Here is a 144179-nt window from a genome sequence, read left to right as displayed (position 1 = left end):
CAAGAAAGCCAATAAAGAAAAGAACTCATTTCTTATACAAAACATTCTCTATACAAACGTTATGAACTTGTCTGATGAGATATTAGATTCACTGACTATTGAACAATGGTTATCTATAGGTTATGATGATTATGAGGAGGAATATAATTATAATCACATTACAGAAGATTTCATACGCAAATATCAGGAGAAAGTTAATTTGAGTGAAATATGTTCATGGAAAAAGTTATCAGAAGAGTTTATAAGAGAATTAGCTGATAAAGTTGATTGGGAGATTATTTCGGGAAGCCAAGACTTATCAGAAGACTTTATAAGAGAATTTGCAGATAGAGTTGATTGGAAAGAAGTATCGTATAATCAAAACCTATCTGAAGAATTTATTAATGAGTTTATAGATAAAGTTGATTTTGATGCTATATCTTATGGAAACAAACTCTCTGAAGCCTTTATACGAGAACATGCAGATAAAGTTTCTTGGGGGCGCTTATCTGAAACTCAACAATTATCAGAAAACCTTATAAGAGATTACGCTGACAAAGTAGATTGGGAAATAATTTCAATATTTCAAAATTTAACAGAAGGATTTATTGCAGAGTTCAAAGACAGAGTTCATTGGCATAACATTTCAATTTATCAACACCTCTCTGTAGAGTTTATATATTTATTTAGACATTACGTAGATTGGAGAGTTATAATAAGAAAATACCGTAATAATCCTGATTTAGGTGGTATATTGAATTTAGCATTCGATGTTACAGCAGATGGTTTGTTTAATGTTTAACTAATTACCTTTTATGACTATTATATCATAAAAGTCGTAACCTTAATTATCTAATATTAACCTTCATTATCTTTTATGATTATTATATCATAAAAGTTGTAACTTTAATTATTTAATATTAACCTTAATTATCAGATAATAACCGATCATATAAACAATCAATTCTTCTTCTGATAGTGATGTCCAAAACTCATTGCCTTTACCTTTTTACACTTATTCATCTTTTAACACCAATCCTTTTAATTTTTCGATTACTTCATCATCTTGAATTTCTTCTATAACTTCTTTGATTGTGTTGAGTTCACACTTGAAAAATTCACCTTTAAATTCATCTAATTGTTTATGCACAAGTACTCTAACTTTTTAGCATCATTTGTCTTATACGTTTCTTCATAATGAAATAGCTCGAAGTCAAGTCTACACTCATTAAACTGACCTAGGCGTTGTTTAAGGTTTATTGTATAACCCACTTTATATATATTTTTCTCTTGGTGCTGTTTGGTAGTTGCTATATAAACAAAACCTGACTTATCATTATCTTTTTTCAATTGAGACCATCTTCTTATTTCTTGGAACAAGTCTGGATGAACATATGTACCCCTGATTATCCTTTGTCTTCCTCCTAAAATCATGTAATATATTTTTTTAGACTGATACTTTTCTTCTAGTTTCATTGTTATTGTTGTAGATTGTTTATTTTCTAACCAATGATCAAACCTTCTACCATTGACCTGACACAACTTAGTAGCATTGAAATATCCTGTACTCTTATCTATAATCAACTTGAAATCACCAAAAATACCATACCAATAATTGTTTTTAATCTGTTCATAGCAAATACCATTTAAACTATACGAATTATCCATAGTGCTCATATTTATTATATTAAAATGTTGATTTAATCATTTTTGTTATGTTCCTGTTAATTTTATATTTGTTTCTCTTTCTCCATCTTTGATTGTGTACATAGAGCGGTTGGTAGAATCGTCCCCATCGCTTGCTCTATGTAATCTTAAACTAGCCTTTTATGGTTATTATTCCATAAAAGACAACATTTATATTTACATTACAACATTACTTTTATCTATCCAACTATTATGTGAATCATCAAAACCTAGCCATTTAAGATATACTTTATCACCTTTCTTTCTTAACACCTTTTCCACCAAGTATTCACCTTTATATTTCGTCTTTAATAGTTCTGGTTCGTAAAATCTACCTTGTACATCCTCCTCTTCTAAATCTTTAATTCTATATGTAGGCGGATTGGATGGAATAACTTCACTAATAACAAATACTTCTGTTGACCAATTAGGTGTATATCCTTTCTCAAATAACCCTTTCAACTTACTTATACGAACATGATCATCTAATTTGTATTTAGGTTTAACACGCCTATATTCTTTCTTATGCACTTTCTCCAATATTGTTCGCTCATTCTTCTTATTAACTTCTATAGGTATTAAACCAATTGTTCTATGCACTCTATTATTATAATCACTAACCAATGTTGGTAATATCTCTATCCATTTATAATTTCCTTGTGTTGTGAACCTTTTCCACATGTTTTGTTTAAGTGTTCTATTAAATCTCTCTACAACAGAAGCTTTCTTACCACTATAGGTTGAATAATGATTAATCATATTTTCATCCATTAACTTCTTAAACTCTTTATTGTAAAACTCTCTACCTTGATCAGTTTGTAAGTTACTAGGTTTTCTCATTCTTAATATGGATTCGAATACTTCTGTAACATTCTTACCACTCTTATCTTTAACAGGAACAGCAAACGCATATTTAGAGAACACATCTATAATCGTTAGCAGATACTTATAGCCTTTATTTAATTTGGAAACACCTTTTAATACTCCACTATCCATTTCAACAAGATCAGCTTGCCAAAGATCATCGATACCTTTTATAACTACACTTAATCTGTCAGAGTTTTTCTAGATGGTTTGTGAATTTCTTCTATAATGTCTTCTCTAACACCTTTACCATCATATAGTCAGTCATTCTTTTTAACGAATTGAGTTTTAGTAACACCACATACAGAACAGATACCTTTCTTTAGATATCTTCCATTCTTTGCTTGTTCAATTCTAATGGTATCTTTCTCCGTATCTGTCAATTTCTTACACTTAACACAATACAGCATCATTATTTATTGTATAGAGAATCAACAAAAAAATTAAAATTTATCATTACCTAATACTATACTTTTAACATTATCATCATCATCGCTTGATTCGTTTTCATCTTCTATTTCTATATACATAATAATCAATAATAATTTACCTTCTTTTAAATCAGAATCTTTAGATGGTCTAATTGTTAACTGATCATGCATATTAAAGTGTAGTGGAAAACTTTCAACTAAAGCGTCATTTAAAAATAAGTCTATAAGATGTTTATTAAGACTTGATTCTATATCCATTAACCTACCTCTATAAAGAAATTTGTAGGCAGCAGCTAAATTATATACAAAAAAGGCTGGTTTCCCAAGATCATCTTCTGCCAATCGACATGGAACTTCAACAATTTCTTTTCTTGTAAGTAAATTAAACTCTTCTTTCACTGATTCAAGCTGTTCTAATGTTACAACATCTTGTTTATCAATAGCATTAGATACATTAACCAATCTTTTATTCTTAAAATCAACCCAGGATGTAAAAACTTCTCTAGATTATTCTATTATACTTTTAACATTACCAAAAATATCCATATTTATTATATAGCAAACGTCTTTAGGAAAGCTCTCTTTCTATGTACACCTTGTCTCAAAAAGGTTGAGCGCATTCTTTATTGGTGTTTTGAGGCAAAAATTTTCTAAGTCCAGCTTCGGGTATCTTCGGGAAAAAGTAAGCCAGGTTCGAACCTACAAGCCAGCCTTTGCAATCGGGAAAAAGTTTGCAGATGTGTTTTTCTTCTTTTAAATATAATAAGACTTGTTACCAAGTGTTTAAAAAAGCAACATTGATTGAAATACTTAATGATACAATATTTCGAAACCTTTTATTAATGTGAGCACATGCTTGTTTGTCATTTAGCTTTCTATACGTAATGGAGCATTTAATTACGTTAAAGAATCTTTCCATATGTAAAAGAATGCTCAAAGTTAAGAAATAGAACATAATTATCGCCTGAGTACTAAAATAAAAGTCAAAGTAGAACAGAAACAGCGTTTGTAATGGATATGAATGTCATAATTATCTTGAGATCCGTTATACATCGCTAGAAGCTTAGTTCTAGAAGTCCTTGCGTTAGCTCATTGGTAAGCTGTCGGATTTCAAATCATAAGGTTGTGAGTTCGAATCCCATCTGGGTCAGTACTTTTTTTTAAATTATATTTTCCGCAATGCATGAAAAATTATATAACATAATTACATTAAAATACATAAGTTGTTTATATATAACATAATAATTGCAGAACATAGTAATTATTATGTTTAAAATATAACATCTGAGATAATTTTCACAGTAGGTCGTTATTATATATGAGAATGTTAAATACAAGTTAGGAAAATCGTTTAGTAGCAATAAATAAGTTATGTAGTGTATTTATTTGCAGCTATTTGTCATACAGATTTAACTTCTCAATATTCTCATTACAGTATGTGATTTATATTCGTGAAATACAGTATATTCCTACGGATATAGAAAGTGTATAAACAGAGTATCCAAAGTCGTATCCTGCTTCAAGACACATAACTTTTCCCGATCCCCTTAACGTCACGGGAAGAAACACAAATTCTCTTTAGAACGGAATGTCGTTACTTAGAGTCTCATTCGAATACGTTGAATATGCTTTTGTGTATTCATCTCTCTATCTCTCTCTCTCTCTCTCTCTCTCTCTCTCTCTCTTTCGCTTTGTTTATGTGTGTGTGTGTGTTGCGGGATATCCCAAGTTGAATACAACATTTGCAAAGTATATGAGCATCATTGTCATCGAATACCAGAAATTGAAAGTCGTGTTTCTTCAGGTTAGGTTTGCGTGTTCATGTTAGCTCACTGGTAGAGTACGGACTTGCCACTGAAGAGGTCTTGAGTTCAAAGCCTACAGCTAATTATCATTCTTTTGTTAGTAGGATTGCACAGAAATCGGATACAAGGAGTGGTTTACTTCTAGAAATATTTTCAGAAGCGTTTAGGTAGCCCTGAAAAGGGCTGGTTTTCGGGAGTTAAGGCGGGGACATTAATATTGTGTCCAAGACCCTTCTGAATTTATTACACGCTCCATTCTTCTGGGCATGGAATCTATTACATGGGAGACAAATCTATCTCCTTCCCCTACCTCCAGCCATGCTTCGGAAACAAGATGCCACAGGTCATCCTGAGTTCTTGGTGGATCTGCCTCAGGCCAACTTTTCCTTAGAGTACGCTTCACTTCTGCTCACATATTTTCCATGAGATTGAGGTCTGCTCCACGAGGCGGCCAGTCGATTAAATCAATCTCAGGGTGCCCTGTGAACCATTCCTGAACCACACGGGAATTATGTATTGGCGACTGGTATTGCTGAACTGAATTACACCATCAGGCTGAAATACTCGTACAGATGGCACCATGATATTACTGATAATGTCTAAGTACTGAGCATTGTCCAGATGTCCTTCAATTCTATGAAGCTGTCCTGCTCCGCGTCTGGAAATCCAACCCCAACATAAAATAGATACATGGCCACTGCGATTGCAAGAAGCCACATATCCATGGTCATATTGGGTGGCTCTCGGACGATACACAAAACGGCGTCCCTCCTTTGATGTTGTGAATATGGATTCATCTGAGAAAACTACATTTTCCCAATTGAGACCCACATTCGCCTGTGCAAACGCGAGACGGTAAATTTTGTGGTCGTCTGAGAGTTTTTCCTTCACGGCAGCAACACGGCCACGTAACCTAGCATGACGAAGCCTTCGCAGAGCTGTATGCTTACTACCAGGAAAGAGAGAAGCTTCCCTTAGCTGTCTAGACGTCCTTAGTGGGTCTAACCGGGCTTCGTTTCCTAATCTCGCATCTTGGGCTTCGGTTGACACATGCGGACGACCAGGAGATCGTAAATTACCAGTCTGACCTGTAGCACCATATTTCCGAATCCATTGCCTTCCTGTAGAGCCCGGGACACCTACTCGCCTGCTAGCTGCAGTTGCAGAATAACCTTCCAACTCCCATAAAGTAATTACTGCTGTACAACTATCCATAGTTACCAATGTTCTGAGCTGTGAGAAGAAAGCAACAGGTAAAAGCTAGTACCTGACGTGTGATTGGTTACTTGCACGACACGCCTATTGTGGGGAACAGCGTTGCCAGATCTAGCATAATGATGCTAGATCTAGCATAATTTGCATGTCTCTAGAACCTAGCATCTTGCTTTTAGCATCCTGCCCAAATCTAGCACAATTTCAGCAAGTTATCAAAAAGCCGTAAAACCTGGAGAAGTTGGTCGTGGGAAGAAAAAGAACGGCAGAAATGTATCCTCTTCCATTGATTCATACACTCGGTAAACCATACAGGCAGTCTTATTTTCCTAAGTAAGTTCAGAACAGCTTTGGGCTTTTTTTTTTTGTGTGTGTGGCTCCACTCAGGGTTTTCTAATCCTTTAACTCCGAGGCATGGGCGGAGCTATGGGGGCCATTCTCCCCCCAACTTTTTGACAACTTCATAATCTTTACTTCTGACTTCATGATCATATTTATTCCTGAAATGACAGCTCCGAGACCGACCAAAAATCTGCCCCCTCCCCCAGCAGACGATTCCCAACTCCGCTTATGCTGCGAAGTAATTTTCTTTCAAAATATGTAAACAAAAACTTTGCATTCATTTATACGATATATACGCCATTGAGTTTGGCAACGACTGCAGTAATTTAGTTGAGTTAAAATTTTGGTGCGTGAAGTATTGAGTTCTATCCATGCATTCTTGCTCTCTGTGTATTTTAAGTTACGTTATCGTATCTCAACTTTGTTTTTTTTTTTAAACTCCTGAATTAGTAATTATGAGGATCTAGCATAATTTGACCGAATCTAGCATAAGTTCGATCAGGTTTTGGAATAATTCCGAGCTGTGAGTCTGGCAACGCTAGTGGCGAACGACTTGGTCAACGACTCGCGAAAGAAATCTGAAAATGGTGCGCCGTAATAATAATAATAAAAACAGTTTTTATAAAGGAATATTAATACATACGAAAAGCTGTTTAAAGAATGAATTGTTATACTGACTTTACACATATAAAAACATATACCATATACCAAACAGATTGAGCGATATGATTATAGCTGTTTTGAGACGAACACTTTCGAAGTCCAACTTCGGGTGTCTTCGGAAAACAGTAAACTAAAGCTGCTGGTTCGAACCTCCAAAGCCAACCTTAGTAATCGGGAAAAGATGTACAGATATGTTTTTCCTTCTGTTAAATATAATAAGACATGTTAAAATGGTTTTAAGTGTAGAAAAAAGTAACATTGATTGAAATACTTAATGATACAATCAGTGGCGTAACACACTTTTGCGGGCCCCCCCGCAAAGTATAGAGAAGGGGCCCCACTTGTAAAGCCGACACAAGTAAGGTGGAAGTTCTACTTCTTTAAAACTTTATTCATCGCAAGACTTTGGGGCCCCCCGCACTGCGGGGGTTGCGGGGGCAGCTGCTACGCCACTGGATACAATATTTCGAGACTATGTATTCACACTCTCGTTTCGTCATTGTGATTTCCATACGGAAAAGAGCATTTACGTATGAGCTCAGTTATACTTCAGAAGCAGCTTCCGAAAAGCGGTCATGTTAGCTCAGTGGTACACCACCGAGCGTTTAAATCGTGAGTTCGATACCCGTTCAAGTGAGATTCCTTTATGATATTCTACTTTCCTCAATGCATGAAAATTATGTAAAATAGTTACATTACAATTCATCAGTTGTATATATATTTTCATATCATCAGTTGTATATATGAGTTGAATATATATATTCATATCATCAGTTGTATATATCAGTTGAATATATATATTCATATCATTTCACGACATAAGTAATTCTTATCTTTAAAATATAACATCTGAGGTATTCACAGAACGTCGGTGTGTTATGTGTGAACATTGAATACAAATTTAAAAAATCGTGTAATAGCTATAAATAAGTTATGTAATATATTTATTTGCAGCTACTTTCATCGCAGATAACTTCTCAATATTCGCATTACAGCATTTAGGTAGAGCATATCGAAAATCGGATCGTGGTTCAAGACAAAAAACTAGCTAGCCCCAAACTGTCACGTAAGAAATTCACGAATCGCAAAAGTAAAGTGAAGAGATTGAGAGCGGTAATTCCTTAATCGCTCTCTCTCAACTCTCTCTTATCTGCATTTATACATATAAAAGTGTATGTATGTATGTTCCATCATAACTCATGTATGCCTAGAGCAGGGTTTCTCAACCTGGGAGTCGCGGCCCCTAGGGGATCGCGAAGATAGGCGGGAGAGATAAATATAGTTAGAATATAATACCAGAAATTATTTTTAAATATTATTTTTAATTTTGTTCTGATAGGCATACTTTTATTTTTTATACACACTGTAAAGAACAATAAAAAATAAGTCTACTGAACATTTTCAAAATGTGTAGAATTCGTGTTACTATTCGGTTCAAAGTCTCTTGTCGTCGCGAATTCTGTCGAGAAATTTGAAGCTTAAATATACAAAACGATAATCATGCCTGTTGTTCTGTATGGTTGCGAAACATGGTCGCTTACTCTGAGGGAAGAACATAGACTGAAAGTATTTGAGAACCTGATCCTTAGACGAATATTCGGACCCAAGAGGAACGGGAATGGGGAATGGCGGAAACTTCATAACGAGGAACTACATAATTTATACGGTTACCCAACATTGTTAGGGTCGTCAAGTCTAGGAGGCTTAGGTGGGCAGGTCAGGTAGCTAGAATGGAAGAAAGTAGAAACGCTTTGAAAGTCTTGACTGGAAGACCAAACGGAAAACGACCATTAGGAAGACCTAGGGGCAGATGGGAGGACAATATTAAGATGGATCTCGCTGAGATAAGAATACAAAGTAGAAACTGGATTCAATTGGCTAAGGATAGAAGTCAGTGTAGAGATTTTGTGAACGCGGCATTGAACCTCCGGGTTCCATAGGCCATAGAGTTAGTTAGTTAGTAGAGTTGTTTAAAAATGAATTTAAATCAAAGAGGTATGATATAAAACTAATGAGAACTGTATATAGAAATACTAGAAAAATACACATGAAACAAAACCTGCACATTGAAATACAATTAAAATTAAAACCTAATGATATACCTAAGCATGGTGTAATTTCACTAGTGCAGTAATGCCCGGTTCAATCTTCATGATGAATATTATCAAGCCATTTTCAACTGATAAGCGATTTCTTATCTTTGTTTTAATGTTTACCATAAAAAAAACAGTTTCGCACAAGTACGATATAGCAAATGGAATTATTACTTTTAAAGCAGCAATCACCAGACCAGGATATTCTTCTCTCCTCATCAGGCAGAACTTGTCCAAGTCTTCGTTACAGAAAACCAGTTGCAAAGACTTGTCGCATGATCATTCTATTATTTGGTCAAGAAGTTGTGGGCTTAGATCGGATACGTTAATGGCCTCTTCAATGAAGGAGTTTAACATCCATCTTGAACCAGCACCTTCGTCGTTGGGAATATAGATATTACAGTTACTGTATCCACTGTCAGTGCCGGGCGCCGAAAAGAGGGGCCACACATTTCGGAGGAAGTGTGTTACTCAAGTTAGGAAAGTGCATGTGCACATGTGTAAAATAGAAGGAAAAACGTAATAAAATGTGCTCAAAATTAAGGAAAGGTAGGGTTTATTTTGAAAATGTTATTGAGCTTCGTGCCAACCATGGTGGCGCTTCGTAGCTAGTCTGTCGACGTCACTCATATATACGGTGACATCGTACTATACTCTCGCCCCGGGCAATGATTTTCCATGGCACTGTTCACTATAAACAAAAAAATGGATTCTACTATTATAGAAATAGGTATGTTAAAATTCCCACACAAGCTTATTATAAAACAAATTATAAAAGGGTCGCTGGCAAGAGCGTGTGATAAAAGGGGATCGTGATAGGAATTAGATTGAGAACCACTGGCCTAGAGTAATTTTAACCACATTTCTTATAGTTTCAAAAAGAGTGCTGTCGGGTTACCTATGGCGAATGGGAGGGGGATACATATAAAAGGTTGCTAGAAAATGATCGATATTAGATTCATAGTTTTCGGGGTCGCTTAGATAAATAGTGAGACTTTCAATTTCGCTTAACTCCGATTAAGCTCTCATTAGTAGGGATGGGCACGAACGACTTTTCTTTGAAACTCGACTCGACTCGAAACAGACATCTTTGAGGTCTACTCTTGGACTCGGCGCGAAAAATATCTTCCAACTCGACTCGGATTAGAGTCAAGTCGAACCAAAACGAGCCAAATCCTGTGTGTAGTCCTACCTAGACAATACATAGACAATAATTATTCTATCATCAATTATACTACTGTTACTACAAATAAAAATAATAATAATAATAATAATAATAATAATAATAATAATAATAATGATAATAATAATAATAATAATAATAATAATAATAATTATTATTATTATTATTATTATTATTATTATTATTATTATTATTATTATTATTATTATTATTATTATTATTATTATTATTATTATTATTATGACAACACCGTGTACAAACATGAACGATAGATGGTTAGTAAAGGAATACTAAAAGCTAGTTGACTGCCGACGTCGGTAGTCATGAAGTCTACAAGGCAAGGACATCGTTCATTACCCTAAGCTGTAAGCGTCGGTGGACTACAGATGGTCAACTATTAACCTCTCGCCCGAAATTGGTGGCCCCGCAGCGACGATCCGTGATGTCCCAAGTTCCATTTTGAAAACTTTACTACCAGCGGCAGAGACGCGATGAAACGCCAACGAACCACAAAATTACTCTCCCAAAATATGTTAAAATGCCTATATGTGTGATTTGTTTATATTTAGGTGAAACAAAAAAACACAAAACAAATACCCCGGGGTGGACGCGAACTATCAATATTACGATTACTAGGCAGGTGTTCTTCTGACTTCCCCACGGAAACGATCATAAAAAGCTTGGTTGTTGAAGGATAAATCATTGACGTCTTAATTTAGCCTATCAGACAAACCCCTACATCTCGAGTTCTAGGAGGTCATACCGTGAACCGTTTCAGATTTATTGCTTTCTGGTGGAGTACTATCCATGCGCAAAATTTGAGCACAATAGCCGACATGCATCTTCGGTGCCTCTTATCTTTAGTACAATTTTAACCAGAGATGGTGTGGGTCAATGAAAATTTGATCCACGACCCACCATGACCCACTATGACCCACCACCCAAATGGCCCATTGGCCCACTCTGACCCATCAACCATCGTGATCCACTCTGACCCACCACCAACTATGAACCACTCTGAACCATTGCGACCAACTCCGACCCACCAAAACCCATCGACATCAACTCTGACCAATGACCCACGTCCTCCTCTCCATTGACTAAAGAGATTACACTTGTAATAAAACAAGACTGTGAAATTATCACTTATCGGAGTTTGAATTTCTACCGTCATTGGCTCAAGCACCTCTTTGTTACAATACTGGTGGGTCTGACCTTTACGATATATAATGGCAAAGTGTTTCTCATCTTCCGAATTAAAATGAATTTAAATTTATCATATGTAATTAATTCTTTGTTGCCTTACAGACACATTTCAGTAGAAAATAGGGTGAAATTTAAAAGTTTCGAATCAAGGAAAAGTAGACCAACGTAAAAAAAAAGAGAGAGAGAGAAACTAATTTTCTATATAATTAAGCATGCCGTACTAATTGAAAATGCCCATGTAATTAAGTTTAGAATACAAATTTTATGGCCATTTTTCTCTAACTTTATGGTTTGATTGCCTTATGCTCGGAACGCTCCATATATTAAACACCAGCTTCAGCAATTATAAATAGAAAGCAGTGGGTAGAAAATTCAAAAAGAACTTTAGTTTGCATTACTCAATTTTTTTCTCAACTAATATCAATCGTTTTCGATTATTTTTACAAATCAACCCACTACCAATTTCCAATATATAGAAAATGCACCCCCGTCCCCCCGCTCATAAAAGACAATTTTAAAAAATGCCAGGGCATATTCTCTTTATTTTTAATAAAGAGTTATATGCTGAATTTCAGCTCTCAGTTGAACGGCTTGTGAGATACTAAATTTTTCGCAAAAATTCGGACTTCTACTCCCCCTAAGGATATGTATTATAATGAAAGTGACACGCGTAGGATAAATTCCCAGTTGGGATTGGAGCCTGATTATATACCAAACGTCAATTCATTTGACTTTGCAATTTGACCGTGATGATTACACAGACATAATTACTTTCAATTTTTTATGATACATATCCTTATTTCATATGTTACAGATGATTCAAAAATATTTTTTCAAGCAGTTAGCTCCTCTAGAATCTCACAGGCTGCATCCCAAAATCCAACTCCTACTATCCTATGACAATCCAAAAGTGACTGAACTTTTTTATTAGGAACAAATGACAAAAAAAAATGGAGATCTTGAAAGTAAAATGTAGAAAAGCTCAGTGCCCCCAATAACTCCATATTTCTCCGCCTCTTCATTCCGAACTTAAAAATAGAACTTAATTCGAATATGGTTAATTAGTGAATTTATTACAGTTAAATTCCACTCACTACATGCTACAGCTACAACTATGTAAGAAAAAATAACAACTGTGAAACATGTTCTGAATTACTATTACATTTCTTACGCTATTATTAAACATATTAGAATAGTAAAAGAGGATTGTCCGTGAAATAGTATATTTGCTCATGATTTTTAACTTTTTCATACGGAAAAAAATTAAAATATTATTCAAGTTTTAAAATTTGCACTCTGCAAATATGTTGCCCTCTAGGCAAAGGGACTAATGTGGACTAATGGGAAATGCTGCACTGTTAGCGGCGCTGAAAACTTACGATTCGATTCTAATATCGGTTGATTTCGATATCTTTATGTCGCTACGTAACCACCCTGGGTGCTAATGGGAGCTTAATTGGACTTGAATTGAGAGTAGAGCTATTCACCTAAGCGACCACGAAACTATGGATTCAATAATAATATCGACCCGTTTCTAGCATTTTTGATATGTATCCCGACAGTACTCTTTTTCCAGACTGTAAGAAATATAGTTAAAATTGCTCTGGATATATCAGAATTATGTTGAAACACACACATAAATCCACTTTTATATTCTGTATAAATAGAGAGCGAGCGAGCGAGAGAGGGCGACTCAAGGCATCACCACTTCCACATTGCAAAAGCATATATCAGGAATTGAATTGAAAATCTATGTAAAGACTTTCTGCTCTGGCATGCTTCATAAGGACAATTCCAGTCTGCTCACGTGACCTTTGGGGTTCATGATTTTTTTTTTTTTTTTGCGAGCGTTCCGACTTTGGATTCTCTGTTTATACCCTCTGTTTATGCATCAAATAACTTTTCAAGAACATAAATGACATTCTGTATTATGAATGTTGAGAATTACTCTCTATATGACAAATAGCTGCAAATAAATAGGCCTACACTACATGATTTATTTATTGCTATTGAACGAGTTTCTTAACTTGTATTTACATCCTCATATATAATACCGACCTACTGTGAAAATTATCTCAGATGTTATATTTTAAACATAATAATTACTATGTTCTGCAATTATTATGTTATATATAAACAACTTATGTATTTTAATGTAATTATTTTATATAATTTTTCATGCATTGCGGAAAATATAATTTTAAAAAAAGTACTGACCCAGATGGGATTCGAACTCACAACCTTATGATTTGAAATCCGACAGCTTACCAATGAGCTAACACAAGGACTTCTAGAACTAAGCTTCTAGCGATGTATAACGGATCTCAAGATAATTATGACATTCATATCCATTACAAACGCTGTTTCTTTTCTACTTTGACTTTTATTTTAGTACTCAGGCGATAATTATGTTCTATTTCTTAACTTTGAGCATTCTTTTACATGTGGAAAGATTCTTTAACGTATTTAAATGCTCCATTACGTATAGAAAGCTAAATGACAAACAAGCATGTGCTCACATTAATAAAAGGTTTCGAAATATTGTATCATTAAGTATTTCAATCAATGTTGCTTTTTTAAACACTTGGTAACAAGTCTTATTATATTTAAAAGAAGAAAAACACATCTGCAAACTTTTTCCCGATTGCAAAGGCTGGCTTGTAGGTTCGAACCTGGCTTACTTTTTCCCGAAGATACCCGAAGCTGGACTTAGAAAATTTTTGCCTCAAAACACCAATAAAGAATGCGCTCAACCTTTTTGAGACAAGGTGTACATTATAACAAACAAGAATTGACCTTCTTCCATAGCTGAATTTTTATTTGGTTTAATCGTTATTATATCTTTCTTGTTAAAGCTAAAAGGTATATTTTCAATCAAAGTATCACCTAAATATATGTCTAAAAAGTATTTATCCAAACTTAATTCCATGTGCATTATTTTTCCATTATAAAGAAATGTGTAACCACTAGAAAGATTGAATATTTTAAAGATTGGCTCCTTAACATTCTTAATTCTCAATCGACATAAAAAGGGTATAGTTTCTTTTTGCATAATCAATTTAGTAGTATCCATCCTAACCTTTTGAAAATCTTCTTTCTTGATGTATGTGTCTTGTAACGTTTCTAATGCATCTTCAAATCGTTTTCTATCGTTCTCTAATTGGGTTTCTATTGACCTAAGTTGACTTACGCTAACAACATCATTTAAATTCTCCAACAATTTTAATTTTTCTTCACTAATATCAACATTATCTTTTCTATCTTTAACATTACCAAATATATCCATACTCATTTATTATACAGAAAATGTCCATCCTAATTTTTCAAAACATTTCTTTAACATCTCTATTTGTTTAGATGAGTGTTTAAAATCAATATCAACATGAACATCGTGCTTTTTCAACAGATGGTACAATACACATTTTAAGTTAATAAACAATACTCTTTTCGGATGCAGTTCTTAAAGGTTTCGTATAAGTTTTCGAAGTCGCTTATAAGTGTTTCTTCCATATGTCGTAAGTTTAATGGTTTTTGATCGGTAACGTGATAGTGTATTAAATAGACATCATCATAATATTTTGTGTATTTCTTTTTCTTTAGTACTTCTAAAACATCTTTTGTTGATATTGAATGTTTTGATATATCTCTAAATTCATCATTTAACACCTTGAACACATCTTCAGGAATAATTCTATCCTGTAAAGCTTGCAAACGAGATAGCTGTAACTTAAATCTTTTTGTAGTATCATACCATGGTTTTCTCACACAAGCAGCTCTCATTCCTTCATTAGTACTGTAAACAAAACCATTCGCTACAAAACAATCATCACAAATGCATGTACTCTTACCTTTTGTTAATGACTTACTACCACAATAATCACATTTTAATGGTCTACGGCCATAATTTGACAACAAGTCCTTTAAGGTAATTATTGGATATAACTTTACCAACTCTTCTTCCGTATACAAAAATTTATATATTAACATTTTCCATAAACCAGTAACATTATATACGTTGTTTTTATCTTTTAAGTCTATTTTACTAACATCCCGAAAATACCAATTAAATTTATATTTAACTAGTGCATCTAGTTCATCCTCATGCTTCTCAAAATAATCTAAAAATCTATTATGTATAGCTTCCATATTTATCTTAAAACAAAACTTTTATGGATATAAACCATAAAAGTACTTAAACTTAATAATACTTAATCATTTTTAATCATATACATAACATCACTAAAAGAATACCCTTGATTTAGAAGATTTAAAACCTTAACACAAAGATGACCACATATAACTGAATTAAAGTCTTGTATTCGTTCGTCATTGTAAAATAAGTTTTTGGTACCAAGATATTGTACTAGTTGTTTAGAAGGAACACCACCATAAGAATCGAACACGTACTTTATGTTGTTATCTTTCCAATAGCATATCCAATGAGTACCAATGTTTTCTGATTTATCAAGGTTAACTACACCACACTCATTTACATAGGGTTTTTGTGGAAGTTCATCACTCATAAATACACCTCTAAATCGTTTTATCTTTAATTCTTTAACCAACCTCTCTATATCGAAGTTGGTCAATGGTTTTAGTTTTTTGACTTCTTTGGTTTACCTGTCCCTTGTTTTTCTTCCATAGCCATATTGTGTCTTTTTTGTTCTTCAAGTTCTTGTTTATTCTTCTTAGCATCAAGTACAGTTTTAGTAATCGCTGCTGCACCACCTGCTAATGAACCGACTGCACCTAAAGCTGCTAAAATGGCTGGAATTGTAAAGATAAAACCACCCATATGCTCTTTCTTAATCTTTTTCATTTGTGCAGTAGTTAAAGTTAAATCCATTCCTTTACCTTCTTTAATTTTCTTAGATTTATCACTAAGTTGTTTCTTTGTTAATACATGATCAATATTTAAATCCTTTAGTTCGTTATAAGGAACACTAAACATACAACCTTTAATAGAACACATCTTCCTATTTATTTAAGAGAAAATCTTAGTTTGTAAAAGTACAGTTGTTGTTGCTCCACCAAAATCAATTAAGGAATCATTCTCATCTGTTATCCTTATCTCAAAATTGTCAACCTTGTCTTTAGATATAGGGAAAAATAATGGATAAGTAGGCTCATAAATAATACTATGTTTAAACTCAGCATCTGTTTTAAATGATGCTATAATTCCTGTTTCTCTATGTGTATACTCCATATCTTTAACAAACATACAATCTGCTATATTACAGTGAACATTTATAGTATAAAACGGATGAAACTTTGGCAACTTACTTCCAATATGTGTTTTGTATTTTTCTAAAACTTCAAGAACATTAAACCCGAGGACAGTACCTATACCCCCAATTGTAACATCATTACTATCAGTTTCTATTTTAACTCTATTTCTTAAATCATCTTCTGATAATGTTATGTTGAAGGATTGAGATTTTAAATACTCATTAAGTGATTTTAAATTATATTGCCCTTCTGGTATAAAAACTTGTCTATCACCATATGAGAAACTGTTTTTTTTTCTGTTGTTATGTTTGGAGTTAGATATGTACTTTAAAACCCAACTAGTCCTATACTTAAATAGTTGCTACTGTTGTCTAATTCGTAATGGAGTTTCTTCTTTAAAACAGAAGTATCACTCGTTAACTTAAATACCTTAGCCATTTATTATATAATAAATGAATGAGTTTGATTTACCTAGAGATATTCCAAGAGAGAAAGTAATCAAGTTAATAGAAGATATCATTCAAAAGTTTGAATACAGTTTAAAGAAGAAAAAGAGAAAACTACGAATTGTTAAATGTGCATACTACACTTTGATTACGTTATCGGTTATACTTTCTGCAACAACTGGGTTTATTAATATTTTTTTACCTGTAACAATTTACTCAATATTAACAACGTCTCTTGCAACTGGAAGTGCTATAATAACAGGTTTGTCTTCTAAGTTAAACATAAGCAAAAGAAAAGATGAATATAAAACCATTGTCACTTGTATTAACTCATTTAAAAAACAGTTAGAGATGATAATAACATTAAATGGTGAAATGGATAACGAATATATAAAAGATACGTTGCTTAAGATCAGAGAACAACTTAAAGATATAAGATCATAAAAGAGTCGATTTTGTCTATAATAAATGAGTAAGAAAACTATTAATTGGGATGTAAAAGAGATTATAAAAGAAACGGAAAGAAAAGAAATGGAGAGCTTATACCCGATGATATTCGATGTCTTATTGTGGGTCCATCTGGGTGTGGTAAAAACTTTTTTGTTATTTAACTTCTTATTACAGCCAGGTTGGTTAAACAATAATTACTTCTACATATATTCTAAAAGCATGAATCAGCCAAAGTATGAACAATTAAAAGATCGATTTGAAAAAGCAGAACTAAAATTCAATAAACAAATAGCAACGTTCTTAAGCAGTAATGATTGTATTGTACCTATTGATGAATGTGAAAAATACTCTATAGTTGTGTTTGACGATTACATTTTAGAGAATCAAGATACTGTTAGAAATTACTTTACAAGAGGTAGACATAGACAATTAGACTGTTTCTATTTTGCACAGACATATTCAAAAGTACCTAAACAGCTTATAAGAGATAACGTTAACTTCCTATGAATATTCAGACAAGATGATACTAATCTTAAACATGTGTATAATGAGTTTGTTGGAGGAGATATGTCTTATGATAAATTTAAAGAGATATGTTCAAAATGTTGGCAAGAAGATTATGATTTTATAGTAATTGATATGACAAGGAAGGTAAACAATGGTAAGTATAGGAACAAGATAAAACACTTTATAAACGTTTGACTTTTTTACGTTTATTGATGTTCTTTGACGTTTATTGATGTTTGTTCGTTTTCTATATAATAAATGGATGAGAAAGATATTAATAAGAATATCAAGTTAAAGGAGTTCTTGATAAAGGGCTTCAAATCTTGGAAGAAAGAAAGAGCAGGTATATATGATAAATTTAAGACGCAAGAACAGCCTGTAATTGATGCTATTCAAAACTTGGGAAGTGAGATCAAAGAAGTAGCAGAACAAAATATAAATCTAATAACTGAACTTGTTCCAGTTGTACATAAGACGGTTTCAATAGATCCTAGTCTACTAGAAACACCTAAAAAGATAACTTATGATAGTTCCCCAAGTAGTAGTGATACGCCTATAACAGGAGAAATAAAACAAATGAGAAAACAAATTAAAGACAAAGTTGAAGGAGTAGAGCCTTTAACAACAGCACAATCATTTGGTAAGATTGCAACGAAATATTATAGTAAAAGAAATTATAGTGTATTTGGAACAAGAACTGTAGAAGAAGATGGAAAAATAATAAATAAGATAGGAAATTCTGAAGTTAAAGTGAGTGGTGATGATTTGATAATTAATGGTAAAACTTATAAAGGAACAGAAGGACTATGGGAATTGTTAACGATGAATACTAATAAAACCATTGAAGATTATGATGATAATGATTTTCAATAGTACAAAGAAATAATAATAGAATCGGATGCTGCCTTCCAAAAATATAATCGAGGTAAAAAAGTAGCATCTAATAGAGGTTCTAAGTACATTAATATTATCAACCCTATTTGGGATAATTATATTAAACCATCTTTACCTCCAACTCCTAAAAGGACTGGTGAAGGAATTAAACAATATACAGAGATACCTAAAGAATATATATGGATGGATGATGTGAGAAAGTTAATTGATCGGTTAATAGTTATAGATGGAGAAGAAAAGTTTGGTAATAATAACTTTTATAATGAGAAAGTAGGTATAGTGAGTATGATTAATAATAAGCTTTCACAATTTATTCCTAATGATCCAAAAGGTATAGGTTATTTGATTAAGATCTTAAAAACATTACCACCACGATTCTGGTATGATGAGAAGCTTGAAAAATGATTAGTAAATGATTTGATTAATAAACTCCCATTTAAATTACATATTCCAGGATTTTCGTATTGTGGTCCGGGAACTAAGCTACAAGAAAGATTAGAAAGAGGAGATAAAGGTATTAACCCATTAGATGAGGCTTGTAAAGAACACGATATATACTACAGAGACAATAAAGATACAGAGTCAAGACATATTGCAGACAAGGAACTAGAAACTAAAGCATGGAAAAGAGCATTTAGTAGTGATGCGCCAATTGGTGAACGATTAGCTGCTTTTGGGGTTGGTACTGCTATGAATGCTAAGGTTAAGTTAGGATGGGGATTATAAGTTTTTAAATGTTATTATGTATGATTCTTTTATGGGTATATCCCATAAAAGCGTTGTTTCAAGATTTTCTTTATAATAAATGGATAGTGTTGAGAGTTACGAGTTACAGAGCTTTAAAACTAACACAAGAACATTTAATAATTTGAATGAAGCTAACAAAGATATTGAGTTTGATTTCGATGCGGGGGATGGGTTCATACATCCACACAAAGCAGATTGTCATATGACTTTTGAAGTTGTTGGTGCATCAGTTGGAGGAACATTTGGTGCAAGTGATACTATAAAACTTGTAGATAACTTCTTACCATTCTTCTTTTCTCAAATTGAAGTTAGAAAGCATGGAGTTGTTATAGATAAGATTGAACTACCTGGAATAACATCTACAGCTATTGGAACATTAAAGATTTCCAAACCAGAAGTTGAATATCTAAAACAAGCAGGATTTGAAACAGATGATAAACTTGGTCTAAGAAATGACTTTAGTGTTTTGTACCCATTAAGATTAATTCCAGGCTTTTTAAGTGATTATAAAGAGGGTATGTGGAAAGGTGGATTCAGAATAACATTTACAAAAGCTAACAACAATAACGATGTCTTTTACAAATGGACTGGATCAGGAGCAGGCGCAGCAGCTCCTCATGATGGAAAAATAACAATAAAAAGTATGGAGATAAGAATGCCTATTGTTGAATACGAATCTAATTATGAAAACAAGTTAAAGTTGAATATTCTTAAAGAACCTAAAATCATGTTTTCATTCCATAGTTATCAATGTGTTCAGAAGACTGTTGTAGGTTCTTTCTTGGAGTTCGATGTTACTACTCAATTTAATTCTAGACAGTTTGATATGCCTGATTTCGTAGTTGAAATGTTCCAAACTGATAGAAGTGGTAAACAAACAGCAGATGCAAGTAAGTTCGATCATTGTAAGGTAAAAATATCTATCTTAAGATTGGGAGGAATGAGGTATTTCCAAACGAATCAAGAAACTTAGATATTGCTAACAGGGATTATTTTAAGATATATGAAGATTATACTGCATTTAAGAGAATAACATGTGGCAATACCGAAATGTACTATGATCCTAAAGAAATGAAATGAAATCTTTAAGTTTTACGTCCCACGGTTATGCCGGTTAGGCTAAAGGAGACGGTGATTATGAGAGATGAGTGAAATGGTGGAATGAAGAAAGTGGGAGGAAACGGGAGAACCCCGAGAAAACCCACGAGCACAGTGTTTGTCCACCACAAAGTTCACTTGGCGGGGGCTGGGATCGAACCCGGGACCCCAAGCACCAGAGGTGAACGCTCTACCACTGAGCCACCGCGCCCCCCTATATGATCCTAAAGAGTTTATAGATAACAGACCAATGTGTGTCATTAATAGTAGTAAGAGGAAGAATGTATCGGTAAATAAGAGAACAAACATAAAGATTGTAGTAGACTTTGCAGAAGCTGTGGCTGCTAATACTATATGCTATGCGATTTTAATTGGACAAAAGAACTTTACATATGATCCCAAAAATGAGAAAGTAGTAGAAGAGTTTTAGATAGTTAAATATATGTTTGTAATATTTTATGGAAATTTTTCCATAAACGAAATTGATAAAAAATGATTAAATATTTTTTGGTGCAGATAAAAATTCAAGAGTGTTCATTGATTTTCTATATAATAAATACGGTGTCGAGTTATATTGAGCTTTTAAATAAACTTGGAAGTCTTGAACAAAAACAAGTTATTGGATTAAGAGAATTAGAATTAAATACAGAATATAAGATTGTGAAAATGGAAAAGATTAAAACTAAGTTTGGAAAGAGCATTTTAGTCGAGTGTGAGGAGTTTAAGTTCTTTCTTCCACCTAGATTTACAAAACACTTAACAGATAAAATGATTGACGAGATCGTTAAAGATGGAATAAAATCAAATACACTGGTCTAAAAGATAATTACCCAACTGTTGAGTTCTGTATGTAAATTTTATGTAAATGTTCTGTATGTAAATGAGGATTGGTTTTATGAATTTCTCATAAAACGAACATTTTCCTTATAATAAATAAACTATGGCTAATTATTTGAATAAAAAAATGACGTTAAAGCATTGAGATTCCTTCGCATAGATGAGTTAGAAAAAGGTAAAGCGTACGAGATAACATTATGGAAATTGATTCAAACACAGCGTTATGGTCAAAGAGTTTTAGTACATTTAGATGAGAAATATAAAACGTTATTACCACAAAGATATAATGACGAAACTGAACAAGTATTGAAAGATTTGAAAAAGTATAACCTGTTTGTTAAGTATGAGGGTTTGAAAGATTTAGATAAAGGTTATAAAATACATCAGTTTTACTTTAGAAATGAATCCAAAAAATAACAAAAATAAAACTTGCAATTTTAAGTATGTTTTAAGTGTATAAGTGTTATTATGGTTTCATTATCAATATCCTATTTTGTAATTTTAAGTATGTTTTAAGTGTATAAGTGTTTTTATAGTATCAAGACTATAAAAAACTAAGACCTTTGGGTATACAGAACACAATGCCGTTTGAATTTTAAAGATATATGTAAAAATAAGGGATTTATTTGAGTTTTTTGTTATTATATCCTTATAGTTATGCAACCAACAAAACATTAAATAGATATTAAATTTATTTGCCTATTGATTGCCGTTTGAATTTTGAAAATCGGTTAATATTTGATGTTATAACAAATTCAAAATTTCGGGAATTTTTTACGGGTTTATTTTTGAGTTTTCGGGGAAATGTTATTCTCTAAAAAAGTCTTAGAATTTTATTGTGATTATGGTAGTATTTTTTATTTTTTCGATTTAATGAAAATTAGTAGAGATATTGAAAAAAAGAAACATATTGTGAAGGTTATGCAACCGTTTATGCATTTTATAAAATTGGTTATGTTATTAGTATTCATTTGCCGTTTGAATTTTTGAAATCGGTTAATTAGGGGCCGAGCTATTGAATTTTAACGTTATTTGGGGGTGAGGCTACCAGTGTTGCCAACTCACTTTTAACAATTATCATATTTATTAGTAACGGGGTGAATTCATCCCTATATGTTTTAAAGCGATATCTTGAAAAATTAAAATCCTGGAACGTTCCGAACAAAATATTGGTTTGGGAACACTGACTTTTTTCTTTTATCTTGCAACTTAGGATTTAGTTCTAATATTCTGGTATCGCTGAGTGTTGATGGGAAGGAAAGAGAGAAAGAGACTCGAGAGATATTTCGTCACGGATTAATGACGTCATGTATGATGTATTCTCCTTCGAGGAGACTACGTCAAATAGAGCGCCCTCTCGACTGCTAGCTAGAAGTTGTGTTGAAGGAAGAGGCTGATGTATATATATGTTGACGTGAGGAGAAGGAAAGAGAATCGGATTGGAAGGTCCTGTGCTGGTACTGGAATCGTTCAAATGAATCAGTGACAGATCACCTATTCCAGTAAATGCTACATTTGTTATATTTCTTCTCATTGAATTTTTAACACTAATTATTAACGGATTTTCACGATTCAAGTGTCAAATGAAAGCTTAGAAACTGGAGATTAAGATGCAATAAATATATTTTGTATAGAGTTCGATTGTAATATTCTATATTGTAATATTGTAATATTCTAATATTGAAATATTGTAACTGCATGTCTTTCCTTTTCTTTACATGCCGTCTTACATTTCCTCAGCCTCCCACCAGTTAGCTATCATTCTCTGTCCTTTTAAACAATTGTTCTTTATCTACATTTGTGCTGTTTCTAAATACATGTAACCAGAGATGTTCACCCTCGCGAGGGTGGCCCTCTCGAGGGCATCCTCACCCTCAAGTTCCCTCGCCCACAGTGACGCGAGGGCGAGGACAAGTTTTGGCCGCGAGGGCGAGGGTGCGCGAGGGCGAGGACAAGCTTCGATGGCGAGGGTGAGGGTGCGCGAGGGCGAGGAAAAGCTTCGATGAAGAGGGTGAGGGTGCGCGAGGGCAAGGACTAGTTTCGGCAGCGAGGGCGAGGGTGCGCGAGCGCGAGGGCAAGCTTCGATGCCGAGGGTGAGGGTGCGCGAGTGCGAGGAAAAGCTTCGACGAAGAGGGCGAGGGTGCGCAAGGGCGAGGACAAGTTTCGGCAGCGAGAGCGATGGTGCGCGAGGGCGAGGACAAGCTTCGATGGCGAGGGTGAGTGTGCGCGAGGGCGAGGAAAAGCTTCGACGAAGAGGGCGAGGGTGCGCGAGGGCGAGGACAAGTTTCGGCAGCGAGGGTGAGGATGCGCGAGGGCGAGGACAAGCTTCGATGGCGGGGGTGAGGGTGCGCGAGGGCGAGGAAAAGCTTCGACGAAGAGGGCGATTGTGAACGAGGGTGAGGGCCAAGTGTTACTGTGGGATCGAGGGTGCACGATGGCTAGAGACAACTTTCTTCAGGAGAACGAGGGCACGCGAGGGAGGAGGACAAGCTTCCTAAAAGCAACTGTTTTGGAGTTTGCTGTTTGACCTCTTTTGGAGAGAGGCAAAATTTAAAATATCATCTGCCATGTCCCCTAGATGAAAAGTTAGTGTCATAGCAAGGTTATACATTAATCGTATTTTTCCTTTCAATTAATTGCAGTAGACAATTTCTCGTGTGTACGTACATAATTATTAAAAATAATAATGCAAATAAGAATAATATTTGATTTTTCCCATGAAAGTTTCCGGGTAGAAATACCGCTACATTAAGAAGTAAGTGTGCCTCATTGTTGCCCTCCCTGTGCTGGAGACGTTTTAGATAAGAAGTGTCTATTACACTGTCATGTTTAAAGAGTGTTGGTAGACAGACAGACAGTCACTCACGTCATTCAGCAGTAAATGACAAGAGCGCTGATATATGAACAAACACAATCAATGAGAGAGCCATCAGAATGCAGTAGATCAGATGGAAAAAGACTTGATGGAATGACTTTGGTTCATAGATGGCCATTTTGCTGTGGACTCTCTCGGACTCGGGCTCATTTCTTTCAACTGGGCTCTCACTCATTTATTCCTTTGGGAATCGTGCTCGGGCTCACTTCCTTCAGTTGGACTCGCGCTGATTTATTTCATTGGCGCTCGGAGTAGCGCTTAATTATTGAACCCGAGAACGGTTGAGCGCGAATGCCGAGCTAGCGAGCGTTGGGCTCGTGAGTTTGGATGCCCATGAAATGGGCTGATTAATAGCATACATCCTCCTCCAATGTCCACCACTGATGAAGTTGTTACAATTAATCGGAATTTTTAACTTTTCATAGTTTTGTGACAGCCCAAACTATTATCTGAATCGATATTTGTTAAAATAATGTCAGTCACTATTGTATCGATTTTCATTGTTTCTGCTTTTATAATCTACGTGGGTAGAGCTATCATTTAGTTACAAAATAAATAATATGTTTTTTCTTGTCCTTAAATAGAAATATCAGTAGAATATGAATGTATGTTTTAGGACACTTTTCCCCTAAACCCCCCTAACTGTCAAAAATTTATGAAGCCACCAATGACTATTGTACTTTAACACAGAAGGATAACCCAAAGTGAGATCGCACGTCTAAAACTTTACGAGTTACTAACAGCTGTACATCCTGATCGTGTATTGTACTGCGACACTGATAGTATTATGTTTGTACAGCGACGTAATGAAAAGCCTCCACTTTCTTTGGGTTCCTATTTGGGTCAACTAACTAATGAAGTTCCTGATGGGTGGGAAATTGATGCATTTATAGGCTTAGGGCCAAAAAATTATGCCTATAGAATGTAAGAAGTTCAAACGGGGAAAGTAGATTATGTATTTCAAATCAGAGGAATAACTTTAAATCATCGTACACGACAAGAAATTAACTTTGAACATTTTTATCAACTAGTTCGGGATAAAGCTGACAAAAAACAGTTACACAATCCAGGAAGAATTGTTCGTAAGCCAGGGTTTGTCATCGTATCCAAGTCTGAAACTAAAACACATCAAAAAGTTCAAAATAAAAGACGACGATTAAATCATAACAGTATTACTGACTATAGGACATTGCCATATGGTTATCAAAGTATTAAGTGTGTTAAATGATTGGTATTCTGTGTATATGTAAGTAAATATGTAAATAGTAGACTGTCTAAAGGTACCATGATGTCATAACATAGTCATAATATTATCAAATATGTCCATAAGTTTTTCACAAGACCTATCAGTTGGTACTTCTACGTATATATAATGTAAATATGGGAATAAGTTATTAAGAAAATTCTAAGTATAGTAAATATCTTATTTAAATATAGAAATATATATGCCAATATTGGAAATAGAATATTGTAGACTATATAAATACAATAAAGCGTTACAATTTACGATAATATGTTTTATTCCTATACCTATATACATCTAATATCAAAAAGTATGTATATTCTGTAAGATAAAGGAAGAATACGTATGCTTCATATAAGGTTATTTATACGTATTTATCATATTTTATGTTCCTACAATAAATCATCCTAAGTTGGAAACCATGTTGACGCCATAATGTCTTCTACAAGCTGAACAAGCATCTTAGAAGTAAGTAAAGGTACCAATATTTTCATTAGAATACTCTGGTTAAAAGATATCAATAAGTAAATGGCTTATACCACAATGATATCATTTGTGCTTAAAATACAATTAGGACATGTCTAACAAGCATCTACGTACGTAAAAATCACAATATATATATCCTAACATGCTATTCAAGGTAATCTAAAACACTTATATACATAAAGAGTCACAATATATAAGTCTACAATACAAATACTTCAGGCGTTTGCATTCACCTAGCATATCACCAAAACAAGATATGCAACCCTACATTACGTTAAATAAGGCTACATGCATAAAAAGTCACAATATATAAGCCTACAATACAATCCAATATTAATATAATACAAACACTTCAGGCGTTTGCATTCACCTAGCATATCACCAAAACAAGATATACAGCTCTACATTACGTTAAAATAAGGCTACATGCATAAAAAGTCACAATATATAACCCTACAATGCAAACCTAAAGGTATGAGCTATCCATACTACCATAGCGCCTAAAGCTATGCAACCCAACAACAGATGCTTAAAACACTTACATGAAAACGAAAGATAATATGTATACAATATGATACATATATTCCTGTCCAGATATCAGAACCAATATACATACATACATGTACCCACTTACAAACTAATCATATATTCATATATTCATATATACATGTAATTTGTCATTCATCTAAGCTTCGTACACCATTAGACCCATACAGTATCCAAAAGATAATATTCTATGCTAAAATCCCATATCAGCTAATAAAAATACCATATCAATACATAAAATACGTTTCTTAGAGTTGTGTCCGTTTCCTCCCACAATATCTGATACATTTATATGCAATATGTAGTACTCTATATTACATATATCCCAATATACCTCTAAAATATACGAAAAACACGAAAAAATCATTCTTTCTAACCCATTTCATTACCACCTCATTAATATTCATAAATAATTAATTCATTAATCTAGTTTGTAAAATTAAACTAATTTATGCAAAAAATACCTTAAAGAAATCTTCTTTCAAGTCTTCTTCCAAAAGCAAAAAGGGAAAGTTGCCTTACGCAAAGATTTCATTCATTCTTTATTCCATTGAAACTCAGGTAAAAAGGGTCACTCTTTCTCTGCTTCTATGTGTAGCAAGTCACAACCCCAATTAAAATAAGTTCACATTTCACCCCGACCACCTGGACCACCCAAAATACTAACAACTGCATGTCTTTTCTTTTCTTTACATGCCGTCTTACATTTCCTCAGCCTCCCACCAGTTAGCTATCATTCTCTGTCCTTTTAAACAATTGTTCTTTATCTACATTTGTGCTGTTTCTAAATACATGTAACTAAGTTATGTGACATGTTCAAAATACTCTTTTCTGACTTCCAACAGTTAGGGTATTGTCCGACACCTATCTATCAGTTTCAACTGTCATTATCTTGTATTGTATTAATCCTAGAAAGCTCAAATTTATGTCAGAGTTAAATAATGATTCTCTGTTTCGAATACTAACGTTCTTTGTCTCCCACCCCCTATTACTGGACCACCTGGAGCCGATTTTGAGCACATATCGGTATATCCCTACTCCCTCCCCCTCTTCCTGTGCTCTTCCCCCTGTGGTTACCTCACCTTACGACCTTCCATTCTTTCATTATATGTGTCTTCTTTCTTTAGAATTAGTTTTTTGAATACCAACACCAACTGTGTTTAAGATTAACTAAAAAGACCTCTGTGGACGTCTTCTGAAGTTCCTTCAGTTATTGTTCACCACTTGAGGGAGGAATAAGAAAGGAAGAAACAAGTTTCTAAAAGGTTTGGGGAAAAACGGTAAGTAATCAGCATAAATTGTATAAATCAACATAAATTGTATTAAAATATGTGATAAAATAGATCAGAGGAAATTTACACCCATTTTCGTGAGAAATTTGCACTGTTGACCAATTTTTGTGAGAATGAAGGAAATTTGCATCCATTTTGGTGAGATTTTCGGTCTGTACACTAATTCTCGTGAAAAATAAGGGGAATTTGCAGCAATTCTGGTGAGATTTTCGGTCTCTGGGTAAATTTTTGTGCAAAATGGCGGAATTTGGGCCCATTTTGGTGAGATTTTCGGACTGAGTTGGTGAGAATGCCGGTCTATACTACTGAAATATTCGCTTCTTTGCTGTCATGACTTTCACTGGGGGATCTATTATAGCCTTCACATCACTTAAGCGATAAGGAAGTGTATCCTTTTTCTTAGGCCAACTGAACTGTCCGGGTCCTGAATAGTGCATTACATTTACATGTATCACATTTAGTAATAGTCCCAGGGTACAATATTCCATCGAGCTTCATAATTACCCATTGTCCAATGACTAGCTCTTCTTCTGCCGTACTCTCTTTTCTTTTCAAGTTCATCCTCTGTCATTTTTGCACGTCTTCTACGTTGCCTCTCTCGATCCTTCCTTGTTTTTTCTTCGAGTGCCGAACCACTAAGCTTCCTTCTTTGCCTGACTTTCTTCTGTGAAAGAAGATTTTCATTTCGATCGTGTAAATACCTCCGTAGGGTAGATTCTGATTTTGAAGATGATGGAGTCTGAACATCCATCGTTATATAGGAAGTAAAAAGAAACAAATACCTGTAAAGCAGTGGTTTCAAATTTTAACTTATAAAACGTATTCGTTTAAAAATACTGATCATCGTCTGAAAAGATCTACAAAATCTCGTAGCATAATCAGTGTTTTGCAGAATAATTCCAGCAAACTAGAAGTAGGCCCTTTTTCCTACCCTACACTGTAGGACAAAATAAAATAAAATATCAAACTGAACGCAGCGTCTTGTTCCTTTTTTAGGTTATGGAAAATCTTCATTCCATTCTGTAATAGTACCATACTACGAACTCTGATGCGTTAATAAATTATACTTTCAATTAATATTACATGCACTTGCAATAAAATATTAAAAGTGCTATTCTTAGAAGGATCCAAATCAGTTTTCAGTGACCTCCGCTTCTGTCTGTATTTCACTCCACAAAAGACCGAATGGTTTCCTAAACTTATTTGTATTTAAAAGAAAGTAAAGCAATCAATAAGATTCTAAAACATGCTAAGAGATAAACACAAGCCTCTAATCCATCTCGTATCTCAAATATTTCAAAGAAACTTTTCATTACTCTTTGCAATCCTTTAATCTGTAGTTTTACATAGCTTGATCATTAAAAAGAACCTTCTAATTGAAACATCAAGTATCGGCAGTCACGCAAAAAAAAAAAAAAAAAAAATAGCAAATTCGTGACCGCTGTTACAGTGACCGCCGTTTCATTTTCGGACTATAGCTTCAGCTATCGTTCGCACGTGGGCTTAATCGTGCTGCCCTCTTCAGTAATGTTAGCATTGTCAATGCGATTTAAAAAATAGTAGTTTATTTTACATACAGGAATTAGCTTATTCTTTGGATCAGGCGACCGTTGTTACGTTTCCAAAAGTCATGCCTGAAATTTTAAATATATTTTGCACTTACCTGCGTAATTGATTGTTTATCTGCTCGATTCAGCTGCAATCACTAATCACACGCGCCATCTTTCTTCACTAGAAAGTGTTGGCAGTTCTGAACAGGTTTCGTGCGGTCAGTAATGACATCGCTTGATGGTATGACCTCCGTTACACAGAAATATCGAGACATGACTAGAGATCTGTGCTATCCACATAAATTGCTTGCGGAGATGAATTGGAACATAAGTTTATATTTCTATATGTTTAGTAAATTCTAACATTAAAAGAATATACTTTCAATTTAATGTTTAATTTTAATAAGAAGCAGAATTTTCTATTTTTTGTATCGGGACACGTGACCTCCGTTACATTTCTTAGGTTTATAGCTTCATAATATAAAGTTCGAAAATATTATTCGTCATGCACTTATCTGTAGAGATAAAGACAACAATGGGGACTGCCAATCAACGCAAATCTACTTTACTTTAGAATTCAGTAATCCTATGGAAGCCTAGAACTGAAAGTGGCGGGTTAACTTAGTACGACCCTTACACGTATTGGTAATTTCGTTTTCGGATACAATAAAGGCGCGGTCTTAGGCCGAGCCTTCATTGGACCCGAATGCGATTGCGAATGCGAATACGAATTTCCCAGCACGTGTAAATATATTGGAATGCCTCGAGTAGTTCCGACCTGAGAATTGCGAAAACCGACCAAAATATATGAATGCAAACGATCCCAACCTGCTGGGATTTTTCCTGCGAATTCGTGCGAATGGAGAGTCAGCTGCGGAGAAATTGAGCGCTACGTGAGACAAGAAAGTTTGTTTTGCGTAAAAACAGACGACGTTGTGAGGTGTGCAGATAAAGAAAATAATAATAAAGATGGAAATAGATGTTGATGCTTTAATAAATTGTGTTTTTGAGATAAAGTTCCATTGTGGAACCAAGCTCATCCAGATTACCACAAACGACTCGTCGTGAACAATTATGGGCAGATGTAAGCGAGGAACTTGGAGTGGAAGGTATGTATATTTTTCTTTGTTTTGTCTTTGAAATTTGAAGATTTAATTAATACACGAACCGCAACTTTTTAATTCAATTTATATTTCCTTTTTGTTTCTCAAATTACGGTTTTACGAATACATGTAATTATTGACAAATATGTTTGAAACAGCAAAAACGGGTTTCTTTACTCATGGAGAAAATTTTCTTAGAAAGTAGGTTAATTCTGTAATCTCTACTTTTATTTAATTAATTTATTTTAAAGTGAAAATAGTAGCGGTTACCACAGAAGCATAATAATAACGGCAGCTACATTCACTCTATTTTGCACACCAAATAAATTAATAGATATTATTATTATTATTATTTAGGCCCCCAAGAAATTTTTAAAGTACACACTCATACAGTTTTAGATTTATTGAAAACTCGAGTATGGTGCCAATTTTACACATTTGAGTAAGTGCATCCTAGAGCATGTGAAATGTAAAATTCAATGACTCGAAGGGCCTTATGCAGAGTCGTTCTGACGTGTGATTAGTGCCATACTAAAGAGTTCGAGTAACATATGTTTCTTTCAGTAGTCGGGTCTTTATTATGATGATAACCATACGTCAAAACGACTCTGCATAAGGTCCGAAGTATTTTGGTATATTGTTTTCTCCTATGCATAACCCCTAATCTTTTGCTGGAAGTCAGTAGTAATTTAGATAATCCGCGGGGATAGGGTCTGACAAAATGTACAAATACATGAAAGTCCTAACCCCAATCTATGTTAAAGAAGAAAATTTATAAATTCATCAAAAATCCTAACCCTAATGTTAAAATTTCGTGCAAGCTGAGGGAGATAATCTCAATCTCATGTTTGAAGATTACTTCTGGCTTCTGGATGCTCCGGGTGAGAGTCGCTCATTCATGCGTTGGATCCATTCTTCCTTTCTCTCTTCTGAGCATTTCCACGTCTTGAGATTCTTCAGATGTTGTGGGACCAATTCTTTTCTTGTACTACAGTCGATAATGGCGAAGGTATTAGCTCCAACCTTCTTCTTCACATAGTACGGACCCTGGTAAAGATCGAAAAACTTTCGCACGGCCTAGTCTGCAGCAGAACTTAACCTGTGCGCTTTCAGTAACACTAAGTCTCCAGGTGTTACCACCCGTTCTTTATTGGTGAGTTTTTCATTTCTCCGACTTTTCAAGGTGATGTTCCTACGGGATGCATAGAACACCTTGTCCTCCCAGGTCTCTCGTTCTTCCCTCGGAATACCAAAATGCTGCAAGATGGGGTTTCTTCGCACTGCTCCTGGAAATAATTCCGCTGGAGTATAAGAGAGGGATTCTGTCACCGCATGATTCAATAGGATGACAATGCTTGGTAGATGTTCTACCCAAGAAGTGTGATTTTTGGCACAGAATACTCTGAACAGTCGGTGAAGTTCAGCGTGTGTTCTCTCCACCAGGTTTGCCTTCGAATGGTATAGAGGTGCGTACAAGACCTTGATGTTGTGTCTCTCCATTTCTTCCTTCCATCTTGAACAGGTAAATTGTGGTCCTTGGTCACTCAGTATGGCATTTGGTACCCCAATGATGGCTAGAACGTAACGGCTGAGATACTTGAGGACTAGGTTAGCCGAACTGTTCCTCAACGGAATGGCTACGAGATACCTCGTGCATCCGTCCATCACGGTGAGGATATACTTTTCTCCCGTGCCTGTTCGTGTTATTGGTCCTAAAAGATCGACATAGTAAATATCTCTGGGTCGCTCTGCGTGGTGAGAGGTTACTGTTCGCTCAGGGGGATGTCTGTCCACTTTGGATCGAGCACACACTTCACAATCGGCTATCCATTTCTTCAAGTCTCGCCTCATTCCCTTCCAGAAGTAAGATTGGCTGAGGGACTTCCACGACTTGTAAAAGCCAAAGTGCCCGCAGTTATCATGGACGTCTTGGAGGGCCTTGTCTTGAAGTGTCTTCGGAAGACAGATTGTCAGCATCTCTGGAGCATGGAAGTTCTTGTGGCATAGAACTTGGTCAGCTAAGCGATAGCTTTGATTCCAATTCCGATTCCTGGTGCTCCCATCCGTAATATCGAGTTTTATTAGGAAGTCAATTATATCCTTCCACTGAGGATCCTCTCTCTGCTGTCTCGCAAGCTCTTCTTTGGTGACTGCAAGTACCAAGGTATGCTGCTTCACAGCATTCACGCTGAGAGTGTTCGCAGGGCCTTCCTCGTAATAGCGTGACAAGGAGTCTCAACTGTGTTATCCTTGAGTTTCAGTACTCTACATCAAAAGCGTAATCCTGCAGCTGTACACTCCAGCGGGTCAACCTACTGTTCCAGTTCTTGCTGCGGTGCAGCCATTGTAGGTTTTTATGATCAGTGATCACAGTGAAGCGCCGACCAAGGAGGTAGATGCAAAATTTCTGTATGCACCAAAGAATGGCAAGATATTCCAGCTCATTGATGGCGTAATTCTTTTCCGCTCCTCTTAAACTTCGCCTGGCATATTGGATCACTCGCTTTTCATCCCCTTGTTTCTGGTACAGACAGCCTCCCAGGCCTGACAAACATGCATCACACTGCACGTAAAAGGGTTACTGGAAGTTGGGATGGTACAGCATCACATCCTCCGCGATAGCCCTCTTTAAGTCTTCGAAGCTTTTCTGGTGTGCTTGAGTCCACTTCCATCTTCGGTTCTTCTGCAGCAACTCAAAAAGAGGTTGCGCCACTTGCGAGAAGTTTGGTATGTATGAGCGGTGATATCCTAAGATGCCAAGAAATCTTTTCACTTGCTTTATTGTGCGAGGCGGCTCCAGGTTCAGTATGGCTTCTACTTTCGATTTATCTTTTACAATACTCCGATTTCTTCAATTTCACCGTCATTCCTGCTTTGCTGATAAGTGCCAAAACGGTGCCGATGTGCTGCAGGTGTTCCTCCATCGACCTAGAAAAGATTAGAAGGTCATCCACATAACAAATGGTGAAGTCCTGAACCTCATCCCCTAATACCAAATTCATCGCATTCGTAAAAGATTGAGTCCCATTGCAAAATCCAAATGGCATGACTTGAAATTCTTACAACTTGTTTTCAAATGGGAAGGCGGTATAGGGTTTCGAGTGCTCAGTCAGTTCTAGCTGCCAGATTGAACAGTTTATATCAATTCTTCCAAAATACTTCAAACCGTGGAATCTCTGCAATATCTCCTGAATCTCCAGAGGTCGTGTCTGTAAGACCTTGGTATGTCTATTTAGGGATCTAAAATTAACACATAACCGCAACGTTTTGTCGCTTTTTGGATCTACCAGCAGTGGATTGAGATGGCAGGATTTCGATGGCCTGATGATGTCCCATTCCAGCATCTGCCTAAGCTGTTTTCGCACTTCCTCTCTATGTGCAAGTGCTACTGGATAAATCTTCGACACTATGGCTTCCTGAGTTTCTACTTTGATATCGTGCTGATATACTTTGCAGCGTCCTGGGCGTTCAGAAAAAAGTGCAATGTGTTTAAGGAGGATCTCCTGGAGTTGCGTTTTTTCCATTTGTGAAGGTAATACCGCTGCATTCACTTTTGCCTCAATCTCGTGTACAATATCCTCTTTGGTAACGGACTCAATTTGGAGATCTTTATCTGCGCACAGTTACTCTTCGTTACTTGTCATGGGTAGGAACTTGCGAACTATTTGGGCGGCTTCTGCATTTGTCCTGAACTCTAAGCGATTAAAATCCAACTCCGCACGTGCACGATGCAGAAAGTCTACACCTAAAATAAGTTTTGAGTTTTCTTACGACTGATACCTCCAACGCAATCTCTACCTTCGAGAGCACAATCGGAATGACAGCTCGACCGATTGCTCTTGCTTGACACTTCCCAGTGAAGTCCACTAACTTTATCTCCTGTGCTGGCCTTAATGCTGGATTACGCAGTTATTTCCTTCCAGGTTTGCTCCGATAGCAGCGTTGCTTCTGATCCTGTGTCCAAAATAGCCTCAAAGGTACGCTGATTGATCGTAACTTCAATCTTTGGCGTGAGATATCGCTGTACATCTTCCTCTTCTTGTTCTTGATTCTCTTCTTCATCCCAAGAAAGCCAAGTTGCTGAAATACACAAGTTCACCTCCTTCGTGTTTGTAGGCTCCGAACCTTCTTCATCATCGCTTTGTGGTCTATCCTCCGTACAGCTACCGCCATCTGCTTTCTCTATTTCCTTCACTGCTATCTCCCTATCTTCCACTTCAGTGTTAGTTCTATTGGGTTCCTTTCCAGCAAGCTGTAACTGACCGTCAACCCGAACCCTAGACCGTTGGCGGTCAAGTTCTAGTTTTCCTGCTGCCGCTCTGCCTGCAGGACCACTGGGTTGGTAGCATTGATGCTGTCTGGTGTACTGCTACCTCTCCCTCGTGAGCCACGATTGTTTCCTCTGGTGTGACCTCTTCGCTCCGAGCTGTTCCCTCGATGCGTGGTCACTTGTCGGACTTGTCTCTCTTCAGTTCTTGGCCTGTCTCCTCTGTTTCTTTGATTGCGGCGGAAACGGCGCTGCGCGTAACCTCTTGTCGGTGCTCCTGTACTTCTCTCGCTGCCGGAACTGTCTTCCTCAGTCTGCTGTGATGGCTGGTGGGTGTTGTGCAATCGATTATCGGAGTATCGATTGTCCTCCCTTCGATACGGATGGTTCCGTTGTCTTCTATTTCCGGAGTCCCTATATACGGTTTCCTCCGTTGACTGCCTACGCACATGCTGTACTCTCCGTTGGCCTATCGTACCCCTGTTATTCCTTTGGGCATTTCGGTCTCTCTGGAAACTCTCTATCCTGTCCAGCTCCTCCCTGTCCTAGAGGATCATCATCAGTTGCTCCGTATCCTCCAGCTGAACTCCGATGAGCTGCCTTTGGATACGTAACGATAGCATGTTCTTCACGTTTGAGAGAACTTCTGCTTCCGACATAGAAGGACTTAGTTCTCGGAACGCCTTGACTTGCTCCCAAAAGAATTCACGCAGGGACTTACGTGAATCAGCACTATAGCGTGTGTTTCTGAGGCGAGTGAGCTTTCGCTGAATAAAATGGCTTCGCTTTGGAAATTCCTCACAAAAGCACGACGGAAGTCTTCAAAAGTTCTGAACTGTTGGATATGATTGTCTATCCACAACTTTGCTGCTCCACGTAGGATACGTGGAATTATGTGGAGAAGTTCTTCCTGCGCTATTCCGTATAGCCTGCAGTCATCCAACAGCCGCTCAAGGAAGTTTGATGGCAGTCCCACATCCGTGTCTGGGTCAAATGATGGCAATTCATCTATTTTAGGAGCCCGAAGAAAAGAGCTAGCTTCTGCAGCTAGCGTGAGAGTCCACAGATCTTCCACTCTCCTGATTCCCTTGACTGAGGTCTTCTAAAATTGGTTTTAAAACCGGAGGCGTCGGAGTCCTTCGAGGTGGTTCCATTCCTGAGAAAGTGGGTTGAGATATGTTTCTTACTGCTTCCCCAACTCTCCTTTCTACCAACTCGGACATCTTCTCCTTTAGGGATGCTGTCAGTTGGTCCACCGTCTGCTGAAGAGCTTCTGCTTTCTCCTGTTCGGCATCTTGGATTTGCCGGAGTTCCTCAATCCTTGTGCTCTGATTAGTCAGGCTCTCTATTAGCACCTCTTGTCGTACAGTCATAGAATGTTCAATATTCTCCATCCTTGTCTGCAGCTCTATCCTCTGTGCTTGGGTCTGCGTCTCCAAGTCCATCCGCATGCGCTGCATATCTTCTAGGACCTGTCCCCGCCTTTCCTCCATTTACCTGAGCATCCTCTTTTCCATTTGGCCAGCTTGTGCCTTGAGACGTTCTTCTGTCTCCTGCAACTGCCTGTGCTGCCGCTCTTTCTGTTCCTCCAGACTTTGGGAGATGGTGCGCTTGAAGTCCTCCAGCACTTCCGTATTTGACTTCTCGTGTTCGTCCAGCCTCCTGGTTTGCTCCTGTAGTTTCCTCGAGAGGTCTTCTGCCAAATGGTCTCGTTTTTCCATGAGCTTGTCAAGTTTTCTATCTTGTTCTTCTCTTTTCTTCTTCTGTTCTTCGTTTTTCTTGTTTTCTTCTTTTTGTTGTTTCATGAAATCATCCAGTCGTTGGTTTCGCTCCTCCTCTTTCCGGTCCCGTTCTGCAAACCACTTTTGTACCGTTGATAGAAGAGATTCCTGAAAATCGCCATTAGTGCTGTTCGGCCCGTGATGCTGTTGAATGTTGTATCTACTTCCTTGAGTGACATCATTTTCCGTAACTGGACTTGCATCCCTCTGGTCACCACATTCGGGACAATTTCGAGCCTCATCCGTGGGATCCAAATCCTGTTCCCATAGGTCACGTCCACACGTGCGACAACGTTGTGCTTCTTCCATTGCAGACATCCTGTTTCTGGGTCGTTGCCTCAAGGTAGATAGCCTCAACTGTGGCATCTGCAAGTAGACTTAAATAACTGGATTGTCAGAATGATTCTTATTAAAATTTGTATAAAATTAATTCTAATTATCTGACCTATGGTGTCAATCACTCTAAATTTCTACTCTAAGTTCACCTTAATACGCAAAAATATTACTATTTCATCAATGTAGAATGCCAAGCTACTTTAGCACCACACATTTTCCACAACAACTTAGTTCATTCTATTTTTTAATATATTCACATGTATATTTATGTGTATATACAAATAGTGTATTAATTAACAGATAAAATATCTAAAACACAATAATATATAAGTAATAAAATGCATGTATAAATAAAAGTATTAAATCTGGCTTATTATACACATATATCTATATATGAATATATAGTTATATTAATACTAATGTTATTCACTAGAAACAAACTTAGCTAAATTTATGCATCAATATGCCAAAAATTTGCATGTTCACTTACATTAATCGCTTACCTGGTGCATTATCTTTTTGTTTTCTTCTTTCCTTATTTCTTCTTTTTTTAAAAACAAGCAAAATGGTGTATCTCCTTTCTCTTCCAATCAAACAAACCAACGAACAAACACGAAGTAAGAACAATTATTTTTTTTACGCATGTGCTGAAATGAAATAAAATTGGATGCGAGGGGGAGTAGAACGCTTAATCGTTCCGTACGGGTAATCTCGAAATAATGATTCTTTGAATACAAAGTTACCTAATTTCATATCCCGCTTACCATTCTTAAGTTTAGTATTACGGAATAGACTTGATTACTGTTTTCGTTCGCTGTTCGAAATTTACTATGTAAGCCTCTCCAAACTAAATTTCCTACTTTTTATAACGCTTATTACGCTTTTCGGTCCTGAAATAAAATTAACTACGTATGTTGGTCCTTCAAATAAGATTAACTACGCATTCGGGTCCCTGTTCGGGCGCCATTTCTTGTAACACTGGGGTCCCTGTATTGGAAGCCAAGTTTTGTAATGATAATGTTCTTGTCTCGAGCGCTTAGTTCTGCAACGATTGAAAATTACTAACAATTAAAGGAAAGTTTCTGCTCGGGCTGCCAAAGGGAATTACTGCGTTATATTACGAATAAGCAGATCTTATTGAGTTGGAGAATTGAAGTTGACTCCAAGGGGCTCGAACTTCAGTTCTCCAAGGTAAAAATACAGTTTTGCTAAGATGGTTTTGAATTTAAAAAAATGATATGCACAACGAGAGATGACCTAAGTCTAATCGATCCTGTTTTCCCCATAACGGTGTCTCCAAGGCGCTAGGAAAACAGGTGCGTAGTTAATAGTTAAGTGATTTAAACATGCGGAGCAAAAGTCTCACAAGCTGCAGAGCTGAAAGAAAGATTTTTCGCTGCTGGCTTGTTCAGTTGGCTACACTGACTATCACTCTGTCACCGAAGTGTGTGGAGATAGCAAAAATAGTTTAAAAGCAACAAACAAGGAAAGTTTAATTTAAAGTTTAAAAAATGAGTTAATTTAGATAAAAATTTCTGATGGTCAATATAACCGTGCTTCAACTTTTTCAGTTCAGGGTACTTTGAAATAACTTCTAGGTATGCTAATACCGGTTAAAGTAATAGGCATATCTTTGAAATGATAACCACATAAATGCTTTGGTTCTAACGTCAAATAGACTTTTAATAAATTTAACGTGAAACAAGGTTATATCTACAAAAATCAACAAGAAAGTTAATTTGGATTACAGAAAAAATGAATTAATTGACTTTACTGAAAATGAATCAGACTTTTGACTGTTTTTACCAAATAATATGATTTTTCTGAACACATTCTTCACTGTACAACGTAATATTCAAGTTATTCAATCTTGACTGTAAAATTTAGCAACAATCTATTTCTGCTCAACTAAACTGACAATATTCTAAACTTTATAATTAACATGACGTAGTTATACAAACAAAAATTTCTATTAAACTGAATATTAATTAACAAAATGATTGATTGTTTTCCCCCTAGACATAAACCTCTATTAAGTAATTCGCCCACAGTTATTACCTCTTTTTAGCAAGAAAAGAAATGGAAATAAATTTAATAATCGGATTGCGGAATGAAAAAATTAATGGCTTAGGTTGCTTGCAAGACTTACTGGAGAAATGGTTTAGAAGCGATAGTATGCTTTTAAGAAAATTTAGTGCACTGTTTCTAATGAACTCTAGTGAATATTCAATATTAAAAGATTTGCATAAACAAGACATAACTTTGTACACATACTATATCAATTGGAAAATAATGCAATTCAAAATAAAAATCGTTACACAACACTAACTACACCAATATTTCATATTCAAATACACTACACAAATATATATAGTACTACGATTATTATAGCTTGGCCAATGGATCAAAATAATTATATTGTCGACACTTTTTGATTTTCTCACTGATTCCTTCTTTTGCGAATAAACGTTTCTCCACAGCTATGGACCCCATCTGCGTTCGTTGCTCAGATAGGTACCTCCGAAGGGATTTACTCGAGTATCTTAAGTTGTTTACATTATTCATGAGACTCTTACGATATTACGGGATAAGAATATTTACACTTATTTGTCTGAAACCTACTCAACATAGCACGACTTTGGAAGCTTTATATCAATTGTTTCTTTTAAGAATGACTATAATAAAAATTGACAAGTTACAATAAAATGGTATTAAGCCTGTTTACCGCTCTGACACATATTTCCCTAACACAACCTATACAAATGTTAAAATTTGAATAACTAGACTTTGACGCTAAATCATGGTTTACTCAAGACAGAAAATACATTACATGCACACATCTTAAACGCGATTTATGTTTAAAAGAGAAATAATCCATACTTGATATAAATAAATATTGGATTGCATATAAATGATTATAATGACGGCTTCAAGGATCTAAATATTGACACATGACAATTACAAATAAATGCACGATTGAAGATCAAATCAAGGTATACGAATTTCACTAGTAAAATAATCAAAAATTCATGGTACTTATTCAAGAATGAAATTAATAGTTCCCATATCAGTGAATTAATTTAGGAAATGCAACCAAGGCATTAGGCTATTTGTTTACTTCTTTTTAAAAATAAAAAAAATGTTCTTAATGTTTACGGATAGTTCCGTATGGATAAACAATGTCCCGAAGTTTCTAGGAAAATGTGAGTATGGAGATCACGAATCACGGAAATATTGGCCTCTGTCCTTCCTCAATAAAGAAAATAACAGAATACTTTGCCCTACCTTAATAAGTCTTTCCGCTTATATTTTCACACTTCAGAAGAAAACTGCACTGTACGAAACTGACCGTCACAGTGGTTCCTAATGTCTCTTCTCAGATCCCGCGGTAGCGTCCCCCGCTGTCTTCTGGATTCAACTCCCGGAGAAGAAGTCCTCGTTTGTCTGGAGCGTCTGGGTCTTCCTCTGGCAGGGCATCTGTCTCGACTACCGGGCCTCAACCTCGTGTCTCTGTCCCTCTCCATCTCCATGTTGTTGGAATGCAACGATGCGTCATTTATCAACTGTTTATCCATCTGCACGTAAATTTCAACAAACTAGCACAGTTTGTATATCCGCCACAATCGCAATACTTTTCCTAATGCTCTTTTCACTGAATGCAGGATATCAACGTATACAGATCGATCACAGACTCACTTACTTCAAATCACAATATACGCAGATGATAAGAATAATATCGCTGTGTTAACATTTAAATATTTACATAAATAATCTTTTAATGACTATGTTGCTATGGATAACGCGTGGTTTGATTAACTGGCTGCTACAAGGGTCTTTAGCTTGCCATTATTACGAGGTTAAACCCTTAAAAAGATATATATATATATATATATATATATATATATATATATATATATATATATATATATATATATATGAGTTGATGTATCCTTATGAGTCGCGGGTTAGTGATGTTTGCGCGATGAAGAGTCGATTTAGAGTACCTCTCTTCCGTGTAGGCGTTCTCCCAGCTTTTTCTAAAAGAAAAAGACGCTTCATTCTTCTCTTTATGAATTTTGAATTTCGGATTCTGATTCGCCGCTTGAAGTTCGTGACACCATTTCCCAAAAATCGGTTGATAGCTTGGCTTGGGTTCCTAGTGTCTCTTTTAGGTTAGTACGTGAGTGTTAAAGAGTTTCATAAGCACTTGCGAAGATTATAGATAAAAAATTTTGGTTCCTGTGTGTCTGTGACGTGATATTTGCGAAATCGAGGTACTTAGGTAGTGCGACAGTGTGGCTGGAGTAACAATATCAATTCCATTACCGTTGACTTGCGAGGTAGAAAGGTGGGTGGTCTATTAGTGCGGTTGCCGTCTTATGTTTTTTTTAAAGCAGAGAAACTTCTTTACCTGGGACAAATGAAAGAGGTTCGCTTGGCTGCGAAATGAAACAAAATAAAATTTTCCTTGACTTTTAAAATAAATTTGATTTATATATAAATATGTTTTAATTTGAATATATGAACAATTAATTGAGTGTGTGAGCGTAATTGTCACAAGGGACGTACGCATGGAGTGGACCCTGGGGTCTGAATCCCTCGAAATCCCGACTTTTCTTGAAATGTTGCCTACTTTTAAACATTTATATACAATTTGTTCTCATACTGAATTTGGACCCCTTTCGAAACCAATTCCTGCGTTCATGCCTGCCCAGCGTGACATTTATCTATATTCGTCTTGTTCGTGCTCTCAAGACTTTAAGGTACGAATTTTGAAGCAAAAATATTTCACATTGAAGCTTTGAAAGAGACATTGCAACTTGATTCGCATTCGCAAAACTTCGGATCTAGTAGAAACACATGAATTAGCAGTTCGCATTCGCATTCGCAGTCGCATTAGGTAGCAATGGTGGCCTGGCCTTAGTCTCTGGAAGACATCGAAGTTTTGTGAACAGAAGTGTGCATTTACATTACTGTAAATTGAGGAGTTTGATGTAGTAAAGGGCGTAAGTGATTTTACTCCCTTTTTGCATCAAACGCATAAGTAACTTTTACCATGCTTGTTTAGCTTCCTGTCAAAATTTAAACTCAATATCACAATAAAATGTTGAATATTACATTGTTTTGTATAAGAAAAAAAAACACTACTTAAATTTTCAACATCGTTTTTCTCAAATGCAAATTTCAGACTTACGCCCTTATTTCATAAACTCCTCAATTATTGGTAAGTCTTCTACAATTCGGGCAAGATGGCGCCAGGGTGTAAAGTCTTGTTCTCTTGCTCCAGTTTTATTACACTTCTATGTTTAATATAAGTCCTGCTTTTTCCTTTGTTTTGTGTTCATTGGGCCTTATGCAGAGTTTTTCTGACGTGTGATTAGTACCATACTAAAGAGTTCGACTAACATTTGTTTCCTGCAGTAGTCAGACATTTAGTATGATGCTAATCAGACTTCAAAACGTTTCTGCATAAGGCGGAATAATATTTCTAATGTGTGAACATCAATGGTGTGTATGTTTTTTCTGCAATGGATTTTAGTTTATGACTTTTTCGATTAACAAGGTGAAATTCGGGTTTCCAACCCGCGCCATCTTGGTCGTACTGTGTCATGACCACTTTTTTACCTAGTGCAAACAATTTTCAAATTTAATACAATTCTCATCTTCTATCAATAATTGGTGTAATAGGGGACTTGGTTGCTACGGGTTGCTCATACTATTTTTTTTCCTAGTCTTAAGTTAATCCTACACAAGATAAGTTTCGTATGGGCCGTTTGGGAACGCTTTGCTCTCAATTTGTGTTCGTAGACTAAAGAAGATATCCTTGTGAGCAGTGATACCAGTTGGCGGGAAATTTCCCGTAAATCGGAAAATTCTGAGCACTGACGGGAATGCGGGAATTTTTCTTTAACATAGACTGAAAACGGGAAATTCTTTCATTCTCAACTTTTCTAGGCGTACAATAACCTAACCTGCAACATTGAGCTCTTTCTTGGTAAAAGCAGGGATAAAAGTGCGGGAATGCGGGTTGACGCCGTCCCCCCACCTCGAAAAAAAACGGCGTCCGCTCAATTCCTAAAAAAATTACAATGGGCAAAGATATGCAGGGGGAACGGCGTGACGTCATGCCGCTACTGTCCTCCCACATTTTCAGATCCACTCTTACCCCTGGGTAAAAGCAGTGCTAAAAGTGAGGGGGAACGCAGGTGGATGTCGTCCCCTTATTTCCAGAAAATATCTGTGGCATCACACGCTTCTAAAAACTACAATGGGAAAAGATAGGTACAGGAGACGGCTTTACGCAATGTGTCCCCCTACCTTCTGAGATCTACTTTATCCCTGGATAAAAGTGAACATTACAAACACACAAAAGACTTGAAACATCAAGCTAATGTAAACTATTGGAAAATACCCTACTTATCGCTGCATTTTTAAACATTTTAAATACTTATTTATTTATTTTTATGCAAGGAACAAGCGGTGTGCAAGCAACACCAGAATCGTGTTAAGGCTAATACAATTTAATTAAGTGTTGCTTTGCTGAACATAACATCCCTTCCAAAACACAAAAAACATCATATTGTTCTTAAAAATGGTGTACATTCTATTTTATTTATTTATTTATTTATTTTTAAATTTTGGCCTGCTATAGATACTGTAAATTATATCTACTGAAGTTGACGGTAGATTTTGTATGTAATCGGGAAATTTATTGTTTCGGACGGGAATTTCGCTGTTACAAAACTGGCATCACTGCTTGTGAGTTGTAAACTAAAGCTCCATAATTGGCCTCATAGTTATGTCCGTAAGCCGCGAAGAGAGCGTACAGTGCGAATAATAGTTGAGATTATTTACAGCTCAAATTTCGGAGGGAACAGTTTCTGCTTGCAGATTAATATAAGAGAGGATGTAACGATAACTTGTGTTGGACGTCAACTTCTAGTCAAAGTGAAGTAGCAGCAATATTAAAGGAAGATACATTGTCTTTGTTAATTACGTGTGACTGTTAAAGTTTGATAGTAGAAATGTCTAATACGCCTGATGACAGCCTCCTGGAAGGAGTGGGTAATGAGGTTGTGACAGTATTGATGGCAGCAATAATATTGCTGGGATCCTTGTATTACTGGGTCCGAAGAACTGGACTGTAAGTGATATATTTATGTTAATTAGTGTAAGCTTGTAAATAATTGGTTCAATGTTGATTGCCAGGTGCAGTGTTACTATAGGGATCCACAGATTGTAAAATGTGCAGAAAATTTTGGGCAAACCTTTACTTTGCCCATTTAATGTGTAAAACAGAACATAACGAACCCCTGCGGAGTTTGTAACCAGTTCCTACTGCGTATACTATGGATCCGTATAGTAAAACTGCATTAATTGCCATACATAATAGTTCGGTGCAGACTAAGTTATGCCAGCCCAAAAATGCGTTACTGAAAAATTAAACGTGAGCACCAAACACTGCTAATTGAAAACAAATACCATGAATTTGAATATTGAACCTTGTACAGTATGGGAGCTATTGAAAGGTTACCGGTAATATGTAATAAAAAAAAATAAAAAAAAACTAACCTGTAACCTACTTGCGTGTGGTTAAGCTTAGGCACTCCTCCCGAAAAGAGTTGCTGAAATATAATTTTTTTTTTAGTTATTTTCTTATTGTCCTCCGAAGTAGTTCCGCTAGGCAACATGCCAATACACCAATTAACGTACATTAAGTTCAAGGGGCCCAACAAATAATTATTGGAAGATTGTAATTATTTCATTTTCGTATGAATATAGCATCCGGACATATGCCATATAACTACAGTCCCGAAGGTAAGATTTCCTTTTGTGCTAAACAGTGACTATAGTAATCCGTATCACTGGATGGAATCGAACTATAGTGTTCTTCTGTGTGATGTGATACCGGTATTGTGTGGGGTTTTGGTGCTTTCGATTTTTGCCAGTAGATGTTTCCCTAGTACAATGCTAGTGTAGCACGCGGGCAGTTCGTAGTTTGAAGCTGTTAGTGTTATACTCGCTTCGTGATGATCTAAGTGGAATGTCTTTCTTTTCTCCGTTTTCCTTTTTTCTTCATGGCGGCTCAGCAGTTACTTCTAGCGCTTCAAAAGGCGTTCGATGGATTTAATGCGGAGCGTGTTAACTCTTAAATGATCGCGTTTTGAATTCAGATGGGAATTGTTTTCGCATTGCGGTTTTGTGCGGTTTAATTGTTTGACAAAAAATATAATGGTTGTGATCGTACGATGAACCGATGCTCAAAATATGTTGAGACTAATAGTGTCTTATGTATGTTTTAATCGTAATTGTGGTTGTTTTAGAAAATACATTTCTTTGCGTAATGGAACTCTTTTCTATCATAGGAATCTAAGTATTGGGAAATTTTATGATGGATTGTCAATTGGAGAGCGATATTTTTTATTTGTTCGGCATAACAGTTTGCTGTATCATTAATGGTGAATAATACTTGAACGTTTTTGTAACATTTTGAAAAGTTTTTAAATATTATTCCTTTTTTCGAGTGAAGTTTCCTATAGGGGTTTTGGAGGCGGTAGACCCCATGTAGATTAGAAAATAATTGTAGAAAATGTATTACATGTTACTTAATTTATTCTGCTGATATTTTTAGCGGGGGGTTGGTGGCGGTAGCCCCCATGTACACTTGAAAATAATCGTCGTGGTTATTCTGTGTTTTTTGTTTAATTTTCTTAGTCGATAAATTAAATATGGGGTAATATTATTGTTAGTTTCATGTGGTTAGCTTAGGTTATGTTTGGGTACGGTAGTTTAGAAGCTGCTTATTGTTTTAACTGATATGTGTGGGTTATAATTGATCCTTATGGTTTCCGGATTAGCTCGAGAAGCTGCCCTTAATTATGTTTTGATTCTTCGGAATAATCTGAGAGTATTTTCCTTATAATAAGTTGTCTGTCCGAGGAACTGCTTGTGAGAGCGTTCCGGTGAATCGAATCGTTCTTGAGAACTGTTGCGGGGACCAGGTCAGATGAATCGGTTCCAGTCACTGTTCGGCACAAAGTAAACTCTTGCCGTCCCGAAAACAAATCAATCTGTTCTAGGTGGCCACTAGAATGAACGAATGGTATCTAACCGAGTCAGGGAAAGGGAAGCCTGCACAGGTTCGTGTTAGAGATGGTGGTTATGCCTTACCTGTCTAATAGTATTGATTTTAGCGGAAGGTGGATAGGTTTAATTAATATTATGTCCTAGGTTAAGACGTTAGGTTAGGTTAGGGCTTACGTGTTTCATTTAGAAGTACCTTGATGTATTTTTGCACTGATACGAGTTCTTACAGCACTTGTAATGGTTTTACATTAGTAACACTCAACTTGTAATCACAAAATACAGCTGTAGTACTATTTAAATCAGTCGGCGGCAGAACTTTGTTCCTTGTAAGGATGTCTTTCTATGGAGGGTGTTCGATCATATCTGTAAATTTTGCAAAATGTGGTGTTTTTAAACTTAACCTGCACTATCTCTGGATTAAGTGCTACAGAGATAGTGTACAAAGAAAGTCACTTAAACTAAACTTCCCTACCACGCCTCTACTAGCTTTTAATTCTTTGATAAAAAGTGAAAATTTACCATTGTATACAGCTGAACACTGTTTGTAACATAATAGCCAAGTTGCAGGCTGTGCAATTTTAGTAAGGGTAGTGTAATTAATGTAAAGTGCAAGTACCATGTAATCGATTAAGAGAAGCAGTGTTAACAAGGGCACTTTTCCGAGATAGGACTTTATTTCATAGAAGGAAACTAGGGCACTACTCGAGCAGACGGTTCTACCAAATTTTGACTCATCTTTTTGATTTTCAGGTTAGGTTAGAGCTTTGTATTTCTTGCACTAAATGCAGAGCAGAGCATGCACTAAATGCAGAGCGCCATTATTGCAGATTGACGTCAGGAAGACACAGTATAAATATAGTGTGGACGTATGGCATAAAAACTACAGTGCATAAACCTTGAATCAATTATGCTAGGTGGCCAGTTAAAAGCATGAATGTTATCAAACCGAGTCAGGACAGGAGCGCAGCAAGGAGAGAGGAGGGAGCGAGCCGTAGAGGGAGGGTGCATCCGTACGGAGCAGGTGTGTCAGCGATGGGGAGTATGCGCATAAACAAAGATAGTGGAAGAGCTCACTTACACATACGATACCTTCACTGTCACTCAGAATTCATTTCAATGTGCTGTGTACTGACAGTAATTACTTATATTTACACTCTCAATCCTCCACGAAAAATATTTCACATCGTGTTTTATCATAAATTTTCTATTTGGTAGAATCATCTGCTTTAGTGAGCCCGAAACCAAACATCAATATCATAGGTCTGGACTACTACTGGCTCAAAATACTTTTAAGTGACATTCACTGTAAATAGCGCGCTTTCGGCATCCTGACCGTACCTTCGCTTCCTCTGTGATAATTGCCAGTGTGTCACGAAGCCAATTTTCTTGCGCCCGCATATCTAGCAAAAATGTAATGTCGAAAAAAGAATCAGAGCTTTTTAAGCCATTACGAATCACTTTTATACATAACACAATATGGATCGGTATATATTTGTTACCTAATGCTCCCCTATTAATCTGCATGTAAGGAACACGAGATCTTCTATATGCGGCATTTAGAATACAGCCTCTTAAGATATTAGATGGTTTGTGTATACCAGTATAGATTCTTTATATGGTTCCGTACATCTTAAATCTGTTTGTTAGAGCGCAGGATATAGCTAAAAAGTAATTACGTCATAAATGGCGCCATGTAAGGTAATGTAGCACGTTCTAACTGTACTACTACACTGTTGGTGTATGGTATGCTATCTTATATTTAGCTTAGCTGCCCTAATTAGACCGTATTGAAATTAGGACATTAGAAGACGGGTGCTTAAATAAGGTCATCGTTGGTTCGTTTTAATACTAGAAGATAAGGGTAGACTTTACATTACGAGTCAATAAGTAGGAACGCTTTAAAAGAGTACAGTAGCGTCAGATTAATTTAGGGTTACGGAAATTAGGACACATTTTGTTAAAATTAATCGAGTGTAATTTCTTGTGTCGGCGTAAGAGTACCAACTGGAGTTGGCATTGTAAAGTTTATCCGAAGATTATATCCCTGCACAAACGCGTGCAGATTGCGAGTAGCACAAAGCATATATTATGACTACTGTTACCAGTTTTGCTAACAAAAGAGTTTCCTAATTCACGGGTAAGCAAGTGCTTTAGTGAAGGAAGATAACCGAGTAGGGCACTAGGTTAAGGCGGCGCTGTGTGAAGTTATGCACCAGTAAAATAAGCTGAACAAGAGCATGTAAGGTGTTGGAATGTGTACATGGTACAGATGGGGATCAGAAAAATGGAAACACCTGAACGAAATTGCAACTTACCAGATTAATATGGTGTTGGGCCACCTTTCGCCTTCAGAACAGCCTTGATGCGACGTCGGATGGAGGTATAGAGGTCGTGAATGGTAGCAAGTGGAATTTTACACCATTCCTCGTGCAGGGCATCGGCCAGTTCTGTGAGAGCCATTAAGAACTTGCCTGTTAGCCCATATACACACACACACACACACACACACATATATATATATATATATATATATATATATATATATATATATATATATATATATAATAGGTTAGTAGCTAGGTTGGTTTCTTTCTGTACCAAATTTTAATATTTAATTCACATAGTATTGCCGAGCGAGCGTGAGCGAGTGAAGTTCGGTTAGAGTCCCACAAGTCACGTTGTTTTCTGTTTTCGTAATGAATCGGTTCATTGAAGGATTCATTCAATGAAATGTGCAAAGTAAAGGCTTGCCTTCCTCTTAATTGAAATAATCACATTACTGTACCCACTATGAAATGATTATGATTAAATAATTCCTTCCGTATACTTTCACTATGAGAGCCATTACATAACATACATACTGTGTTTTTTCATAAAAACGTCTCTTAATTTTCATAAAATTATTATATTAGTAGTAGTATTTTATGGTTATACTTGGATGAGGGGATTTGTTTCGTAACTAAGTAACCATTTTCGCAGTGGGAACTATGTAGGAGAGACTGCGAGTGTATAACAAAAGATGTAGAGCGCCGAAAGCGTAGCGTAGTGCACGCAAATTTTGAAGTGAATACAATGCATAGGACTCCATTTAAGGGGGCTTATAAGTTTTTTTGCTATATTTAATTAGGGCTATCCACCCTGAGTATATGTGATCCTTATAAATTTGTATTTCGTAGTGACATAATAGCTTTTCATGTAAATTTTGATTCTGATGTTGTTCAACTCCACTTCTTTCCTTGTCATCCTTGCAAGTGTTAACTTTTGGTGTAGATTAAAAATATGATTACACTATTTCGAAGATTTACGGGTAAAATCTAAAGATTCACAAAGAAAGAGTAACATCTAAGGAATTTCATTACTAGCACAATATGGTAGAAATAGTCCAATCAGTATGCCTGCAACTGAAGCAATACAGTAGAACTACGACAGCTGTAGTGTCATTGTTGTGTCTACCGTACAGGAAGCATTCATATCCAATATGAACTCTCTCCCAAAGTAGTTTTGAGCCATATTATTGTAAAAAGCGCTCCTCTCAGTACCTTCGGTGTCCTAACGCCTTTGCAAGTTGCCTACGTTTTATTGCAATAAAATTCCTAAGCTACTTCGCAACAGTGTCGTCAGCGCCCTAATCACCAGTGCTACTGTTCTTCTGGGGATTAATAAATACAGGGTGGCCCAAAAGTAGGCATACAGTCCCGTACTGAACAGCTCACTATATTTTATATAATTTCGTAGCGTTATCAAGCAAGTAGGACTAGTTTCTTTATTATTTGTTCTTGACGTCGTTTTACTTATAACTTAAGCCCGGAACAGTCGAAGCAAATAAATCCATAAACTAGAATGTTATATTTGATTAATGCAGGGGTGTATGCCTACTTTGGGCCACACTGTAGAACATCGCCAATAGTTTAGTGGTTTTTGTGCTGTCACGAGTTTATTGTGTACATAAGACAACTCGTATTATCGAGAGAGAGGCATTGCATTTACACTCCACTCTTGTTAATCTGCGCGTGAAAGATCCGAAGTGACAAATATTTGCAGGTACGGCGAAGTTGAAGCTGTTAGCACACATGAAAGAAACTCTTAAGTCATTTTATGATCACCCCATATTGTCAATCTTTAATATAACTGGAAAGTCATTCATCTAAAAGAAAAAGAAAAAAAGCATGTTTATTTTTTCTAGTACGCGAAATTCTCTTCTTTTATTATCAACGTTCCATGTTTCACCACGATGAGGCGTTGGAATGAAGTGTGGATCAAAAGCTAATTTGACGAAGTGTATACTTCTTAGTGTGCGCTCCATTTGTAGACTTCGAGTGTGCATCCTCGAAGTTTGCACTATGCACTTTTGGACACGGCCTGTACATTAAGCACCACCACTGTTGGAATACAAGAACAATGTGAAAACTACAAAAATGACGACTGAAGCCTTGTGTTTGAGTGCATTCGAAATATGGGAGAAAAACAAAATAATAGGGCGGAACATTATTCAGTTTGGTAGATAATATTACAATGTTTCATACTCAGTATTAGTAATTATGAGTCCATAATGTTTATGGTCAAACGTCTTCAACTATACTGGATGCTTTTTAAAGTATTCCTGCCATTCAGAAAGGACAAAATCGCTTTATTCTTTGGTTAGTTGGTATGTTCTTCCTGTAGCTGTGAGCACACATATTTCATATAGATTCGTGGAAGGGCATCTGACAGGAATAACTGTGCTCCAATAATATGGTGCTGGACCATGCGGATGAATGAATTTTACAATTACATCCTCTTCATTAGCATTTACTGCTGTATCAAATCCAGTACCAACCAGATACGCATTTGCACACAAATTGTCATCACTGTTTTTGTTACAAATCCAATTCTGAGGTGATAATGTAATGCTCAACAGCATTTTGTCTTTCTGAACCAATATTTAACTTATAGGAGCACAAATTGAGGACCTGGAATTGCTATTGCTGGGTGAAATATTTCACTCAGTTTAACATCTAACGCTATTATATCTTCTGTTGGTATAAAGAAAACTTCGATTTATTTTTCTGTTTCCTTACAGAGCCTGTGTATAACAAAAGTATAAATTTTGTTCCCTAAGGGGGATTTGCAAACTAGCCATAATGTTTCTCCAGTAGCATCAGCCAGCTGACTTACCATAGTAGGTGTGTAAATTGACTATTTGCAATTGAATTTGTAAAAGGCTTGCGTATAGTAGCACCTCCAAGAAGATTCAAGAAGTTCTTAATGTTCTTCTCATATACTGTGCTGCACAACCTTCTGAACCCAGACGGCAACTTCACTTCTTATTTTCAACGCGATGCCCCCCCTCCGCCACCTTCCACTGTGGCGTTGGTGTGCATCAATGGCTTGAAACATAATTACCAGAGAAATATGTAGATCACAGTGGTGCCGTGGAATGACCGCCCACATTACGACCTCACACCTCTTGTTTTCTGCCTGAAGCCTTTTGTAAAGGAGATAGCACATGCTGAGAAACCCCGCGATATAAGGCATCCAGAGGAACGCATTCAGCATGCATGTGACCACATTTCATCGGAGAGCCTGCGTGTGCAGCCGGGGTGGATACGGTGACTACGATTGTGGATTAGACGGGATGACCACACATGGAACATGTGCTGTAAGCGTGCCTTTGATAGGTGATTTTAACCTGTAATTGTTCATATAGTGTAAACCATACAAGACATGAAAGAAACGGTTGCACATTTGGAGTCCTAAGCTCACGCCAGGGTTACTTCATGTTCGATTTGCCCCCCTTCCGATTTGAAACCTCGAACTTGCATTCAAAATTGCTGATTTCAGGTATAGCGGCCATTGTCACCATGTACTGTATAAGTTTTCAGCTATCACTCTACTACCATCTCCCAGTAAGAGATTTCATATTTTCCTCTCAGGTTTCAAAGTAAATATGTCCAAATCTTTTTGACACACTCTGTATTATAACTTTTTTTTTTTCACAGGAAACTATCATTTTCCCAAACCATTTTTTTCTCTGATAATGATTACTGAGAAATACATGCAAAAGAAATGAGAAAATAAACAATTTTCTTGATAGAGCAATTTACTTTTTGGTACATTATATATTCACTCGTTTGTCATTTAATTTTTAAAATTCAGCATTTATATATATCAGTAACTGAATTACCTAATTCCACACATAACAGTTAATAAAGTATGCTGAACGTAATTTTTTTTAAAAAAATCATGGTTCTAGCTATATTAATCCATTTTCTGTGTTTATTTCTGTTTCATGTGTTGTTAACAATACTCACAGCCTTTATAGATAGCTAAAAAGTTTAACGGGCTGCACCTTCGAAACATTGCAACCAAGAAATCTAAAATATGCCATATTCCTGTGCTAGTAAACAGAAAAGTCATGCCAGAATATTATGAAGACCGCTGTCGATCAGTGTCATAAGTGGTTGAATTGACATAGAATGAACCTAATTTCAGTAATAATAATAATTATTTAAAAAAAAAACTCGTAACACTCTCTATCACAAGATGATTTCAAGAATCAGTTGAAATTGAGAGTATCAATTTCAAAATATGTTAGTTAAGAATTACCATTGATTTAAAAATATGTTTCTTGTGCATAATTTCAAATTATATACTTGTTATTTTATGTTCTTTTAATATGCATGTTAAAGGGACGAATTTTTCTTACGTAACCTGATCTAAGGTATTGTATTGTATACATTACGATGTTAGGGCGTTATGATATATATATAGTGTTTTGTTTCTAAAAATAAAGGTGCCGGTACGCAGAACCTTAGGTAAAAAGTTACATACCTTTCAGGGTAATAATAATAATAATAATAATAATGTCCAGTAGCATATCATTACAGTTTTGTAACTAAACACTTTTTCGTACACATATATAAAGATCCTTTAAAAATATGTGATTGTTACATCTTAATTTTATAATACAATAAACGTGATGATAATGAATATTTCTTAGTCATTTGTTTCTTGTTTTTTTTTTCTCTTTCTATAAACGGGCGAAAGGACCTGTTCTTCTCACGGTCATTAAACTTCAGCGACAAACATATTTTTTGGGATTATTTCATTGTGGGAGGTTGGTTCTTTCAGAAAAAAAAATCTGGTCGGTCGGTCGGTTTCGGCTTTGTGGTTTATGTTACCCTGCGAAAAAAAATGAAAATGTGAGGCGCGGGGACGGGCCAGCAAGCGTGAGACAGGACGGCCCAAATAGCCTATGTGAAGTCCCTGAATACAACTGACTTCAGAAAAGAACAGAGATCCACAACTCATTCTCTGGAAAGAATAAAAGGAAAACAATAACAGCTCTAATTTTTATAAAACTATACATTCACTATTTGGTATTTTCGAAGTTTCTCGTGAATCCCTTTTTAATACTGAAGAGGAAATAACCCATTGTCGTTAAAAAGTTACCGCTACGTCGTACCGTTGCGTACCGCCAGAAAAAATTAGTATATATATGTTAATGAACTATACCGACAAACTTTAAGAGGTGACTCCAACACATCAAAATAAGAGAAAAAAGTTCATATGGACCTATGGCGAAAAGTGCATAGTTTCAGAGCTAGGGCTGTCCAAAATCGCGAAAAAGTCAAATTTTAAGAGCCCCTATTGCGAATTCGAGAGACTGTGGATGGTGGTCCTTATCAGCGTAAAGGAAGTCACGCATACGCAATCCAAAAATGCATATTTCATTAATGTTCAATGGGTGTACAGATTTCCTGCAGGGTACAATTCCCAGACATGCCATCAACCGAATTTTGACATATGCTCTGACTTTATGATTGGTCCAAAGCAGGCAAATGATAAGCCTTATTAGCAGTGAACACGAAATCCTTTGGTGCGATGTTGGAAGTGTTAAGGATTGTCGGCAGCACGGTCTCTCGTACTCGGGGAAAACTCATGGTGCAATGTTTTCTTTCACGCTTATAAGTGAAGAAAACGTGAAATATACCGTGACGAAATACATATCATCACACGTTATTTCGAACACAAAGAAACATGGAGCTGCCGATTCCTAACACTTCCGTCTTCCCTCCGAAGCATTGGATGTCCATTGTTGTCAGGGTTTACCTCCTGCCTACTTTGAACACTTCTTGAAATCAGGGTATATCTGAAAACTCTATTGAAAACATATTTGAGAATTACACTCTGTAGGGAATACCTTCTACACCTATTGACAATTGGTAAAGTATGCACTTTTGGATTGTGTATGCGTGGCTTCCTTTACGCTCATGAGAACCACCATCCGCTGTTTCTGGAACTCGAAATAGGGCCTATTGAAATTTAGCTTTTTCGCGAATTTGGACAGCTCTAACTCGGAAACTATGCAATTTTCACCATAGGTCCGTATGAGCTTTTTTTTTTTTTTTTTTTATTATTTTGATGCAAGGAATCACCTCTTACAGTTTGTCGGTATAGTTCAGTAACACCAGATATATATATATATATATATATATATATATATATATATATATATATATATACTATAATTGTAATGTTTTGTTTAGTGCAGGCGTAAAATTAATTTGTACAAATCGAATTCGGGAAAGTGAGTGCTCTATTAATCAATTTCAGCGTTCTGTGCTGGATCTGATTTCCTGTTGTTATGCATAAACAATGATAATTTGCAAAATTTCGGTAGTAACTTCTTTTTTTTTTTTAGAGAGTAGTTTTGCTAAAATTACTTAATACTTGTGGTACATAGTAGATGCTGGATAACCAGGTTCACTCAAGGAACTAATTTATAAATGGCTATTGTATGGTTATAAATTTTGGATCAGTTTCGTAAGTTAGGCGATCGGTGACTTAAAACATCCATGTAGGAACATCTGTGCTTTGTCCGAGGAAAGGAAAGCTCTGTATCATTTTTTAGAATGTCATTTGAGTTAGACGAGTGAGAACATTAAAAAAAATTAATATGCACAATATGAATTTATGATCAGATGCTTATGTGAAGAATTTCGATTTCAAATGCGTTAACTTCTTCACGGATATGGCATCAAATGATGTCACATATTTAGCAGGAAAATAATCCGAATTCTTTTTTACGAAGAAGAGTGCAAACTGAAGGTAAGTAAAAACAAGTGCTTCAGAATATTATTTTTACTTACCTTCAGTTCGCACTCTTCTTCGTGAAAAAAAAAAAAAAAAAAAATCGGATTATTTTCCTGATAAATGTGTGACATCATTTAATGCCATATCCGTGAAGAGATTGAAAGAATCTCCTGAAGATGGGTTTTCTCTGTCTTTGTGTACTTGATCTTTAGTTCGCACTTGAAATAATATTTTCCTTTATTTAATATATTTTTATATATACGTTGACACATGAAAAATTAATAATTATTTTTACGAAGCAGGTGCATTCGTCCGTTTGACCAAAGTCTGTTTTCTTACGCGATACTTCACTTTGCACGCGTTAGAATATGGTGCAAAAATTTCAATTTAAGCCAATACTGAATCTAGTACTATTACTAGTAGAGTAGTGCGAGATATGGATTTAGATATGAAGTACAGTTGAGTAGATCAAGACGTAGAACTTAAGTAGCAAGAAGAAGAATAATTGTCAATGTCCCATTTTTAAAATGGTTATGCCATCTATAGTCACAAATTGCTGAAAACTGTACAGTGCCAAGCGATTTATGAGCACATATTATTTCATCTAGGAAGTGGAAATTTCTTCCTGGAACTACACTTTATGTTTAAATTTAAAAAAAAAGAAATAAATAAAAAGACAAGGAACTTCTACCAAGTTTGTTGTAAATTGTTCATAGTTAAAAATCAAATGTTGATAGAAAATCCTTCACAATAAGTGGGCCGCAGTGGTTCATTGCTAGAGCGTTCACCTCTGGTACACGGGGTCCTTGGTTCGATCTCAGCTCGAACCAAGTGAGCTTTGTGGTGGACAAACACCGTTTGTGTGAGTTTTCTCAGGGTTCTCCCGCTTCCTCCCACTATTCATTCCATCACTTCATTCCTCATCATCCCCTTCTCCTTTAGCCAAGCCAGCATAACTGTGGGACGTATAAGTTTCCTATGCTGGACTAATTCTCATAGTCGTTTAGCTAGTGGCAAGTTTTTATTTATTTATTTTTTTGAAAAATACGCGTGGGCAGATCGAAACTTTGGAGTGTATATTTGAAGACAGATTAAATTAACAAGTAAGTTTTCATTCCATCTAGATTTATTCGCATGACACAATAGCTTATGTACACTTTTCTTCGTTTGATGCACAGGTATAAAATGTGTGCTGCTTTAAGATACAAAAAAGGATCTAGCCATTCTGCTTTTATTAAATTTGATTAGGTTGGTGAGTGATTAGTTGATTGCAGTGATCGAATTGGAGAAAAAGTCACTACCGATATACTTGTATGCATAGATCTGATTTAAGTATACTTCAATTTGTTCAGAGCTTACTTTAAATTTATACTACTATAGTTTTGGCATATTGATTTACTTCCAATATGAGGCCCTATTCGATTATTGGTTAAAGGGACTGTATTGTCCATTTTCAGCTCCGAGGTTGTATGACACGGCATACTACTGCTTAAATGAAATCCGAACCACTGCTTGCATGTCCAAGCACTGCCACTTGAAATAAGCGTCTTCATTGTTGTATTGTTAATCGTATATATCTTTTCTACCTATTACAGTGTAAAAATCTGATTCTTGTGCAGAGGAAACTTTATAGTAATAAGAAGGTGGATGTGCTCATTTTATTTGTATAAAGTTGTATTCTTTCATTCACCGTAGGAGTCAGTGGGCTACCCATAGACGTGAAAACGCTCAGGATTCTAATGCAGCTTCGGGAAGAAATGAAGGTAAGTGAAGTTAATTTTGAGCTGAACTCTCGTAAAGATATAATAATTGTTCGTTTCCAGTTAAATACATCATAATATTATTAGCCATTTTGTGTAAGTTTTCAGAAATTTAGAGCGTGGTTTCTCAACCTCTGGTATGTGAGCCGCTGCTAAATGGTATACACGACTTCTGCAAACTTGCGTGAAAATATTCTCTTGCTTCAGAAGAAAATGTAAAGTGTGGCCCAGTCGGAGACCCAGTCTAGAATTTTCCCAACATCCTCTTTCATGTGATAAAGCCAAAAATCTACAGTCTTGTTTTTTTGTGTTACATCCAGCGCTCTTCTACAACCTTTTTCCAATTTCTATCAAAATCGAATCAGCTCGAGAGATCAGACATCATGCTAGAAACTACGTAAATGTATTGAGGGAATCTCAAAACGCGAAGATCTGATGAGATTACCGATTTAATGAATCCACCCCATTCCAGTAATTTTCCCTCTGTCGAGAAAGTTAAAAATGCTCAAAGTTATGAGCAAGCCACAATACGATTGACAATTACTCATATGTACTAGAGGTGACATTTCATTAATTTTTATTATTATCGTTAAAATGGAAACAAGTATTAGAATTGAGACAAGCATCAAGATTCCAATTAACAACAAAGAAAATCGGTCAGTTTTCAAGTTTCCTTCTTTTTATTTCTATCGAAAAACATGGAAAGTACTAAGATTGTGTCGATTTGCACAGCTGACGTTAAGTGTGGCCATTTCTTTTAAGCTCATCAGCAAAACCATCCCGATGAAGAATCGAATGACAATAATGACAGAAAATATTGTTTTGTAAAATATGTTTCAGTAATAGAAAATTACGTAGCCCTTTTACGTAGAATAAACTATTTATGTTATTGACATGACAGAGGTGTAACGCGAGATATATCTTTTTATTTATGTTGCTATTGTTATTGTAGCAAACCCCTCAGAAAAGTCATACCGGAACTGTAAGTTAAGGAAAACCTAATGTAAAGGACATACCTTTATAGACTTAGTTATATACTTCAAAATGTGTGGATACGACTGCAATTGGAAACTGTTTGTCGTGAGCTATACAGCTACGTTATTATCTTGGACTGTGTTATTTTATTTTTATCAGGTTGTCAAGATAGAAATCATAACATGGATAAATGGTTGATTAGAGACTTCCAAAAAGACCGAGGCAATTAATGAGCGTAAGCAGAAATAAGAAGTCTTCTTTACCGACATCTGAAAAGAGTATTTCAGACTTCGAACAAACACTGGAGAATATTACGCAAGCAGACAACAAAAAGCATCGTGCAGCACAGCGTTAGTACAATGTCAACTATACTCGTAGTTTCACATACATTGGAGAAAAATCAGCCTCTGTTCCGCACTAGATAGTCTGTTACAGAATACTATTAAATCATTCGATGAAGCAATTGGATGAAACTACTGACATCACTAACACGGTTCTTCTTTTCACATATATTACATTTATAGATACAGAAGCAGTAAATGTGAAGTTCCTGTTTTGTGAATCACTACCTGCTCGAACGAGTCCAAATTGAATCTTTTCAAATTTGGATCAACTTACGAAAACTAGTAACAGAATGAAAAAGAAAAAAGAAAAATATGTTTGTGCTTGTTACGATGGAGCATGTTCAATGACTGAGAAACACATTGTGTTGTTATGAAAATTGAAGAACTAACTCCACAGTTAAAATTTGTGCTTTGTAATGTCTATCGTAAGCTTTATCTACGAGAAATACGCCTTAGCCTCTGAAGGCAATTTTAAATGAAAGTGTTATAATTGTTAACTTCCTTAAAGCGAGAGCTTTGAATGCAAAACTATTACTCCCTTTGTGCAATGAAATGAGTGCTGGACGTGATTCAGTTTTACTCCACATTGAAGTTAGATAGCTGTTGAAGTGAAATGTATTGAGTCTCCTATTCGAATTTCGTTCTTTTCTTCCAGTTCCACTCTCAGATTTGAATTATTTCAGTGATGAGCTCTAGATTGCACGATTGGCTATCTAGCACGTTTATTTCGCCGTCTCTTGTCTAACAGCTGAATAAGAGTGCGGCTTTTTTTTGAGAGAAACTTGGTTTCATGGTTCAAGAAATAGTACTCGCAGCACAGATTGTTTTCCATTGTTAGATGCTATAACTGAGAATTAATATGTTCCTCCTACTGAGTTGGCAATGAGTATCTCTAATCGTATTAACAAAAAATTGGCTGCTTACCAATGAATCCTCTCTTGGAAAGCCTAAATATTTTCCAAACGTTTCGGAACTCTCAGTTGGTTCCTTCCTCATTGACAAGGAGGAAAGGATTAAAACGGATAGGAGATAAAAGATGTAAGACAAGGAATACGTACCACTAAATGAATAAATGTAACGTAAATAGTAGATCCTGAAATGGACGAGCAGAGCGAAGTGCAAAAGGAGTGAACTGAATCGAAGAAAGTGCGGCGAAAGATGGGAATTTATCAATACTGATTTACTGTGTGTAATATAAACAAGAATTAAGTGAATTCCATGTCTTACTCCTGATCGAAATTTCTCCTTTTAAAGATCAAAATGCAAGTTATAATGTTGTTCATTGATGCATGTCTTTTTATTTATTTATTTATTTATTTATTTAAATCCTAATAATTTCAATTCATATTTCAGTAACTTTGCACCTTCTTCTGAGGACGACACTTGAGTGGTTAAATCGAGTCTTCAGACTTTCTCCATTACTTACTTGGCAAACACAACTTCTTAAGGACGCTGCTGAAATTCTATAACTCAAGCTATCACTCGAGAACTGTTGGTAATAACAAATATATTTTCTTGCATATGTATACACAGATTCAATTGACCTATGAAGAGAAACGCGATCTGCGTACACATGTGCAAGAAAATAAGTTTATTTTGGCAACAATTGTCGAGTGTATTTTAATTGTGATAATTTGAGTTATAGAATTTCAGCAGCGTCTTTAAGAAGTTGTGTTTACCAAGTAAGTAATAGAGAAAATAATCATCTGAAGACTCTATTTAACCACTCAAGTGTTACGTCCTCAGAAGATGATGGAAGTTGCTGAAATAGGCATCGAGATTATGATGATTTAAATATGTTATAAAAAAAAAAAAAAACAATAGGCTAGGTACGTGGAATTTATTTCATTATTTATAGATAATGACACATAAAATGAGTACTCTAACATTCTTGAGATATTGATATTTCCGAAAATTCTCTAATTCTTATTTTACCAATGCGTTAGTGTTAAATGTGTATTTTGTAATGTATGGAAAATTATATTACTTTTACTTTAATAAAAGCAAATGTAGCGGTGGGAATGCAATTTTGATTTGTGTACGAAAATGGCCGCCACTTAGAAACAATAAAAGATAAAAAAAAATAAAATAGCATACTCATTTAAATAGTATGTTTTGTAATGATCATGATATCAGTTTAATTTTGAACTACTACGAATGGATGGGTGCAAGATTTCATTGTTTCACTTCTTGAAATTCAGAGTAGGAGTATTCAGATTTTTAAATATCTTAAAATAGCTATCCTTTAAATACATACTTCAAAATCGTTAATGTAATGTTTTTACATGCTACGTTAAGAAGATATATAACAAAGTTTAAATTGTGCAGTACTGAATATAACACCCAATAAAGTCAAATTAATCCCTTGCACTGAAATGGCGAGTCTAGCTCGTCATGGCCTCCCGGTGCCAAATCGCACAATGACGAGCTACACTCGTCATAAAATTAAACTATTGTAGCATCACGTAGGGGTACTATATTGATGTTTTGAAAGTTATATAATGATAAACCATCTATAATACACTTTTATAACTTGTACTTCAATTGTCAGAATTCCAAAAATAAATCATAGTGGAAAGGGTTAACTCAAAAATACACCATTACCCCATCAATTAAGGTTGTGAGTTACCTCTAGGTTGCATACTGTAGCTTTAAATGGTTGTGAGATTTCTTTTTTCTTTTTCAAAATCAAACCATTGTTTTTTATTTAGTATCATTTTTAGGACGTGCACGGTATGGTGGAGAAATTTGTCCAATTTGCTTGACGGACTGCCAATTAAGTATAGAGACGAACTGTGGACACGTATTTTGCGGTAAGTTTTACTGTATTGATATATCAACTGGTGTAAATTGTACCTTATATGTTTTTGTAGAAACGTGAAGTAATGATAATTCTTACAATGTTTGTTCCATAAGACTTAGCTCACAGTGAATATCTCAATTTATTATAAGCAGGTACTGCTCTAATCATTACCGTACAGTCATATTGGAAAGATAAAAAAGCGACCCGTGACACTAAAATCGTTCAATAAAAAATTCGTTGGCTTTGTTTACAGGAAAAGGAAATTGCTTAGTATATAAATTGTTGAATTCGAGATGTATCGTGTGTTGGTCTGAGAATTTGGTATTATATATATATATATATATATATATATATATATATATATATATATATATATATATATATATAATTTTCCGAAGCTTATTTATCAGCGCACTGATAGGTTAATGTGGGATTTGGGTATGTGTAGAAAGTTGTTAATGCTGCAAAATTGGCAGTATGCCTTCCTTTGATAAGCACATCAGTTAACATCGCAGAAGCTCTTATCCATTGAAAGAACCAAATTCTTCGAGGGGCCGCGGTGGCTCAGTGGTAGATCGTTCACCTCTGGTGCTTGGGGTCCCGGGTTCGATCCCAGCCCCCGCCAAGTGAACTTTGTGGTGGACAAACACCGTGTGCGTGGGTTTTCTCGGGGATCTCCCGTTTCCTCCCACTTTCTTCATTCCACCATTTCATTCATTACTCATCATCACCGTCTCCTTTAGCCTAACCGGCACAACCGTGGGACGTAAAACTCAGATTTCATTTTCAGAACCAAATTCTTACCAGGACTCAGTCTTGATTAAATAACAACATGAAACTTCTATGCTTGATATCGGGAATAAAATCGTAGATTTTTATTCTCTATTTGATTAACTACTTAAGACAGAGCGAAATTAAGTGACTTCGAGCGTGGTCGTGTAATGGGGCTGTGAGTGACCAGTCAGTCGTTCCGCAGAATTACTGCTTCCGAGATGTCATGACGTTATCAGTGGTCTATCTATAGTGTACACAATGGGGGCAGAAGGTCTTTACAACAAACATGTTGCCCTAACTGACAGGATTGTGACCACCAGTGTAATTAGTGTTACCCTGGGTTACCATGTGAGCGCACAAACACTCCATGGATTGTTGAATGCAGATCTACATTCCGTCTCTTGTCTGGTTGTTGCTTGACGCTTGTCGTCGATAACGTCTTCGGTGTTATTGGAAGAGACTGCAGCGGTGAGACGAATGTAGGACGTGGTATTGAGTGATGAGAATCAGGCACAGTGACGGGCGAGTGCGTATCCGTAGATGGAGCAGGGAAATCTAGCGTGTGTCCGTAGCTTCCATTCAGCAAGGGGGAAGGGGGCAATAAACTACACATTTCGGATTCTTCTGCTCTTTATTCAGGGTTGTATGAATACTACATCGTACATTCGTGATGTCGCAAATCTTGCCGTCAAACACATTATGTGAACACTGTAGAACCCAGTCTTTCAGCACAGTAAGTCGTGTCACCATAACACAAATGCAATCCAACGTGTTCTGCTCTTACATACTAGATATATGAAACCAATCCTTATCAAGAAGGTATGATTTATTTGCTTGTTGGAGTTTAACGTCTCTTTTCAGCAGCGAAGCGATATGAGACGTGGACGTATAGTTTAAGGTAGAATCCGAATCACCGTGATGGGTTCAACTTTATGCATCCACCTGGAATCGATCGGAGAACTCCGTGTACCAATGAGTCACTAGACCAGCAGGTTGATCTAAGGATATGTGGGAGTCGTGCTCCGGCAACTGCCATCGTCAGTTATGTCAAGATCTATAGAGATACCGTAACTCAGACAGGCATTCAGCATCAGTACGACCGGCTACCTGCTCTACGGCTGCTTGTCTATCCGTTCGAGGTTGATTACAGGTGCTATTTACTGAATTTTATAACACCCTGTATAATGTTTGTGGTGCCTCGGACGCCTGTTGGATTCATATCCAACTATCGTTCTTTTTTCTTGTGTACCAACTGAGGAAATCCGTCAATTCTTACTAGTAGAGGTCCCTTGTATCTATATTCTTTCTACACGCGCCTTTGTCTCGGAAGGTCCAGGTTCGATTTATGGTGGTGGCTTTGTATTTCGGATCACATGTTAAGCTTTAAATCCACATCAAATACTGAAACGTAAGTTAAACTTCAAAAAAAAAATTCCTACTAGGTGTTCTTAAAGTCTGCTTGGTTGAAGTTTAGCGCCTCTTTCAGCATCTTGGCTATATGAAACATAAACTTACAGCTTGGTTCAGATACGAACTACATATCTCCCACTGGGAATCGAACCTGGGTCTTCCGCAGCGAAGACACGTGTGCTAGCCATTTATTCACGAGGGAGTTCGTGTTCTTGAAAGATGTTTTTACTATGTATATAAAAGTAAAGTTCGTAAAATTATTATTTCTAAATCCGGTGAGAATTAAATATAATAAGAATTGAAAATTTACTCTAACTTCTACACTACTTACTATTGAAATTGAAAAATTAAAAAGAAGAAAACGCTAAACTTCATAAACAAATACTGTATGTTAAGAGGTAAAAGTATTACACTATAAGTTGTCGGAAGCGCAGCAGAACACACAGAGGTCAATATCGTATGAAGTCTGCACGGACAAGAATTTTTATGATGTCGCGAGACATAGAGGTGAAGAGCATTTGATGTTCTTTTGAGGTATTGAATGCATGCAGTATCGACATGTTGCTAGTTCACTTGCTTTAGCCGCGAGGTATCTCATAGTAAGATTTTTTGCCGTTCTTGACCAGATGTTTTTAGTAGGCAAGAGATCAGGGGAACGCGCAGACCAAAAAAGCCATGGAGCATTGTGTACGTCGAGTAATTTTCAACCGAGCATCAACTCTAAATTACGGAGTTTGGTGTAGTAAGGGCGTAAGTCTGAAACATGCAGTTGGAGAAAAACGCTGTTGAAAACTTAACTAGTGTTTTTTTCTTCCATAAAACAATGTAATATGCAGCATTTTATTCCGATACTGAATTGAAATTTTACCAAGAGGCTAAACAAGCATGGCAAAAGCCACAAATGCGTTTGATGCAAAAAGGGCGTTAACTTGCTTACGCCCTTATTACATAAAACTCCTCAATTCTATGTTGTGGTCACGGTCTTTGTCTTAACTCCTACACACTTTGGAATTTCCACGGGTGAAACATTAAATCTTTTCTTTGACACCGTTCTTAGTGTGAACATACAACTTTCACTAGCAACCCTACGATGTTAATTTGTGTGAACTGCTGGCAGGATTGGCAAAAACCAGGGTTCTTATTGAAGAAACAAAAAAAAAAAAAAAGTTTTTTGTTTTTGTTTAAATCAGGTTTTTTTGTTTAAATAATTTACTCTATATATTTATATTAAGTATGGACAGAAATTAGTTTGTTTCGCCTTGGTGTTATTATGCAACAACAAGGTTATGCTAGAAGGAGTCACATAAGCTTAAAGCGGAATCCAAACCGCTTCTCGGCTTACATCCAAGAGAAATTGTCCATTTGGACACGAAACCGGTACTAATGGGTCACAAATGCGATTGCCGACTCACTCACGAAGGACTCCTGATAAAAATACGTTGTACTGATCTTTACATAGGCCTACTTGTTAATATAATTGTCAAGAGTCATATCAGAAGGACAAAAAGATAAACAGTTACACAAGTAAAAACATTGTACAGAAGTATATATAAATCAAGAAACTCCCGCGTGAGCCATTGGGAAAATCCTATTATTATTTTAAATGTATTTGTATGTAAAATTTTAATGTCAACGTATCCTAATCGCTACGCTAAAACTGAGGTATTAAATTACAAATTTGGTATGTAGATATCATTCAATAAAATTAAAACCAAGTCAAATCCAAGCTGTTGTTGGAAGCTACGTAAGCAGTTGATAAATTTTGCCAATTTCTATCAATATATTTAAGCAACCTTGGCTTCTTTATAAAACAACAGGCATTCATTCAAGTAGAAATATATAATTTGGTTTCATTTCGTATGTTTAGGCTTAACATCCTTATGAAATACCAAGGTTATCACGGAGAAGACTTTTGCTTAGAGGGACACCTCGAATCGCTACTTGGTTTACACTTGCAAGATGGGTTGTGGTTCGACCGAGAATTGAACACGGGACCCCTTGATTAAAAGGTGAAAAGTAGATAAACGTAATGCGGATGGTTTGATATGTGGAAACGTCACCTTGAAGTTCACACGATTTAAAGCATTTTTCGTTCTTTGTTTTTTGGTTTAAACCAGCCAACCCTGACTGCTGGTGAGCATTGTCCGTATCACGGCTACGATATTATCTGATGGACAGTCACTTCTTCGTGTGTCAAGAACGAAACCTGTTGTAATAAGCTTCATTTGACAGTTTTTGATTGTCTCCGGATGGATTGTGTCACTACTTGCTCGCATTGTACAGCACTGTCTCTGTATGGCAAGTACAGATTTGAGATTTCTTCACTTCATAGCGTGAAGTAATCTGAGCTCGCTTGTAAACAGCTAATCTACTGGCCATGTTCGCTTTCATTTTCTGGCTCTCGACAACTGAAAAATAAAAGATGAAGTCATGTTTAGCGATGTATGTGTACGATTACTATCATTGTATTTGATTAAATATGACAAAACGTATAGCGATAATTCGCTACCTAATATATCCTTACGTGTCTTATATGATACATAACAAGAGAAAATGTTTTCTTACCAGCGCATATGTTAATGTTGTTGTTGACTAACCAAATCCTATGATTTGTAAAATTTTTGGTTAGAATTGCGTCACAATATTTAGCTGTCTTCCTGTTCATACCTTTTTTTATCCAGTTACTGCTGCAAGCAAAAAATCAACATGTGTTTTCAGTGTCTTAACTTCTTGACGAATATCAATAATAGGAATTTGATTTCTGAGGGATTTTTATGTCATGCTTGTATTACATACCAGAATCTCAAAGCTGTTTATTGATTGATAAAGATCCAAAATCTTGATCTAAATACACGAAACATCTTTAAAATGTCGAGAGCTTGTCTTTTTATGTTTTTATTTAAACATTTGTAAAACAGGGTGGAGAGAAGTAAGTGTTAAATATAAAACGCAGGTTCAAAGTAACGATTTTAAAATTTTAGCGAATTTTTAAATACATTTTCAGAACTCTTAATAGACTTAAAAATATTCCTATCTAAATAGAACTGAGTTTTCATTCACTCTTACAAAGAAGATATCTTGTGACCTAGAATATCACAAGTTGTAGGAGTTGTCGATTAATTTCGGAGTTATTTGGATCGTTCGTTCTAAAGTATGGGTTTTGAGAAAATGTAAGAAAATTTCGTGTTTTGAAGTTTGGTATCCCTTTGTAAAATTTAATACATCGATGCATATCTAGAATGTAATATTTTCCAGGGTATATGTGTATCTCATTAGTTAGAAGTAGAAAGAAACATTAGATATTTCTTCCTTTTAGGGCGATGTCTCATGGATTATAGTGCAACTACGAATTGGATGAGGCCGTTCCCATGTCCAGTATGTAGGCAGACTGTGAGTATTGAGATGATGTTGCACACAATTTACTTAGCTATTGATGATTTTCTGATGTTACTTGAATTTATAGAGGGTGTCTATAAAGTCTGGGTACATGGGGAAAAAGCACATTTTAGCAATTTAATGTTAATAAATAATATTTTCAACATGATTTCCGTGCTGTTCAATGCATAATTTGGTGCGCTTTGCAAGATTAAGGTGAACTCGATGGAATAGGTCTGAATTGCCGCCGATTTCAACACACTGACTGGTAATGCGTTCTGTCAGGTGGTTTAAATTTCTGATCTTCATCGAGTAAACTTTCTCTTTCAGCATACCCCAGAAAAAGAAATCAAGGGGAGAAAGGTCTGGCGAACGAAGGGACCAGTCCACATGACCTCTTCTCCCAATCCAGTGAGGAAAATTGTTATTGAACCAATCTCTAAGAGCTGCAAGAAAATGGGTAGTAATGGGACTTCTCCTTTGCCAAGATTTTGTGGATGGTAGACCTTGGAACACCCAACTCAGTGGATGTCCGACGAAGCGATTTCTTTGGGCTGGGATAAACCTTACCCAAGACAGCCTCTTCCGTTTCGTCTGAAGTCATTTGTCGTCCGGATAAGGGGTTTGTCCAACACACTGCCTGTTTTTTAAACTTGGTGATTAATTTCCCGACGGCAGTAAAACAAATAGGTTGACGATGAGGGTGTCGAAGGTTAAATTCGTCCGCGATTTTTAGCGATACGATCATCCTTCTTTTCCACTTAGTACCAACTCGACTCCTTCTTCTTTAGACAGAGCCATCATTCAATCTGGAAAGAAACAAAAACAAATTATTGGAATTCTCTGTACCCAGACTTAATGGACACACTGTAGAATTATTACAGTCATAATCAGACTGTTTGTTTGAAGATAATTTTTCCTTCTTTCTTTAAAGTGTTTCCTACTTTGTGTCTATCCTTTAGTGAAAAATTTTGAAGTAATCACCTCAGAAATAGGCCCTCGGACCAAACGAAACCCCAGTTACACAGAAAAAGAATGGTGACGTCTAGCACGCTTCTTATAACACATCATCACTCACCGGTTAAGCTTGATTTCAGAGAGATAATAATAACTGCCGTTAGAGAATGATCGTGTTTTAGAAAATATATCGTTGAAGACCAAACTCATGGAAGACTATACAGTGTGAATTGGATTATATATATTAAACTGATACATGCATATCAACTGAAAATGTAGAAAGGCGCATGCTGAACATAGCTGAACAACGAATAAGAGTATGGAGAGCGGGTTACATTAACACACTCTCATGTAATATTGTGAGTTAATATTGTATTGCATTTATAATTTTTGAACTATTACAAATATAACTTTTATAATATAAAAATAGAATCAAACCATATGTAGTTTAAAAATCGATTTCGAATATTAACCTTCGGATACTCAAGGGGGGTAGAAATGTACTCCATGTATATATTTTGCTGTATATTTTATGTCACAGACACCCGTGATTGACTAGCGTTCTTTACATTGTGGGCCGGACTGTAAGGAAACTAATTTCCTCAGTAACGATTATGTTGTAAGCTAATCTGCTTACCTATGTGGCTAAAACTACACTGGGTACATTTGTACCTTCCTTGGATATCTATGTTACCATATTTGTTTCAAGTATTTTATTGTTGTATTTTATTATTGTAAAGAGCAAAGTAAAAAATAGGTAATATTAGAGCCTATTGCAATGTATCGTTGCAATATTGCATTCATATTGCAGATTTGCAACCTTTCCTTCCACTAAAACATTGCGAAATTAATACAGTTTTATAGCGTATAAACAAAGTCCCGTTTTGCTAACCTAATCTACCTAAACTTACCTACACTAACAAAACCAACATAGCCTAACAAAGTAGAACCCAACATAAACTAACATACAATATTATCGGTGCCACAAATAAGGATGTTTCTAACTGCAAAAATTTGTATTAGGAAAATTTGTATTTACTCTGTGTGGTTTTTCTTGGAAGGCAAAAGGTTTCTAGAACTACGTGATGGATCATCATCTTTGTCCAGGTTGTAAGGGTCAAAAGTTAGGAATCGAATTCGTTAGTGGAGGTTATGTTCAAACAATAAGTGCTAGAAATTAACCTTTTAACGTTTATCCCTAGAGAACAAAATGGTATTAGACAGTGAGAAGAAGTTTTCTGCAATGGGTGAAGCGTCCAAAGAATACATGTCATCTGAATCCTTAGCTCTCTACCAAAATTAGAAGTCATAGAAATCCGCTACAATTTCCGGCTTCAATTGATCTAATATGGCCATAACGATTAGAGATAGCAATTTAGGATCAGTCTAATGTTTAAACAAAAAATATCATATTCTTTCTTAACATTGTGTTCAAACCGGTGACAGTCACTTCCGGTTTAACGCTTATCGCTGTAGACTGAAAACTTTAATAGATAGCGAGAAACGCTTTTTGGACTCGATTTAGCGTTGCTGGAATAGATGTCCTCGTCTCCTTTAACCCTCTGTTCAAACTGGAAGGTGAAAGATATGATAGCTCAGTGATAGAGCTCATACCTCTAGTGCGTGTAGTCCCTGATTCGAACCCGGCCAGGTAAATTTGTGGTGGACGACATCGTCTCTGCGGTTTTTCTCGGGATACTCCCGTTTCCTTGTAAAATCTTATTCATTCCACCAGTTCTTCCATCATTCACTTGGTTTAATCACCCGTTTGCTGTAGCCTAAAGGGCATAATTATGAGACGTTAAACTGAAAGATTTCATTTCTTTGTAACCGAAGTGGCAGAAATCAACATTTTTGACTTTAACGTTGATCACTACCTAGGTATATAGTAAAAACGGTAATAAATAGCATGAAGTTGTTTTTTGTAATCTATTAAGCGTGTCAAGAATATATTCCACTTTCACTCTAATCTCTCTATTAAAATCGTAAGTGGTAGAAATTACTTCCACTTCCTGTTTGAATATTAAGAAAATATCACGCCATACAAACCTGGATCCTTCACGTGGTGTACACGTGACACTACTTCTTATCGCATATCTCCGTAAGATCCTTCCTCATACTTTCGTCCCACCTTCTTGAAATGCCTCTTTTTTCTTACGCACCCTGAAGAGGATTGTGTATACCATCCGTATTTTGTATGCGAGCGACATATCGCACCTGTCTTTAAACCTGAATTTTTGAGCTTTATCTTACAATGTTAGTAAATTATTCGTGAAACCAAACTATATTACATTACGTTTTCTTGTTACAAGATTTTGGACGAATTAGACACTTCCACATATTAAGATACATGTATACGACGTATAACATGAAATACGACATTTAACACAACATTTAATTCATCTATCTATTAATTTTTTGTCCGTCGTCTCGGTTAAAGGGTTTTGCCCTTTCTTCGGGTGAGTGCTTCAGATATATAAAAGTTGGATTGAACTTTAATGTGGTTGGTCTAAGAGGTTACATATATTTATTATTTTTTTTCATTCATTAATTACATATTTATACAGAGGGGTGATTGAAGGATAAGAAATAACATATAATGACGTGCAAGCATAATATAATGGGAGACCAAGTGTGCAACGGTAAGATTGTAGAAAAAAAAATACATTTATTAGCATGCCATGCTGAGTTATGACGAATGTAAAACTGGAATGAATATAGTGTAGGGTGTAATAGGCAGAGAAGTAGATAAAGATGAGATGCAGTGCTCTGAACGCCGCATCACATGGATTTGTTAGTACTGACGAATGCAAATTATCTTCTGTTCCTGGGGCGATTCAGGAACTGATGAAGACAGACGAATCCCATGTTAATAGGTAGTTGCGGTGCATTTGATGGGTAGATGAATGATGAAAGCTCACGTGGTTCCTAGATGTGAAAGATTTCGGGATCCACTACAGCATCATCCAGTTGCAAATGATAAAGAGTCATGAAGTGCTGTAGGGGACTATCAACGTAAGTTGATGGTGCGTTGTAATCCCGATCGTATCGTAGGATATCAAGTAACATGGGATGTTGCTGGTCAATTCTCTTGCAAACGTACTGAGTATGAAGCTGTTCGAGATGATGCAATAAAAGTGGAAAATCAATCAGCTCGTAAAGTAATCGTGTCGGATGCGATGTGCTAGGCGTAGAGCGTGACGCTCTAAGATAGCCAATTTCTGATAGAATTTTGGCGGTGCGGATGTCCAGGCAGTATGTCCATCTGTTAGTGTACTGCGCATAAAGGCCTTATATGTATTAAGGACTGTTAGTGGTTTTAGCCCCCATGTTATACCGACTAATCGCTTGAGGAGGTTGAGTCGATTTTGTGCTTGGCGTATGATCTTAGTGAGGTGGGGAAGCCAAGTAAGTGTGGAGTCAAATATGACACCAAGATAAATGAGAGTATTTGACGCCAGGACAGGTGTATGATCTACTTGGAGGTTTAATCGACTTGGATTCCTGTATATTCGTGAACGACGTCTACGTGGCAGGAAAACAATAGCCTGAGTTTTCGTAGAATTAATACTTAACCGCCATACATTACACCAGTGAACGAATGCGTCAATTGCCGTTTGCATGGTTTTACTGATGGATTGCATTGTGCGGGCCGTCGTGAAAAAGGCGGTGTTGTCAGCAAACTGAAATATGTTTATGTTGTTTGGAACAACAAGGTCGGCAATATACAATAGGTATAGTAGAGGAGACAGTGACGAGCCTTGAGGAACGCCAGATTGGAGGAAGATTGGATGAGAAAGTGTTCCGTTAATAGAGATATATGCTAGCCGCCCTAATAAGAAAGAATGGATGAATCTGATATATGAGGATGGTAGGAAATAGTTATGAAGTTTGTATTGTAAACCAGGGTGCCAGACTTTGTCAAAAGCTTTTTCTAGATCAAAGGCTACCAGACAAAAAGGAAAACCTGTATTGTGTTGATTGTAAACAGCCGTAGATAGTCGTAATAACTGATCCAGCGTACTAAATTGAGGTCGAAAACCGTCTTGATGAATAGGAAGTATATTAATAAGCCTTTTCCAAAATCAATGCAAATGAATTGTGCTGCCATCTTTGTACTTCTTTTAAACTATACGTTTGTAGACGTTTATATGTTTGTGGCCAATCCTTTCGACAATGAGATCCCGGAAACTACAGGCTCTAGAAAGATGACGTTTTTACTGATCGATTGCAAATTTAATGTAGATTGTCTAGTTCTGATTGAACATTTAAAAAAAAATACCATTGTTTCTTTATTACATTTTTACGAATACAATGGAAGTGTTGACATTAGAAAAAAACTAAAGCATCATATCCTACCCATTATACTTTCCAACATCACTTAATTGTATATGAGGGTTGCATACCTCTCATGTGTTTGTTTTATGGTCAAATGATAATGAAAAACGAAGGATAACCGTTTCTTCACTCTAAGTTGAATCTTTATTGTTTGGAGTGTTTTGCCCAATGAACACCATATATCACTGACATTATAATTAATTGCGTGTGTAAAGTATTTGTTTATTACATACTGGATGCAAGAAGAAAGAAGACACTGATCATACATGAATTAAAAATTCCAACCGGAAGTAGGCTCAAATCTTGCAAACGGTGTGAGATATTGAAAAAGTAATCGAAAAAAATCTCCACTTTATGGTATCTCTTGCCAATTTTTATCAAGAGGTCTTTCACTTATGTTTGTAAAGGGACATTTACAGATGTGCGGAATAACAAGGAGATTCATGCTCATATGTGAATGATGCGCTGTGTAGAGAGCGCAGGTTCAGCTAGTCTATATATTAAAATGCTAGGTTTATATGTTTGTCCGCAATCCTGTCGACAATAAGATCTCGAAAACCACACGTGCTGGAAACGTGCCGTTTCCACTGGTCGGTTCCAAATTTTGTGTAGATTGTCCAGTTCCCATTCAGATTTTCAAAAACCGTGTCGTTATCGTTCTATTCAATATTTTAGGGGCCGTTTCGAGCCCATAAGATTAACATTGTTGCAGGCCGAAACTACGGTATTAGGCAACCAATAGACAAGTTAAGTATGACTGGTTGATGGACATTGCAGACACTCTGCTTAATTCTGAATGGCAAAACCTATTGCTTGCTGGCAGGTTCAAATGTCTCAAGAGATGCAATGAGGCGTACTCAGACGGATATGGATTTATTAGAAAAAATATTTCCACTTGATACCCTATTACTACAAACTCTCTACAACATCTATACATAGCAATTCACTTTCTTTGTGAGTCTTCTATCCTTTACTTGTGTGAGTAAGGAAGACATACACAGTGGGAAGGAGATTCGTGGTCATAACAGAACGATGCGCTGAGTAGACAGCGCAGGTTCAGCTAGTCTATATATTAAAATGCTAGGTTTATATGTTTGTCTCCAATCCTTTCGACAATGAGATCTCGAAAACCACAAGTGCTAGAAACGTGCCGTTTTCACTTGTCGATTCCAAATTTTGTATAGATTTTTCCAGTTATAATTGAATATTTAAAAAAAAATGGCCAGTATTTTTTATTACATTTTTTTTACGACTACATTGGAAGTATTGAATATTAAAAAAAAATATCATATGGGTTATACATTCCAACACCACATAATTGTATACAGGGGTTGTATATCTCTCAGGCGTTATTTTCATGGCGAAATTCTAATGAAAAGCGAAGGATAACCATTTCTCCAGTCTGAGATGAATCTTTATTGTTTGGAGTGTTTTGCCGAATGAACACCATATATCACTGACATTATAATTAATTTTGTATATGTAATGTATTTGCATATTACATATTGCATGCAAGAAGAAATAAAACACTGATCATACATGAATTAGAAACTCCAACCGGAAGTAGGCTCGTATCTTGCAATCGGTGAGAGAGATTGAAAAAATAATCTAAGAAATCTTTCCTTAATGGTACTCCTTGCCGATTTTTATCAAGACATTAGTTATACATTTAAAAAATCAATAAAGCAAAAGTAGCAATTAAAATCGAGACCATAGAAGCCTACAATATAGGAATTATTGACACATGTTGGCACAAGATTAAGAATCATTTATTATGACACGGGTGGCAGGTGACGGAGAGGTGTGTGGTGAAATTGAAATGACATATGTAGATATTCATTTCGGTTCGGGAAACAAAGGAGAAGTGCAACTGAGGAGGTTTAAAATTCAAATTTCACAGTATCTGTTATATAAAATCTGTTCACCGATTTTGCACATTCCTGGTGCAAGTATACATCTTTGGTCTGGAAATGGTCATAGGTGTTTATACTCATGTTAGCGCAAAGAATATTAACGCAATAATAATAATAATAATAATAATAATAATAATAATAATAATAATGTCTCAAAATTCAAAATCAGCATCATCACGTAAAATCGGCTTGACCCGATTTATTTTCATCTCGTGTTCGACGCCTTTTCCTTTTGAGAAATTTGGAAATATATGCATACAGGGTGGACAGTTTATCTTTATACGCCCTTGTAACTTTCCAACTAACAGACAAAAGCCTCTAAAATTTTGTATCATGCAAACATCAGCAGGGGGACATTGTTTGAAATAGTCTGTGACTCTACCAGGTTAACACTGTTGCCAACACAACATAAAGTTATACTTTTCAAATGGCACTATGTCATGCTTTTACATGTTACAAACGTACTTGTTAAACGAAAAATTGCAGCACCACATTTCTTATCCACTGTTGCAAACTGTATATACAGAGTGAATTTTTGAACTTGAGATTGCATCATATCTAAAGAAATGAACATCGGAAGAAAAAGTTTGAAATGAAAAGTTAATATTTTGGAGAGAGAAATTCATCTCTGATTAAATTAGACCCTCTGAGTGTGGAGTGGGGTAGGGCGGGGGATAAACTGAAAACTTAAACGTGAACCCTCAGTTTTTATTGGAAATTCGGATTGTACGAGAAAAAATAAGTTTTTTTTTTTTTTTTTTAACTCGAATCATGATAGATAGCGCTGTAATCAGTCAAAACTAGTTTCAGTAAGATTTCTTCGATTGGGAGCTCCCACGTTTCATTCCAGAATAAATCTGTGATAAGCAGTATCAATCTTTTGTCTTAAACGTTTTCCCGACTCAGGTGGCGTGGACAATTGCTGTGCATTCGGGTGCCAATGCCAGTGTTGGGTAAGTTACTTGTAAAAATGTAACGCGTTTCAAGTTACTTTACTTTCTCTTAAAATGTAACGCGTTACTTGCCCCAAAAAGTAACTGTTACTTTACTTCGAAAGTAACGCGTTACTTTTAGCTCCGAAACTTTAAAAATGTGAAAAAAAATTATGACTTCAATTTTCCGTAGTACTATTACTACTGCTATTATTATTATTATTATTATTATTATTATTATTATTATTATTATTATTATTATTATTATTATTATTATTATTATTATTATTGCACGTGCACGTTCTGAATCGCTTTATGTGAATGCAAGGACAAATTTTTACTTGATATATGAACATTTTCATATAATGTAACATTGATAAAATGCCATACTGCGTTACTCGTAGTGATGGACACGAGTGAGTTCGAGCGAGTTTTCTTTGACACTCGATTCGACTAGAAACAGACATCTTTGAGCTCGACCCGAGAACTCGACTCGAAAAATTTCCTCCAACTCGACTCGAATTGGGGTCGAGTTTCGAGTCGACTCGAGCCAAATTCAGGGGGTGCGGTGGCTCAGTGGTAGAGCGTTCACCTCCGGTGCTTGGGGCCCCTGGTTCGTTCCCAGCTCGCGTCGTGTGAACTTTGTGGTGGACAATCACCGTGCTCGTGGGTTTTCTCGGGATTCTCCCGTTTCCTCCCACTTTCTTAATTCCATCATTTTACTCATTTCTCATTATCACCGTCTCCTTTAGCCTAACTGGCATAACCATGGGACATTAAGCTTAAAGATTTCATTTCATTTCGAGCCAAATCCGGTATGTAGTTCCGAGTACATTCTTCAAGTACATTACATAGACAGTATAATTATTATCAATGACACTACTACTACTACAACTTATTATTATTATTATTATTAATTATAACAACACTGTATATAAACATGAAAGATAGGCGCTTTGTATTTGAATACTAAAAAGCTAGTTGATTGCCAACCTCGGTAGTCGTGAATTCTAGGAGTCAAGGACATTGTTCACAAACTTCTGAATTGGGTTGAGGGTCTAGGTTGAATATTCGAGCTCGAGCCAAACACTGTTAAAAGTTATAGGGCACTGGCCAAATATCTTCAGAACTGTTCGGCCCGGGTTTAGAATTGTCAACGACTCGAACAGCTCGGCTCACAGTTCATTCACTATCGACCCGAACCGAGAAGTAAGCCGAGCCAACAGCTCACCCAACCGACTCGGCTAGAGCCTTCGGATCAGTTGAGCCAAACCGAGCAAATGGCTCATCCCTACCAAGCCAGCTCAAGCCGATGGTTCGCCCCAAGTGAGCCGGCTCGAGCCATCTTCTCAGTTGAGCTGAGCCGAGCTGAACTTGTTATAAAAAAATCTCTTGTGGTTTCGCTATCGAGACGAGACGAGATGCGAGCCGTGTCCCTTTTCGTGAGCAACACTAAAAGTATTCCATATTACTGTTTAGCTTACATTTCTCATGGCTTGCGTTTTCCAGTGTAATCAGGCCATGATTTCAAGACGACTTAAAACGAACGAGTTATTTATAAACTCGACTCGAGGATATTACCCTTGACTTGACTCGAAACTCGACTTGAATTCGAGTCGAGTCGAGTCGAGTTTTAGCTTGACTCGTGCTCATCCCTATGCGTTAGAAAAAATGGTTGCTTATTATTATTCTGTTGAACTAATTATATAATAATAACAATGTTGTTATGTAAAATTAAAAATAAAGAATATGGAGAAACATTACACTACTTTTTAATCAACGGGACTCTAGGATAAGCAAACTGATCTGAAAGAACTCCAATATTACATACCATCAGCAAACTATTTTCTAGTAATAAAGTAGGCCTGCTCATCAGAACACATTTTATTCATATTAACACCTTACTGTAAATCGTTAATTATGGCACCCTAGTTGTTGATAAATATTTTCCGCCGGGGCACTTCAGACACTTTACTTTTAAATTCTGCCCACCATCATTCTCAAATCTTAAGAAAAAAGTATTCTTTCAAATGTTCCAACGGTAAAATATTTTCGTTCTCCATCTTTATAAAAACAACACCAATCAAAGTAAAATAGACCACCGGTATCATTGCACTCCTAGTTCACTCGCTGAATGTATTGATTTGGAGCTGTCAAAATATATGACAAAATCGTTCAGGTGCTTCCAATCAGTACACGTGATTTCCCTAAGACTGTCCTCATCTTCAAAAAACAGCAAGTGGCACTACGAACTTATCTGTTTCTCTGTGTGTCTGTGACTGTCGGTCACTGACATACGTAGATCATACTCGATTGTTTCATTCTGAGAAATTCACTTACAGGAAAGAAACATTTGTTTCCGAAAAAAATATACATATATTGTAGTTACTCATCCGAAATGTAACGCGAAAAAGTAACGCAAACTAGGTACGTTACTTAAAAAGTAACGCGTTACTTGCGTTACGTTACTTTCCAACCCTGGCCAATGCAGTTAAGTGCAGTCTTCGGTGGTAATCGTAGTTGGCTTCGTTCTACACATGTATAGAAAATAATGTGTTTTTGCATGTCTGTCACCAGATTTTCGCATATAAAGGAGTCGCCTATAGCCACCTAGTTTGGTACACAAATAATCCTTCATTAGATGTAATCTCGTACAAAGCAGTTTTTTTCGATTGTCGGCTTGGGGAGGTTGGAGGGCACTAAATGTATGCATAAAAGAAGAGGATAAATACCAGGAAGGATAGATATTAGTGGTGGTGGATTGGAGTTTAGCATTCCTTTCAGTAGCAAGGCTACAGCTTAACGGGGAATCCGAACCGCATGAGCTCCCGTCGGAAATCGAACTCAGATCTCCCTCTCCAAACTCGCGTACACTAACCATATAGCCACAAGGGAGCTGCCAACGGATATTAGTATCAAATTTATATTCTTCGGGGTCACTGAGATGAATAGTGATAATACAGACGCCGCTCAAATCTTAAGTTTATTCCTCATAGTCACGGTAGGAAGGGTGAAAAATAGCATGTCCATAATGACCATATTAGTGTCGAATCCATAGTTTTAAGGATGGCTAAGCTGTTTGGTGATAGTACAGATGATATTTGAACCCAAGTTTAGGCAAGAAGGAATATGCCAGCTGGCCGGGGAATTAATTTTCGAATTTTATAGGATTGGGGGGGGGGGAGTTCAAAATATATGTACGTAAAAGAAAAGAATAAATATCCGGTACGACATTTATTAATATCAAAGCCATAGTTTTAAGGCTCACTGAGATAAATAGAAACACTTCCGACACCATTCAAGTTTAACCCTCATTGTCATAAGGAGCGAGGGGTTGCAATTCAAGACGTCCAAAGTAGCCAACATTAGAGTCGAATCCATAGTTTGTGGCTTCTGGAAGCTGATAGGTGGCAATTCCGATGAAGTAATAAATTGTGAATTCATATTCTTTCTCTTTTCCTTATTATACTTTCTAACTCATAGACAGAGTGGCGTAGAGCATACTTTTCTCTTCAAGTTCTTCCCAGGTGTTTGTCTCCCTAAATGATTAAAGTGCGCACTTTCTATCCTGGGATCTGGTGAACGTGCTAGTCTTGGTAAAAATCTGAGTAGTAATTTGGATAAGTTAAGCACTAGATTCTGTCTCATATAGCCTGAAAAAGAACATTAAACGGCAATCAGTAAATAACCTATTGCCTCTAACGGATCTCCCATATCACATGTTTACGTTTGAATCTTTCCTAGTTGTTAATGAATACACTTAATGTTTTACTACATTGCAACTTTCGTTATCATTAAAGCCTAATCCGAGTATATTCATTATATTGTATACTTATTGAAATATCATGTTCAAATTCAAAACGTCTTCTGTGAAATATGTGCGATCTCACGACATAATCATCTTCTTTGTGTTGGGAATTTTCAAAGAAAGAAGAAAAAAAAATGTATTAAAGAATGTAGTAGATGGTACACAGCATTCGTGTAATTTTGAATTTGTGCTGACAATTTTGTACTGTAGGCGATTGAGAAAATCGTACAAGTTCAACTGAGCTCATCTGATCGGGATCAAATTTGGCATTGTGATGGATCTTGACTTGCTATATAAGCGTGTTGTATATTATGTTGTGCAGGCTTATGGTTCCCGAGTTATACACAATCGAATTTCTAAATCATTGGACATAACAAAAACATAATAAATATCAGTTGAATAGCAATTGAAGGTCAGTCGTGGACAGAAAAAATAAAAACCCGAATAAAAATAAAATCGAATGAAAGACTTTCACAATTATGCACAGTCACTTGTAATTAATGCAGAACTTACGTATGAAAAGAAATGAGAAAGAAACTTCAGTGGCATTTTGCTGACATTTCAGAAATTTATGCTTTTTATTTAACACAGCACCAGTGTTCCATTTGGGTATTAAATATTCGTCATTAAATTCACACCAACGTTCCGATCTCATAATATTTGGATATCACTATCTCAATATTATCAATTCGTCAAACTCACTCAACCTCACATTTACGTCACCATTCCGATGTCACATTCACACCATGAGGTTGAGGTTTGACGAAAGAGTTTTGAGCTAGTAAGCTCCGATGGATTGGGTTTGGATACCTTTGGTCCCGAAAGTTTGGGACATATATATATATATAGTAAAAAAATGTCCTTCATTTGATTGTTAGATTTTTTCGTTCAAGACTGATCTTTTAAACAGTATTGGTTACGTTTTTGTTATACTTAATGAATTGAGTTAGAATTTTGATTGTCCATAACTTGAGAACCAAAAGGCTATAGAACTTAATATTTCACACACATAACAGGTCGAGTTCTGCCATCTTGTCAAATTTGATCCCAATTGAATGAGTTCGGTGTATTTTTTTTTTTTTCTTTCTTTCTTGCAAATATGATTCAAAAATGTGATCGCATATAATTCGGGAACCAAAAGCGTGCACAACATAATATTTTGCACGCTTATATATCATGACAAGGTCTACTACAGTGCCAAGTTTTAATCACAATCGGATGAGTTCGGTGTATGTTTTCTTATTTTGTAATGTACGACTCAAAATTTGAACACCCATAACTCGGGAACCGAAAGCCTGCTTAACAAAAATTTCACACGCTTATATCTCACATCAAGTTCTACCACTGTTCTAAGTTTGATACCGATCGGATGAGTTCAGTTGAACTCGTACAAATATGCTGTCCATTTTCCAGGGAAAATCAAATAAAAGACGAAAAATAAATCAGTTAAATTTAAATCTACAATTATGTTGTGTAACAAACGATTCACACACTGTTTCATTTAAGTAACAAGTTTTTGGCCAGGGCAATTTTTGTCAATTGAAGCTAGAATCTTGAATTTTATTTCTCTCCGATTCTAACTGTAACGTTTTACTGTTTATCTGATTACTTTTGTTATCAATATTACAGATCTTTCGGACGCTCTGAACCACTTAGTTATATGTTTAGAAAGTAAATTTCTATCTTTGTAGAATTTAGAAAATGCTATTGATAAACGAGGGAGTCCTCCAAGACTTTTCGTATAGCTCCGAAATTTGTGGGTACAATTCATGACATCATAATTACTGACCGAAATTTATACCCTGTAAGAAAAACCTTGAAAGAACTAAATAGTATTTTATGAATATAAAGCGGCTTATTTTTCTAAATTATCATGTTGTCTATTGTCAAGTCCGTTAACAAAAATTCTGAGAAGAGTATTGTGGAACGTGGTGAAGAACATCAATTGAAACAGCTCTGAAATTGTATATCTAACTTAAGTGTTTACTTTTTATTTCATTTGTGTATGTTACTCTTCCTGAAATCCTGGAAGTCGAAAACTATAAACATTGTTTTTAATTATAGGTAACTATCTTGTTTCCCTGTTTCACAATGGAAGAAATGCAATACAGTCCAGAGTCTGAAATCGGGATGAATCGGATGGAATTATTCCAAGATATCTCACATTATAATAGACGATTCTCAGGCGAACCACGAAGTGTAAGAAAATACATTATTTTTCTTTTATGCATAAAGGTAACCAAGAAAGTTCTGTCGCTTATCCACCACCTTTGAACATTGATATGTACCTACCTGGAAGGTCAAAAATAGTCCCCATCAGCATTGACAACCTTCTGCCAACGTTCTGGAAGGCCATGGATTCCATCAAGGTAGAATTTGGTGGGCCGTGAAGCGAAGAACGTATCAAGTGCATTTTGCACCTCTAATAGGGATTTGAACTGGCGACCTCTAAGGTGATTGTTCAAGGAATGGAACAGGTGATAATCGGAGGTGTGTCCCGGGTCATCCTAGCCACGTGGGGCTTAGCGTTGTCCTCTAACAGGAGGACCCCTTTGCGATTCAAAATTGCTGGCTCCAGAGTTTTTTTTTTTTTTTTTTTTTTTACGTGGCTCAACTGTTGACAGTACACAGTTGCATTGATCTCTGACCAGCTGGTAGCAGTTCCCGATGCACGATGCCGCGAGCAGTTCACCAAACACACAGGAGGACCTTCTGGTGCAGTGCTGGTTTCAGCTGTTTTGGAACCTGTTCATGGGATGCTAACCAGTGATGATGGTGCCGTGGAGCTTCGTACAGAACGCATGTCATCACCTTGTCCAGAAATGGCTCCTTCCTCAGACGAGACCGCAAAAAAACATAGATGTCTGCTCGTCTTGCCTTCTGGCCCGGAGCCAAATCATGTGGGATCCATCGACCCACTTGTAGTGCTTCGCAAGTTGATGGAGGTGTTGTCGAATTGTTTCTCCACAGACACTGAATTGTAGTTCCAGTTCCTCACATGTCTGGCCACTGTTCGCCTCAATTGCTGTCAGAAGATCCTCATTTTGTATATGTGTTGGTCTTGTGGCATATGGTGCGTCTTCGAGTGTTTCGTCACTTTTTAAACTCATTGAACCACCACTGCACTGTCTACGTAGTCACGACACCCTCACCAAAGGCCTGGCATATCTTCCGCCCCGCTGCAGCGGCGTTTGACCCTAGTTTGAACTCGTACAACATAGATGCCCTCATCACGCTCTGTGGAGGTCCCATGTTCACTCGGTCCTTACGCAAGTTGACGGTGAAACTGAATTGCCACAACCAGGTAGTATGTTGGATATACCCACACCAACAATTGACCTTCACCTTATCTCCATTCACATTGAACTCACGGTGTGAGGACCAATTCAACACAGACCTCCAGAAAAAGCGACAAAACTTTCTTGGTTACCTTAATATATGTAGTTCTTTAATGTGTGTTCATGGAGAGATAGACATAGTTCTTAAGAGGATATCATGATTTTTTTTTCTTTCTTTAATGTAATGTTTACTAGCTGAGAAAGATATTCTTCTTCCAGTAACTTGTAAGATTGATGCAATAAATTTGAAATGTACAGATCTCTAGACTGGTCGGGAAATCGTTGAGACGAACTCAAGTCCCGGAAGTGTTATACTAAAGTTGCTCCTCAATACAGTTGTACAGAAGAAGCATCTCTTTTTGCGTCCGTCATTTTAAGTCCATACAAGTGAATGATATACTCATATTCTCCAAAGCAAGAACGCCCATATATCAAATTTGTTGCTTGTTCATTCAGCAAACTTCCCTCTCCCAATCTTTCCATTCGCTTTATTGACTTACTTCCTCACAGGGACGGCGTTAAGGATGGGCGGGGGTGGGCGACCGCCTACCCGATGGATGTCCTCGCCCACCCCAACAGAAGTAGAATAATGAAGGTGACCAGTGCCGGATTTAGGTTTGATAGGGCCCTAAGCTATTGAAGATAATGGGGCTCTTTGTATTTCTAGCTTTCTTTTTCAGCGACAAAATTTCGCCTTTTTGGTTTGAATATATGCTATATGGTAATTTATGAACCTAATGCATATCTAAATACGTTTTCGTATATATTTCGTTAACTTAACTTACTGTTTAGAGACATTACAGAAAAACTGTAAAATTTGTAAAATTAGCGATAGTTTAATTTGGTCCCAATAAAGCCCCTTGCCGATCTTCTCTCTTTTCTTTTTGCACTAACTATGATCAACGCTCAACGCCATGCTTCTACAATATGTGGAGGCCGCATCATTTCTCATTTCAAGTTGCTTCTATTCAGTTGGGTAAAGTTTGAAATGTTTCCAGGGATCCGATGTAAGTAAATACAGTCTGAATATCATTCAGGGTTGGTAATTACTACCTGAAGCTCAACTAATCGTGTGAGGTTTAGCCAGGTCAGGTTACTAGAATAACTCAAAATGGAATGCAAGCAACCCTCGAAGATTACACAAAATGCAATAGACACAAATTCGCTGGAAGCAGAGGCGAATCTAGAAGGTTAAAACTGGAGGAGGGACAACTAAAATCCAGATTATGATAGATATGCAAAATCCAGATATCGTGAGTTTACTATAAACTTCCAAAAATATGTAAGTAATGAATTCAATTATTTTTGTCATTCAAGAAACTAGGGGCTTGGACCTCTCAGGCCCCTGGTTAGATACGTCTCTGGCTGAAAATCATAAAAATATCGTTGAAAAACCTAACTGTTGCAACAAAATTATTATAAGACCTATAAATGTAGGTAGCATCTTTTTACTGCGACGTGAAAAGATGTTGGTACCTTGCATTGCTATGTAGTAACTAGTGCCGATAACCTAATGCATTCAGCCTGGTGCATACTAAATTACACAAGGTAAATTCGAGCAGTTCTGAACGTAACAATACATAAATACTGTTAATATATACAAACGAACGACTTATATGCCTATAACGAATGGATGAAATCATTATGATTCGTGCTCCTATTCTTTCCTTTAGTCAGGGGTGGATCCATTCTGAATGTTTGGGAGGGCAGTCGTTCGAAGTCAACATGTTTTATTTTACGTTTATAATACAAAGGTGAAAATTCTTAGGATAGGTTTTATTTTTAAAATAAAAAATATTCAATTCTGGAGGCGATCGCCCCCTGGATCCGCCCCTGCCTTAAGTGATCCATTATTGCACTCCATAGATCACTATATGAGCTCCTCCGTGGCTAAGCGGATAGCGTACGCACCTTTGGTGTGGAAGACTCGGGTTCGATTCCCGGCGGGAGCTCATGTGGTTCGGATTCCATGTTAATCAGTAGGTCCCGTCTCATATAGCCTGCTGAAAGGGACGTTAAACTCAAAATCAACTCAACTCTATAGATCACTATGAAAATCAGTGCCAAGTTCTAAAAGTTATGAAAATACTTCTGCACATTACTTTTCATACGTACAGAGAAAATATCTATAATTTCGCGATATAAAGATTATTGCCGCTTAGGGCTGTAATTCCTTTATATTTTACTATTATTTCGCGAGCTTGTCGTTTTATGCCTTCTGAAACAAGATCCCCATTACAAGCGTAGCTGGGAAACGAGGGTTCCATTATAAGCGGGGCTGGGCAACGGAAATCCCATTGCAGGCGAGTTGGAAAATAGGGCCCTATTACTTGCTTCATGAGAGCTTAATACATAACAGTACAGAACATCGTTGTTGTATGTGCGTTTTATCTTATTTGTTTTTTCTTATTATTTGGAAATGACATTACAGCCATTTTTTCTTTAAATTTTTTTGGGCCCCCAAGAGAGCGGGACCCTAAGCTATAGCTTGCTTAGCTTATACGTAAATCCAGCACTGAAGGTGACATCCTGTACTTCAAAAGCAATAGGCATTACTTTCGATTTTAATGTAATAGGTTCTAGGACTCTGTTTAACTCTGCAATGAACAATGATTTTAAGACAGATACTTGTAATACAATGATGCCAAAAGTCGTGATTAATGAATTAAAGTTTAACACACACACACACAATCGTGCTATTGAAACGCCAGCGTTTGTATGTGCTGCACTGAAAAAAAGAAAGGAAATGCTTTTTAAAACGTCGACTAAATAATGGACAGGACTGGCCAGTATTATCTCTTGTCTCATTTCAGAAAGAAAGGGAGGGGAGTAGTGCTTTGTGTCGGCGCTATAGCTTCTTATAAAAGGGTTGCAACTTGCAATGTACCGCATGTCTTACCCGTGTGGCATTAAACAGATTTGTAAGAACCCTTATTATTAGCATTGTTGAGTTGATCTCTGTTGCGTTCAGAAGTCTCTTCGGTCGGTGCATGTTCAGCTAATATGTCGAAAATCTTATCAGCGATCTCTTCTCATTCTCAGTGTCTTCCTCGTGTTCAAAGAAGCGCGATTTTCAATCCGTTGACGTTAGTGATAATCTTTCTTCAATAGAGAAAAAGACAACAACAAAAAAATATATATACAAATACATGTGACAACCAGGATTCGCAATTTGAACTGTTCGATTTCGAAGAAAGTGAAAATGAACTAGACGCTGGAGAGAGCGAAGACGACAGCATTGCTTCTGAAGATACTGATTTATATTTTTTTTCTCTTGCTTTCTTGTAATAAATCCTTCAAAGGTAAAAATGTTTGCAGTAGCCTATTTTATCCTTGTTTCACTTTACCTACTTGTTGAGTATTTTGTTATTAACGAAAAGTAGAGTATTATCTGTTAGTCTGTATTGTTTGAACCTTCTTTTATTTCTATGCATTTATGTGCATTCTTGGAGGGAGAGGAGGTAAAGCTTGTCTTGAACTTCATAGAGGTAGTGTGTCTGCCACGCGAAATTCGGTAGGTCGAGCATATAGCCACGAACTCCCGCAGCCCATCCTACGTCCTGCATTTCTTCTGTCCCACCAGGCGAATGCTGGAATTGCACCTTCTATAAGGCAAAGACAACCGTTTTCCACATCCTTGTTCCTCCCCTATTTCGGTCTAAGCCTTAGCTAACTAAAGAGTATAAAAATTGAAATTTAATCATTGTCAAAAAATGTCTACATTGCCCAGTTCTCATTTTCATTGTTCGCCCACCCGGCAACTAGGTTCGCCTCTTTCCGCCCACCCCATCAAGCGTTCCTGGTGCCGTCCCTGCTTCCTCATGTTTTAAGGACAAAATTTTCAATAATTTGTGCAAGTGAACGAGATGTTTGTATCCTATGTATCAAAATGTCTAATACACCATATTTCATGTCTTTATGTGGAATGTTTAAAAAGAAACAGATAGTAATCCTGCCTACCCCAGTTCCCCGAATCACGTGTAACGGGACTTTACAAAGGTTGTTCAGCCTACGTTTGGCCGATTTCGTTCCTTCCCCCTCCCGGGCAGAATGGACTCACCGACCTGGCCCGTGGAGTCTGCAGTGTTGTGCAGTAGCTTCCTGGGAACGGAGTTGTTTTTCCGCGCGGACGACAATAACGCACAAAACAGGACCATTGTTGTGAGTGTTGTGTTAAATTTGTTTCCAAGTGTGTGGGTTTCCGCTCTGTGACCAAAATGCCGCCCAAACTAAGCCGGTTTTGGGAAGGCTATGTTGCGGCTCTTTATGACGCCCACTTTAGTGTTTCTGCCATTAGAAAACAGTGCAAGAAGAATGGTTGCAACATCACTTTAAGTGGAATAAAAAATGTTATTAAACAGTACAAGGGCAACGAAGCTGCACCATTTGAATCACCAACGAAGTTGCCTAGGAAGTGAGAATGCACCAAGGCCACTTCCACCATGCAGAGGAAACTTCGCAAAATGGCACTGCAAGAAAATCCGCCAACACAAAGGTGTGTGGCTAATCGTCTTGACGTGTCTTTGGGGACTGTGAGCCGAGCGTTATACCATCAACTCAAGCTGGAAAAAGTCATGAAAGCTCGCGGCCATCTTCTCACGGATGCCCACCAAAAGGAACGAAAGTGTAACGCCCGGAAGCTGTACGAACGGCATCTGGCAAAACAATGGTGGATGTACGTCGTAACGCTCGATGAACCATGGATTTACCTTTCCGACTGCGGCAAACCGAGAGCCATCATGTACCGAGAGAAAGGCGCCAAGAACTTCAGAAGGTGGGTTCGTGTCTGTAAAAAATCCTTCCCAAAAGGGTTCATGGTTGTTACTGGCTACTGTTACCGAGGTAAACTGAAGATTCGTAGGGTGGCGAAGAACTGCAAAATAAATTCGCAGTGTTTTCAGGAGCAGATCATGCGGCCGATCTACGAGCATGAGATTCCAACAATGTACGGAAATGACGCCAATCTGGTGCGCATTCACATGGACAAGGCTTCATCACATACCTCACGATCGTCCCTCGCATTCTACAGGGAGATGGAGCAGGCAAGTGGTATACAGGCGATAACTTTCAATGAGGTACCTATTAAATCTCCAGATGCAAGTCCTATGGACTATTGTGGATTTGGATTGCAGAAGCGGGCTTTGGGAAAACGGCGTGTGACAACTGTGGAAGGACTTTGGAAAGCTGTGCAAAGAGAATGGGACAAGATTCCCCTCCCAGTTCTTCAGAGAAGCCTATTACAGTGGAAACGCTGTCGGGCTATTGTTAGGAACCAAGGAAACAAACACATCGAGCACTTACGGACCTGGTGCCATGGATTCTTCTAAATTTTTAGGTAAGTCGAAATTGGCCAAGTGTAGACTGAACAACCTCTGTAAAACATAGTTCAGAGGAATGTGATGTCCATGTACTGTGTATCAAAAATCCCCGACATATCTAGTTTCATGTTGCATGTAGTGGTTAAGATATAACTTGGTCTGCTATATTAAATTCGTGGAAGTGAATGAAACAGTTTTATTCTCTAAGACAAATAACAATCATATACCAAATTTCGTTCCTTAGTTTTATTTATGTGCAAATTGCGTTACTTTTATTCATTTTTATATGTATGATATTTATGTATAATTTTTCTGTTCTCACTTCCATGCCTGAATAACAAATACTATTCTTGGATTTGATTGGCTATAGTACCCTGTTGCAAATATGGGTGCCCTTTTGTAACCAGGTAGCTAACACACGTAGTTTCTGTGCTTGTGGTCCCTGGTTCGATTTCCGGGAGGGGTGCTTGCTACAGATACAAACTCGAGTATTGGTTCGGATCACACTTTAAATAGTCTGTGCTTGAAAAGGGCGTTCAGCTCCATCAATGGATCGATCTACACTGCAAATCCGAATCCATGCACAGAATAAAATAGCTTACTCTCATTTTACTTGCATTTTAAAATGCGTAGTTTTAAAAGAAAGAAAAAATAATAATAGAATAGTGATATACATGAAAGGATATTCATAGTTGTCAGAACTGTTATCGTTCAAAGGATGTCGCTCTGCATGATAATTTGAAATCTTCCCCAAACATCAATTTTGAATTAATGTAGATAGTTCTAGTGAACAAGTCAAACCAAAACAAGGAGGATATGCAGTGAAGATGAAGTGATACAACTGTTTATTTGCTTATATCAGGTACGGATGTGAAAATGGGTAGTATAGAATAACTGCTAACAATTCCAGCCGAGCCATAGGTAAACTTAACTTCAGAATGTGTGTTTACGTATATTGTTTTGTTTTTCCTTCCTACCATCTTTTCTTGCTTACTCTGTGGCTTTAGCATCCTTTTCTTTATTTTTGAACTTAAATATTTTTATTCCTACCCATAACATGTAAATGTTTTTATGTAAAAATTAAAATAAAAGGTACTTACATAATAGTTTTGAACTCGAACACACTAACGTTATAAAAATGGAAACTTAACTTTCCATCATCAAATGGCTCGTCAAGGCGTGTGTGAGACGGGGAGAGAAAGTGCCGGTCATGTATCAGTATCGACCCTTTTGCACAGTATGGCTATGTGGAAACGAAAAAATGTGACAGGAAAAATTGTGGTCGAAAAAAAATAGCGTAAAAACGAACAAAGTAAAATACTGACGTGGATTAGGTAGATTAAGGACTTGAGGTGACTTTTTTTTGCAATAAACTATCGTGGTTACATTCTGCTGTTTTGCACCATGCAGCAGATGGATCAATTTTTACATTTTTTCAGTTATAAAAGATTGAAGGTTTAGGAGTGAATTACTGAATAGTTAATGCGAAATCGACTGATGAATTTGTACTTCAGAGTAGGACAAGGGAAAGTAAGATGGGTTTAAATGATTGACAGCTATATTATAGTGATTCGTGATTTATTGCTCAACAACATAAGCACTTATTATACGTTTTCTTTTAAAAAACCAAAGTTAATTACTTCCCTATCACAAAAAATAAAAAAAAATAAACCTTGGTTGCTTCTTTCCCAGAGCTACTCGTGCGTTATTCTTAATATTAATTATTCAGTTATGTTTCATGCATCAAGTTTACAAATCCCATTTGTCAATGAGTCAATTTTTCTCATTTTGTTTAATTTATTATTGGCAGGAGGGGGCGCGGTGGCTCAGTGGTAGAGCGTTCACCTCTGGTGCTTGGGGTCCCGGGTTCGATCCCAGCCCCCGCCAAGTGAACTTTGTGGTGGACAAACACCGTGCTCGTGGGTTTTCTCGGGGTTCTCCCGTTTCCCCCCACTTTCTTCATTCCACCATTTCACTCATCTCTCATCATCACCGTCTCCTTTAGCCTAACTGGCATAACCGTGGGACGTAAAACTCAAAGATTTCATTTCATTTTTATTATTGGCAGGCCACATGCTAAAAAAAAAAAAAAAAAGCACGTATACTGTAACTCACGATTTTTCGCATGTATTCCATTTTCCTTACGTTTATGAGTAAAATTCAGTTATTAGTATGTGGAGATAAGAGAAAGCTATCCATCTAAGGAGATATTTCCAAAAAATATAATAAAAATATAAGCAAAAAACAAAATTATGCTCGGTTTTGTGTATGCTGGCAATCATGCTTTTGAGGAATTTTTGCAGTAGCAGAGCATGATGCGAAGGGAAATTGACAATAGTCAGTGAACTAGCTGGCGGAAGGAACTGGAAAGCGGATTAAAATATTGAATTTATTTGTTTAAACCTAATGTCTAGATTGTCTGCCAAATATAAATTAGCTTCTGTAACCAAAATGTACGAAAATATAGAATGAAACTGGAAAACTCTTATCTTAAGGTTCGAAGCGATACGCACCATGGTTATGAGCATTATTAGTTAACAAAAAGAGAACAAACAGAAAGTAGTCTCAGTGGATAGAGTGGCGGACTAGTAGTTCTTACACTATTTTGACACCAGATCGAATCCCATGCTAAGAATAAGAACCGAAACCATATAATAAGGAAATAACTTATTGATACTATTCTTTAATCGACGTATTTATTCAGCATTTGAATACTATTTGTAACAGCGATTGTTTTCAGTTTATGGTATTGTATGTTTACTACTTCTCCCCTGCCCATTCTTGAACATCAGACCAACTCACTTCGGATTTGTGTGTTAGGAATAGGAAAAAGAACATACGCGACCTTCACAGTCTTTCCAGTCTTACCCCTTGTTTGCACCAAACAGGACGTTATCTAATGAAGTAGAATAGCTTGTTGTCATGAAAAAAGGGAAGAAAGAAAAAAAGCTGATGTCAAATCGTTTGTGTGTGTGTGTGTGTGTGTTTGTGCGCGCGCGCTTGTTTTTTTTTTTTTTTTTCATTTTAGAATATTGACTTTCTCTTTTTTTTTCTTTCTTTCATATCCACAAGTGCAATAAATTCAATCATAAGTCTGTGTAAGGAATAAAGAATACTTTCGTTGAACAAAACTAAATTATACAGATCTATGTATGCGGAACACGAATGTTTCCAAGCCATATTTCTACATTATACAGTAGCGTAAAAAACTGATATTAAAACGATATAACAAACAGGCATAAGCTTTTTTTTCTAAAATGACAACACATTGAACGTAACTCACTAAATTTTGGGGATTAAAATTATCAGCTCACGTGTCGGTGTAGGCCTATTTCTTTTCACGTTCGAGCGACGAAAGAAGAAATTGTAGTGATAAAAATCAAATTCGAGATTTCAATAAATTCAAGTTTCACGCCGCCACATATCGAAGAAAAATGATTTTTCGATGTCTGTCCATCTATTCGTTTGTCAGTTCGTCACGCTTTTACATGCACTCAAATAGAGGCCATACTGTTCAACGTATCTGGACCAAATTCTACACATGAAGTTTTTATAACACTTTATCGTTTCGAAACCTATATCCTCCGACACCTAAAAATAAGGGTAGTTTACTGAAGGATGAACATTTAAAATAATTAAATTGTCTCAAAAACAGCTGTAAAGATTTTGCTTATTTTTTTACAAATATATATATATTATTAATAACCCTTCACCGTAGTATGAATCATTTCTCTGGAAAAAAAGATACATAAACTGTAATTTACCGTATGGGATGCGTTTTTTTTTTCGAACAATTTTCTCAATCACATTTTATAAATAAATGTATCATTAATAACCTAACAATATGACACAACTCGTTCGTCATGTAAACATTCATAAGGGGTAGGTAGTTTACTCTTAAGGTAAGCTTACCTCCGACGATTTCCCCATTAACGCCTGACGCAATTTTGTTCGTATTTCATAAATAAATGTTACATAAATAACCTAACGATATGGTATATTCCATCATCCTAAAAAGCTAGAAGTGGTATATTACTTTTCGAAGTAAGTTTTACCCTACGATTTTGTCGAGAACGACTCAGGCAATTTTGTTCGTATTTCATAAATAGCCTAGTTTATTCTTAGCTTTTGACTTTTTTTTTTTTTTTTTTTTTTTTTTTTTTTTTTTTTACGGTTTTCTCAGAGTACTCAGACGTTTTTGCTCAGTTCACGTACAATTATTTCCGTAATAATTCTAATATGACATAACTTATTTCTAACGGAAATATGACCAATGGATGCTTTACTTTTGGATTTAAGTTGCTTCGAACAAAGTTTTCCAAAACACATGATTTTATTCGCATTTCCCAAATAAATGTTTCAGTAATAGCTGCAGCGTAACACAAGTCAGTTTAAGAAATTCGAGAGAGAAAAGTCAGTACGTTTCATCCGTACCCATTTTAATATATTTTTAAATGTTACACCTAATCACAATTTTCCTAACAAAATCGAAACTCCTTTTTAAATGTGTCTTGTTGTAGCCAAATGGTTCAAGTGCATTGGTTCTGGATTTGATTCCCGGTGAGAGCTAGTGTATTTTTATTCAACACAATATCTGTTGAACATTACGGAGGGCTTGCGGACAGGTTTGCAGTGCATTTCACGGGGTTCGATGTTGTAACGATCCTAGCGAACATGTGAGCCTTTCCCCACTGTACGCTGTAAGTTAAATTCGTGCTTAATTAAAACTGTTTGTTTAAATTTAAAACTGTGAAATGAAATGAAATCTTTGTTTTACGTCCAACGGTTATGCCGGTTAGGCTAAAGGAGACGGTGATGATGAGAGATGAGTGAAATGGTGGAATGAAGAAAGTGTGAGGAAACGGGAGAACCACGAGAAAACCAACGAGGATTGTATTTATTCACCACAAAGTCCACACGGCGCGAGCTGGGATCGAACCAGGGACCCCAAGCACCGGAAATTTAAAACTGTTAACCGTTATCACCTGTGCACCACGGGCAAAAATCCGCCAGTAATTCTTTATTTTTGCCCTTTGTTTTAGCGCCATAAATGTCTTTGTTCATAAATTTCTTTGTCTATGGTTTTCCATATACGTGGCGTGGACATTAAATTTTGACTTCTACGCCATATGCATCTAATTACAAACACACCTATAGAACGAACACAACAAACTTGAAATATATTGTTTGTATATGGAAAATCATACACGCGGCGCTGCACGGGAGAGCCGTGTGTATGGAATTCCATACATATGGCAGTCAACATCCTAAGAAATGTATAATAATAAGCAATAATAATAATAAACAGAAAACGAAACAATTCGTATTTACATAATTTACTGTATTTATTTAAGCATGTAAGTGCAATGGACTTGTTATTTCTCCCTCTCTCTCTTTGAAGGCAACAACCCTTAGTGTGCCAAGACGAAGAAGAGGACTTGTAACACTCACGACTTTGGGGTGGTGTGTGGTCAGGACATGGGGTTCCTTTGTTGTTAGTCCCAGCTTTCTAGACCGGATGCAGTTATTCCCGGTAGAAAATACAAGAAAATAGACTTTTCTATTACTATTAAAGTAAATAATTACACTAATTTTCTCAATGTATACTTGTTTGGTTAACTGTATACAGACAATTGATCCGTAGAAGAATCGTTGATAATAATAAATAAAATAAACTCGACAAATATTCTTGTAAATAATAGGGAAAATTTGCGTCACACTGTTCATTTTGCTGGGCACGCCAGTATGCCGTGTTTTACCGGTTGTAGCACAGTGGAATATAGGGTATGGCTTTCTAATTTTTCTGCAACTGTTTGGGTTGGAATTATTTGAAATAAAATCTTTTTTAAGTTTTACGGCCCACGGTTATACCGGCTAGGCTAAAGGAGACGGTGGTGATAAGAAATGAATGAAATGGTGGAATAAAGAAAGTGGGAGAAAACGAAGAACCCCGAGAAAGCTCATTCACATGGTGTTTGTCCACCACAAAGTTCACTTGGTGCGAGCTGGGATCGAACCAAGGACCCCATGCACCAAAGGTGAACGCTTTATTACTGAGCCACCGCGACCCCTCTGAAATTATTTATAGGAGAGAGGGACTACTTTATGAAAACTTGATATCGAACACATTTGTTTAAAAAATACCATTTTTTCCCTTTTTCTTTTGTGTATATATATATATATGTATATATATATATATATATATATATATATATATATATATATATATATATATATATATATTAATATTGCTTATACTTTCTTTCAAGCTTTCGAATGATATTTGGCTTGTATCCTAGTTGCAATCACCCAAAGGCGAGCGGGCAAACTCGCTCCTAGTTTAAGTTCCTATTTCAGGAAAACCTAAGTCAATAATAATAATAATGATCTTAAATAAATTTAAAAAAAAAAAACTCTCTGGACTTAGTGCATTGGCACAATTCCACGAATTAAAAAGAATTTGTTTACTTATCATGTAAGTGTAGAAGGACTTAATCCCTGTTGCTTTCAATATACGAAGAAAGTGTCCAACTGTCAAATGATATGCTACATAAAATGCCCTACGCAACATCATGTAGTATAGAGTCATCATTTCTAGGTTGTCTGAAGAACACTTTTATTTCAGTAAGAAAGAAAGAAAATAGAAAATGCTCAGTTTTAACCTAGTAGAGAATTTGCAGATGTAAGGGAAAATGCACAGAATTGGGATATTAAATGTAGTTCTGATGAATGGAGTAAGACACTAAATAGTTGATTGTTTGAAATATACTGGGAGTGACCAAGTCGTTACCTGATGGAAATCGAAAGAGATACGTTAATGGTGTTAGTTTCAAACTGTTGTAGAAATGAAACATTTAAGGAAATCTCTAAAACTCTGAAATCACGTATCCAAATTGATTGATTGATAAATAAAATTCCAAAATCTGACTAAAGCAAACAAATGTATTAATAACCTGTGTTACAGTTTCAGGCATATCATTCTCATATCAAAACTACGATATAAGTAAATCATAACTATAGGTGAATTTAAAGTTCTAGAATACCAACAATTGATTTTGCTAGATGTAAATTTTGGGAAAACTCTTTAGATTCATTTATTAGTTTGTTTGTTCAATAGCTTCTCCCCTCACACGTGAGGCAGATTATAATCGGTCAAGAGTGTTTTGAAAAAATGGGGAACATCGTCCGACTGTGACTTCTGAATAATCCGTTTAGGATCAAGTCGAATCAAGGCTGCCCTACGGGAAGGTGAGAAAAGTGAGACAATTGGTCCAAGCACTGCGCTCGAGACACTCCTTCTTGTGCAAGACTTAGACTCTGCAGGAAAAGTAACACGTTTATTATTTGTAATTCATTTTTTGGGTTCAAAATATTTTGCGATATACCATCGTTTTGCAAGATATTTTTACGATTGTATACTGTTAATTTCGAAAATTGTACTCATAATGTAATACCCCATCATGGATTTGAAAAAATCAAAGTTCAAAGAAAATATCTTCATGTTTGATATAGCAAGACTATCCATAGCTTTGGATTGAATATTGTAACAAAAGAAACACTGATCAAAGCTTCAACACACACTGTATTTTAAACTATAATATGTAACGGTTTCGGATATCTAACATATCCGAAACCGTTACCTATTATAGTTTAAAATACAGTGTGTGTTGAAGCTTTGATCAGTGTTTCTTTTGTTACAATGTTTGATATGTAAGTCTCATCTTCATTATTGACCCCCAGTTTATTTTAGTCCTAGACAACGCGAATAGACGAGATGTTTCTAAGTGAAAACATTCATTTAGATGGTTAAGTAATCAGGAAATGCCTGCTGCTATTTTCTGCGGGGAACGTTTACTAGGATCTTCGTTGAGAAATTTTATACACCTTCAGGAAGTGATGTTGGTCTTCAAGATTTTGAAATAACTTTGAACATTACACCTACATACCGTTATCAATTTAATGGAAACACGACAGATGTCTGGTTGCCAACGGATAGTTAGCGATCAGTTGGTCGCGGTGTGCTAGACCATACTCAGTACTGCAAGAAAAGCAGTAAAACCGCAGTGATCTAAGCAGACGGTGATAGTAAGCGACCTCTGTGATTTCGAAAGGTATTGTTGCGGTCGGTTAGTAGTCCGACCGAGACAAAGGTGGCAAGTATGGTGGGTGTGTAGCGAAGGACAATGTCAAAGGGCTACAAACACAACAAAACCACATCGGTTAAGAGGAACGGAGTTCGAAGAAACCTTTCAGTGACAGGTCCCTCAGAGCATTAAAGCGGATCATCGCTTTAAATTATCATGCGACTGGAGTATAAGAGACGGAAGAACTCTAGCAGCACATCCCAGAACCTGTCTTTTCAATCACAGTCCGCTGCGTGTTACATAGACATGGAAATACGGAGTCGTGTTGCACGGGCGAAACCGTTTATAAAGGGCCATAGCGACTTACCAAAACCTCAATGGCGCGCCGCAAATATGCAACATGGATTTCTGATGACTGAAAACGTGTGATATGGTGTAATGAGTCATCATTAACCTTATTTCAAAGCACGTGTAGTGTTTATATGTGGCGGATGCCCAAGAGAACGTATAACCTGTAGTGTGTCTGCTCAAAGGTGAAACGACTCTGTGATACTATGGGATCACAATATCGAGGTTTTCAGAGGACTCTGTGCTGACACTTATCGGTGACGTCACTGCCTGTGATAATGCCGCCATTCTATAGGACCATGTGTATCTTATGGTCTAGATATTGTTGTTGCAATAACGCCATATTTTATGGTGATAATGGGTCTATTCACATAGCTCAAACTGTTGATGTATGGTTTGAAGAACATAAGGATGAAGTTGGACATCTGTCTAAACAACGGGTTAGAACATCCGTTTAGAATACACAAATCCGATGCAGATTTCCACCTACATTCTCTCTCAAGGAGCGTAGTGATGCACTGTAAGCGAGGTGGTGTGATATTTTACTTTTTATCATTTTCGATCTTCAAGACTCCATTTTACATCGCATTATATCTGTTCTAAGGGCAAAGGTGGTTCAACGACTGTTAATCCATTACGTTGCACTGTTTTCAAAGTGTTTCTATTCATATTGATTTGAATGTATTATGCATAGTCACCTCCATAGGTTAAAATAGTTTGAAGGAATTTGGGGGTCCGAGCCCCCAGAACCCACCCCTTGACTACGTCCCTGTCGTTTTGCCTCATTAACCATTCATTTACGTATACAACACCCAGTTTTTAAGCTACGAGGAAGAGAAGCACCCTGGATTTGTGAACTCGGAAGAACATCACCACTTCATCCAAACGTGTTCCCGAAGACGCGATAAACCGAGCAAGCCTCCCGCTTTTTTTTTAAGCCATCGAATTATTATTATTATAGATATTTTATTGATATTTTTAAAACATTAGAATTGCGTGCTTACGAGGATTCGTGTTGGGGCCCCCTCTGAAAAGAAAACCTGGATACGTGCCTGCACTGAATGATAGACATATGAGTCATGGTGTATACGGACGTGCTAGGCGATAGAATCCAGAGCATCAAGATATAGTATAAGACCACAACTTGCAGTTCTTCTTGCCGATAGATGCTATTTTTTACCTGCAATGATATGTCGGATAGTACGGTGTGTGGAATAAACGAAGTTCGGATAAGCGTGACCATGGTATATTGGTGATTCACGCAACTAAACCTGTAATATATTTGTGCAAAAAATCAGCTTTCACTCTTTAGCTAAATTTGTTGGTATGATCGCACATCTTGCCTTATAAAGTATAGTCTCATAAAGAAAAAATATTTTTAACATGCTGGAAAGCTAAAGAAAAATAACTTCCAATAGTTTGCTATATTTATCTTTTTTAATAACGGTAAACTTGTCCATTTCATCACTATAAATCACGTTTGGTACTAAGATGTCTGTGTCTGTATACATATTTCACACTTTATTGGAGACAAAATTGCTCTTTTTCCAAGAAAAGAAGATTACCAAGAAAAGAGGAAGCTATACAACAGCATAAACTGAAAACAACCGCTGTTGCCAATAGTACTCTGATCCTGAATAAATACGTCGATTAAAAGATACTATCAATAAGTTATTTCCTTATTATATTGTTTCGGTTCTTATTAAGGGTATTCACTACAGCGAAATTAAACTACCGCTAATTTTAGTTTTTTTCTGTAATATCCTAAAAATAAATAAAAATATTGGAAAAGCAGAAACGTAGTGAACTAGACAATACGATTTTGCATATGATACCGTTATCACAACTCATCTATCTGCTTTCGATTTGCAACTGTAAATAAATTTAGCATTTTTTTGCGGATTCTGCAAATAGCGGCATACCAAAACAGATAGGTGAATTGTGATAAAGGTGCAAAATCGTATTGTCTAGTTCACTGAAGATATTACAGAAAAACTCGAAAATTAGCAGTAGTTTAATTTTGCTGTAGTGAAGACCCTTAACATCAAAATTATACACTTCCTATGTTTTGTTTAAAAAAAAAAAAAAATGGCATGGGATTTGATCTGGTGTCAAAATAGTGTAGGAACTACTAGTCCACCACTCTACCCATCTAACCACGGAGACTACTTTGTTCTCTTTTTCTTAACTAATGCTCATAATGCTTCTTAAGTTATGCTCATAACCATGGTCAGTGTTGGGCAAAATCAATTTGAATTGATCAATCAATTGAAAGTAATTGATCTGAAAATTAATTGCAATTGATTTCAATTTGTAATTGACAACTAATTTCAATTGCAATTCAATCATAAAATTTGCAGTTAAATTTTCATCAATTGTTAATTGTTAATTGGTTGCCAGGCAATTGAAACATTTAATTGTCAATCGCAAAGGGTGCAATTGAAACATTTAGTTGTTAATTGCAATTGACAATTGTTAATTGCAATTGAAATCAGCAGTTAAAACTGAAGACGATAAGATGTGTGTATATTGTGTTATCCACTTGTTACTGTTTTACATATTTCAAAAAAGGTACTTATAAGAAATGCTTTATAATTACCATCCCTTCGTCCCCCTGAGAAGAAAGCCGTGAAACTCAGTATTTTTTAAATATATTATGTTTATGGTTTTATCCCCCTTGAAAGAACTCTATATGCCCATCATGCATACAATTTACGGACAAAACATTGGCTGCTAAAACAGCGGTCGAGTAAAACAGCGACTGCCTACAAAATCAGCGATTAGAAAGGTCTCAAAATTAGGGGGTAATTGGGTATAATACAGTTTCCGGGGTGGAGTATTTCCAATCATTATGGAAATACTCCAGAAACATGTCTGGAAGAAACACTGAGTGGAAGTGGGTTAAAATGGGCCTTGAAAGTGAGATGAATATGACTTTTTCTGCCATATTTGTAGGTCCTCTTTGACTCGCTTTCGGTGGCGCACAAAACGTGAAAATATGCGCAGAAAGTGTACAAAACAGGCACTAAACAATGCGAAAGTAGCGACCTCGAAATTCGATACTGGTGGGACATTTTTCTTCCCACATTAATACCCATTTTGACCCACTACCATTGATTCACAAAACGTGGAAATAGGCTTACAAAACGGTAGAAAACACGCACAAGACGATATGAAGGAAACGACCTCGAAATCGTTCCTGACGGAGCAACATTAACTTGTTCCGCCATATTTGTAGGATAACATTGACCCATTTCCGGTGATGTACAAAACGTGGAAATAGGCGCACAAAACGACACAAAAATGGCACTAAACGTTAGGAAGGAAACGACACGAAATTTTATAGTGGCGCAACAGTGGGTCATTTTTGTCCCACCTTGGAGGCCCATTTTGACCCTCTTCCAGTGACTCACAAATCTTCGAAATAGGCGCACAAAACGGTACAAAACAAGCATTAAAGGATGTGAAATTAACGACCTCGAAATTCGATAGTGGCGGAACTCTTGGTTATTTTCGTCCCATCTTGGAAGCCCATTTTGACCCACTTCCGGTGACGCACAAAACGTGGAAAAAAGGGGCACAAAACAGACACTAGACGATTTGAAGGAAACGACCTCGAAATTCGTTGGTGGCGGAACAGTGGATCATTTCCCATCTTGGAAGCCAATTTTGACCAACTTCCAGTGACGCACAAAACATGAAAATATGCGCTCAAAACGGCAAGAAACTGGCACTAAACGATGCGAAAGAAGCGAAACTCGAAATTTGTTGGTGGCGGAACAGTGGATCATTTTCGTCCCATCTTAGAGATCCATTTTAACCCACTTCCCATGACGCACAAAAGGTGGAAGTAGTTGCACAAAATACGCACAAAACGATGTGAAGGAAACGACGCCATATTTGTAGGCCTATTTTGATCCACTTGCGGTGACGAACAAAAAAGTGGAAATAGGTGTACAAAATGGCACAAAACGATGGAAAATAAACCATCTCGAAATTTGTTGGTGGCAAAACAAGTTAATGACGCCGTTGTTCATGGCATTTGACGCTGTCTCGTTATAAAAATCTAAGAAACAAAAAATACAGTGTTTCGCATTATATATCCACTACTTTCTTTTATAATAATTGCTGAAGTTTGTGTTTAGCGTTCAGAGCACAAGGAAATCAAGTTGTGAGAAAAAGAGACATAAAATTTGTACTGTAAGATTAATTACATAGAAATTTAAGTTCGTACGGTACGCTTAATTATATGGAAAATTTTATACTTTTTATCCTTTACGTTGGTCTACTTTACCTTGATTTGGGACTTTCAAATTTTATTCTTTTTTCCACTGAAAAGTATCTATAATTCAAGAAGGAAATAATTATCAATGATAATTATAATAATTATCTATATAATTGAATTCATCGTAATTTGGTCCACGACAAACACTTTACCATTTCGTACTAGCTGTTATGCCCGTTCTTAGCACGGATGAGATAAAATATCAATGTAAATAAACTGAACAACGGAAGAACAATTAAGAAACATTTCTAAAATGGAATATATTTTGTGTAAATACACATTCAACAACGTACATGTGTTTTCATTGGGAAGGCCGATGGCCGATGGGGGCTGAATTTGAACTTAAACACTATCGAGAGTGTCACTATATATCTGAGCAACCCCGATAAATATGGATTCGGTACAAATATTGGTCATTTTCTACTACTTTTACATGTCCCGGTAAAGACCCCCTTGGTTCGAATTGTGAAAAAATCGCCTCTGGCTCCCAGCCGGTGTGGGCTGTATTTGGAAGTCAACGCCTGTAGGAGTATCACCATTCATCTCAGCGACAGCGAAAACTATGAATTTGACACTAATATCTGTAATTGTGGATTATTTTTACGTCTCGTGATCCCCTTTATAATGCCCCCGTTCCTTAGCTGATGGGGGCTAAATGTGAAAGTAAACGCGGTCTTGAGTTTCACCATTGAGCTCTGCGACCCCGAAAACGATGGATTTGACATTAATATCGGTCATTTTCGATTATTTTTACATGGGTCGGAATTCCCCCTTCTGGTGACCCAAGGCCCGCATACAATGGTGGATGAATTTGAAACTCATCGCTAATGGTAGTGTCACCATTGATCTCAGCGACCGCGAAACCTATGGATTTGACACTAATATCGGTCATTTTAGATTACTTTTGCGTTTCCGATCCCCCCCCCCCTGATGACCCTCGGCCCGCAGTCGAATAGGGTGAATTTGGAAGGTGATGCAATCGGAGTTTCACCATTGATCTCAGCGACCGCGAAAACTATGAAATCGACACTAATATCGGTCATTTTCTACTAGTTTACATGTCTCGGTAAACGCCCCCCTGAGACACCCCTGGTTCGAATTTTGTCAAAAACGCTTCGTCTTCGTCTGGGGCCTGTACCAGGGTATTCGTGACCAAATTTTGGTGACTCTCGGTCAACTTGTCTGCTCCCCAGGCCGGTACCGGTAAACGTCCCCCTAAGAGGCCCCTAGTTCAAAATGTGAAAAAAAAACTAATCGTCTTGATCTGGGGCCTAGACCAAGGTACCCGTGAACAAATTTTGGAAACTTTCGGCCCACTCGTCTGGTCCATAGGCCGCACACAGACAGACACACAAACAAACTCTTTATTACATTTATATTAGAAAGGTCAGATCCACCGTTATTGTAATAGAGCAGTGCTTTAGCGATTGATCGTAGAAATTCAAACTCCGATGAGTGATAATTTCATAGCCTTGTTTTATTACAAGTTTAAACTCTTTAATCAGTAGATAAGAGGGCGTGAATCATGGTTCAGAGTTGATGACAATGGGTTTTGGTTGATCTGTAGGTCACAGTGGGTCACGATGGGTGGTGGATCAGTTGGTCATGGCTAAAGTTTTCATTGCCCCACGCCCTCTCTCAACTACAGTGTTGAAAATTAATCAGTGAAAATCAATTTCAATTGATCAATCAATTGAAAGTAATTGCTGTGGAAATCAATTGCAATTGAATTAATTGCCAATTAATTTCAATTGCGATTGAATGACTGAATTCAATTGCAATTACTTTCAATCGGTTGATTAATTGCAATTGATTTTCCTTTATTAATGGCCAACTGCAATTAATAATTGACCATTACTTACTTCAATTGTTAATTGCAATTAACAATTAAATTTACAGATTAATTGTTAATTGAATTGAAATTTGCCCAACACTGACCATGGTGCGTATCGCTTTGAACCTTAAGATAAGAGTTTTCCAACTTCATTCTATATTTTCGTACATTTTGGTTACAGAAGCTAATTTATATTTGGCAGACAATCCAGACATTAGGTTTAAACAAATAAATTCAATATTTTAATCCGCTTTCCAGTTCCTTCCGCCAGCTAGTTCACTGACTATTGTCAATTTCCCTTCGCATCATGCTCTGCTACTGCAAAAATTCCTCAAAAGCATGATTGCCAGCATACACAAAACCGAGCATAATTTTGTTTTTTGCTTATATTTTTATTATATTTTTTGGAAATATCTCCTTAGATGGATAGCTTTCTATTATCTCCACATACTAATAACTGAATTTTACTCATAAACGTAAGGAAAATGGAATGAATGCGAAAAATCGAGTGTTACAGTATACGTGCATTTTTTTTTTCCCCAAAGCATAGGGATACAAGCAATTAGTTTAAAAAAAGCGGGAATGCAAAATGAATCAGTTAGAAGAAATTAGTGAAAACATAATGATACACATTAAAGAAACTATCGATTAACGGTTCATCAAATAGAGATGGGAAGGGAAAATGGGAAATCAAAGAACAGGAAAATAGCTGTGAAAGCAATCAGTTTCAGAGAGAGAGAGAGAGAGAGTCCTGAGATTCAGAGTGTAAATCGTTATTTGAATATACTTGACAAAAGTCCTGAGTATAACAGAATAAAATATGGAGGATTGACAAGTTTAAATTGAAGGCTTTATTTATCGCTTCATATCGTTTTTTATAATAAAAAAATAATATAAGGCTATATAAATGAAGTACTTAAGATATAAAACGTCGGTTTATTTTGTGTTTTAATCCTGCGAGGTTGCTTACATATTTTAAGTAACTAGAAGCTGCAGAAAAATATGTTTTAAGGCATTAAATATGCCTATCTGAAAAGATAGCATCAAGAAGGAATTGTATAACTAAGAGGTGGAATGAATTTACTGGTAATAAATCTACAGGCGAAGTAGGAGTAACTAAACAGGAGCATTGTACTTCTCAATGCATCATTAATATAATATAGACTCAACTTACATTTTCCTATTTTGTTTATATTTTCACGTATGTTTTTTCTTCCTTTTACTATCACATTATTTACTTTTTCTCTTCCAGCTTTGCTTTGCTTTACTTTTTAATGCTTCAAAGTATCATTCCTTTTTTTAAGCATGAATTTTTTGTTTTTCACAGTTTCAATGTTGTCCACACTGTATGTATAAGGATTATTTGCGAAACAGTTAGTTGGTGAAAGGTAATAAGAAATCACTAGATAAGAAATTCAAATACTTTTGTAGCGTAGATAACGATATGTAAATCCAGTTCATGTAGAATTCAGTCTGTTTACTGTTAACTAACTTTTGTTTTGCTTGTTGTGTTTACCTGTAGTTGAAATCAAAGTTGTACCAGTGTTTTTCTCCATGATACAAATTTCTGTCGTTTTGTCTGTGTTTTCGCTAGTCTTTATGTATTCATTCGTGTAGACACATTCTTCGCTTTAATTTTTGTAGGTCTATTTTCTTTTCAAACTTCTAAAAGTGTACGAGATGTGGTCGAAAAGTATCCAACTTAATCAACCTACAGGAAAGATGCGTCGATTACCATGGAATTTCACATTCAACTTTTCCGAAAATACTTCTGAAATTCACTTTTGGAGATTGCTATTGTTTCGGTGCCTCTTCGTAGATTTCTTCGACATTCTCAAAACAAGTTCTTTAATACCGATTTGAGTTGAGGGAACAGTCGAAAGGCCTAGAAGGATGAATAGCTGCATGGAACTGGTGGACGGGAATGTGTTGGAATTTTGTCATGAAAATTATGGACAGTAGCATGGTTCGTATATTTACTTACGTACATGAAGGGTGCTTACTATTGTTACTATTGTACTCTTAGCTTTCGGCTACCTGTACACTATAGGTTAAAATCGTGCTTAACTAAAACCTCAAATTGTTTGTATCCATCAAATTTATTTGCTGATTTTTAGTTAGTCCACCAACACCCCAAACTCCATACTATATTTATGTAATTATTCAAGGACTTCATTATACATGACATTGTGTTGATTTAAATCATTGAGTAGCAAGCGATAGCGCAGTAGCGACATCTATTATCGTGACTGTATTATTAGGAATTAGCATGACGCACAGACTGAAACATTTTAATCAGGTTGTCTAAAACGTGTTGAGCCTTCAGAGGTCAAAATTGAGAATACATATATTACGATTTGAAAATAACATTATGAAGCCACCTCTATGCACCATTTTGATTGATGATTTTCTGTGAACACCACAATCCCATCGCTATTTAAAAAAAAAAAAAAAAAAAAAGTCTGGAATTGGTCTTTAAAAAAGGGGGGCAGGTGGTTTTCATAGGCCTCTTTTGAAACTAACTAAACATCATTCAGAGACCGAAACAATCCTAGTCTGACGGTGTCAAATTCGGGCTATATTGTCGATGATTTAAAACCTCCGAAACAAGTTTACTCAGTTTTAAACGAGTCGTTAAAGATGTATGCAGTCTGGCATTGTCAGTGTGGTATATGATATCCTTTCTGTTGAGCAGTTCCGAGACTTCCTTTTGAATTGCTTGTGCACTCGCGGTAATTCTCGACACTATAAGTTCGTCTATCATCCTGTTCGGCTGCAGCAGCTTATGATGCGCAATATCCTTCCAGTCTTCCGAACACACGGCATAACCTCCCTTGAGGCTAGTGTGGGATTTTCCACCGGCTGTGGAGCTTCTCTTCGCTTCTAGCACGATTTTTTCGCATATTATTGTCGTAGGTTCATTAGTTGTGATCAGCCACTTCAGAATTGGCACGAGTTCGTTACGTTTTAGTAGAAATTCACAGATGATAATTCGATCGAGCAAATGTTTTTGAGTCAGATCATTTGGCCTCCAAACGTCGAGTTTCTTTTGTAGCCAACCTTTTTCAAATTGTTTAATATTGTTTGTTGATAGATGTTTGTTATTAGCGATGTGATGACTGCTTGCTTGCTGGTATTACATGACTTTTGTCAGAATATCATCCACTTTTTCTGTGATTGGTCACCCACTGCGACGGACATTTTGGACATCAAAATTTCCAGAGCAATGCGACTGAACCATTTTTTGGCTTTTGCTTATGATAGTGAACCTTGCCCATAAACAGCACAAATTTCTTCACGAACCTGCACAGCATTTGCGCCTTTATTGAAATAAAATAGTAAAATGTGTTTTTTGCGAAAAGTTCACTCATTTTAAGTGTGCAATATCTTACATTTGATTATAAGAATTCCAACACTTTTTGCACGTCTGGTAGCTTCAAATGTCAGCTCTCAAATGAAGTTACGCCTGACCAGCTGCGACTCATATAACCCTGAGATTCGGGACACCAACGTCATCTAGTGCACAAAAGGCTCAATAGTTTTTAAATTACCTAATGTTATTATTATAAGGAATAATCCAAGAATGTTCTTTACGGATTGGCCTTTGCGTAGGAAGCATGCGGAAGATTTTGATGTCTTCTTAACAGATTTCTTTTAGAGCATTGACCCTTTCAGGAAGACTGTCAGTGCTTGACTTTCTTTGAAGAGATAATAAGGCGTATTTTGGAGGCCTTTAACGTATTAAGATACTTTTCGGGTTTATCTTGTACTCTCAACTTTTGTTACTGTTTTGGCGAAATTCTTCGAGCTTCTTTTTTTTTTTCTTCCATTAATCGTTATCATAATTCATCTTCTCTTCTTTGTTTCCACCCAAGAATTTAATTAATCTATCTATATTTTTCTCTATTACTATTATTTTAAACGTTCTTTTACTCGTAGTAAAAGTAGTCGTAATATAGTAGTAAAAGTAATGTAGTAGTAATTATTACTATGTAGTAGTGGTAATGTTTCTGTAGTGTTTTTAAATGTTTTTTTTTATCATTAAAAAGTGAAAGAAACATTTACTAGATGAGTAATTTGATGATATTTTGATGTGTTTCGTACGTTTGATAAGTAATTATGTATTTTTTCTTTTGTTCTTGGTAGTCTTTTGATTTTATTTTGTATATTATTTTCTTTCATTTTATAATATTGTACATTTGAGTGCTCCCAGTCCGGTCACCTCTTCCTTCCAGTATATTGTTTCTCCTGCCATTTTGCTTGATTTAAGTCTGGCCCTGTACCTTAAGTTTAGTAATTTATTATGAAGTTTGCAATCATAATCCACTTCTTGCCACTTTTTAAGCACAACAGAATTATGCACCTACAATTTACGAAAAATATTTCCTTTGGTAAAAAATGACCCCCGTCCCCTTCATCCGGAATCTCTTGGCTCAAAAGTTCGCTATCTGTACGTATATTCACTCAATCCAACCCTTGGATTAAAGAAGAGTAGTAGTACAAATATCATTAATCCTAGGTATGTCTTCACAACTTTGACATTCCATCAAGAAATAAAACAAAATCAAAAGTAGGGCATATTTATATTATTTTAACATCTTCCGTGTTTATCTCGTAATTGCGGACCATTTTCTTAGCTACCAGTTAACGACATATGCAATTATTTGTGGAACTTTCCGTCCACATCACACACATTAGCTCAACAGTATCTATGTAAGTAAATTAATGAAAAAAATCATGAACATTGAGAAAGGAAATATATTAGCATTTTCACGAAACAGTAACAGATAGAAAGAAGTAGGAAAAAAATTGAACAAGAAAGTAAGGTAAAATGTCCACCGTCCTGCATTCTAAGATGGCACCACCCAGTTGGATACTTCATAGCTACTTTCCTGTACAAAGTTTACTTCCTTATACTTCTCTCTATCTGAGGAAGTGTTTAGCGAAAATGCTCATGCTGTTCTTTTTTAATTATTTAATTATTTAATCCCTTTCTTCTTCCTAGTTTGGATTCCTTTGTTCCAACTATGTATGTGCGTGCTTCCTTGCATGTGAAAACGGATTTACGATCATCCTGTCTACAGCATCTGATTCGAATGAAATACTTTACCTTACCAACTGGCGCTACAGCTCTGTGTGAGCCTTGGCCTCCCTAACAATGTGCCTCCATGCTTTTCTATCCTTGGCGATCTCCCACCATCTCTTCACTTTTAATCGTTTTAGGTCTTCTGTTACGACGTCTATCCACCTTGTCATTGGCCTTCCTTTCCTTCTTACAAAATGTATTTGCTCTTTCATTATTTCCCTTTGTATTCTCGATTCTGGCATTCTCTGTACGTGGCCTAGCCATCTTATTCGCTGAGATTTAATAAACTTTACTATCTTCATTTTTTAATATACTGTTTACTTCTTCATTGCTCCTTATTCTCCATATATCATCTTCTTTCACTGGGCCGTATATCTTGCGTATTATTCTTCTTTCGAATTTTCGTAGAGCTTCTTCTTCTGCCTTGTTCATGGAAAATATTTCTGCTCGGTACGTTACGATTGGCCTGATTAATGTTTTGTAGATGGTAACCTTGGTTTTTCTGATTAGTTGCATATTTGCGTAGTAAGTCTTGTTTTCCATGTGTGTCCTTTCTCTTAACGTTCTTTCCTTTTTGTTTTGTTCGTTGATTGAAATACCTAAATATTTAAACGAGTTCACTCTTCCGAATTCTTTCCCATGTATAACTATGCTTTTCTTCTTAAATTTCTCTGGTTTCCTAAATTTCTTAAATTTCTCTGACAGTCATGTATTTTGTTTTGTTGACGTTTGTTTCTAATCCAAGTTTATTTGCTTCTTCTTCTAATCTTTGATATGTTTCCGTCAGATCTTTTTCTGTTGTAGCCACTATTGCAATATAATCTGCGTATGCGCATATCTGGGTGCTTTTGGTGAACATTGAGCCTCTTTTCTCTACTTCCTGTACAGCTGCGTGCAGTGCTATAATAAAGAGCGTGGTGGATAGCCCGTCTCCTTGCTTGACTCCTTTGCAATACTGAAATTCTCGAATTACAGCATTTCCTATTCTTACTTTAGCGCTTGTTTGGCGCATTATCATTTGTGTTAAATTAATCAGCTTATTGGGAATGACCATTTGCTGCATCACCTTAATGATTTGATTTCTATTTACACTGCCAAAGGCTTTGCGATAGTCAACAAATAGAATTATAAGGTCAAGTCCGTATTTGTAATGTTTTTCTATAATTTGCTATAGAACGAATAGCTGATCAGTCGTGCCTCTTCCAGGTCTAAATTCACATTCTCCGATTATTGTTTCTGTGTACTTTTTCATTCTTTTGTTAATAATGTTCGTTAATATTTTGTACACCGTGCTCAGTAACATTATCAGGCTGTAATTGCTGCATTCTGTGCGGTCTCTTTTCTTGTGTATTGGGCAAATAATTCCTCCTTGCCAATCCGTAGGCATTCGTTCTTCTTCCCAGATGCGCTTAAGGAGTTTATGAATTTCTCTCTTTATTGTAATGCCTGAGATCTTTATTAATTCTGTTGTTATCTCATTTCGCCTGGGACCTTATTGTTCTTCATTTGGTTTAAGATTGTTTCCACTTCTTCATATGTTGGCTGCTTTTCTGTGTCATCCCTTGTATTCTTCCCTATGTTTACAGTGGTTGTGTGTTCCAGCTCTTTTCTACTCCTTTCCTAATTGTTCCTGGTAATATTCAGCCCACCTTTCTAGTATGCTGTGTGTATCTCCTAATATTTCTCCATTTTTTCTCTTTGTAGCCAATTTCTTTGGGTTCATAGCCTTTATTTATCTTTTTGATGGCTGCGTGCATTTTACTTGTCTCGTTCTTTGTTCGCTCAGATTATTTATCTCCATAATCATCATCTTTTTCCTGCATGTGTTGTTGGCTATTCTTCTCTTCTCTTTATAGTTATCAACGTTTCCTCTTGTTTCCTTTTGTAGCATTTTCATCCTTGCCTTATTTTTCTCTTTTATCGCTCTCTCGCACTCTTCATCGAACCATCTGTTTCTCTTTATAGTCTGTATCTGTTCTTCTATTATTTCTTTAGCCGATTTCTTCAGTTTCTTTAATTTTTCCCCAATGTGTATGTATTGTTTCTCTTTCCGTTTCCGTCCATCCTTCTATTTCTTGCTTTATACTTGGTTGATATCGTTGTCTATTTTCTGTTTTTTCCAGTCCTTTTGTGTTCCACTTTGTTCTACCAAGTCTATTTCCCGTATGTGTTCTTCTTATCTTTTCTCGTAGCTTAACTTTCAATAGAAAGTGATCGGAATCACAGTTTGGTCCTCTGGAGATCAGCGACTATTATTGCTGATGCGTGCCTTTGATAGATCAGTGCATGGTCAATTTGGCTGACTGAGTTCCCACTTGGATTCTTCCAGTTCCTAGATGTGTACGTTTATGTGGAAAGCATGTACTTTTTATTATAAATTTCCGTCTGATTGCCAGCTGGCATAACAGATCACCATTGTTGTTACTTTCTTCGTGTATTGTATGTTTTCCACTTACTCCTTTTATGCTATCGCTCTCACCTATCTGGGCATTGAAATCTCCCATGATTATCTGTATGTCGTATTTAGGTATTCTGTCCAAAGCTGCTTCTAACTTGTAGAATTTTTCCTTTTCATAGTCTTCCTTCTCTTCTTTCGGGGCGTGGACTGTTAAAATAGTTATGTTTCTCCATTTACTTTTTTTTTTTTTTTTTAATCTGAGTGAACTGATTCTTTCGTTGATTGGTTTATATTGTAGGACGCTTCCTCTCACTTCTTTTGAAACGATGAATCCTATTCCGTATTGGCCAGTTCTTTGCTCCGTTCCACAGTAGAACATTGTGAAGTCTTTATCCTCTATTTTTCCTGTGCCTTGCCATTTTATTTCTTATAAGGCCGCCACTTGTATTCCATACTGCAGTACTTCCTGCGCTACTTCATGCATCTTGCCTAGTCCTAACATACTTTTCACATTCCAGGTTGCCAGAATCATGTCCTTATTCCGTTTCGCCGATCCATTTCCTATTGTCCCATCCTTCCGAGGCACACTTTCGGGTTTCTGAACGTTTTTTTTTTTTTTTCCGGTGTGGGTTGTTAGCCTCACCCCCAACCTGGAGGACAGGGTGATTTTTTGTTAGGGTTGTCTTCCCTTAGCCTTTATGGATCCCTCCACGAACTGCAAGGCAGCTCTAGTAGTTTGAAAATCATTTGGGCAATACGATGAGTGTAATTTCACTTCAGTACCAGAACAACGCCTATTGTGCAATTACATTACTTTAATCACAGTCGTATATTTTTGGAGTTCCGAGAGGCTGGGTGATTGTTCTGCAATATTACTGCGCGAGTTGATCGTTATATGTCATTGAAATAGTAGTGTATACAATAGAAGTCTGAGGATTCCCACAGGAGATGTTTCCCTCCCTCTAGTGGTTCTCGCGATGATACATGCGGCTAGACAAAAGGATCGCTCGGGTTTCCATAACTAGTGAAATGGCGATTCCAGTATGATCAAAAACGCCGGTTCTCAGCCTCCCATGTGTGCGCACGGACACCAAACAATCAATTGTTGGAGGCAGGTCTACATTCCCTGCGTTTCTCTCACACAGTTACCACTGACATCTGCTGATCGACGAGAACGTCTTCGGTAGCGAGGTGAATGGAGAGCCATACTATTTAGCGATGACAGTCGTTTCTCTCAAACACAGCGACCACCGTGTACCTGTAGATGAACGGGAAAATTCAGCGTGTGTTCGCACTTGTCAAACAGTCACTCTGCTATAAGGCCAATAAGCTGCATATCACACTCGAATCTGTTCATGCAGAAGAGCGTGATATCGTACTTTCTTGACATCGCTTATTCTGTCTACTGATCTCATTTGGACATTGTGTCGTCTTTCAACAGGATAATGCGCGTCTCCATACCGCTAGTGAAACCTATTGTGCTTTAATTAGTATACGACTTCTAGCTTGACCTGTAAGATCTCCGGATGTAGGCTGTATCGCACGCGTGTGGAACATAATAGGAGGGCGTTTGACCACGGTAACAACCACCATCCAGCTCTTCAAGATCGACAGCGAATGTAGGCACGTAATAGCGAGCGTGGAATACTATACTCCATATAGACATTCAGTACCTGTACGACCGGTTGCCTGTCCAAATAACTGCTTGTGTGTCTATATGTTTTCAACGAGACCAAGAAAAATTTGGACGTCACCTCCCCCTGATATTTGTTAGTATTAAGGTTAGCAAAAATAAGACAAAAGGTGACAAAGTTTTACGCTATCAGCCAATGAGCAAAAGCCTCAGCTTCTAACGACAGTAGCGTCGTAACGAGAAAATTCGGTCGCGCTGTGGTACCAAAATTGTTTTCAGTCCCTTAAATTTCTCTCTCATGGGCAGTTTTTTTTCTTTTTTTTTTTCCTTATCAAACTTCAAGTTATTTTTTAATATCTCAATCATAAAAATTTGCCGCCCTGTGGCGTGTGCGTAAATAAATGAATGATAATCGTCAATTACATAACGGTAATCCAGTTTGCCCATCACAACCATGTCTACTTCTACAGAGTCACGAGCATGTTGCACGACTTAACTGCTTTGAGAATATTGCTATAAATGCACTTTCCCGTTTTACGTATTGAACTCTGTAAAGATTCCAGAACGTCAGTAATAGTCACTTGAATGGTTCCCGTGGTCTTTCACAGTAAATCTTTCTAGTGAAGTTACGGCGACATGCAAGATGCAGTGCCTTGTCTGATAACCTACTGTATTTTTATAACAAAATATGCACGATGTGCATTGTTTTACGTAAACATTGAGGTATTTTTCATTGATTTTTTAGTTGCATTTTGTTATTCCTTTGAACAGCAAAGTCTATACAACAAATTTTCCAGAACAATGGTATAGATTTGTTTGGTCGCGATCACACAAAGTGCTTACGCCGAAAACAAATACATATATTTAAAGTGTAAATACGTTACATGAGAAGACCTAAGTAGAGGGTAGTCCTCAGCGTTCCCAGAACTGAGTATGTCATTGCTAGCCTCTTACGCTCATGACTTCTTTGTGGTATAAATGTGGCATCTATAGGGAAAAGTAAGTAAATTAATAAGTAAAATGGTGATGTGATGTGGAATAAGAGAGATTTTATTTTTTAAAAAAATCATTAACAACCCCAGATTGGTAATAAAAATTCATACAGGACAGTGTTCCTGATAGATTCAATAAAAGGGGATCCACTTCCAAACATGATTCGACCATCCAAAGTCTAAATATGAAATATTTATGTAAAAGCAACGTGTCTCAGCCGGTCAGGGTGTGAGGGCTTCTTTTAGAATTTATCTTTTTTACTAATCTCTTTCACATATACCGTATATGAACATACTCCTTACGCTATAGTTATTATTTAACCCCTATATTTTATTGTTAGGCAATTAATGAAAAGGAGTATAAAACTACGAGTAACTTTGTTAGAACCATGCTCATGTTTTTTAAGAAAAATACCGGCCGCGATGTCACAAAGTTTGGGAACATCAGATCTAAACAGCTTACGTACAGATTATACTTAAGAATGTATCTGTTACATGGTTGTATTCGACAGAATTAGTTTGTGTATGCTAGAGTTAAATCAAATAATGAATATTCTCTAATGTTTAACATTCTTTTCTTTCTTTTTCTACAGTTTCTGGATTATATGTCCGATTGGCCAACGTTAATGAGGCATTTGTGGATGGAATTCTTTTCTGTGGGTGGATTAATGCTAATGTTCCGTGTTAGAATAATATTATGTTTATTAGTGGGACTTCTTTATCTGATTACGCCATTGGACATAGTTCCTGAAGCTGCATTTGGCATCCTAGGTTTAGTGGACGACTTGCTTGTGGTATTTTTATTAGCCATATATGTAAGCATAATATATCGGAGACTCGTAGCAGATAGAGAATACCCTGGACTTTGAAATAAATATGAATACGGCGGTACTGGTAAGAGATTTGAAACAAGTACTGAAAGGTTAACAAGTAATGATGTATCTTAAGGCTTAGTTAATAGGGGTAAACTTATTTTTATACGTTTATATATGTTTGTAAAATACGTTATGTAGAGATAAAATTACGGGTTAATAGTCTCCTCTGATCAAAAGTATCCCGACCTTTGCCGGTTAAATATAAAATATCCGTGAACTTCGGTTTCAATTTTCTTCCTAGTAGGCCTCTTCTGATTGAAATACTTTGTTCTAACGCTCCTTCTATTGTCGAAAGTAGTTTTGAAAGTTACTTGGTTTGTTGAGAGAACCGTCGTTTTGGCCGCCATTACCTCTTCCTTTTACCTTGAAAAGAAGTATGCTTGAGTGGCATCTTAGCTTGAAGAAAAGTCGGTTGGAGCCACATGACTGATACGTCTAACCTTGCAATCGTGATCGAGGGAGAGCGAACAACTTTGGATACTTTTTGATCAGGGATACATTTTCATGAATCAATCTGTCTGTGATAGATATCACATTGTATTGACTATGTGATATTTTGCATGTGTGTATTTATAACTACTAATGTACTAATATGCAGACGTGCCTTAAGGGGGGAAAAAAGTTCTGTAGGAATTTAAGAGTGTAGACATTTTTTACTAATTCCAAAAGATTCTATATACTTGATTTAGTTCAATGAAGCGTTCCTCCACCACCACATCGTTTGTATGTAATTGCACATTTTGTACCTTTTATTTGAAGTGGTGGTCAATTTTGTTTTTAAGTTCGTGTTCATATTTAAGTATGAATGTATGTCATATGTGTTAATTTTAATGTCATATCAAAATACGGAAGGAATATTGTGGGATTGTTCTTTATTAAACAGCCTATTTTTGCTGAAAACAGAAAAGAAACTGCCAGTGGTTAAAAAAAAATGCGCCATAGAAAGGAAAAATCTGGCCATGCTTCAAGATAACTCATATTTTAACGATTGTGAATGTTGCTTTCAAAGTATATGCAGTCTTGTTGAAAAATACTAGGCTGCCCATATCCTCGAAAAGCTGTGCTCTCTCACACATATATGGTATTACATTAAAGTGAGTCTTTTTTAGGCAATTTAATCTTGATTTCATGTGAAAATACTAAGATGTCTTACGTGTGATTGCAACAAAATAATCTTTAAAAAAATAGGCTGTGACCAGAGGTTTGTTTTGAAAAAGTCTGTACATATTTGCGGACTTCAGAAGTAAGCGGAAGTAAGTCAAACAAATGTAAATTGTGTTAGGGGATTGGGAAATCATTATTCCACACTAAATTACTTAATTGTCTTACGTAGAACTGTTGAGAGTATGGAGTTTTAAAAAGAGATGGATGAAAATTTTATTTATTTATTTAATAAGGCTATAGATATGTTATTAGTTGATAAGTTTTGGTAGTAGAACTATAAAGTTTCAAAAGTTCAATAAAAATATTAGTGTAATTTATCGGGTTGTGTTCAAAGATGAAACTGAGTATCAGTTGAAAACTTCAGTATATTTAATAAAAGTTCGAATTGGAATGCTCAAATTCCAATCAGAAAATTGTAAATAAATAGAAATTCTGATTATACATTATTTGAAAGAATTAATCCTTCTGTGTTATTTAAAAATCTTAAGTTGACTAAAGTAGTAATATTCGCTTTGTTCTTTATATTATTGAATAAACTATTTTTATTCAGAAACGAGGAGTAGCCATTCTAACTTTTAGATTGTAACCTGTGTTTATACTGTTTTACTCATGTATGAAATTTGCAATTTAAATTTCATTCAGTTTCATTTTTTTGCGGAATAGCTCTGTGTTCTGAGTATGACATTGTTCTTTGCTTAGTTTTGTTGTGTATATATAATATATATATATATATATATATATATATATATATATATATATATATATATATATATATATATAGTAATAATGTTAAATTAGCTGTGATATTAACTTGAGTTTATATGTTGTTTAATTACTGTTTTGTTTGTTTCTGTATCTTTGGAATGCCAGTGAAGATTTTTGTATTGTATTATGATTTTAAACAAATAATTAATTTTATAAAAAAAAAAAAGAAAGTTTATTTTTGGTTGCAGTGTTCTGCACTATATAGCTGAATTTAAATTAAGATAGTATCATTTAAATAAAAATTATTATTTTTATTTAGAAACTACATTCATGTTTGGCTAAGTGGGTTTTATACAAACAAAAAAAAAAAAAAAAAATATATATATATAAACAAAAAAAAAATGTAATAGCCCAGAAGTCGGAAACTGTAAAAATATACTTGCATTAACGCATAATGATAAATAGTAGACGTATTGAGCACATTGTATTATATGGAAAAATATTTAAGTGATTTTTTTTTTTTTTTTTTTTTTAATTATATTTCCTCTTCACTTCTTTGACATCCCGAATTACAAAACCGAGTTTAAATACGGTGTTTCAAGCACACAGTGTTCTGAAAGTTTGAGAAAGAATTTCCGTTCCGTTTACTTTCCTGTTCCGTAATAGTAATGCGATCAGTTTTCGTTCCCTAAAAAAGGTGTTCCATTACGCTTCAGTGTTCAACTTTAATTTTTTTTAAATAATCTTTTTAAGGGCAGTATGGTTAACAATAAGTACATATTTTGCTCGCAATATCAAGAAAACCTTCGTGGGTGGTAATTGGAACTGTCCTAACAGACGTATCCCCTTACTAGTGATATTGTAACTTAGTGTGTGTCCAACGACGTTGCCATAGTTTAGGTCCCCTTACACCGTGATTAACGACTTACACATGTGACTTTAAGAGGTCACTTTCCTTTTTCCTCTTTGCTAATGAAAGATTGATGCTTCCTTTGGTGTTACTTCAAGCAAATAAATAGAAATAAAAGATTTTAACGTATACTACCACACCAATATTTTAATATTTCAAAGTACAGTATATTTTTATTGTTCTATCCACAGCAAGAAATTATGTGTAATATTCACTTTAATTTAATGCGAATGTCATAAATTATAATTTATTCTTAAATGTGTTTTAAAATATTAAATGTACATCGCTTTAAACTATTAAGAAGAATGAATTGTTTATGTGTTTATTTTACTTGTCTCAACTTTGTTTCAATAATTCATAAAATTAAGAATATTAATTAAACAAACTGCACTACCGTCCCGTTTAACCAAATCTCCGGATTAACAGAATCGCTAAAAGAAATAAGCATTTACTCTTCACGGCATTTATATTAAAGCACCAACAATGAGTAAAGTATTTGTTTTTAAAGAGTAAAACAAGAAACGGCATTTTGGAATCGGTTTAGTGTCCCAAGACTACGTCCTAATCTCCTCCTTGAATTCGTATAGTTTGGAAGACTTAGTTACAGTAAAACGATACTAATTTGTTATGTCATCAAAATGCATATCTTCGTCTGAGATCAACATCAGGTATCTCCAATTTTGGCAAATTTGAGTTTTTGATACCATTAGAATCAGTATATGATGGCGCACAATCTGGTTAAGCAGTACACCTATATCACGACAAATGGTACTGTTATTCCCTTAAAAGTAATACCGTGTATAATGAGGCTAAAACGAGTTTTCAGTTTTTTGTAAAATTGGCGAAATGTTACTTACACGGTATTGAATCTCAGACGACGAATGCTAAAGTAGAACAATAAAGTTTAAAATGTATGCTAAAAATAGAGCATTTCACATGTTAGGGAGATGAAACTTAGTATATAAACTCATTATTAAAAGTAAGTGAAGATTTGCTCCAACATTTTCTGAAATTCCGCTTTTAAGAGGAAAAATTCTATAATTATTTTCTCAATATGTAATAAAAGATACAGGCCACTCCACTAAATTTTCTAGCTCCAATTTCTTAAATTATATCATATGTTGTAGTTATTGCTTAAACATGAAATACGAACATTATGTTTTGGGGAAATTTCGTTCGAAGAAAATCACCTACATGAACATTTTCATAAGAAGTGACTAATGGCACCCTCGTATATCAGGGTTATTAATTAAATATTTGTTTATGAGGTATCAACAAATCACAGGAGTTGTATTTAAGGAAATTGTAAAAAAGAAAGAAAAAGTACTACCTGTTGCAAATATTTTCTTGCGAAATGATTTGCGCAACATTACAGAATTATTAATGATATATAAACAAAATCGCTTTGCTTTTGAGAATATCATTCAATAATAAACTCACTCCTATCAGAAAACTAACCCTTGCGGATTTATTCCGTAATTATTTAACCCGTATTATAAGGTTATTAAACAAATTATTATGTATCGTCTGTTTTATTTTTGAAAAAAATCGTCCGGAATAAACTCACCCCAAAAGTAAACTACCTCTTATGGATTTTTCAGGATAAATGAAGTATGCTGTTTTCTTAGGTCAGTAATCAAACATTTATTTACGAAATATGAAAAAAGAAAAATCTAAAAACTCCCCCCGCGAGTAAACTACTCCCTGTGGATATTTTCAGGACAAATGAGTTATACCATATTATCAGATCGTTACGATTCACGTATTTATAAAACAATGATTTATGAAACACGAAAAAAGTCGTTAGAGGCGTTTTCGAGAAAATCACAAATTTTGTTTTTCATCTTTCAGTTAACTACTCGTAGTTTAGGCGGTAGTAAGAAAATTCGAAAATGTCGCTAGAGAATCTTACAAAAATTTTAAAATTATGTCTCGATACACTTAACCGTAGATATGCACTCTAGGCAACCAAACACATTTTCACTGGGACGAATATTTATTTATTTATTTAATATACAACACAACAGACTTAGTGCCCAATTATAGTGTTGTGTACATACAGTAAATGTTACATACATAAAATTCTTAATTATTTCTATAGAAAATTTCTTGTTTTACATATGATCGGAACCTGTTTTCTGATCAACTAAATACATCCACTTTATCAAACTTATTTACAATGTCATTATATAACGTACACAGCCTCCACATAGGGGATTTAAATAATATGTTGCTTCTGGCTTTCGCACAATAAAATGTACACTCATGTCAAAAATTATTGTCGCATTTTTATAAATATGTTGTTGTAGGAATATAATTTGAAATCGAATTCGTCCGGTATTTCTTATAATGTTAGTATGTGTATAATTGGCAGACATGTATGTGGCAAATTTCATATAAAAAGAGCAGCAAATAAGAACAATAAAACAAAAATAAAACTTTCTTGTCCATTTAGCAACATTTTGTTTTACTCATTCTAATTTTCGTATTCATAATTCTTTTCCTATGAAATTTACAACAAATATACATTTCCCGATTATACACATAGTATCAGTATTAAAAGTACCCTGCAAAATCATTATCAAATTATATTCTTACAAGAAGACAGCTATAGATATGCGACAATCATTTTGGACATGAGTGTACCTATATTCTCTACTCTGGGTTTACAAGTGGGAATCCGCAGTGATATTTTCGAGACTAACTCCATACAATCAATCTTATTATTTAATAACTTGTATAACAATAACAAGTCCAACATCCATATTCTTTTTTCTAAAGTTTGAAAATTAAAATTGTTTACTAGATCATTGTAGGAAAAATATTTGGGATAAAAACTAGTTTCTCTTGTATGTAAGGATTTTCAAGAACTTCGTTTGAATGTTTTCTATTTCTTGGGGGTATTTTTTTTAGACGTCCAAAACTCAAAACGATAATCCAACGTACAAATACGTTTAAATCTAAATTTTTTCATGATTCTGTACTTTCTTGTTTTCTATCGTCACTAGCAAGTAAAAAGAAAATTTTGGAAAGAAGGCAATCAAGACTGTCTTGTCTCATCATCACAAGAAAACTGCTGAACCATTTGAAAAGAATTTTGGAGCATTAGCACTTGGCTCAAGCTGGATTTTTCATGTATCTTTCATTATAATGAGTATCCTAAGATATATATATATATATATATTAATCCTCCACACTCAAAATGATCTTATTTATGTCATCATCATGAGAAAAACCGATAGATTGTTTCAATTGGATTTTGCAATGTAGGTAACAGTTGACTGGAGTCGGACTTCTTTCATGTCACTTTCATTAAAGGCGTATCCTAGGGGGAAAGGGTTCAAAAATAGAATATCTCAAAAGCTGCCTAACAGTTTAAAATCAATTTTTGAAAATAGCACTTGGGTCGCCTAAACTTTTATAATTCAATTTTGATTCAAATACCTGTTCTAACTGCGAAAAAAGCGTTCAAATATGATACATATTTCAAATATTCTCCATAAATCTACTCTTCCCGTGAGCGCCGGTTCTTCAGTCAGTTAATAAATAATTTTATAATTAGCGGTAATAAAAATAATAATTTAATGTTACTATGAAGGCAAGTTGTGTCATGTGTGGTCATCACATTGCTTTCTTTATTGTTCTAACAAGGGAAGAGAGGGAGATTATATATCGAATTGGAAGATAGTTTATATACCAATCGAAAGCACTAATGACGCCTATTACGAAACTGTAATAAAAGATTTCCGAATGCATATACTGTGCGAGTTACATGAATATACAGGGTGTCCAGAAAATCCGTTTCTACTACTAGAAATCGCAAACGGTGAGACAGATTCCAAAACAGGGAAATAAGTTTTGGATTATTTTAAAAGTACAAAGTATCAAAGCAAAAAATGTTGTCCCAGGGCCACCCACAGGGTCTCAGGCGCGGTTCAACTCAAAAATTGCTAATGGTTATGGGATCAAGTAACATATCGGACATGAAAGGGGATTGAAAAGTTACTGGGAAATTAAAGAAGACAGAACAAGTCTCGACTCTCTAAAATTACTCTGTGCAAAATGGCGGCTGGTCAAAATGTCAGGAAAAACGTCATTGTAAAGTCTATGGCCACCCCAAAAAAAAAAAAAAAAAAAAAAACCTGAAACGGTAAGAGATGTCAAAACAGGAAAGCACGTGTATCATCATTTCGACAGTACAATGATTTAAAATAAAAATATTTGTCCCAGGGTCCCAGATGGGGTTCTCCTCAAAATGTTCAAATGGCAAGGGGGATCAAGTAGTATATTGTTTAAAAGCTGTTGTTACATGAAAATGGATGGAACAAGTCTGGACGTTCTGCGATAACACTGTGCAGACACCTTGATTTTAGTTCTTCTGTCTGTAGTTGGGTTTTAGTTTGTTTTCAGTTTAATTATTTTACTCAACTGAAAGAAAGGAAATGTCCCTACTCTGAGATTCTGCTCTTTGGACCCAGTAATGTCCAAATAAATAAAGAAATATAATAAAATAAAAGCAAATTAAGAAATAAAGAAAATAAATAACACTTGACATCTTTAGGTATGGAAATGACTAGTTAACATATACTGTACAGTAGTGGAACTTATGCTCGTTGTCTGGATTATCAAGTATAAAATGATTCAAACAAAAAATTTCTTGCACCAGGAACAGCGAATACGTGCAAGTGTCTCACAGTGACAACAAGTGCCGATTGCAAAAATGGAAAGCGAATGCGTTCGGAGAATCAAAATGAGGATGCACATTTTGACCGGCTTCCATTTTGCACAGGGTAATTTTAGAGTCGAGACTTGTTCTGCCTTCTTTCATTTCCCAACAGTTTTCTAACGATATGCTACTTGATCCCCATTGTCATTTGAACATTTAGAGGAGAACCCCGTCTGGGACCCTGTGGAGGACCGTGGGACAAATATTTTTACTTTGATGGGTTGTACTTTTGAAACGAAGACAAATGTGTTTTGCTGTTTTGGCATCTGTCTCATCGTTTGCGATTTCAAGGGGTGGAAACGCACTTTCTGGACACCCTGTGTATGGACATAAGTCGTACAGTACATGCATTCGGAAATTTTTTATTACAGTTTCGTAATAGGTGTCATTAGTGATTTCGATTGGTGTACAAACCATCTTCCAATTCGATATATAATCTCCCTCTCTTCCTTTGTAAGCCAAGGTTCCCTGTTTCTTAATTCAATTATCTAAAGATGTAGGTTAAAAATAACTATAATAGTAAAACTACATTTCCTGGTGCTAAATTTCACATTACAATTAGGAAGTTTTCAGAATTATGCAGTGGGAAATCTTGACAGAATTCTCCACGATTTTCATTTTCCCATCAAACGAATTGTGAGGTACTACCTTTTACATATTATTTGTCAGAATCCTTTCCAATTTTTTCCACATTTCTCATTGTAATGTTAAAATGCATTCAAACTATACCTAGATCTCTATTAAATACGTAAATATCTCTCAGCAATAATAATAATACAACAGAAGAGAACAGTAATTCCGCTAATAACTAGCAATGTTCGATCCTAGGTACACTCGATCTATACCTCGTGACCTATACATAACACTAAGCATCTTTCCTGTCTTTATCAAATAACGAAGAGAAAGAACAAAATTTAATATTATACATATGTTCTTCCGGTGTCATGAGGAAAAATTAGTAAAAGAAAATTAATTTACACGGCCTATGCTCTAGTGTAGAATTTTTTTAAGAAATAATCGATAAAAAATATAGTGTAATTTTGTAATAAAATAATTAAAAATAATGTAATAATTTAATAAAATGTAAAATAGAATTGAAATACACTATTCGTAAAATTTTGATCTCTTGTTGCCTTATCTATTATTTAAATGAGAAAGTTAGTTAGTTCTTCATCATGCATTTCAAATATTATTATTCGACTAGAATTGAAGATACTTTTATATATATTAAAATCTCTGTCGTGCTTTTTTCTTAATAGATGCATTAATGCTTATCTTTTTTAAAAAAATGCACAGTCCAAAATGTATTTCTTGCCGCCTTTGTTTATTTTATTCTTTCTATATAGAGAACAAGGAGATGAACAAACATTGACCAACTGGCCTGCACATATGGTTCGCTCCTTCTTAACGGAAGAAAGATATTCTGTTGAAGTGTCAAATAACAAAGCAACACGAAGCACTCGCAGCTTCCAGGCTACTTTTTTTTTCGCCAGAACATTTAAGACATTCCATTCCTTACTCAAGTAACGGGGATCAGCTTTTACTCACCCCCTCCTATTTTAGCTGGGAGCTGTCATGGAGTTCAAATTTGTTGGCAACATCGGATTTCGGAGAAAATATCTGTTTCACTGCCATGTAGTGGGCTGAGAAGGCTAATAGGTCAATTTTCTGAACCCCACCCTAAGGTCGTCATGATATTTGAGTTTAGTCTACGTACACAGGACTTGTAAACCTAATCTAGCACTTGGTTCATACAAAGACATGTGTCAAGATCCTTAGCATTACAAAGTGATTTGTATATAAGTTAATTTGTAGGGAATTCGTTTTATTATTTCAAAAAAAAAAAAAAATAGTTATTCAAAAATCTTCGTCCGTTGATTTCACTTTGAAAATTTTCTACTCACAATATGGGTGGTGTACTGTCAACACATCGGCTTACAATATGCACTCTGAGCAATTGACTTAGACACACCTGGCTAGTAGCACTTTTTTTTGCCTTGATGATGGCGGCGATGTGTCATGTCATTGACTCCACAAAACACCGGAAATGTTGGATGGCCCCGGTCGCTAACACTCTTACCTTCGGTGCGAGCGCTTCCGGGTTCGATTCCCGGTGGGGACACTCGGTCGAAAAAGTGTAAAACCCTGAACGAGGTTTTCCTGGGTTTTCCTCATTCACCAGGCAAATGTCGTGGTCCCAGACCGCTTCCTTCCTTCCCTTTCCCCGGAGAGTGTGCTCGCCGAGGGACGTCATTCCTCAAAACGTGACGGGCTAAATGGCCTTAGATGCCGAAAGCCCAGAAATCAAATCCTAGATCCTTGAAAAGGAAAAAGAAAGAAAGAATACTAAGCTCAGATCGCTCTGTAACAAATGAGATACATGGAATAAATCGTGTGTGGAAACCCTTCACCCCTGGTGGGGATATTCATGAAGCTATAGGCTTATGTCTAATTATATTGGAATATATTATTGATTTCTTAAGTTCGAACATACTAGATTCGATCGAAGCGAGAAAACTTTTCATCGGACTTCTGAAGAAAATAAAATGAAGGGTAAGGGGAAAAAAGAAGGAATGTCACAAAATTACATTTTTGAGAAAACGGCATTTTAATATTGGAAATCACGTACAAAGAATAGGGTTATTAAATCTTTCGTCCCTTTTTACATGGATATTTCTACATCTACGCGTGCACGGCATATACAATCAAATAGTACCAAGAGTCACCAACAGATAGGACAAAGCAGCCGGTAAAGCACATGCATGGACATTCCTTGTTTTTTCCCCTTACCCTTCAAATAAAATAAATAAATACATGACCGTGTTTATTATATATGGAATTCCCAGTCACGACCCCCTTTTCAGTTTTATTAAAAAATAGAAGAAGTAAAGAAGAGAAAAGAAAGTTGGGATAAGAAGAAAAATAGGGAAAGTAAGAAGATGAAAAAAATGGAACTGATACTGGATATTTTTGAGAAATATGGTAAAGGAAAGTGAATAATTATCGAATTGGGATCATTTCCAATAGCTATTGGGTGAATGTTTGGTATTAAGGTGATCAAAGGTAGACACATGTTAACCCATACATCCCAGACCTAGATCCATTTAACCCCAACTACCGAATTATCCCAATCTAGCTCTGAGATAGATGAGAAAGTTTAATTTAACCGTTTATTCAATATTTCCAGAAGTTCTAGACTAATATCCAATATTTGAAAAAAACAAACGACGAAGTGCATGGTATGCTAGAATCGACCACAGAAGAAAAAAAATCAGAGTAACACATCTATTGGTCGAAGATTTTGACTCTCGAAGTTCTCCTATGATGATCATTCGTTCAGGTTACTTCGGTCCTTTTTGCTTCCTTCATAGAGCCAACTTAAATTAAGTTAGTATTGACATTCAAAGACTTTAATTGCCAACTACCATTAATTGTAGTAAGTTACACATATATGTCAAAAGAGTTGGTGCGCTTAATACTAAACCTACATTTCACTCACACACACATTCATACAGGACAATGTATACTTCAGGTTGTATTTAGTTGAATTAAACTAACCTAACTACATTTCTATAGACATTTATTACATTTCAATAAAAGAAAACTTAGTTTGACATAACAGGAAAAAATTTGATACATGAAAAAAAGAATGTTTCATAAGCATGCACAGAAATCTGCTACTTTCAACAATATCAGATAACACATTTCTCTTTCTAGAGATATTAAAAGTTGGATTACATTAAAAAAATATTCGACAAAAGACGAAAGACAAAACATAAAGAAAAAAAAAGAAAATTCAAAGGTCAACATATTTAAGATTCAGTGCAATGAATGCATATCATTGTGAAAAAAGAAAGGAAAAAAATATAATTGGTTAATCATTCTTAAAAAAAAAAAAAAAAGCACTTTAGTAGCATTTTATTGAGTCTCTGTCCCAAGAGGAGAAATTTCAACAATTTTATGAGTCTTTGTTCTCACGTCGATAATAACTCCTTTTTCAACTCTCTTTATTCACTATGATTGGTGTCCATGAGAGTATTTAATCGTTTGTCTTAACTACAGACAAAGAAATTAGTTTCTTCATATATATATATATATTTCTCATTTCGTCACTTGACGCACTTGATATAAAATTTCAAAGTTAATTCAGATTAAAGAAAAATTATCGAATCCAGTCCCAAACATTGGGAACTTATTTCCATTACACTATATGTCTCAATGGAGCTAGGTCTCTGGACCAATCTAGGTCCTGTATTCACATTCCTAAATTATTACCAAAATCAGTTCATCGATTTTTTTTTTGGTCTAGATCGTGTAGTCAAAAGATTCTAGTCACAGACCTGACGAACGACAAATAGTTGTGTTTTCCAGTCGTAGGGGAGGATTTGTTTCATAGATTACTGATAGAAGGATTCGTTGGTGGGGCACACTGTTTCGTAGCTTACTGATTTCACTATGATCTCGCAAAATAAATTAGGATAAGGATTAGGGTTTTGTTTTCTTACGACCTGCTACTTGTTCCATGCAACATTTGACATAGTATTAAAAAATTGAATAGTTACAAACATTACTAACAAATCGATAAGGTGTCATTAATTATAAGTTACGCGGTAATACTTTACATCACAAATAATTGGTCAATGTCGGGTGTCAAAAATCCATGGCAACCTAAAACAACCAGGGTAAATACCGAGCCCTTTACATACATACTCGTGTATATATATATATATATATATATATATATATATATATATATATATATATATATATATATATATATATATATATATATTCATATTCCTCAATATAATCAATTTCACTCTAATATCAATCTCAGTAATTCGTCGACGTTTAAATTCTACATAACCCTTTTATATTCAATAAGTATTCACACTGGCTTGGCTCAAAGACAAAACAAAAACCCTGACTATCAAAATTCTTTTTTTTCATAAGGTTGCAACATTGAAATGTATATGTATAAACCCGATAATTAATAATAATTCTCAATTTACTAAGATCCGCGTATAAAGGAATGGTTGATATTATTTAGTAAGTTGACACAAGAGGTGGAAATACAACAAATAGAGCAGGCACGTAACCCTTTAAACTATGTAAGTACATATATAGATGTATATACAGAGAAAGAAAAAAAAATCAAGGTTATTCGAAACTAGTGGGCCCAAACTACTAATACATACACACTATATGACCAATCAATAGAAAGAAAAACCAGAAATCAGTCGTCAATGGGTATAATTTGTACGATCGATGAATAACAAGTAAGTTTCTAGGAATCTGAAAGCATAGTGTACATTCTCGTCAGCCCCTCCCATGGTGGGTTGAATATCGCGAAAATGGTCCTGAGTTGTGCTGAAACATCTCCACGAATTGTATCCCTCGATGTCTCAGTTAGTACATACGATCGAAATAAGTGATATGAATATTGTATGTTTCCATGAGTTTCAGAAAACGGGGGGGAAGGTTGAAATTAAAAAAAAAAAACACTACAGAAGAAGTATAGGTAAAAACAGAGGAGACAGAACACTACAACTACGAAAGATAAGTGGTCGAATTTACGTATACAACATACTATAACCAAATATTCTCTTTTATGCCAAAAGGGGGTGGTTTACTTAAATACGTAAACTCAAAAGTTATCTCCAAACACACAACTAGTCCGTGCCCGCAAGGGAATTTTCAGAAAGACGAAACCTTTAAGGAAATTCCCCTCCTCGCTGTGTCCGGTTGAGTCCTTGGAGATCCCGGAATCCACCGGAAGATTAGAGAAGGCGCTAATTTAGAATTTCAAAAAGAAAAAAAAATATCCGACCTTTAAGAAACTAGGAGAGTTCAGAATAGTAATGAAACTAGAGTAATAGATAAGATATCCCTAATGATAATTTGCCAAAATAAAAAAAATTAAATAAACTGAATTTTGGATCGGTGATTTCAATGACCAAACATCACCGATGGCTACCCTGCGCAGACATGCCAAAGTCTGGGATGTCGTTAATTTCCCTCATCTAATTAAACTAAGAAAAGAAATGAAAATACTTAAGGGGACTAGGGGTCGACATCCGGGTACGCGATTGACATAAATATTAATTTAGTAGCGGTTGATTTAATCGGATAGTCCGATCTAAGTTATATGAGCACTGCATAATAAATAGGGTAAGCAAAAAAAATCTCGGAGAGTCAATGAATGTTAAAAGTACAAATGACCAAACCTGTACTTTTCGTTGATCACCGGATATAGCAGTTAGTTTTCTTAATTATCATTTCTGTCAACCTTTAGAAGTAATTCCCACATGATGCTACCCTATCTGTTGAAAGGCTTAAGATCCGGGGCTGTTAGTATGAGGTACTTAAATGCGAAGTAACATACAATTCCCAACTACACTTTACTATCCAAATAGCAAACTCGGTTGGATGAATGTACTGGTGTAGAAGTCAAAACGCGAGAGATTTTTTTTAGTAAACGTATTAATATTCTCACTATATAATATACACTAGGCCTATCCATTTAAATATAGGAGTCATATCATCTCATTCACTTCACATTATAATCGTATTATTATTATATCGTTACATTTAATTATTATTTACTCATTTCCACACGAAGAAATATTTTACAGACACCCTATTTCATACATTTTACACGCAGGCCATACACATATTTATATTACACACTAATAAATATATAATTATCACAATCTATCACGCTCAAACTACTACACGATAACATTCATCGAACCACGGACTCTGTTTCGAAGCACCCAAATCGTATTTACTTCGCAGTTTAAAAAAATCATACGTGCATTTACTAAAAGTTAAATTGTCAACGATTAATTTATTTCTGATTTGCTGATAAAACTAAAACAACAATGGAAATTTTCTACAGCCACGGGAAAAGAGAATTTAAAACTACATTTTGAAACAAACAGTAGCAGCATATGGACTTTACCTCTATTAAGAAAATAGGCATTCTTTATTTCAGTGGATATTTCGATTGCTACTTGACCTAGCAAGCTGTAATTTTCAGTACAGTAAGATCTCATGCTATCTTATATGAATGTATACTCATCTGAACCGAAAACCATGTCCACGGGATGTAATTTAGAAATAAGGGGCCAAAATCAAACAACTTAGATCACTAAGTCATGCGATGTCGTAATGTCAACAAACAATTGACTACCGAAAACGGGCACGATGGTGCTGTAGTAGAGGCATAATTTATCGTGTACTGAAATATATACTTGTACTTATTAATCAGAAATCTAATATTTACTCTGGTTTAGTATACTTCGAGTTAGACAAATGGTACTAAATTAACGCATATTTATATTGTCTTAACCGAAAATTCACACTCTCACAAAACTACTAACTACATACACCACTGTTAGTACTATACATAAAGACGACTAACTAAACCAAACATGCACCATTTAATTACATGCATGTTAAAGGCAAGTACCTGATATCTTATGCTTAACACTTACTCCCTTGTCGGTATGTACAGTTGGCTCTATTGAACTTTATGGGGGCAAAATGAGAAGGGTAACCCTAGGTCCAATTGACTTGACCAATTATTTACAAAATGATTGCTAAAGATTGATGCCCTGGGGGCACCTTAACGAGGTTTATTGAGGGTCCCTTCCCCTGAGAGGGGAAAAGGCCCTAAAACGAACAATAACTAACCCATTCCCCCGCTAGAAATGGTTCAATTTGGAAAGAGAAATAGGAGCCCCTTTTTTGTTAGCTTAAGCTGCCATTCTGCTGATTAACATTACGCTACGAAACCTACCATGTACATGCACTTACTGAATAATAATAACAAAAATCACATTTACTAAACACACTATAATATATGTACGAAACCAGGTCGTATTTCCCTAATCCTAACTGAGTTTTAAAATATCAAAAATCTTACAAACTGTCTATGCTTCGGCTTGAATGACGAGCAATATGGCGTCTGAAAAGCTGGTTCCTATTTCTCCTTTATTTTACAGTTCACTTAACGAAAAATGGAAGTTTGTCAGCTCCTAAATCATTATACGGCGTTTACTATGGCAGAGAAACTAAAATTTTACCTTATTTTTCTGGAAGTTAGGTTTCTTCCGGTAAATATGTCCTAGTAACTATTACGAGCAGTTCTTGTTAACTCCTCTGTGTTGGGAATGAAAACATTGCGCCGAAAACAACAGGGGTAGGAGAATTCCCCCAATCAGGACGAAAACTTTAGCCGCGGAAATTACAATGCGAATAGAAATTTGGCAAATCCAGATATAACCGGATCTGAAAGTGACTATGGACTAGTGAGACGGGGTAAGGGAAAGTTTAGGCCAAAATCTACATTGGTCTGAAATTAAGAAAATTTATATCCAATGACGGAACTATGTTTCGGTATGACGTCAGAATGGTAAACCTTGTAACTATTCAACTTGTATATGCGAAAATGGGATTTACAATTAATCAAAATATAAATAGATATATTATTCAGTTAAGATATGATTACTAACGAAACCTTTCGATTCATTACATTTAATTTGAAGTAAGGAGAATAAATAAATTGTGTAATTAAACCGAAATCGAAGTAAAAAAAATACTTGGTACTGGGGTACAGGGTGTGTAAAAAAAGTTGCCATTATTTTCAACTGTAATGGTACATTACAGTTTTCCCCGGCCCATTAACAAAATATTGTTAGAATAACAAAATTTTGCTATTTGGGAATACTAACTACTGATGCTTGTTAAATTAACACACTCATTCATCCCATTCAAACGTTACCAGTCACACTAGGACAGTATATTACGTCTACTTGGAGTATTGTGCTAGTAATTCGCTACGTTTATCTTCTGTACAGTTGAAAATCTTTAAATTCCGAAAATTGTGAGTTCCGATACTTTCACCTTTGAGATTGTACAAAACTGTGCAGTTCTTTAGCAATTTTTTCACGATAAACGGGTCAGTGAAAATTTTCATCCATTTGGCGGATTCTTGCTTTATTATTGACGATAAGTTGTGTAATTTTAGTATTACTAGTTGACCTTCTTCCAAAGTAACAGAATGTGTTGACCGTTTACTAGAATTTCGCGAATTTATTTCTATTTCTTTAAATTGAAACCTATTTTCGACGGAGTCTAATTGTTTTGGCCATGGGAACACCTTCCGGTAGTTGTCAACAGCAGAGTAACTCAGAAAGCGTACCGTCGGCGTGCAACCAATACTTGAACAATAAGAATTATTAAGAAGGTCCTGTATTTTTACAAGATATCTATACCAGGTGGTTCGATCTTCATTACACCATAGCCGAATTAACCTGTTGAGCTCTTTATGGCTGCGCTCTGTTATGCTGTTACCCTGAGGTGAATAGCTAGCTGTTTTCTTATGTTTAATTTTGTACTTAGCACAGAAATCCTCCCACAGTTTAGACTGGAACTGTGGTCCCCTGTCACTTAAGAATTCTTGAGGATATGGTAAAAGGTGAAAGTATCTTCTCTCTAGTACTGTTATTATTTCTTTGGTATGAGCTTTTCTGAGCGGAAGAAAAGTAACAAAACGAGAGTAAATATCTATTAGTGATAAAATATAATAGTATCCCTGGCTAGGTGGTAATTTCCCAATGAGGTCCACTCCCAGCGTCTCATGGGGTACATTTGCTCTTATGTGATATTCTTGCTGAGCTATGGTTCGGTTTGTGAACTTTGTTTCCGCACATTGAATACAGTTTCGGATAAAATTTTTTATGGTAGATTTTTGATTTTTCCAATAAAAAATTCCGCGACAAAAGCGATAACATTTTTGAAGTTCAAAATGACCTGTGGAGTGAACAATACTGATAATTTGATGAATACAAGCCTGAGGTATTACTAAAAGCCATTGTTGAACTCGCAACGGTTTTATGTACATTAATCCACAATGCATTGCGATTTTACTCTGATTACCACTATTTTCATATTGCCTTAAGAACGTTTGACATAACTAATCAGTTTCCTGATTTTTCTTTATATGATCTAAATCAATGTCAGCATATTGTGTTTTCGTTAAGAAATGCACATAATGGGTTTCGGGTTCAAGCAATACCTCAGGCGGATACCTACTAAGTGTATCGGCGATAAGGTTCTCGCGGCCTGGACAGTGCTGAAATGTTAAGTCAAATTTTGTAATTTAAGTAGGATCCTGGTGGTTCTTGGTTCAAGGTTCTTCTGAGTGAAAGCATGAGTAACTGCTGCATTGTCGGTATGAACATACGTGATACGACCCATAATATATTGTTCAAAGTGCTCACATAGGAACAGAACGGACAGTAGTTCTAACTGAGAGATCGACAAAGACAACTCGTAAGGCTTTACCCGTCGACTAGCATATCCGATGACATTAGGATCTCGTTGCCCTGCGGGATATTGTGCAAGATAGCCAGCCGGATTTTCCATACACGTCTCACTGTGTATGTGAAATGGCAGGGAGAAATCTGGCTGACTTAAAGCAGGAGGATTGCTAATAAGCTCTTTTAACTTATGAAAAGTTTCCAATGTTTCATCGTTCCATGTGAATTTTTGATCCTTTTTAGTAGCTGATATAATTTAGCGGTAAGTCCAGAGAAGTTTGGTACGAACTTTCTCCTCCACCCTATGAGGCCTAGGAACTTTTGTAATGCCTTCTTTGATTTCGGAACCGGGAAACATCGAATAGGTTCGTTTAATTTAGGGTCGACCCTTACCGTTTTGCCACTAATGATGTGACCTAAAAATTTTATTTCCCGAGCGAAGAACTTACATTTTTGAAAATTTAAGGAAAAATTTGCCCGCTTGAAAATGTCAAAGGTTCTTTCTAAATGAGATGTGTTCTTCTTCTGTGACCGATTTTACCATAACATCATCAAGGTATAAAACTACAAAAGAATGAGTTGACTCGTTGAAAAAAATTGGTCATAACGGATTGGAAAACAGCAGGACTGCTCTTCAATCCCTGTGGCAAAACGGTAAGGCAATATTGCCTTCCTTTATACACAAAGCTAGTACATTGATAAGATTCTTTGTGCAAACTGCTCCCATAATAGGCACTAGATGCATCAAAAGATGAGAACCAAGTGGCTTGTGACACACGATGTAATAAATCGTCTATTGGTTCAACCTGTGCTTGTGGGGAAATAATTTTAGAGTTGGTAGCCCTGAGGTCCAAAACGGGACGTACGCCCCCAGAGGCCTTTCTGACAACATGAATAGGATTTCTGTATGGGGACATCTGTTCTATAGCAATTCCTAACCGCAACCATTTATTTAATGCGACCTCAAATTCGGGTTGCATTGCTTGTGGGACAGAATAGCAAGGTCCCACAACTGGTTCGTTATCTTTTAGTTGATTTTTTACGGAGGCGCATTAACACGACGTGGGTACTCGGAGAAGAGAGATCTGTACTGTAGCAATAACTTACGAAGACCTGATCTAATTGGTAATGGTAAGTCATCCCGAGTATTAATGTAAGCATCGATGTCTTGTGGTGAGACATTGCATTCGGCATTCAGGAATGGATCCAGCTGATTATCCCTATTAACCTCTCCCCCATTGAGGGGTGTTACTGCACAGGCAGCTTGACACATAAACCTGGGGTCAAGCATGGGCTGATCGATCACTGGCCGCCCTGACTCACCGATTGCAATCTCTCTTTCCGGTATTCCTACTAACATTACATTTGGTTTATTGGTTGAAACGGTGATTGCATTCCCAAGACTATCTTTCATACGAATTTCTTTCTTTTCACGGTCGATGATACAGTGGAACTTATCTAAGAATGGGCAACCCAGGATTAAATCCGTTCGCAAGTATTTGATAACGAATATAGCTATTTCAAAAATATGGTTTTGAATATTAAGATTGAAATTTTGGACCCCTTGAACTGAAAAACTTTCCTTCCCAGCAAATGCACCCAGTGTAAGACCCGTGTACGGCCTTAATTTTGCAGAGGGGAAGCGCTGTTTCAATCTTCTCCACACCTCCCAGCAGAGCTCCGAACCAGTATCTATGGTAGCGAAAAGTTCAACACCACCGATACTTCCCTTTAGGCTGGGAGATGCCGAGAAATAGCGTTCTTCCCCCACCGCAAATGGCTCATCATCGATTACAAATTTTATTATAAATTCTAAGGAATTCGGTGAGGGGTGTTCTTGTATCTGAAACTCGGATTTACTATTACTAGAATATTGCATTTTGTGGTTAATGGGGTGTATGTACCCGCAGTTATCCTCCCCCATTTCATCAGGTAACTGCGGCGTTAGTTTGCCGACTTTACCGCAGTTTCGCGACTATCACTCCCATTTAATATTGTTCTAGGCTCACCGTTACCACGCACTTGCGAAGGGACTGAATTCTGGGGTCGATTTACATTATTATTACTATTATTGTTATTATTATTACCCTGACTATTACCGTTCTCCCTTCTACCGTACGTCCTGTTAAAATTCCTGCTGGCGTTATCGCTCCTATCCGGGTTCGATTCCATGTTGGTACGGTCATAGGGACGATAACTCCGGCGATTGTTGAACATGGGCCGATTCCTGAATAGTCGCCGGCCATTATTGTTGTTTTCTGAGCCATACCCACTAGGATAACGAGATCCAGCTTGGGTATAACTCAGGAAATCTGTCTGACAACTTGCCGTTACCTTTGTTTTCGTTGGTTTTAAAATCTTGGCCTGTCGGGCGAAGTACCGTTTTGGCGGACCACCAACTTCCTTGCCGCACAAGGCAGCCAGACGTGAGGTGACTTCTCGCACCGTTTGGCACAAGTGGGACGCTATTGCCCGGGACTCATCCGGTGGAAGAGCGTTAACTATAATGTCTACCAGTTCAGCCTGAGAGGGATGTTCCGCTATCTGATAATATAATTCGATTATTTTCCAAGCATAGTCCAAAAGGGACCCATACTTGGAGCGATCATACCGGAGTGATTGCAAGTTTCTCTTTTGGAGCCGCTCGATGTGCTCATTACAATACTCTTTTTTAAAAAGAATCAAAAAATCACTGAACGTCCGGATTTGATATTTAACAGAGGCAAACCATGCGCCGGAAGCGGCGATCAAACATTTTTCGACTATTTGTAGGCGTTCCCCATCAGTGAGTTTGTACATATCTAGATATTGCTGCAATCTTCGCAGGAAAACTCGAGGTAACCCGTTAGCAATGTTCCCATCGAAAGTGGGAAAACGTTCAATATCCCGGAGGGAAACTTTAGAGCCCATACTATACGGGGCAGGAAAAGAATCTATTGGAATCAACGCGTTATCCTGAGCGGTTGGGGTTGTCACCGGATTTGCCACCGACGGAGTGGTCACCGAACTGAACGCTTTCATATGACCAAGAGAGGTTTTATAATTAGTGTCGACCATGTGAGGTTCGAACTTAGGACCCACCACGGCAGTAACCGACGGTCCGGCACATCTCTCTCCCCTTCCTGGCAGCACGCTGTAAGATTGTACCATTCCAAAGGTAGAGTGAACATTTACGCTAGTGACTGTTGTAGTTACAACACTCGACTGCATCGGTACATCGAAATTACTCAACCATGATTTCGAGGTTGGCTGATGCGGGGGACAATACATTGCTGTGTCCCGTGCATCAGGCAACACTTGACTCTTTCCCGGTTGGACGTTACTTGTTTCTGGGAAAATTTTCCCTGGAGAATCGCTATCAGAAAAAGGATAGGAGATATCTGACTTGACGAGTTCCAATTTAGTAATATTCCCCTTAAGACTGTCTACTTCGGTTTGAATTTGACCAATCCTTTGATCAACCGAATCTAGTTTGGTTTCTATTGATAGATTAGATATTACAATATTTAATTTACTTATTTCAGCCTGCTGCTGTTCAACCTTTTGTTCGATGTCACAAAATCTTTTGTTTGTGCCCTCAAACCTTACATCTATTTCATTTAATTTTTCATTTGTTTCGTCTCTGAGCTGCTCGGTAGAATGTTGGGCCTGGCATCTAACCTGGTCTAATTCAGTGGACGTTTGTTCTTTCAATTTGCTAATTGAAGAAGCAAAGTCTAAACAGATCGGATCAAATTTATTGTTTAGTACCTCGAATCGAGCATCGGCCTCTCGTTTCGAGGTATCAAACTTCTCATTTATCTCACGCCTTAAGTTTTCACTATTCTGATCTAACTTTTCATTTATCTCACGCCTCATTTCCATATTATTTTGTTCCATGTTAGAAAATTTTTCATTCATATTAGAAAATTTTTCATTCATCATTTCCATCATCTGGCGAATTAATGCAGACGTGCCAGACCCTCCAGATGACATTCCTTCCTTCGGGTTTGCCGTCTGATCCCGAGAATCACTGTGATTTCCATTCTTTTCCTCATCATCGAGGTCAGATATCTCCGCTGGAGATATTTGGCCTCGGTCTTTTTCACAATCATCACAGTGTTTTGCTATTTCGCCGGTTTGGACTTTTTCTGCATTTTCAGCAGTATCATCCAGATTGGTGCATACAAATTGGATCCATTTTAGCCAACAACCGGTGCATCTTATTAATCTCCGCGAGGCGCGAGATCTTTTAGCTTTTTCATCTAACGTGCATTGAGTGCACGTAACTTCACATTCGTCCTGTGACACAACAACTTTCTTATTTGTTGCCATAGCTTTGACACACTATGCAAACACAATTTATATATATTGCAAATACACATATACAATACACATGTACTATGAAATACTTATTCAATATTAGAGACAAGTACTATTCATGAATTAAAGGACTCCCATTCTCTTTCGTTCCTTGAAACCCTTCTAGCGTTTAGTTATAATTTAAAAAAAAATTGACACTCCTTCTCTTTTTCCCCCTTAGAAAAGGAAACAAAAATGACAAAGTAGCCAACGACTCTAGTTGTTTCACTTGACTATAAAATTTCTCTTATTAATTTCAATGTTGTAATCAATTCAACATGCCTTCAACCTCACTCTTTGACATTCTTAAAAAAAATTCAGATCTACCGGTCGCCATTTAAACTGAGATCCGTTGCCATGGGAACAAACTTTGTCATGACAACCATCCTTGTCGCGGTTCGCCAATCTAAAACTGATTGGCATGATAACTTGTATTATTCAATAAGCATTTTCAGATCCGTTACCACAGCAAACATGGTTGCTATGGTAACAGTCCTGTCACGTGTCGCCAATCTAAAACTGAAAAGGAAAAGGAAAAAGAAAGAAAGAATACTAAGCTCAGATCGCTCTGTAACAAATGAGATGCATCGAATAAATCGTGAGTGGAAACCCTTCACCCCTGGTGGGGATATTCATGAAGCTATAGGCTTATTTCTAATTATATTCGAATATATTATCCATTTCTTAAGTTCGAACATACTAGATTCGATCGAAACCAGAAAACTTTTCATCGGACTTCTGAAGAAAATAAAATAAAATAAATAAATACATGACCGTGTTTATTATATATGGAATTCCCAGTCACGACCCCCTTTTTAGTTTTATTAAAAAATAGAAAAAGTAAAGAAGAGAAAAGAAAGTTGGGATAAGAAGAAAAATAGGGAAAGTAAGAAGATGAAAAAATGGAACTGATACTGGATATTTTTGAGAAATATGGTAAAGGAAAGTGAATAATTATCGAATTGGGATTATTTCCAATAGCTATTGGGTGAATGTTTGGTATTAAGGTGATCAAAGGTAGACACATGTTAACCCATACATCCCAGACCTAGATCCATTTAACCCCAACTACCGAATTATCCCAATCTAGCTCTGAGATAGATGAGAAAGTTTAATTTAACCGTTTATTCAATATTTCCAGAAGTTCTAGACTAATATCCAATATTTGAAAAAAACAAACGACGAAGTGCATGGTATGCTAGAATCGACCACAGAAGAAAAAAAATCAGAGTAACACATCTATTGGTCGAAGATTTTGACTCTCGAAGTTCTCCTATGATGATCATTCGTTCAGGTTACTTCGGTCCTTTTTGCTTCCTTCATAGAACCAACTTAAATTAAGTTAGTATTGACATTCAAAGACTTAAATTGCCAACTACCATTAATTGTAGTAAGTTACACATATATGTCAAAAGAGTTGGTGCGCTTAATACTAAACCTACATTTCACTCACACACACATTCATACAGGACAATGTATACTTCAGGTTGTATTTAGTTGAATTAAACTAACCTAACTACATTTCTATAGACATTTATTACATTTCAATAAAAGAAAACTTAGTTTGACATAACAGGAAAAAAATTGATACACGAAAAAAAGAATGTTTCATAAGCATGCACAGAAATCTGCTACTTTCAACAATATCAAATAACACATTTCTCTTTCTAGAGATATTAAAAGTTGGATTACATTAAAAAAAATATTCGACAAAAGACGAAAGACAAAACATAAAGAAAAAAAAGAAAATCCAAAGGTCAACATATTTAAGATTCAGTGCAATGAATACATATCATTGTGAAAAAAGAAAGGAAAAAAATATAATTGGTTAATCATTCTTTAAAAAAAAGCACTTTAGTAGCATTTTATTGAGTCTCTGTCCCAAGAGGAGAAATTTCAACAATTTTATGAGTCTTTGTTCTCACGTCGATAATAACTCCTTTTTCAACTCTCTTTATTCACTATGATTGGTGTCCATGAGAGTATTTAATCGTTTGTCTTAACTACAGACAAAGAAATTAGTTTCTTCATATTATATATATATATATATATATATATATATATATATATATATATATATAAATTTCTCATTTCGTCACTTGACGCACTTGATATAAAATTTCAAAGTTAATTCAGATTAAAGAAAAATTATCGAATCCAGTCCCAAACATTGGGAACTTATTTCCATTACACTATATGTCTCAATGGAGCTAGGTCTCTGGACCAATCTAGGTCCTGTATTCACATTCCTAAATTATTACCAAAATCAGTTCATCGATTTTTTTGGGTCTAGATCGTGTAGTCAAAAGATTCTAGTCACAGAACTGACGAACGACAAATAGTTATGTTTTCCAGTCGTAGGGGAGGATTTGTTTCATAGATTACTGATAGAAGGATTCGTTGGTGGGGCACACTGTTTCGTAGGTTACTGATTTCACTATGATCTCGCAAAATAAATTAGGATAAGGATTAGGGTTTTGTTTTCTTACGACCTGCTAGTTGGTCCATGCTGCATTTGACATAGTATTAAAAAAATTGAATAGTTACAAACATTACTAACAAATCGATAAGGTGTCATTAATTATAAGTTACGAGGTAATACTTTACATCACAAATAATTGGTCAATATCGGGTGTCAAAAATCCATGGCAACCTAAAACAACCAGGGTAAATACCGAGCCCTTTACATACATACTCGTATATATATATATATATATATATATATATATATATATATATATATATATATATATATATTCATATTCCTCAATATAATCAATTTCACTCTAATATCAATCTCAGTAATTCGTCGACGTTTAAATTCTACATAACCCTTTTATATTCAACAAGTATTCACACTGGCTTGGCTCAAAGACAAAACAAAAACCCTGACTATCAAAATTCTTTTTTTTCATAAGGTTGCAACATTGAAATTTATATGTATAAACCCGATAATTAATAATAATTCTCAATTTACTAAGATCCGCGTATAAAGGAATGGTTGATATTATTTAGTAAGTTGACACAAGAGGTGGAAATACAACAAATAGAGCAGGCACGTAACCCTTTAAACTATGTAAGTACATATATAGATGTATATACAGAGAAAGAAAAAAATCAAGGTTATTCGAAACTAGTGGGCCCAAACTACTAATACATGCACACTTAATGACCAATCAATAGAAAGAAAAACCAGAAATCAGTCGTCAATGGGTATAATTTGTACGATCGATGAATAACAAGTAAGTTTCTAGGAATCTGAAAGCATAGTGTACATTCTCGTCAGCCCCTCCCATGGTGGGTTGAATATCGCGAAAATGGTCCTGAGTTGTGCTGAAACATCTCCACGAATTGTATCCCTCGATGTCTCAGTTAGTACATACCATCGAAATAAGTGATATGAATATTGTATGTTTTCATGAGTTTCAGAAAACGGGGGGGAGGTTGAAATTTAAAAAAAAAACTAGAGAAGAAGTATAGGTAAAAAGAGAGGAGACAGAACACTACAACTACGAAAGATAAGTGGTCGAATTTACGTATACAACATACTATAACCAAATATTCTCTTTTATGCCAAAGGGGGTGGTTTACTTAAATACTAAACTCAAAAGTTATCTCCAAACACACAACTAGTCCGTGCCCGCAAGGGAATTTTCAGAAAGACGAAAGCTTTAAGGAAATTCCCCTCCTCGCTGAGTCCGGTTGAGTCCTTGGAGATCCCGGAATCCACCGGAAGGTTAGAGAAGGCGCTAATTTAGAATTTCAAAAAGAAAAAAAATTATCCGACCTCTAAGAAACTAGGAGAGTCCAGAATAGTAATGAAACTAGAGTAATAGATAAGATATCCCTAATGATAATTTGCCAAAATAAAAAAAATAAATAAACTGAATTTTGGATCGGTGATTTCAATGACCAAACATCACCGATGGCTACCCTGCGCAGACATGCCAAAGTCTGGGATGTCGTTAATTTCCCTCATCTAATTAAACTAAGAAAAGAAATGAAAATACTTAAGGGGACTAGGGGTCGACATCCGGGTACGCGATTGACATAAATATTAATTTAGTAGCGGTTGATTTAATCGGATAGTCCGATCTAAGTTATATGAGCACTGCATAATAAATAGGGTAAGCAACAAAAAAAAATCTCGGAGAGTCAATGAATGTTAAAGGCACAAATGACCAAACCTGTACTTTTCGTTGATCACCGGATATAGCAGTTAGTTTTCTTAATTATCATTTCTGTCAACCTTTAGAAGTAATTCCCACATGATGCTAACCTATCTGTTGAAAGGCTTAAGATCCGGGGCTGTTAGTATGAGGTACTTAAATGCGAAGTAACATACAATTCCCAACTACACTTTACTATCCAAATAGCAAACTCGGTTGGATGAATGTACTGGTGTAGAAGTCAAAACGCGAGAGATTTTTTTTAGCAAACGTATTCATATTCTCACTATATAATATACACTAGGCCTATCCATTTAAATATAGGAGTCATATCATCTCATTCACTTCACATTATAATCGTATTATTATTATATCGTTACATTTAATTATTATTTACTCATTTCCACACGAAGAAATATTTTACAGACACCCTATTTCATACATTTTACACGCAGGCCATACACATATTTATATTACACACTAATAAATATATAATTATCACAATCTATCACGCTCAAACTACTACACGATAACATTCATCGAACCATGGACTCTTTGTTTCGAAGCACCCAAATCGTATTTACTTCGCAGTTAAAAAAATCATACGTGTATTTACTGAAAGTTAAATTGTCAACGATTAATTTATTTCTGATTTGCTGATAAAACTAAAACAACAATGGGAATTTTCTACAGCCACGGGAAAAGAGAATTTAAAACTACATTTTGAAACAAACAGTAGCAGCATATGGACTTTACCTCTATTAAGAAAATAGGCATTCTTTATTTCAGTGGATATTTCGATTGCTACTTGACCTAGCAAGCTGTAATTTTCAGTACAGTAAGATCTCATTCTATCTTATATGAATGTATACTCATCTGAACCGAAAACCATGTCCACGGGATGTAATTTAGAAATAAGGGGCCAAAATCAAACAACTTAGATCACTAAGTCATGCGATGTCGTAATGTCAACAAACAATTGACTACCGAAAACGGGCACGATGGCGCTGTAGTAGAGGCATAATTTACCGTGTACTGAAATATATACTTGTACTTATTAATCAGAAATCTAATATTTACTCTGGTTTAGTATACTTCGAGTTAGACAAATGGTACTAAATTAACGCATATTTATACTGTCCTAACCGAAAATTCACACACTCACAAAACTACTAACTACATACACCACTGTTAGTACTATACATAAAGACGACTAACTAAACCAAACATGCACCATTTAATTACATGCATGTTAAAGGCCAGTACCTGATATCTTATGCTTAACACTTACTCCCTTGTCGGTATGTACAGTTGGCTCTATTGAACTTTATGGGGGCAAAATGAGAAGGGTAACCCTAGTTCCAATTGACCTGACCAATTATTTACAAAATGATTGCTAAAGATTGATGCCCTGGGGGCACCTTAACGAGGTTTATTGAGGGACCCTTCCCCTGAGAGGGGAAAAGGCCCTAAAACGAACAATAACTAACCCATTCCCCCGCTAGAAATGGTTCAATTTGGAAAGAGAAATAGGAGCCCCTTTTTTGTTAGCTTAAGCTGCCATTCTGCTGATTAACATTACGCTACGAAACCTACCATGTACATGCACTTACTGAATAATAATAACAAAAATCACATTTACTAAACACACTATAATATATGTACGAAACCAGGTCGTATTTCCCTAATCCTAACTGAGTTTTAAAATATCAAAAATCTTACAAACTGTCTATGCTTCGGCTTGAATGACGAGCAATATGGCGTCTGAAAAGCTGGTTCCTATTTCTCCTTTATTTTACAGTTCACTTAACGAAAAATGGAAGTTTGTCAGCTCCTAAATCATTATACGGCGTTTACTATGGCAGAGAAACTAAAATTTTACCTTATTTTTCTGGAAGTTAGGTTTCTTCCGGTAAATATGTCCTAGTAACTATTACGAGCTGTTCTTGTTAACTCCTCTGTGTTGGGAATGAAAACATTGCGCCGAAAACAACAGGGGTAGGAGAATTCCCCCAATCAGGACGAAAACTTTAGCCGCGGAAATTACAATGCGAATAGAAATTTGGCAAATCCAGATATAACCGGATCTGAAAGTGACTATGGACTAGTGAGAGGGGGTAAGGGAAAGTTTAGGCCAAAATCTACATTGGTCTGAAATTAAGAAAATTTATATCCAATGACGGAACTATGTTTCGGTATGACGTCAGAATGGTAAACCTTGTAACTATTCAACTTATATATGCGAAAATGGGATTTACAATTAATCAAAATATAAATAGATATATTATTCAGTTAAGATATGATTACTAACGAAACCTTTCGATTCATTACATTTAATTTGAAGAAAGGAGAATAAATAAATTGTGTAATTAAACCGAAATCGAAGTAAAAAAAATTACTAGGTACAGGGTGTGTAAAAAAAGTTGCCATTACTTTCAACTGTAATGGTACATTACATCCTAACCGGAAGTGTTGGGAGCCATACTGATCCATGAGCTCTACAACATCCCCATAATTCTCGAAGATAGGCCGGAAGATCGCCTATAGAGTGTTGCGGGCAAACAAAGTGTGTCTCAGCAGGTTCCTGTAACGTTCACTGGTGAGGGACGTTGTCAGATATACCAAAAATCCCAAACCATCTTACGTGAAAAGTTCCCAAAGCAGGACACTACCACCACCAGCCTGAACTGTACCCTGCTGGCAAGAGGGATCCATTGCGTCATGTGGTTGACGACACACTCGTACCCGACCATTGGTGGGTATCAGCTGGTATCTCGTCTCATCTATTCACGCGACCTCTTTCCATGCTTCTAGTGTCCAGTGGCGGTGTTCCTTTGCTCATTTTAGTCATTGTGGTGAGTGCTGACCAGAGGTCAGGGTTATTTTGTTTAAACAAATTTTAATAATATGTTTATTTTTATTTTAGTTTATTTTTTGTAAAAAAAAAATAAAAAAATCTGCCAGAGAAAGAAAATTGTCAAAATTGCTCCCCATTCAAAAGACTATTTTCTTCCCATGTGAATGTTTTGATTTCTCGTGGCTACAGCAGGCCACTGTGGTGATCTACAACTTATTTTCTCTCTTTTGCCCTCTTATTTTTAACGTGTATTGTTTAAAAGCTTCTCAGTTAACCTGCGAGAAAGTGTCGTAGTCGAAGGTTGGACTACTTGTAAAACTGATATTAAAAAATAAATAAAATAATTATCATCGAAACAAATTTTTGTGTTGTATTCAGAAAACAAAAGATTATTTGCTAAATTGCGGTTCTGAAATTAAAATATCGCAGGCATTCGTTGATACAGTACATGTTGGTTCTCAGTCTCCGTACAACTTGGAATCGTTTAACATGAGTTTTACGGGAAGAAAAAAGGACATCGTTTGGAGCAAATTTATTAAAGTAACTCAAACTCTATCAGATAAGAAAACGACCATACGAGCTTGTTGCCAAAAGTGTGAGAAAGGAATGGTTGGTTTAGTTCAAAGAATGAAGAATCATTATGAAAAATGCAATGCTGTTAAAAAGACTGGAAACCCAAACAAACGGTAAAAGTGTTGATCCGATAATTGCTTCTGATGATTCTAACGTCAGTGACGTGGTTGAGATACAATTGGAACTTCAGGTAAGAATTAATTTTGTATCAACAATATCTTTTTCATTACATTATGAAAATTTTATTTCGTCGCTCTTCCGAATGCCATAGTCAATGATGCATAATTACGTTAAATAAATACAGTGTGTGTTCAAAAGAATACACCGACGGAAAACGTCATATTTTCACAACCGGGGCAATCCAAATGAAATCGACCAATGATGATTGCTGAAAAAAAAATTAGCTTTTTATTAATTTTCTACCTGAGTTTGTTTTAGGGAGTTGAAAATGGGTATTCATGTATTTTTAGCTGCGCAGGTTTTGTCGTAGTGGCCATTTTGTATAGGCGCATGAGCACATTTTGAACTTTTTAGTGCATTGCGTTAAACGCTGTAACTTTTTAGATTTTAAAGATAATGAGTTCAAACCAAAACCATATGAAAGATAATGGAATGGACAATATTCTGTGTTCTGTGCGCATTGAGACGTGCTTCAAAACGTCGAGAAAAGAAGCTCTGAACATTGAGGTTGGAAACCTAGAAATCGCAATTTATGGAATGTACATTTTGAAACGAAATAAATGAGACTTACCTTCAATTCTTTGTCTGCACAGAGACTAGATAATAGACAATGTCCTAAACAAGTTTCAGATCTAAGAAGTATATACTTGATTTTTTGGAAAATTTTAAACATTGCGAATTTTCGAAAATCGTGCATTTTCACCATCAAATATCTCAGGAAAGAAGGAAGTGAAAAATCCCAAATTTGCACAAAATAGACGATAGTTGTGCAGTAACAAGCGAGTAAAATTGCATCACTCAGACTCGAGAAGTTTCTGAGTTATAAGGATTTTCTTCACTGAAATTTAATATCATGAAGCATCATGTTGTGAACTTTGTGGGTGGGTGTTTCCGGCGAACCTTAGTGATTGGCATCCACACTTTGTCATTGGTACATAATTTAAAAGAGGTTCTTGGGCCATGGGAATGGAAAAAGTGATCAAAAATATCGTTATTTTCCTGACTGGTGTCTTCAATTCCTCAATCTACCATTTCTGTCATAAATACAGGCTACAGTATCATTAGGTGCAAATTACAACATGCTATGTTCTGGAAGTACTGAAGTACTGCAATCAGCACATTCATGTGATTGTGAGTATTCATAACATCCAATTTGTGTTTTCGTCAGAGGTACAAATCTATGATATGATCTGATATTAGTAATTCTTTTACAAGTAGCAAATCTCCAATTTCTTGCTTTTTAACTGCACTTGTGATGAAACATAGATAAATTGTATGCCTGAGATACTATATCAACACAAAACCTGCACATCTGTTCAGTTTTTAAAATTGT

General features: G+C 36.1%; 1 protein-coding gene across 3 annotated transcripts; it reads left to right on the top strand.

Annotated features, from left to right (window-relative positions):
* The first annotated feature begins 43913 nt into the window (after positions 1 to 43913).
* LOC145688438 (E3 ubiquitin-protein ligase RNF170-like) lies at positions 43914 to 114782 on the top strand. Of its 3 annotated transcripts, XM_081762672.1 has the most exons (7): positions 43914 to 44295; positions 57009 to 57076; positions 61104 to 61205; positions 66696 to 66769; positions 80767 to 80901; positions 103237 to 103297; positions 112612 to 112726. In XM_081762672.1, the coding sequence occupies exons 1-6, from the start codon at positions 44177 to 44179 to the stop codon at positions 103285 to 103287; spliced, it is 549 nt and encodes a 182-aa protein (XP_081618798.1). In that variant the 5' UTR covers positions 43914 to 44176; the 3' UTR covers positions 103288 to 103297; positions 112612 to 112726. The 3 variants fall into 3 exon arrangements, with proteins under 3 accessions (XP_081618798.1, XP_081618797.1, XP_081618796.1); XM_081762671.1 differs by lacking the exon at positions 103237 to 103297 and having other exon boundaries at positions 43916 to 44295; positions 61116 to 61205; positions 112612 to 114782; XM_081762670.1 differs by lacking the exon at positions 103237 to 103297 and having other exon boundaries at positions 43917 to 44295; positions 112612 to 114781.
* The last annotated feature ends 29397 nt before the right edge of the window (positions 114783 to 144179 follow it).

Source organism: Thermobia domestica, chromosome 6 (assembly GCF_964235325.1).
Source record: "Thermobia domestica chromosome 6, izTheDome1.hap1.1, whole genome shotgun sequence".
NCBI lineage: Eukaryota > Metazoa > Arthropoda > Insecta > Zygentoma > Lepismatidae > Thermobia > Thermobia domestica.
Note: the sequence above shows the minus strand (reverse complement) of the source record. Positions and strands in the feature narration are given on the sequence as shown.

Excerpts from the sequence above, each read along its gene's own strand:
- LOC145688438 (XM_081762670.1), top strand. The coding sequence starts at position 44,177 with ATGTCTAATACGCCTGATGACAGCCTCCTGGAAGGAGTGGGTAATGAG. Across the intron at positions 44,296-57,008 it reads TGGGTCCGAAGAACTGGACT|GAGTCAGTGGGCTACCCATA; the intron begins GTAAGTGATATA and ends CATTCACCGTAG. Across the intron at positions 57,077-61,103 it reads AGCTTCGGGAAGAAATGAAG|TATCATTTTTAGGACGTGCA; the intron begins GTAAGTGAAGTT and ends TTTTTTATTTAG.